Raw genomic sequence first — 134,748 nt, 5'->3', positions numbered from 1 at the left:
TTATTTCCTTTTTAACTTTTATTTTATTTTCATTGTTTTCTATAATTGCCCCCTGTTGTTTACCGGCACTGTGGCGCAAAGCAGGCAGAGAATGACAATGACGTATTTCCGGGTCACAGATAGATATAGAAAGAAAAATAGATCCACTTCCAAAAGACGTGCCTCCCGCGCCTACGTGGAGGCCATGTGACGATGGTTATATCTATTGTCTATTGTACATTGAGCAGAGAGAGAGCAGCATGGCTGCGGCGTTAACTCTGATGAAGAGTACAAAAAGTCTTTGGAGTCTGGAACATGCTATTTTTGGTACAGTAAAATATTTGTTTTTTTTTGTCAAGCCCGTCGCCTTTGGCAACGGATTTGGAACAAGTAAGCTCACTAATTCCTCACGGCTCATGAAAGCAACTCGCCTATGATGAGTAATGTACGTAAACAATGCTACCATGACCAAGCACACCAGCGTGATAAGTTTTGAAAAAATGTGAAACTTTCAAACATCTTCAAGCTTTTTTAAATATTTATTTACAATAACTGTGTACTGTACTGGGTGTTTAGGCCACAAAAAAACCTACAAACAATAGTTTTGTACTGTCGAGTAATAAGGGTACATATGGCCTCAAATAAAAAAAGTGCTTCAATGTAACGGACAATCGGCTATATCGGCTGTCCAGGTTGGAAGAGGTCTTGGAGTCTTTCAGAGGAATTTCTCCATGCGTATTACACTGATTCTTGCCAGTTTGGCGATCAAGCCGTTGGCGTGCGTGTTGCTGTGCGATGAGGTCTGAATAAAGCCAGCCTTTCTGAGTAGGGAGATGGCCCCCGTCTGTGGCGAGCTGACATCCAGCACAAGACGAGCGAAGCCCTGCTCTTTGCAGAAGTCTAATGCCCGCTGGGTCAGCTGGGAACCCAGCTTCGTGCGACGCCATGGGAACGACACAACCAAATAGGACATTTCTCCGCTCCCGTCGGCCGAGGATCCCGTCCCCATACCGCCGTTCAAGTTGTCACGATGGTCATCTTCTTCCACTTTCCTCCGCCCCATCACCATCACCATGCCCACCACCCTGGACAGCGTGCTGTCTCCCACCTCTGCCACCCAAAAGCCATTATTCGGGTTGTCCAGGTAGTTGGTTTGAATGTCAGCCATATCTACGCTCAGCCTCCTTAGCATGTAGCCCTCATAGATCTCGTGGCAGCAGAAGTAGATGAGCCCTGCCCACGCTGCGCCAAAGAGTAGCGCCTGGAAGTAGGAGCTGCCTCCGAGCACGTAGCCAGCCACAGAGATGCTCAGCGCCACACCCACGTGGTCTGGGTGGCTCATGGACTTGAAGAAGGCCGGGTATATGTTCTCGCGGACGCCGTCACAAAAGAGCTGTTTCACCACACATTGATCGGAAGGCAGGTATTCCCTGATGGTGAGCTGGACTGAAGGAGGGAAGCAGGGGGGGAAAGCTCAGCGATGCTAATCTGTGTGCGGCTTTAACGACATTCTTGATGGATTTTATGATATGTAACCTAACAACATCACTCTTGTTCTACTAAAGCCATTTCTATTCCAAATGGATCCAAATCGCAAATGTATACAATATGTGAAAAAGCACAAATAAAATCAGCATCACATTGGTTTTGTGTAGGATCTTGTGATGTGAATAAGACCACAAATGCCTCACAGAATCCTATGTTATATCTGGTCTAATCAACAAATTTAAGACAATTCATCAAAACTTACGGTTCTTTTTCTGGGCCATGATGACTCTTTTTTTCCTTCTCCTATGTTTTCCGTGCACTAAGACCTTCTCGACGCTCTGCTTGCCTCCAAACATGAGCTACGGCTAATCAGCCAATTACAGAGAGGATGTGAATTACTCAGAACAAATCCCCCTTACACCTCCCTCCCAACACAAACACACATTGAGATCATCAAATGAAACGGCTGCCTGAGTGGACACGCTTCAAATCAAATAAATCAGTGTTGTTTGGATGATGGGATGTCTTTCCAAAGTTAATTATCTCAGCTGACGAACTCTGCAGTCAAGGAGGATGAGCACAAATCCCGATTAAATTAAAGCCTGATGTGAAATCAGTTTGCTTGTGCTTTTTTTCCCCCAAGTATTAATGTTAGATGCAGAACACTGCCTTTAAACGCACCATAGTGAAAGTTTATATGGTGACACACACGTCCAGTGTCCATGTCTTCTGTAATAGCGTTTCTCTCTCATGTGATCTAATTTGCTCTGTAGAAGAACGGCCTGTAGACCCACTTAAAGCAGCAGAGTCCTTCATGAATGTGGGAGTCCTGTGATTTCGAGCATGTCTCAAAGTCTCTGCAGCAATCTCACAATGACTTTGGGGGTTGCAATCACAAATCAAAGCTCCTATCAGTCAGACAGTCGGCCCAAAGTCTCAAAGACACACAATAATTACAAACTTTATGGCATGTTTACGGCATGAGGTTTTCAATGCACAGACTACAATTTGGTCAAAATGATCCTTGTTAACACAAACAAAAACAAAAACAAACAAAAAATTGAAAAGATTGGAATATGCGTGGCAGTTGGCGGTATCACTTTACAAAGAAATACATGCAAACTCACCAACTGCTATTATCCAACAGCATCTTTTGAAAAGCCTTCATCAGCATAAATGTGACTTTAAAATGTGATATATGAAGTCATGTGCCCCAGACACAGTATCTCTGTGGTCCATTATTGTTGTTTCAGTTGTAAAGTACATATAATATCCATGGCTACACTGAATACTTAACACGCATGTTCGCTGTTTTCAACCGATTTCAGAACACTGAAACAATAAGTGTCCTTTTTCAAAACCTTTGCTGACACATTTTAAAATGTTCATGTAAACATTATCAACGTTCCTGTTCCAAACCAAACCAGCCAGATTTGTATTTTAGTATAAGTAAAACATTTATTTCCGTGTGCCAGCAGAGGTGGGAGTAACTCACATACAGTACAGCATGTCAAAAGCAAGTCTCAAGTCATAACGTTCAAGTCTCAAGCAAGTCCTTGTGGGAAAAAAATTAAGCAACTCAAGTTGAGTCAAGTCATTACTTGGTTCAGGGGTGTTAAACTCATTTTTGTCCTGGGACGCATTGTTGTCATGACTTCGCTTAGAAGGCCATTAGAACAGTTAAATGTTTAATCACCAAATCATATTATTACCATCACACAACAAATTGAGGGATAACTAGATTTGAAATCCGATAACAGGATAACAGTTTGTTCAAGTATTGTTTAAGTTACTGTAGAAGAAGGGTTTGGTAACAGAAAAAGTACAATATCTCAACATTATTGTTTATTATTATAACAATTTGGAATTTGGGTACAGATTTTAGCGAAAATCACGGAAGTTGACAAACATGATTTGCTTTTGCTGGCCACATAAAATGATGTGATGGGCCACATCTAGCCCCCGGGCCTTGAATTTGACACCTATGATTTGGTTGAAGCAAGTCGCAAGTCAAAAGTCATACAATCTTGCTCCAGTCACAAATACTGTATATTGGAGTGGTAATAAAATGTGTTTTTCCACATATTTCCCCCCATAAATCATAACATTAAAAAAAGTATTCACACTCTATAAAGGTGACATGAACAACAACTGAGATTATGATTGATTGAATTTATTGCACTGAATTGTTTTTTAGTTCTATTTTTCTCAATTGTATTTCAAACTCAAGTTAACTGAACAAACTATGCTGTTTATTTTGTGGTGACAGCCTTGTAACTCCGACGGTTCTTAAGAGACCACAATTAAGCAAAAGCCAAGACTCTTTTTTGTTGGTCAAATATAATTAGATATGTACCTAATGGGCCAATGGGCTAAATGTTGCCATCCTTCAAAAAATAAAAATAAAAAAATAAAAAAATAAAGAATGGATAATGTTAATTTAGAACCACTTGACTCCGGACAATTGACAAATTGTCATTAGATTACATTTTACGCATGTTACATATGTTGTGGTCTCAATTTTAAAAACACAGCAGATGACATTTTATTGGTGACACTTCAATAAACACGTTCAGTAGTGTAAAAAACTAATCTTATCCTATTAAAAATAATTTTTAAAAAAATGAGGTGACAATGAAACAATGCTGTTTCTGAGGCAAACCACCAAATGTGAAGCATAAAATATTAGTTCAGTGATCCACATTTATCTTAAATGTAGATCATATGGTATATAAGTAAACATAATTTTTTGACTCAGTAAGATCTAAAAACAAAACGTATTGAGTGCTTTGAGCAGGACCTACAGTTGTATGTTTCACAGATAAGAAGAGCACTCCTGCATTGATTACATTGCTTGGAAACAACATCAATCAGGCTGTGATTCAACTAAATAAACACCTTTTAATAAAAATGAGCTGAAAGCACTTGGGCGCTGATTGGCCATTGTCACGAAACAAAGTCAGAGTCAGTAAGTTGCTGTGGAAACGAGCCACTGTAGACAAATGGTCTGCTTGGTATGCTTGTCACACTGTGGCCGCATTAGGAGTCTAAACCATTCAATTCCTCCTCATACGCAGGCATCATTTAAACACACTCCACACAACTTCAACTTCAGCCCACTTGCCCAAAAACTTTAGAACTGAACCTGACTTGACTCCAAAGTGCATATATGCAGGTATGTCATGCAAAAACACAGCACAAATATCCATTTAGTCCAAATGTCTTCCATTACTTTATGAATGCATTTCTCTATGTGCAATGAAATGTCTTAGTACTGATGGAGTGCTTTTATCTGTGAGTGCTCATCAAACTCAACTCGGGGTGGGGGGAATCACCTGTGATATTTTATTTTTCTATGCAAAGGGCTTATGTCTTGTTTCTTTCTTCGTTGAATAATTTTCCTTTGTCACAAATCTGTATCGGCCTGCTTCTTTGGAATTTGCTGAGGCAAAACTGATGCATGGCGCATAAATGCACACAGTCCCTCAAAAGGCTAGCAAGTGTGTTTGGAATTCTACTGAATAAAATCAGAACACCAGGATAGAAATACAGTGGAACCTCTAATGCAGGGTTGTAAGAAAATGTTTTCTCCAATGCCGCATACTGAAAAAAATGAAGGCTCCAAGGGCCACTTTAAATTTTTTTTTACCTTTAATATATTAAACATGTTAAAATTCACCCATCAGTGCAGATACAAATATGCTAATCAACTATGCATTTATGTACGTACTGTACATTTATTTTGAAAAACTGCTTCATCACAGCTTTCTGTTAAAGGTAGTATTTTATTGGATTTGGGGGTTGCCTGCAGCCCTGTGTCCCACTGGAAAAGATCCATCCCTGCACTGAGCAGCAGCAAATTCCAATCTCGACATTCACAACCAAAATAGGAACAGCAGACAGTCTTTAAAGGAGTGAATTTCATAAGGATAATTAGCGTGATGTTTCACTAATCTGACCTTGCGATTCAAACTATTTTCTTTGGATACTAAATTATCTTTATTCATTGAAGGGTTATAAATAACATTCTGTCACTATTTTGGTTGTAAATAGTACATTTGTGTCTTTTCATATCAAGAAAAGCTCTACATAAAACCAATATAGTGCGGTGAAAAAGTATCGACCCCCTTCTCAAATTCTTCCATTCATCGCATTTTCCGGACTGCTTATCCACACTAGGGTCACGGGTGTGCTGGAGCCTATCTCAGCCAACTCTGGGTGTGAGGCGGGGTACAGCCTGAACTGAACTTTAATGTTTAAGATCATCAAACAAATGTAAATATCGGACAAATGAAACCCAAGTGAACTTAAAAATGCTGTTTTTAAATTTCATTTATGAAGGGGAAAAAAATAAAAAATTCAACGTTACCTGGCCCTGTGTGAAAAATTAATGGCCCCCTAAACCTAATAACTGGTTGGGCCATCCTCAGCAGCAACAACAACTGAAATCTAAGCGTTTTCTAGAACTGGCAATTAGTCTTTCAAATATCTTCCTTGTAGAATTCTTTGAATTCAGCAAAAAAATTATGGGTTTTCGATCATGAATGGCCTTTATAAGGTCATACCACTGCATTTCAATCACATTCAAGTTTGGACTTTGAATAGGCCACTCCAAAACTTTCATTTTGTTTCCTTAAGCCATTCAGAAGTTGACATGCTGGTGTGTTTTGGATCGTTGTCCTGCTTCATAACCCAAGTGCGCTTCAGCTGAGGTCACAAACTGATGGCTAACATTCTTTACGGCCCTGGTAGGGTCAACCATGGCAAACAGGTCCGAGGTGAGGGAGCAGACAAAGCACAAATCTAATGACCCCTTATGATGAGAAAAATAAATAGACCTAAGTTTTTCCTTGCCCGGACGCAGGTCACCGGGGCCCCCCTCTGGAGCCAGGTCTGGAAGGTGGGCACCTGGTGGCCCGGCCGGGCACAGCCCGAAGAGGCAACCTGGGTCCCCCTTCTTATGAGCTCACCACATGTGGGAGGGGCCAAGGGGGTTGAATCAGTAAGTCGAATCTCAGATTCAGGAGGATCAATCTGGTTTTCGTCCTGGCCGTGGAACAGTGGAATAGCCCTACACCCTCATGTGGTTCTGATGGCTTCATCAAGCCGCAATCCCCTCTGTATACTATGACCGGGGGCGTCGAACAGTTGGTAAAAACCTGACACTGTCAAGGGACCCTGAATATTTGGGAGGCCCCGGCCCGCACTTGAGTAAACCCAAATCAGGAAACAAGACTTTACTAGTGACATGACTTACTGAAAGAACAAACAACATTCGACAAATGACATTTTGACAATGAATCAACAAGTATTGAAAGAAACCAAGGAACTAAATACAAATAAATTGATGAGACAATGAGGAACACCTGTACAAGAAACGAGTTGCTGGAGGGAGCTGATTGGTTGACGTAAGGTAGAAGGTTGATGAGACCAGGTGGCCACAATAAATAAATGAGCACACAAGACATAAACAACATGGGACCACAGGAAAACATGACTGACTAAATATACTCAAAACAAAACACAGACCACGACAGTACCCCCCAACCTCCTCACCAACCCCCACCCCCTTAAGGAACGGATCCCATACGTTCCCCAAAAGGCACAGCAAAAAAACGTTTTCAAACAGGGTGGGTTCAGGATCCACCTATCAGGGCCAAGCACCAGACATGCAGCTTGGCTGGGCCATTCAGGAGGTCAACCAGGATGCCAAACACAAGGGTTTCTAATGGGCTGTTTAGGTGGACGGCCATGATGACGGACCCAACGGCAATGCAGGGACCAGTCAAGAACGTCGGGTGGCGGCTGCTGGACGAGACCACCGGAGCAGGGTCGGGTGGCGGCTGCTGGATGAGCGCCACCGAACCAAGGACAGGTGGCAGCCGCTGGACAAGCGCCACCGGAGCAAGGATGGATGGCAGCCGCTGGACAAGCGCCGCTGGAGAAAGGATGGGTGGCGCCCACTGGAAGAGCGCTGCTGGAGCAAGGTCGGGTGGCGGGCCGCACAGCGTCCACCGCCGCAGCCTGCAACTGCCGAGGAGCAGGAATGGCAGCCTCCTGCAGCTGCCGGGGAGCAGGAACGGGAGCCTACTGGAGCTGCCGGGTAGCAGGAATGGAGGCCTGCTGCAGCTTTCAGGGAGCAGGAACGGGAGCCTGCTGCAGCTGCCGAGGAGCGGGAATAGGGTCTACAGTCGCTTCTTCAGCCTGCCGCCATAGAGGTTTGAGAGCATAGGATACAAGAGGGGCAGAGTGTACAGGAACTCAGGATGGTGAAGTAGGGAACATGTGTGGTGCGAAACGAGGTGGCAGGTTTGGATGGACATGACTTGGGCTGAGGCGTGGAAATGGGTGACAAATTACGTGGCTTATAAACAGCAGCGGAATGACGTGACAATTTTACTTACCTTACCTTACTTACTTACCTTACCTTTACTTGGGCGCCTCCGTTGACCACCACACGGCGGTCCCTTATACTGTAGATGGCCAAGCGGGTGTCCAAGTAAAGCTCAGAGGGAAATGACTCGCACTTGGACTCGCAGGGATCAGAAAAGGGAAAACGTGACAAAAACTGGCTAGGACGATAAAAACTAGGGGAAAATCAAAATTGGTGTCGGAGTCAGAATCAGAAAGGAGGTTAATTACAGTAAATTGGGGCAATCGTCACAACTGGAAAAATCTGAATCTAAAAAAATGTGGAGGTAAAATGGTAGGGCAGTGTGAATAACAAGGACTTGCAGTCACAGATGAAAAGGACGGCGAGGAAAGAACGAAAGGGCTTAGTGAAAAATGGTAGGTTTGGTCGGCAGGCTAAGGGTGCTGGGAGGCAGATTGGGGGCGTGCAGGGTGACTCCATGTGCTTCCCGCTGGGTCCTTTTGTGTTTGTTTACTCTGTCAGGTTTGGGCTTTTGTGGTGTTGAAAGGCAAAAATTCAGGGAAGCCACGCAGAAGTGCAGGAATTACAACCCCAAATCCAATGAAGTTGGGACGTTGTGTTAAACATAAATAAAAACAGAATACAATGATTTGCATATCATGTTCAACCTATATTTAATTGAATACTTCCCTGAATTGCTCAGTCATTCACAAGCAAAGATGGGGCGAGGTTCCCCTCTTTGTGAACAAGTGCGTGAGAAAATAGTCGAACAGTTTAAGGACAATGTTTATCAATGTACAATTGCAAGGAATTTAGGGATTTCATCATCTACAGTCTATAATATCATCAAAAGGTTCAGAGACTCTGGAGAAATCACTGCATGTAAGCGGCAAGGCCGAAAACCAACATTGTATGCCCGTGACCTTCGATCCCTCAGGCTGCACTGCATCAAAAACCGACATCAATGTGTAAAGGATATCACCACATGGGCTACATCGGTAACTGCAATTTGAAACTCTGCTATGCAAAACAAAAGCCATTTATCAACAACACCCAGAAACGGCGCCGGCTTCTCTGGTCCCGAGCTCATCTAAGATGAACTGATGCAAAGTGGAAAAGTATTCTGTGGGCCGACGAGTCCACATTTCAAATTGTTTTGGGAAATTGTGGACGTCGTGTCCTCCGAGCCAAAGAAGAAAAGAACCATCCGGACTGTTATGGACGCAAAGTTCAAAAGCCAGCATCTGTGATGGTATGGGGCTGTGTTAGTACCAATGGCATGGGTAACTTACACATCTGTTAAGGCACCATTAATGCTGAAAGGTACATACAGGTTTTGGAAAAACATATGCTGCCATCCAAGCAATGTCTTTTTCATGGATGCCCCTGCTTGTTTCAGGAAGACAATGCCAAACCACATTCTGCACGTGTTACAACAGTGTGGCTTCGTAGTAAAAGAGTGCAGGTACTAGACTGGCCTGCCTGCAGTCCAGACCTGTCTCCCATTAAAAATGTGTGGCGCATTATGAAGCGTAAAATACGACAACGGAGACCCCGGACTGTGGAACAGCTGAAGCTGTACATCAAGCAAGAATGGGAAAGAATTCCACCGACAAAGCTTCAACAATTAGTGTCCTCAGTTCCCAAACGTTTATTAAATGTTTAAAAGAAAAGGTGATGTAACACAGTGGTAAACATGACCCTCTCCCAGCTTTTTTGGAACATGTTGCAGCCATAAAATTCTAATTTAATGATTATTTGCTAAAAACAATGAAGTTTATGAGTTTGAACAGTAAATATTTTGTCTTTGTAGCGTATTCAATTAAATATAGGTTGAACATAATTTGCAAATCATTGTGTTCTGTTTTTATTTATGTTTAACACAACGTCCCAACTTCATTGGAATTGGGGTTGTACAAAAAAAAACAACCAAGGTACGTGGATAAATCTAACTAAACAAAGTCCCAAAATAAATAATCAAAGTAACAAAGAAACACTTGAGTAAACCCAAAACAGGAAACAAGACATTAGTCGTGACATGACTTACTGAAAGAACAAACCACATCGACAAAAGACATTTGACAAACGACATTCGACAATGAATCAACAAGCACTGAATGAAACCAGGCAACTAAATTAACAAAACAAATTAACAAGACAGCAAGGAACACCTGGACAAAAGACACGAGTGACTGAAGGGAGCTGATTGGTTCAAATAAGGTAGAGGGTTGACGACAACAGGTGGACACAATACTGTAAGTAAATGAGCACACAAGACATGAACAACATGGGACCACTGGACAGCATGAAACAAAACTAAATATAATCTAAACTAAAACACAGACCATGGCAGGTAATAAATTGTTGAATGCTTTAAAAGGATAATGGGTGTGAGGATTATTTGCAGCTCTTGGTTAGTTTTAAGACAACCAAACATCATTGTTTTAGTTTTACTTAAGTCTATAGCTAATTTGCTCATGTCCATCCACTCTTATTTTATTTAGTTCCTTGTTCACAGTTTTTAAATGCTCATATATAATTATTACTGCTATAGAATATATTTGGATCATCTGCAAAGAGTATGATTTTTAGTTATTGAGGTGCATTAAAAACATCAGTTATATACACATTAAAAAGTTGTGGCCTAAACACAGACCCCTGGGGTACACCACAAACAATGCCAAGGTTTTCTGATGTATACTGCCCCATTTTAACATACTGTTCCCTTCCTGTTACTTCACCAGTCTTCAGAAACCTCCCGACACCCCACTAAATTCCAGTTTTTTTTTCAGTTTGTAGGACTAGGATTGAGTGTTTAATTGTGCCAAAGGTTTTTTTTTTTATATGAACAAAGATACCAATTTCATATTTTTTTCTGATCAAGTACATTAGAAATGTCTTAATTTTCTTCAATTATCGCCATTAAGGTTGTTGTTTTGGTTCTAAAGCCAAATTGGCCTTCGTTTATTGATTGATGTTCCTCAACAAACCTTTCTAATCGAATAGCTGAAATGTTTCTCCAGAATTTTTGAAAATTGAGGCAACAGAGATTGGTTTATAATCTAAAACTGTGTTTGAGATCTTTTTTATGTATTGGTATTACCTTTGTAATTTAATTTTATTTGGAAAATATATTTGTTTATTAAAAGTGAGAGGTCACCGCTATTGATTGAAATATAGAAATTTGTATACAAATTAAAAATGAGAGGTCACTGATGTCAGATTCAAGGGAGATGGCAAACAAAACAAGGCTTCATCACGTCAAAAATGTCTAAAATCTTGTCAACACTGAGATGAGGTGAAGAATGTGGTGAAGAAAGATTACTGTACATTTTTCATCGTCTTAAATGAATTCAATAAAGAGAGTGGACAACACACATCAGTTTACTCAATGTTAAATTATCATTTTATCTTGGAAAAGGGGATGGTATTGAGCATAGCAATGCTTGGGATTTGGAATTTTTTATAACCTCTATTAATCAAGTTTCAAATTCCTCAAGCAACATTGGATTCTGAAAACCCTCAATATCATTTACATTAGTCCTAATGTCAGAAGTTTAACCTCAAACACTACATTTCACATGATAAACCTTCCTGGCAATGCATAGTACAATAAAGCCTTTAATTCAGTGAAGAAGAGTTTGTAGTAAAACTGACAACCTTCTCATCTATTTAAGGGAACACCATTTTAATCAATGTGTATAATAGACTTGGAAAATACTGTGGTTAGCACATACACGATATATACAAATACAAATATCAGACTACTCTATTAACTGGACAAAATCAACAATACTCCCAATAACAGCAAGGTCATGGACTCCTGCAGATAAAATCCCAGAGTACCCTATGCCTATAGGAAACATTAAGTACTTAGGTATCAATATTTCGTCAAAACTCACAGAGCTAACCAATCTAAATTACACACCACTTCTGGAAAAAATCTCAGCTGATTTAAGACGCTGGAATAACTTGCCTATATCATTACTGGGAAGAATAGCTACAATAAAAATGAAAACTTTACCTCAAATAAATTATTTATTTTCAATGATTCCATTTAAGACCACATTTAAATGGTTTCAAACTTTAGATTCTGCTGTAAAAAAAATTTATTCAATAAATAAGAAAAATAGAATCAGTCTATCCACTCTTCAGAAAAATAAACGGGAGGGAGGCCTAAATGCTCCCAACTTTAAACACTGTTATTTAGCTAACCAATTACAATACCTCATCAAATGGTCGCACCACAGTGAGGAGTGTGATTCTTGGCTAGAATTGGAACAAACAGACTGCAACAACATCAAACTACCAAAACTCCCATTTATTTCTACTTGTCTTAAACACCATAAATGTTTCAAGAATCCAATAATCGCATCCACCTTAACGGCTTGGTGGCAAAGTTTACAATCAACAGGATCTCAATTAGCTCCCAGTATGCTCTCGCCAATCTGTCATAATCCAGATTTCGAAATGAATAATATACCCCTTCATTTTAGTACATGGGAACAACATGGAATTAACCACCTACAACAACTATTTAACAATAATGTTTTAGGACATGTGATGAACTGTTCCAAGAATTCCAAATAACAGCCGGAATCTTTCTTCAATACAATAAATTAAAAGCAGCAAAAAAAAAAAGAATACCAACACTCCAGAGCACTCTCCAACTGCTTGTCAAGCAAATAATGAAGCTTCTCCCGCAAAGTAAAATAAATCTCTCAAAAGTTTATAAATTAATTTCATGTACTAAATCAATGCACTTACCAATCACCAAATGGGAAGATGACCTCTCCATGTCTGCTGACCGTAGCTACTGGATACAGATTTGTAACAATACGTTTAGAATGACAAAAAACACAAATCTACAGCAATATAAAGTGCTTCATAGAACACACTTTACTCAGTACACTATGCATAAAATGGGCTTCTCTCCATCGAATATATGTGTGCAATGCACCAAAAATACCCCAGACACCTATTTTCATGCTATATGCGAATGTACACCAATTCAATGCGTTTGGTCTTCGGTTATACAAAAACTCTCGTATATTTTCAACTGCAGGATTCCACTTTCCCCAAGATTGTGCATACTTGGCGACTTAAGCATAATTGACCTCCCTAATAAATATTCACAATCATTACTTGTCGCGTTAGCTACCGCTAAGAAAACAATTCGATTAAACTGGAAAAACAAACTAGCTATTGACATCAATCAGTGGCTAAATCATCATCATCATCATCATAGAAAATATTGCGTTAGAAAAAATATCAGCAGAACAAAAGAATCAATTACACCTATACGTAGATAGCTGGTCACCTTTCCTCAACATGCTAAATCTAGACTCTTGATTCCTTTGCCTGAGTAGGGCTCTGACATTTGACAATAGCAAGACTATTTTCATAGGTGTGAAAGTAAACAAATGAATTTTATATTCTTTGTTGTCAAGGTTGTTGTTGTTTTATTATTATTCTATTTATTTCTTTTTATTTTCACACATTTTAGATCGGTTTGCATGGTGAAAAGACACATGCATGCTGTGGGGATCTTCTCCTCTTGTCCCTGTGTTTGCTGTTTCGGAGTCTGCATTTCACTATTTTTCACTCCTTCCTGATCTCGGGGGTGGGGGGAACCACTGGGGTGACCTCCTGGGGAGTAATAGTGGTGTGATGGTGACACATGGTCCGTGGGTGCTGGAGGCGGTGGGGCCCCACTGTCGCTCCTCGGGCCTGCTTCCTCCTCTTCTCTCCGTTCCTTGCGTCCCGCTGCAGTCGCTTCTTCCTCTTCCCGTGGGGGAGCCGGGCGGTCCCATGCGGGCTGCGGGGCCTGCTGTGGGGTTCTTTTCCCTGCCTGGTTTGGGGGGTCCACCTCCCACGCTCAAAGGGGGGTAGTGAGTGTTGACGGGGGTGGGGGGGGGGGGGGCCTGGGTTGGTGCTGCGGGTCTGGGTGGGATGGCCCTCTTCGTCGGTGGTTGTCCTGCCTAATGAGCCCGACCTGCGGGACCCATGCCTCTTAATCACTTACTTAGCACACACTCACACCATTCACTGTATATATTTCTCACTAGTCACATCTGGGCCCATACACATATGTATGGGCCCAGATGTGGGCGGTTGTTAACAGACAAGGCACTACTTCCTTGTCTGTTAGGCAGTAGTGCCTGGCAGCCCTGCCCCCACCCCCTTGGCTCACTGACCTCTCTAGATTTTAATGCACCACAACACACGGGGTGACACATGGAGTAGGGCCAATGACTGCTAGTCGGGGACCTGGCAGTCATAGTAAGTGAGGTGGGTCTCACTTACTTGCATGGCGGTGCTCCCGAGGCCGGGGTGGTGGCTCGTGCTTGGTGTTGGGGCTGACAGCTCCTTGGGTTCCGCCCCTTATCATTCCCTTGTTGGGTGCCCCTATCGGCCCTCCTTTCCAACAAACGAGACACTCTCCCTCCCTTGGGCTGGGCGGGGACTGGCTGCATCGCGGGCCCTGCGGGTTGGGGGGGCGTCTGGCTCTCCTGGAGATGGAGGGGGGATGGGGTGGCGGGGCGTGTGGGGCGGTGGGTGGGGTGGGTTGGTAGGCTGGGGGGGGTGGCATTGGGTCCCTGTGGTCCCCGCTGGGTGGCCGGTTGTCGGGGCGCCTCGGTGGGGCCGGCCGACCCCCATTGGTCTTTCAGAGTGGGACGTGTCCCGTCCCCGGGCTGCTCTCGGGTGGGCCCCTGGGCCTGATCCCGCCCCTCGATTGATTGGGTGGGGTCCTCAGCCGCCTCGGTGCGGCCACAGCAATTACAGGACACTGTCAGTCATTGTGCATGTAAAAAGGTATCAATTCACTTGCATGTATCCGCAGGCACACACCCCTTACTGCAACAAATAACTAATTAATATGCAAATCACTTGTGTATCCCCTCACTTATACTTTCGTCCTGTACACTTGTATAATTTACATAATTAATGCCACCACTCTTCAGTTGTACAGCCGGGTTCACGACCCTGGTCCTGCATGCTTCTTCTCCTGTCCTTGTCCCGTTCTATCTTGTCCTGTCCTTCCCTCAGAGGGTGTAGCACTACAGCTCCATGCAACACTCATATTTAACGTTTTGTTGTAGATAATGTAATGATTTACTTCACTCATCTTGTTTACAATTATTGCTTTGTCTTTTGTCTTTGTTTCTTTCTCCCTTCTTGAAACTTTGTTCTGTTCGACTGATCAAGTCTGATTCTCAATAAACCTCAATTATAATACCACAGCAGAATCTTAAAAACTCCACTGTGACACAGTAAAACTGTTTCATCATAAAAGGGATACAGATTTTCCATTTTGCTTGACCAAACAGCCGAACAGGACAATAAAAAAAAAAAAAGCACATACACAAAACAAGAGCATATCTAGTGTATTTCCAACTGTATTTCCTAATCATAAGGCATAATTACAAGGCATTGTTGCTTTGAATAAAAAGGTGAACTAAACCAGACATATTGTATCACAATGAAATCAGATTACAATCTGGATTCATTGGCTACTTGTAATCTGTTCACATACATTTTAAAAGGGGAGGTCGCAGAATTTAATTGGCATACAATTCAATTTCATATTTGCTTTATATAATATTGAAATACATTTTTTCAAGTGCAGTCTTAATAAAAACAATGTCTACATTTACTTAAATACTGCACATATGAGTGGCAGCAGTGTAGTATTGGAAGTTATACAGTAAATGCCTTTTTGTACACCAGCAACTGACGGTGTTCAGCTTTCATTTAAAAAAATAACCCAACATCATTTGACTGAGAGCATTTTTATGTTCACATAATCTGCCAAACTCTGTCCCCCATTTGATTTAATTTAGACAGGAATCAAGAGCAAAGTGTTTCTATACATCAAATCATTATATCTGAAGTAACATCTGTAATGTGCTATGCATAAAAGCCTGACTCCAGGTGGCATTTTGACGAGGAGAGATTTCATCATCTACGGTCCATATAATATCATCAAAAGGTTCATAGAATCTGGAGAAATCACTGCATGTAAGCGGCAAGGCTGAAAACCAACATTGAATGCCCGTGACCTTCGATCCCTCACTGCATCAAAAACCGACATCAATGTGTAAAGGATATCACCACATGGGCTCAGGAACACTTCAGAAAACCAATGTCAGTAAATATAGTTCAGCGCTACATCCGTAAGTGCAACTTGAAACTCTACTATACAAACGAAAAGCCATTTATCAACAACACCCAGAAACACCGCCGGTTTTTCTGGGCCCGAGCTCATCTAAGATGGACTGATGAAAACTGGAAAACTGTTATGTGGTCCGACGAGTCCACATTTCAAATTGTTTTGGGAAATTGTGGACGTCGTGTCCTCCGGACCAAAGAGGAAAAGAACCATCCGAACTGTTATGGACGCAAAGTTCCAAAGCCAGCATCTTTGATGGTATGGGGCTGTGTTAGTGCCAATGGCATGGGTAACTAACACATCTGTGAAGGCACCATTAATGCTGAAAGGTACATACAGGTTTTGGAGAAACATATGCTGCCATCCAAGCAACGTCCTCAGTTCCAAAACGTTTATTGAATGTTCTTAAAAGAAAAGGTGATGTAACACAGTGGTAAACATGACCCTGTCCCATCTTTTTTGGAACGTGTTGCAGCCATAAAATTCTAAGTTAATGATTATTTGCTAAAAATAATAAAGTTGATCAGTTTGAACATTAAATATCTTGTCTTCGTAGTGTATTCAGTTAAATATAGGTTGAACATGATTTACAAATCATTGTATTCTGTTTTTATTTATGTTTAACACAACGTCCCAACTTCATTGGAATTGGGGTTGTAGAATCTAACTAAAATGCATGAAGCCAGAGTATCTGGAGAAAAACAACAAAAGGACAGTAAGAACACACAACCTTTGCACAGGAGGGAGATTCAAACCCTTAACCTCTCGACTGTGAGGCAGATGTGTTAACCACATGTCCACAGTGTTAGAAAAATTATTTGCTTCTGTGGGTGTGACTCAAAAAAGGCAGCACAGTTCGAGAGATGCACACGATACACCAACCAGGCCTAATATTATGACCTTTGCGCTTGCAATACAGTGATAACTCAATAAATTGTGAGTTTTAATTAAACGCTTATCAAGGCCACTGTGACAAGCGGTGTTATGAGACACAAGATATACATTGCACTGTTACGTGATAAAGAAATGCAAAGTGATGCTTTCAATGTACCAGGTTTGTCGAAAGTGGGAGAAATGTGTGATTTTCATTTAAAGTAAAATATAACATATCACAAAGGCTGCCCACAGGCTCCTTGAATGACAAATTATGGGTTGACAGTGTAGTGCCCCTAGACCAGGGGTCAGCAACCCACAGCTCCACAGCCGCATGTGGCTCTTTCATCCTTCTGCTGTGGCTGTCTGACTTTGGAAAATAAAAATTAATTTACATTGAAATTGGTTCTTTTGTTTTTCAAATACAGCCATCCATCCGTTTCCTACACCGCTTATCCCCACGAGGGATCCCCAACCCTAGCCCTAAATCTAACCATAACAAACTTGCGATTCATGTTTGGGATGCTCAGTCGTTACATCTGCGTAGCCTGCCCTTCCCACAATGCGGGAGCCAATCATGTTGCAGCAGGGCGTGTCTTTCCAGGAATGCACATGGGCTTCCTAATAACACGTGTTGGACGGCTTGACTTGGTCCACGACAGAGTTTGTTCACTGTTTACGCCTGTCCGTATAGTTGAGTTTTATTCACTTTCATTTGTGCGCTGTATTAAATATTATATACAAAGGAGAAAAACAGCACCATACAGATTCCCCACTTTGCAAATCTCAAACATTTTACAGCCACAGTGGAGATGTTTTTACAATGCACACTGGAAAAATTGATTTACAAAAAACAAGCAACTCATAATTTCTCCTTGTTATCCCTCGGTTGTAGCTTACTATTAGGCTGTAATAGTGTGTCCTCGTGCAAGATCGACGACCGTGCGTGTTGTTGCAACATCAATTGAGGCTAATTGGCTGACAGCCTAGCTGAGTCGGCGCAGCACTAATATGACTGATCTGCTTTTTAAATCTTTTCTAGAACATAATCCTGCTGGGGTGAATGCAAAGTATTCATTCTTCTCCTGTAAATGCCATCGGAGGACTACTGTGTAACAACACGTGGACTTTTACATTGGCTCATTGGAGCCACCCAGCTGTCTTCAGCTTGGCCAATGTGGCCTGACTGAATGTTTGCGCATAATTGACATCCAAGTTGTGAGAGTTAACTTTTCCATGGAAACTCAAAAGCTTTGTAATTTACCATTTGTCTATGATAGCCTGTTCAAATTTCACTGTGATCTGATCTCCCCTGGAAGGAGTCTAAATTGGCCTAAATTAATGCAAGCGAGTCATTTTCTAAAGCCACGAGATTGACCTAGGACAAATTAAGGAAAATGATTCTTCCTCATAGACCTTTTCATGTTTGTACACAATAGGGTGTTCTCCTTCTCAGGGGTGTGTATAAAGGTGTGAGGAGCAGAGAGACATCGTATGAATAGCGTAAATGTGGGTGTTGTGTGGCTTTGTTTAAATGTTGTGAAAACAGATTCAAATGTGTTTTTCCTCTGGTTGCTGATAACATTTGGGCAGGACTTTTCCTGATTAAAATCACCGGCTATAATGTGCACAACATCTGGGTGAGACCCCTGTAGTGTAATTAAACAAGTAGTGTTAAATGATAGCAAGAGAGCTATACACTAGCGTTAGCACTAGGTGGTATGTGCACAGCTGTTAGTTCTCTAGGATCAGAGGTTTATAGGTCCTGGGATTCATTCTAGGGGGGCTGTAGCCCCCCCCCCCAAAAAAATAAAATGGGCTAGAAATGCCAATACCAGTCAGTAAGCTATTTAGTAGCACCTTGGTTATAATACAGTATGTACATGACACAATAATTCTCTCAATCCAGTTCAAACAGAGGACAGTGGTACTACTGTCTGACAACCTGAATACTTTCGTAGCTAGAAAAAAACCCATTTTACAGGTTATGGACCTAGGGTTTGTGACAAACATACTCGGGAGGGTCTCTCCTTAGTTGGGCTTCTTCTTCTAGGTTTTGTGGACTATGAACTCTCTACTCGAAGCTTCCATGTTCTTCCCAAAGTTTTCAAAAAGAAAAGGAGCCACCGGTAATTATATTCATAGAAATATTGGCAGCTCTTTCATATAGTGACTAACTGGCTCTTTTCTTTTTAATTTTTATTTTTTTTGTGTGGTAAGAATGGAAATGCAAGTTACACATTATACTCCACACACAAGGGGTATGTGATTGTAAGGGAGCATTACTTTGGGAATTAAAAACTCAGGCTTCCCTTGATTTCCACTTCCAGTCATTCATAAATGAAGATAAACAAATCTTTAAATAAACTGCAGGCTGTAAGCTCGGGGACAGCAGCGTGCTCCCAGAGCACTCGCCGTTCTTTATTGCAAACACACTCACAGGATGACTTGTCTTTATAGTTGTGATGCTTCCTGCCGCAGTGTTATGTTTCTCTGTAGTCTTGGCTTATCAACGTGACAGACTGTAATGAAATGACCGACATCCCAGCAATGCGCAATGCCTGTCCAAGGAAGCAAAGGGACTGAACTCATCATAGACAAACTAATAGAAGTCTCAAAGATAATATGTCTAGCTACGACTGTGTCATTTGCATGTCTCTTAAATGTTGGCAAACATCAGGTTAGATGAGTTTGTGTTCCACACTTTCAAGTTATGATGAAGCTTGCATGCCTTTGTGGCCTAATGGATCATACCTCAGATCTTCATAGTCTCTATGTCCTATCACTCAGAACCTCTGTGAGCTTTGTAATCGGGTCTATGCAGGTACAGTTGAATAAGGGTGTAATCACACTGGACTTCTGATCTTCCTCTTCTCTCTCTCCTTTTGGCTTGTCCCGTTAGGGGTCACCACAGTGCGTCATCCTTTTCCATGTAAGCCTATCTCCTGCATCCTCCTCTCTAACACCAACTGCCCTCATGTCTTCCCTCACTATATCGACAGTGCCACCAGAGAGTATTCACACCACTTCACGTTTTCCGCATTTTGCTATGTTACAGACTTATTCTAAAGCTGATTTTAGTGTAGTTTTCTTCAAAAAAAATCTACAGAAAATATCCCAAAATAACAAAGTAAAAAAATATTTTCAGAAACTTGTGTGAATTTATAAAAAAGTTAAACAGTCAAACATAATAGGTACATAAGTATTCACACCCTTTGCCATGACACTCAAACTTAAGCTCAGGTGCATCTGATTTCCACTGATCATTCTTGAAATGCTTCTACAACTTGAACGGAGTCCACCTGTGGTAAATTCAGTTGATTGAACATCATTTGGAATGGCACACACCTGTTTATATAAGGTCTCATAGTTGCCAGTGCATATCAGAGCAGAAACCAAGCAACGAAGTCTAAGGAATTGTCTGCTGACCTCCGAGACCAGATTGAGTCAAGGCACAAAGCTGGGGAAGGATACAAAACAATTTCAGCAGCACTGAAGGTCCCGAAAAGCACTGTGGTCTTGATTATTCGGAAATGGAAGAAGTTTGGAACCACCAGGGCCCTGGTCCGACCAAGCTGAGTAACCGGGGAAGAAGTGCCTTGGTCAAGGCCCAGGGGCCATATCCGGCCCGCCACATGATTTTATGTGGCCCGCGAATGCAAATCATGTCAACTTCCATGATTATTGTTCAAATCTGTAAGCAAGATTTCAAATGGTCATATTTCGTAAATAACATTGAGATATCGCAAGCATTTTTGTGTTACTTACGATGAACAACAGTTGAAAAACCCATTACCTTTGATTTCTGATTCCAAAACTAGTTTATAAATTTCGGGTGTAATAATATGATGAGGTGATTCGGCTGTTCGGCTGCTACAGCCAAACAGGACAAAAAAAATGATGAGGTGATTAAAGATTTTTATGGTTTCACAGTCATAATGGCCCTCTGAGGGAAACCGTAACTACAATGTGGTCTGCGACAAAAATGAGTTTGACACCCCTGCTCTAGACTGTTAACCCCAAGTGCAGTATGTAAATTCCTCCACCCTCGCTTTCTCTTCTCCCTGTAGCCTCACTCTTTCCCTTCCACCCCTGTCATTAATGCGCATACTCTATATTCTGTTTTACTTAGGCTAATCTTCACTCCTCTCATTTCTAGTGCATGCCTCCACCTTTCTAATTGTTCCTCCACCTGCTCCCTGTTTTCACTGCAGATCACAATGTCATCTGCAAACATCATGGTCCATGGGGATTCGGGTCTAACCTCATCTGTCAGCGTATTCATCACCACAGCAAACAGGAAGGGGATCAGATCTGATCCCTGATGCAGTCCCACCTTCACCTTAAACTCCTCTGTCACACCTACATCACACCTCACCGCTGTTCTGCTGCCCTCATACGTGTCCTGTACTATTCTAACATACCTCTCCGCCACTACAGACTTCCGCATGCAGTACCACAGTTCTCGGTACTCTGTAATAGGCTTTCTATAGATGTACAAAGAGACAATGTAGCTCCTTCTGACCTTCTCTGTACTTCTCCATCAGCACCCTCAAGGCAAATAACGCATCTGTGGTACTCTTTCTAGGCATGAAACCATACTGTTTACAAAAACTTACTTCTTTCCCAAAACTTCATTCTGTGGCTCATCAACTTTATTTATAGTTCACACAGCTCTGCACATCACCCTTGTTCTTAAAAATGGGCACCAGCACACCTTTCCTCAATTCCTCAGTCCTCTTCTCACCCACTAGAATTATGTTGAAAAACCTGGTCCAAAACTCCACAGCCACTTCTCCTAGATGCTTTTATACCTCCACAGGTATGTCATCAAGAACTGCCTTTGCATTTTTCATCCTCTTTAGTGCCTTTCTAACTTCCCCCTTACTAGTCATTGCTACTTTCTGGTCCAACACACTTGCCCCTTCTGATCGTCCTTCTCTCTCATTTTCCCTCATTCATCAACTCCTCAAAGTATTTTTTCATCTATCCAGCATACTACTGGAACCAGTCAACACATTTCCATTTCTATCCTTAATCACCCTAACCTGCTGCACATTCCTCCTGTCTCTATCCCTCTGTCTGGCCAACCTGTCATATTTGTTTGGCCAAGTTTTAAGCCGGATACCCTTCCTGACGCAACCCTCCGGATTCATCTGGGCTTGGGACCGGCCTATAGTTTGCACTAGCTTGTGCCCCCATAGGGCTTCTGATAACATGCCATATACCCCCTCCCCATCCTGTCTCCTGCTGGCCTGCACTCTCACTGCTCTTTAAGCAATTGGGTTTAGGCCCATTTAGGTGTGCCATCACTTCATTACACAATGCTATGTTCTATTTATTTCTAAGTGAATGAGCATCCTGTGGATTTTTTTTTTTTTACTCTGGAATATTTGTAGTTGTCCAGTTTATTTCTATTGTGCAAGACAGCTATTATTATGAATAACTGGCAAGAGGAGCAATCACATTAATAATATGATAGCAAATTGCGGGTGTGAGTATGTGCCCTGGTATGACTATGCATGCCATTGACTTTAAAAAAAATTTTTTTTTACTCTGGATTGTTTTTAGTTTATTTCTATTTTGCACTGTGACAGTTAAGAGCTTTTAAATGGATCACAAATGTATTCTTGTTAAGATTTATGTATTGACTGAAGGAACTTGATTAAAGTCCAACCAGCCATTCATTCATTTTCAATATTTCTTGTACTCATTAGGGTCACGAGTGAGCAGGAGCCCATCTGACTTTACACCTTGGACTAGTGACCAGTCAATCACGGAGCACTAATGCACACTGTTTACTGTACAAACAATCATTCACTCACATTCCGACCTATTGAGTCTTCAATAAACCTAAAATGCAGGTTTTTGTAATGTGGGGGATGCCTGTATACCTGGAGTAAACACACACTAGCAAGGATAAAACATGCATTTGAATGCAAAACCTCTTGACTCTGAAGCGGATGCGATGACCACTACCACACCCGGTTGCCTTGATTAAATCAAATCACAAAAACAAAAAAAATCAATAATCTGATTACTCTGCATGAAAAGTATTACATTTTTACATACCATACTCACCTGTAATATCAGAATTATATCATTAAAAACATGCAGTGTTCATTGGAAAATTTGGGGCAGAAGCAAAAAGTAAATAATAGTAATAATAATAACAATAATGAATTAAAAATAACCACAACCAGGAAATCTATTAGGCAAAGGAAGGGGCGATTCTAGGATCAGAAATTTAAGAGTGCTGATCTCCTGGCTTGGCAAGATGAATTTCATCGTGTTTTGTTTTGTTTTGTTTTTTCAGGCAAGGCGGGTTCTGCGTTTTTGTTCTTAAAATATTATGATTCAGTCAAGTAGGCCTACTTTATGGCTACGCACTTGCCTAGCGTGTTTAAAAAGAACATGCAGTAAAAATAAAATAAAAATCTTTCATATTTTGCGGGTGCTGGGATTCACCTCCAAAAATGGGTTACAAACACCTACAGGCCCAAGGCTTGGCCTTTGCATTAATGTTACACGTTTTGCTTCTAGAAGGGATGCTATGACTGGTGACTTTTTATGAATAAAAGACGCAGGACAGAATAAAGAAACAGCGGCTGCCTCCATGGATTTGTTTGACTGTCCTGACATTTGGACGAGTGTGCAGAGGCAAAGGGCAGACACAATTGTTTCTTCGCTGTAGCACCACAGCAAAGATCACGTAGCTGAGGCAACCCTGAGGAACAGAGGTAGATGAAGACCACGTACAAGATGACCTCTACAGTAGTCTCGCAGGTTGTCACAATGCATTTTCTTCATGTTGCATTGATCACGTGTTTTGGTGCAGCGAGACCTTCTGACATTATTTCTCTTTGGTTTTAATAATGGAGGGACAGCAACGCCCTGTGGTCTGTTTAGCACTTTTAAAATAATGGGAATAACTGGCCACAATAAACTGAATAAACAGGGGCTTCAGAGTTCAAAGTCCATATGCAGCTTAATTTGATGTCAAGTGGGCCGGACCAGTAACACCATAACATAGTTAATTTTAACAATAAATTGGTGTTCTCCACTTTGTTTTAAGGCCAAGCAATACAAGTACATTCAGAGTAGCTTTATATTAATTTATCACCTATACTTTCACAAAACATTAACTTCAGATTTCTCAACAAAGACATACATGCTTCATTTTATCATCTACATGTGTGCATAACTAATCACAATGATTGTATATGAAGGCACAAAACTTGAAGTAACAGCTTTTCGGAGCTGAAAAATAGAGTATTGCAGTTTGAAAGTAAATCCATTTATGAAGCGCTTAGGGATTATTATCACTCCATTTTCTACATATATATATATATTTTCTGAGCAGCTTTTCCTCACTCGGGTCGCAGGGCGTGCTGGAGCCTATCCCAGCTATCATGTGCATTATAATTCTCAAAACCTAAATTGACTCCTAAACCGTACAAACTAAAGTGAAAACTATTGTAAAAGTGCCAGTAAAAGAAAGTCATCCTGCCCAGTGAATGTATGAGCTTGATACATACAAAAAGAAAAAGACACAGCTACTTTACGGTATTGCATGAACAATTTCACACAACTTTTTATTGTATGAAATGTTACAAGCAAATGTATCTAAACTAACTCCTTTCACTTCGTGTCTAAAAAAACAAAAATTCAGACTTTCAATCGTGAGGCACATTGCCTGACATCAGAGTGGGGGAAGAGGCAGTTTTACATTTCTCAGACAGTGGGACGTTCAACTGGGTTAATAATACGTAAAAGGAAAAAAAAAACACGACTTTCAATAGTATACCACCTGCAAATTCCATCGTTTTCTGCAATCTGTCAATCGAGAGTTCAATTGCACGATATGGTAGCAGGCTGCCCTCTACCGGCACTTCGTGGTCACTTCAGCTCTGCCTCTGATAATGTTTTCGACCAGCATGCCACCTGTTGATTATCCCGTTTAATCCGCTATACGGAACGTCACGTGACCAAAGCGGAAAACGGAAGAGCTGACTTCCTGTGTATGCTTTGCTAACAAAGATAACTAGGATTAATTATGATTGTTCGAATGCGTAAGTAGTTTACGTATATACTGCATTCTAATGCCACAAAGGCCTTACCTGGTTTAAGAAAATAAATAATAATAATCTTTCTTATAACTATAGTGTGGAAGTGGAATGTATACAAACTGCATGAAAAAAATACTTGATATGCTGTTTTCCTAGTGGTTCAACTCAGGTCAAAATGAGAACAAAGTACACAAAACCACAAGGGGGAAATAAGTCACCTCCATGCTCCTTCCTGCTTTAACAAGTGCTGCTGAAGATGCTGTGTGGTCTAAATCCAGGTGGTTCATCAGAAATTTGGATGTTGGGGGGGGGGGGAAAGAGTACACCAGCAGAGGATGACTCGTAAAGTATGATCAACAACCAGATCAACCAACAGTGTCTGCTTCAATGTAATTTTATCACTCGCGTTCTACATATCCTGTACAGTACTTGTGATTTGTTCTGTCCTTCTTACTTACATACTAATGATTCTCATCACTGTGCATTACCATCTGTTATATATAGCACTTGTCCTCATTAGGGTCGGCGGTGAGCTGGAGCAGAGGCCAGCTGACTTCGTGCGAGAAGAGGGGCATATCCTGGACTAGTCATCGGTCAACAGCACGGCACATATAGACAAGCATTCACACCTATGGAAAATATACGCTTCAATTAACACACTATGCGTGTCTTTGGAATTTGGGAGGAAGCCAGACTATCTGGAGTAAACCCTTGAGAGCACGGGGAGAACATACAAAATCCACACAGGAAGGCCGAAGCCAAGATTCAAACACCAAAATGCAGAATTGTGACATGTACCGGTACATGCTGTCCTTAACCATTCAGAACCATTCAGGTAAAAATGCAATAAATCATGATTACCACAAATAAGCATTGAAAAATAAGAGACGACAAAAAATACACTTGAAGGGAATTTATTTATTCAGTTTTGGGTTTTTTTCCCCCATTGTTGTCCCTGCGGTTCTTTGCGATAACATCGCAGGTCAGGTCCAACTGGACCTCCTGTTTGTGTGTCAAATGTTCTGTCAAAGTCCTTACTGGGTCAACTGACAAAGTCCCGCCTCAGCTTTCGTCCGCCTCCAAGTTGATGTTGTTACCGAACTTGGCGTAGAGCTGCACCTTCAGATCCGACAACAGCTGTTGGATGGCCGACACTCGCTCGTCGAGCCCTTTGACCTCCTGCTCCAGTGCTTCCTGCTCACAGAACCAAGGCATTTGGAATTACCCACGGCGGCGTTCAAACGTGTGTTCCAAGGTATAACTCAAGAGCTTTCAAGATACATTTTGCATGTTTTCCAGTACTGTAGAGCTACAGTAAATTAAATTGCTGCCAAATTTAAAGGGGAACTAAACCCCCAAATTGTAAAGCAAGAATATATTGTATCTGCCAAAATCTATGGAAAGAACTGAAACTCAAGGTCCATAAAAGAAGCCCACAGAGACTTCAAGACTTGGAAGACTGCTTGTGTGGAGGAATGGGCTAAAATCACACCAGAGCAATGCATGAGACTAGTTTCTCCATACAGGAGGCATCTTGAACCTGTCACTGCAAACAAAGGCTTTTGTACAAAGTATTAAATAAATACCAGTTGGCGTCTTCAATACTTTTTCTCTGTGTCATTTCACATTATTACACACAACTTAACTTCTGAGTTTATTTGTTCTACTGTCTTTGTATGTATGGATTGGCTGCTTTTGTTTACTGGCGCTGTGGCGCAATGCAGGCAGAGACTGGAAGACATGTGTTTCCGGATCATAGATAGCCAATTTAACTACATCCAACTGAGAGATGTGCCTACATTGTGGCCATGTTGAATATGGCAACATTTCCGCATGGCTGCCATGATGGCAGGAGTTCATTGATTATAGTAGCATATCTGCCATAGTACTCTGCGCCACAGAGAGAGCTCACATGGCTAGCTACGGTGTTAACACAAAAAGGAATACAACACAAAATTCTCTGGAGTCTGAAACATGCTATTTTTGCTACAGTAACAGTTTTTATTTTGTCAAGCTGTTCATCTGTGGCAAGGAGTTGGAACTAGGAAGCACCTATTCTTCGCAGCTCATGAAAGCAATTTGGCTATGACGAGTACGTCAATAATGTCTACATAAAGCACACCAGCTAAGTAAGTAAGTTTTGAAACTTTTAAAACTTTTTTATATTTATTTACAATGACTTTGTACTGTACTGGGTGTTTTAGGCCATGATAAAAGTACAACATTTTGTACTGTAAAGCAATGTGTGTGCATATGGCCTCAAAAAAAAAAAAAAAAAAAAGTGCTTCAATGTCACGGACAATCAGCTATATCGGACAACCCCCCCGCCCCTATTTGTCCGTTTTATCGAGGTTCCACTGTACAACCAAAGTTTTACATGTGTTGTTAAATGAATACCTCTCTGCGAAGTCAATGAAAACTGATCATGATCTTTGTAAAGGATGACTATTTGACAGCTCTTGTATTGGATGTCATTAGATTATGCAAGTGGTCACAATGTTAGGCCGGTCTGTGTATTTCAATACATATACTTTTATTTCATTATTATTTATTTCTTAAAAATAATATATAAATAAAAACAAATAAACAAATCTTCAGCAATTGGCTGGGAAAAATCAAATGGTTACTAAATGTCGTTTCTTACATAAAAAGAAATACATAAAACTAAATGCATTAAACAGCAATCACAGCTAAATCCCATTAATTGTTCTGTTTTTAAACGTGCTGCATCAACTTGGTATGTGTTAATGATGTCTATAGTGGATTACCTTGGCAGCCTCCAGCATCTCTTGCGTCTCTTCTTGCGTGTGACTGATGAAGACGTCACCGATCTGATAAGGGATCAACAGTGAGTCGTCGTCAAACATCATTAGGTCGTCGCTGGCGTCCTGCAAGTTCTGCAGTGACTTCTGCAAGGCAGGAGAGCACATCGGTGGTAGGAATCAAAGAGTAACAGACAATTATATCACAATGTGTTGCCATCAGAGGTGGAAGTAACGAATTACTTATACTTTGTTCCTGTACTTTAAGTAGAGTTTTCATGTATCTGTACTTGAGTATTTATTTTTGTGGCGACTTTTTACTCCTTACTTTTTAAACAAGTAACCATACTTTCTACTTCTTAGGACAACTTCTAAAGAACTGCAGGCCTCCTTAGCCTCAGTTAAGGTATGTGTTCATGACACAACAATAAAGAAGAGACTGCGCAAAAATGGCATCCATGGCCGAGTTCCAAGGCGAAATGACCAAAAAGGACAAAGGCTCGTCTTACATTTGCCAAAAAAACAAAAAAAAAACATTGCAACGATCCCCAAGACTTTAGGGAGAATATTATATGGAATGACGAGATGAAAGTTGACCTTTTTGAATTTTTGTGTCTCGTCAAATCTGGCATAAATGTAGCACAGCATTTCAGAAATAGAACATCATGTGATGGTCTTGGGCTGCTTTGTTCCATCAGGACCTGGAAAACTAGCTGTGATTGATGGAAACATGTATTCGGCTCTTTAACAGAAAATCCTGAAGGAGAATGTTTAGCCATCATTTTGTGACCTCAAGATGAAGCACAGCTGGGTTCTGCAACAGGATAACAATCCAAAACACATCAGCAAGTCAACTTCTGAATGGCTTAAAAAATTAAAAATAAAAATAAACATCGCATGACCTTAAAAAGGCCATTTATGCTCGAAAACCATAAATATTTTCTGAATTCAAACAATTCCGCAGGGAAGAGTGGGCCAAAATATCTCCACAAAGATGTGAAGACTCATTGCCAGTTATAGAAAATGTTTGATTTCAGTTGTTGCTGCTGAGGATGGCCCAAACAGTTACTGTGTTAAGGGCGCCATTAGTTTTTCACACAGGGCATGAAATCATTTAAAAACTGCATTTTAAGTTCCCTTGGGATATATTTCTCTGATTTTTACATTTGCTTGATCTTAAACATTAAAGTGGGGAAACTAGGCAAAATTATAAGAATTTGAGACTTTTTCACAGCCCTGTATTCTTCGAGTTAATTGTTCCTAAAAAAGATGTACTGTACTTGCATTATCATGCTCAAATATACTATATCAGTGGCAGAAAAACATCAACGATACTATCGTTTGTCATGATAGTTTTTGGGAAAGTATATCATCCTAATTAAAATTAACAAACTAGAAATATATTGAGAGCGAGAGCAATGGATAACACAAACATATTGTACAAACAGTATAAAAAATAGATTAACAACTGTAATAAAAATTTGCTATACAGCGGGACAGCCAATCAAGCACCGTGATACAGCGTAGGATTACTGTATTTGTATTCCATTATGATAAATTGCAGGGACTCATTGTTCCAGGGCTGGGACTCCTTAGTTTCCAGACATGTGCATCCTGGGATTTACATAGTTTCAAGTGCAAAATGTTCTATGCAACACATTTATTTGCCCACACAGTCATAAAAATCCCAAACAGAAAATAGCCATAATGAAAAATAAATTGTTCAGGATAATCTTTCAAAGAAATCAGAGAATCAGGCCTTTGCTGGTTTTGATTGCAACGGATGGAAAATGCTTGATTGTGGCCATGTGCGTACCCCGCCTTAGCTGTTTCACTGTAAGCCTTACAAGCTCAACAGTGGACAAACCCTTGCAAAACGTGACGGCTGTAAACAATAACATGATGAAGCTTATTCGCACGCTGCTCACCTTCTTTGACTCAATTTCTTTTTTTAGCTCTGTCATTCGATTCGTGCTCCTGGCAAACTTGTTGATCTTTTGCTGATCCTCAAAAGTGACATTGACGTCTTCGACCCCCTGCAAGCGAGAGATGAGTTTGGTGAAGTCAGAACAATACACACAGAAATGTGTGTATTGTGTATTGTGTATGTGTGTATTGTGTATATGTAACTAGCAAAATAAAACTGGGTTTCCTTTATTAGGAAACGCCTTTTTGAAGACTCCTCCATTTTGGTAATCATGCGTATCCTCGCAAAAACGCATTTATCTTAGGGGTCTGCAACGCGAGACCTCAAAACCCATTTAATAGCGCCCCCTGGGAAAAAAAGCCCCAATACCAGTTTTATTGATTGACACAATATTGGTGGACTGTCATAACAGGACATAAAAAAAGTGTCAAGGCATCATGCATGGAATTGAACGGGAAGTCGACGAGTTTGGTTCGCACTTTAACAAACTCTTACTCGGGAATTTGCCCAAATGAACCCCAGTGGGAATCAGGTATATGTGACAGACAGGGGCCGAAATTAAGTTTTTGACTAACCGGCCGATTGAGAAAAAAAAAATCCACTGGCCAAGCATATTTTTTACTGGCCAAAATACTATATAATTTCACATAGGGCTGCACAATCCATCGAAAAAAATTCCGTCATCGCAATGCTGACGCGTGCAATGTGTGTATATGTGTGCTGCCCTAATTTTACACATATAATACTATATTACGTTGCATGCAAACTGAGACAACAATTCACAGAAACAAATGACAGCACTCAGAAAAAAATAGTTTTATTTAACATCCTTAAAGTCTGGCCTCACACAGTCCCCCTGCAACACCACTAGAGCCTCCATGGTATCATACGCCCTGGCACGTGTGCGTCTGTTTAATTTTTCATTATTGAACACTTTTAAAGGACTTTTAAGCAGCTTGGAAGCTGAAACATTAGGCTGTCAATGTTTCATTTGGTTTCATTTTAAAGAGTTTGGATTTTGCTTAGTAAAACTGCTGATTGTTCTTTTATGACTATGTTAATGTTTTTAGCTTGTACTGTCAAACCTGTTTTGTGTGTTTGTTATCGGGCTGTTCGTTCTGGCAAAAAAAAAAAGATCACGATTAATTTTTGTTCATATTGTCCCATCTCGATTATTATCACAATGTTTTTATATCGTTTTAAACTTTTTTTTTTTTTTAAAACAGCCAGTTTTCAAGCATCTGTACTGAAAACTAAGCTGGAGGGTATAGTTCAACATTTTAAGACCTTTTAACTCCTCATAGTCAATAATTAAAACAGTAATCCCAACACGATATTAGTAAACTTACTACGCAAATAAAATACATGTAGAAAAATATAAGAAAACTTATCACTTAACAGTGCAGCGAATGTGGAAAAATAACACTAGTTTGAAGTCCTAACTATTTTTGGAGGTACAAGATGCAAAATAAACAAAGTGCCCTCCTCTGGGATAATGAAGATACCTTGAATTGTAAACATTATCATTCTCCAGTCATGATGTTACATATCCTGTTAACATTATTTGCTACTTTCAAATGTGAATCATCTTTTATAACAATACGGATTAACTAGTGTTGCCAATTATAAACAACCTGAAAAATAATGACACGATTTATTGTTGCTGGTGGCCTCACCGCTAGCAGTGGCTAACGGCTAATGCTACCTGTGCTAGCAACAGAGCGTGACAGTCTTGCTTTGCTTTCCACATAATCACTTGGGTCGTACTTCAAAGGAATAAACAGTGTTGTTCATTTTTGAGGGTGCCGACATACCTTACACAACGGCTAGTTATAACATCATTTCTCTATGACGCTCTAGAGACGCCGCCTCACAACCGACGTTGGCTTCTGTTTACTCCCGCTACTTTCATACGGAAGTGGACCACGGAAAGGACGTCTCCGATGGGCTGTGGTCGCGTACATGCCGTCATGTTAGATCGAGGAATTACACACACAGCTGATAACAGAGATCGGGCTTACATTCCTGGCAGGCCACGCCCTGGTCCAGTATGATTGGCTCCAGGACACACCGCTGCACGATGATTTGCACGGTTATGTTTGTGTACATGGGTACAAACTTTCACTTGCCACTTGGCATAGCGCTCTGGGATTCACTCGCCAAACGGATAATTGAGTCACATTTGGCGACTGACGAGGGTTAATTTTGGACCCTGATGACAGATGGGCAACACCCATTATTTTTGCCTATGCCATCTAATGTGGGCGGAGCATGGCGTCAAAGTCTGATGAACAAAAGGGGAAGTGAGGGCATGTTCATTGCTGCTTCCAGCTTTATGTATAGGGATATATCAATACCGGTTTTTCCAGACTGAGCATCACAATATACAGTTGGGACGGAAAGTATTCAGACCCCCTTACATTTTTCAGTCTTAGTTATATTGCTAAAATAATGTTTCACACAGCACCCCTTATTGACAGAAAAAAACAGAATTGTTTAAATTTTTGCAGATTTATTAAGAAAGAAAAACTGAAATATCACACAGCCATAAGTATTTAGACCCTTTGCTCAGTATTAAGTAGAAACACCCTTTTGAGCTAATACACCCATGAGTCTTTTTGGGAATGATGCAACAAGTTTTTCACACCTGGCTTTGGGGATCCTCTGCCATTCCTCCTTGCAGATCCTCTCCAGTTCTGTCAGGTTGGATGGGGAACGTTGGTGGACAGCCATTTTCAGGTCTCTCCAGAGATGCTCAATTGGGTTTAAGTCAGGGCTCCGGCTGGGCCATTCAAGAACAGTCACGGAGTTGTTCTGAAGCCACTCCTTTGTTATTTTAGCTGTGTGCTTAAGGTAATTGTCTTGTTGGAAAGTGAATCTTCGGCCCAGTCTGAGGGCCTGAGCTCCGTGGAGAAGGTTTTCATCCAGGACATCCCTGTACTTGACCGCATTCATCTTTCCTTTGATTGCAACCAGTCTCCCTGTCCCTGACCAGCTGAAAAACACCCCCACAGCATGATGCTGCCACCACCATGCTTCACTGTTGAGACTGTATTGGACAGGTGATGAACAGTTCCTGGTTTTCTCCACACATAGCGGTTAGAATTAAGGCCCAAATGTTCTATCTTGGTCTCATCAGACCAGAGCTTTCATGTGTCTTGCACTGAGGAGCGGCTTCTGTCGGGCCACTCTGCCATAAAGCCCCGACTGATGGAGGGCTGCAGTGAGGGTTGACTTTCTAGAAGTTTCTCCCATCTCATTTTAAGGGGGTCTGAATCCTTTCCATACCTACTGTATATATCGCAGGTTTAAAAAATATTGTAGTTATTTTTTTTCCAATATCGTGCAGTCCTAGTACAAATACATTATTATTATATATTTCACTACTCGCCAATAAAGAGTAGTCTACTGATACTTGATAATTCCATTACGTCTTGCAGTTGTGATTCAAATGTTTAATACATTATTTTTATGTTATTAAATATTAGTCAAAATTAGGAAAAGCCTCTTAAACATGGCCTGTTTCTCAAAAATCTGACACCTTTTAGAGTAACTTTTTAGACGTATTATTTACTTTATTTATTTTGTTGTATGTTTTTGTTGTTTGGTCTTTATTATGTACAGCACATTGTTATAGCTCCCGTTGTTCTTTAAAGTGGTCTATAAATAAAGTTGAGTTATGTGGTGTCTTTGTCAAAACACTAAGCGCCACTCTGTAAAAAGAGTACATTTAACAGCAGATAAGGCTCAAAGAAAAACAGAGACCACAGGACGCAATAGTGGCACACAAAAAAAAATTGTAAAAATAAATACAAGACTGCTTCTACAGAATACCAAAAGTTATAAAATAAACTGTCACAGAATAACTGTAGTGATACTTTATCATACCATCGCTTACTTCTCTTTACAGCCGCAGCGCGTTCCCTACCGCCCGGGTGCCCCGCCACTGCGCGATGGGAGCGGCCGACGCGACTCGCAAAACTCGGTGGTTGCCACTTCGAGCGGAGCTAATCATTCATTTTGCAGGGCATAATTTGCAGTGGTCATCCTGACACGACTCTTACCTGGAAAGTCTATGTCAGGCTTGTCATGTGGCATCGGTGTGTAGTATTGGAGTATTTACATCAGTGCAGAGTACTGTACAGAGGTACAGTATCATCACAGATACAGGGATCGGTGCATCCCTATTTATGTACTGTAATATAAATTGTTCATCTATTTGGTATGGCTTCACACAATTTATTGCCCACAAGACATTTTCTCACTCACAAAGACGAATTCCTTGGTAAATTAAACTGCTCTCAATTTATTCTGTCACTCATGAACGCAAACACGATATTACGCAAAGCTTACACACACGTAAATGAAAACTTTAACCAGCCTGAATGGAGAATGATGCCAAACTGAACACAGCAATTGATAGAAAGGGGAAAGCGACGAAAAGCATTGGAGTGAAACTCGGGCGTAACGCTTTCTGTCTTTCTGTTCATTCGTCTAACTGTAAAAAAAAACATGGCAGGTCGGTTGAGCAATAACATTACCGCCGAACTATTTAAACGTAAGATCTCAAAAAGAGCAAGTCGCTGAATAATATCACTGATATGAATGGTGATGTAGCTAGCTGACGATTAGCACATGATACTGTGATTGACGTGAAGGTGTGAACGCGACTTAAAAACATCAGAAGCTCGCTCTTGCACACCGGTAGTTTCATGCACAAAACACGTAACACCTATGCCAAAGCGGCTCTAAATTTTAAACAAGACAACTAATAGTCATTTTAAATCAACTTACGACAGGCCCCTTTATGGTCGCAGCCATCTTCACTTGCTCGTAGACAATTAGCGTCAGGGTCGAGCAAACAGCGCCCCTTGCGCCCCGGTGGACCAACACCCCATTTTTTGTTTTTAACCAACAGAAGAGGGCTTGCAACATTTAACACAATCTGAAGAGAAAACGTTCTTTATTCTATGAATTTAAAAGGTGGCATATTAGCAGTTTCCCACCCACAGTTTAAAACAGTTTTAAGTTGTCTTAATAACATGTCTGTGGAATGCTCTCGTTAAAATACCTCAAGGATCAAGAATTACAGACGTATTTATGCAGCAAATTTATCACCATCTTTTATTGTATTATATCGTTTTGGGGTGCATGACGTCACAACACAAATACACCCTCGTGTAGACAATTTAAATGAACATTGTTACGTTATTACGAGGTTCTAATACTGGTAACACTGTTAGCTAACACTGCAGCTCTGCTTACCTTTGAGCTGCTAGTAGTGCTTTGGCCCCTGGGATTTTGGTGTGATATGTGGTACCCCGCAAAACAAAGCACAGCCGCCAAATCACACACACTGCTCATAACTACTTAAGTAATGTCCCTGAAAAGATTACACATTAGATTATTATTTCTGAAATATAGGCTGGAAAAAATAAATATACCAGGTCTACATTAACTGCACAACAAATCTTTTTTTTCCCCAAAATTTTCAACTTCAATTTTCAACAAATTTTCCAATAATTTTAATAGATTCCGATATGTTCTAAAAAGATGCAACTGGAGGAATTTGGGGCGGTTTTGACATTTGACAGGTGTGTTAAAATAGTGAAGTAAAACACCAATTTATGATGCAATATACCTTGGGTAATAGTTTTTAAAAAAGCTATTATTAACTTTAAATATGCAGTTCTACTTAAGCTTTCAAGAAAAAGCAAGAAAATCTTGAAAAACATTTCAGCTCAATTTGATAATACACTTATTTCTTTCTAGCCACTGTTAGCCATATTCGAATTACAGTGGCTATATACAATGTAACTTTGTTCACAAAAACATTTTTAAGTAGTTAACATAAGCTATCAATACAAAGGAGACAAAGAGGAATTGGTCATAAATTATGTTTACAATTTCTTTTAGACTGTTTAACAAGCTAACAAAAAAGAACCATGTTCAAATAAAAATGTTTCAAACTCATCATTGAAATATTATAATGTATTTATTATGTCTAGCCGTCAGGTCAGCGTAAAATTAACTGTGGATTTCGATTAAATTTGTACAAAAACCCAACTTTAAATGCTGTAGGAAACTCACCTCTCTAATTTATTCAGAGTCACTAAATGATACATAGCTTTATTAGCTCTTATTTTATCTCCAACTTTCTCTTCCTGTCCTTAACCACCACTCCTAAATGTACTTTCCGTTGCAGCCATGTATGTAACAATTTGGTTATCAAAATAATCGTAGCCAATTCACCCGTGGCTTTGTTCCGAATCTTTCCCAAGCATCACAAACATGCCGTCTACGTCAGTGTTTCCCAGCCTTGGTCAGGTGATCCAAGACAAAGGTGTCATTAGCTGCTCACTTTGCAGAAATAGATCCCAAAGTGCGATCACGGTACATCTGATTATCTTTCACGCCACACTGTGTCACGGAACACCCGTTGGGAATCGTTGGTTTACAACCATGCTTACACACTGCAACCAATCCAGTGCACCTGCAGCACAGCTACTGAAAAATGGAGAATCGTTTGGTTGGAGCATCATGTAACCCCGACAAATAACTCGCTCCACTGCCACTTTCATTCATCTGTCGTATCATAACATATGGACAGCATAGAAGAGCCACACAATTAAATAACTGATTAATCGCTGACTAATTACAAGCGACGATCCCCCCCAAGCTGAGAACAATAACACACTAGCCAACGACTTGAATACCTTCTATTGCAGATTTGAAAAGGACAGTTTCACTCCACACACCCACCCGGCCGCACCCGCGACCACAACCACACCTCTGACTTCTGCGTTAACCATCCATGAACAGGATGTGAGACGCATCTTCAAACAACAGAAGATTAACAAAGCGACAGGACCGGACCATGTGTCCCCATCCTGCCTCAAAGTCTGCGCGGACCAGCTCGCTCCAGTCTTCACTCAGATCTTTAACAGATCTTTGGAAATGTGCGAAGTTCCATCCTGTTTCAAACGCTCCACCATCATTCCAGTCCCCAAGAAACCTGCAATCTCTGGTCTGAATGACTACAGGCCTGTCGCTTTGACATCTGTGGTCATGAAGTCCTTTGAACGTCTCGTGCTGGACCACCTCAAGAGTGTCACAAGTCCCCTGCTGGACCCCCTGCAGTTTGCCTACCAAGCGAACAGGTCTGCGGATGATGCAGTCAACATGGGACTGCACTTCATCCTAGAACACCTCGACAGTTCAGGGACCTACGCGAGGATCCTGTTCGTGGACTTCAGCTCAGCGTTCAACACCATCATCCCTGAACTCCTTTCAACCAAGCTTCTCCAGCTCAGCGTCTCACCTGCCATCTGCCAGTGGATTTACAGCTTTCTGACGGGCAGGACACAGCAGGTCAGGCTGGGGGAGGCCACCTCATCCACACGCAGCATCAGCACTGGGGCGCCCCAAGGTTGTGTCCTCTCTCCGCTGCTCTTCTCTCTCTACACGAACGACTGCACCTCAGCGAACCCGACTGTCAAGCTCCTGAAGTTTGCAGATGACACCACTGTCATCGGCCTCATCAAGGACGGTGACGAGTCTGCATATCGACAGGAAGCGGAGCGGCTGGAGCTGTGGTGCGGCCGACACAACCTGGAGCGGAACACGCTCAAGACGGTAGAGATGATCGTGGACTTCAGTAGGCATCCTTCGCCACAGCTGCCCCTCACGTTGTCCAGCTGCCTTGTGTCAACCGTCGAGACCTTCAAGTTCCTGGGAATTACAATCTCTCAGGACCTGAAGTGGGCGAACAACATCAACTCCGTCCTCAAAAAGGCCCAGCAGAGGATGTACTTCCTGCGGCTTCTGAGAAAGCACGGCCTGCCACCGGAGCTGCTGAGACAGTTCTACACAGCGGTCATCGAATCGGTCCTGTGTTTCTTCCATCACAGTCTGGTTTGGTGCTGCTACAAAAAAGGACAAACTCCGACTGCAACGGACAATCAAAACTGCTGAAAGGATTGTCGGTACCCCCCTACCCACCATTGAGGGCTTGCACGCTGCCAGAACTAAGACAAGGGCGTGCAAAATCCTCTCGGACCGTCTGCACCCCGGTCACCGGCTCTTCCAGCTCCTTCCCTCAGGTAGGCGCTACCGATCAACGCAAACTAGAACTAGTAGACATTCCAACAGCTTCTTCCCTCTTGCGATCAACTTCTTAAACACCTAACCTATAATTCCATTACAACAAGCTGGCAATTTTTTGACTTGAGTTCGTTGTCACATTTCTGTGGGGCCAATTATGTATTACTCGTGCACTCACTGTAGTTGTCTCGCCATGCTGCACTATTTGCATATACTGGGCACTCATGCCAGAGTAGCATCTGCTCCATTTGCACACTGATTGAGGAGTATCTGTAACATTTGCACAACCAACAATTGTCCCAGATGATCGCACTACTCGTCACTTTAAACCGCATACACTCCTTGAAGTCTCAGCGCCCTTTGCACAATGGTCATTGCACCGGACTATTGCAATATTAGTCGTTCGAACTGCTCTAAGTGCTAGAGGACTCTGCATCTTTTTGCACAATTGTTTTTTGTCAATGTCTTTATGTCCCCAAAGTGTTCTGTAAATTGACTGTCTGTTGTACTAGAGCGGCTCCAACTACCGGAGACAAATTCCTTGTGTGTTTTGGACATACTTGGCAAATAAAGATGATTCTGATTTAGCACACGGCAAAATAAATAACATTCTACAGCAGAGTCTACATAGTTTTCACCATTAACACGTAATCTTCTTCTACCTTGTTTCTACAGGTATGTAAACATCCTACAAAACAGTATGTGGAGCCATAGATGTGACATACGTATATAATTCGTGGTCGACTGGTTAGAGCGTCAGCCTCACAGTTCTGAGGACCCGGGTTCAATCCCCGGCCCCGACTGTGTGGAGTTTGCATGTTCTCCCCGTGCCTGCGTGGGTTTTCTCCGGGCACTCCGCTTTCCTCCCACATCCCAAAAACATGCATAAATTGGAGACTCTAAATTGCCCGTAGGTATGACTGTGAGAGCGAATGGTTGTCTGTTTGTATGTGCCCTGCGATTGGCTGGCAACCAGTTCAGGGTGTACCCCGCCTCCTGCCCGATGACAGCTGGGATAGGCTCCAGCATGCCCGCGACCCTAGAGAGGATAAGCGGCTCAGAAAATGGATGGATGGATGGTGTGGAGCAAGCAACACAGAAATAAATACGCCCCCCACCCTAAACAACGGCATATACTCTTTATGCCACGGGCTGGCTCTGCCTTTGTCAAAGTGATTATTTTGCTTTGGAAGCCTAGATGGCAAGTCATTGGCTGAGAAAGATCATGTGGGGGTTGTTATTTTGTAAATTAGCACCACTGTTTTGTAACAGTGGGGTGGAACAATTCGCTCACAGACACATTTTTAGAGATAGGCATACAACAGAAGATTTATTGGTTGTTTAACTACACATGTGATTGGAGGGTAGCCACTCATGAGAGCCCAACAATTTGTATACAAACACCAAAATGTCAACTTTCCATAAACTATAACAGTGGGGCAAAAAAGTCTTTAGTCAGCCACCAATTGTGCAAGTTCTCAGACTTAAAAAGATGAGAGAGGCCTGTAATTTTCATCATAGCTATACCTGACCTATGAGAGACAAAATGAGGAAAAACAAATCCAGAAAATCACATTGTCGGATTTTTAAAGAATTTATTAGCAAATTATTTGGTCAATAACAAAAGTTCATCTCAATACTTTGTTATATAAACTTTGTTGGCAATGACAGGTCAAACATTTTCTGTAAGTCTTCACAAGGTTTTCACACACTCTTGCTGATATTTTGGCCCATTCCTCCATGAAGCGCTCCTCTAGAGCAGTGCTGTTTTGGGGCTGTTGCTTGGCAACACAGACTTTCAACTCAGTCCAAAGATTTTCTCTGGGGTTGAGATCTGGAGACTGCCTAGGGCTCCCCAGGACCTGGAAATGGTTCTTACGATGCTCCAAAGTGTGCTTTTGTTCAGCAGTTTTTTTTGGGGGGTTATATTTAAATGTGTGAAACTGTTTATATATGCTACTGACAAGTTGTTACTGAATGAGTGAAGGTGTTACTGAATGAGTGCACTGTTAATATTTCTCTAGCAAACAATACTGCACCCTAGCTCAAATATTTACCGAACACATCTGTAAAGCAAGAGTACCATTAATCCTTTGTAGAATATGTAGATGCCATCAAGGGAATATGCAGTAGAACACCTAAAGTCGAACACAAACCTTTCCATGTCATTTGGTTGTGCGAGTCTTGTAGCATTCTTTGTGTGTAAGCTAAATTATCGAAATCAAATCTATTTGTTCAAGGCTCAAACTGTCGCTCACATTAAACCTTTGTAAAGGTTGAAATTTACTACCCACTTTCCACAGCATTTGTCCTTATCAGGGTCATAGGTGTGCTGGAGCCTATCCCAGCTGACTCTGAGCTAGAGGCAGGCTAAACCTTGGACTGGTTGCCAGTCACTCACAGGACACAACTTGACAAATAACTATTAATATTCAAATCCACACCTATGGTTGATTTAGAGTCTTAAATGAAACTAATATGTATGTTTATGGAATGTGGGAGGAAGCCGAAGAGCCCGGAGAAAACCCACGCAAGAACAGGAAGAACATTGAAACTCCACAAAGAGACGCTCCAACTGAGATTCAAACCCAGCTTTCTAGATGTACTAACCACCAGCCGACGGTGCTACAGTGAAGTGGCCATTGGAAAGCAATCTAAATTTAACTGTACCAAGATTGCAAGTAGTTGGAAATCTGGACTCTGGCCACCCTGTGTGGAGTTCTCTTTGAGCTTGCATGGGGTTTCTGCAGTATTCTGGCTTCCTCATGGGTTTTCCTCAGGTACTCCGGTTTCCTCCCACATTCAAAAGACATGTCCAGTTCATTGAAGCCTCTAAATTGTGTGCATGTGAGTGTGAATGGTTGTTTGTCTATTTGTGCCCTGCATTTAAATGGTGACCATTCAAGGTTGTACCCCACTGCTCACCCAAAGTCAGCTGGGACAGACTCCAACACGCCCATGACCCTAATGAGGCTAAGCGGTACAGAAAATTGATGCATGAACACCAAGATTTCTATCGCCAAACAACCATTCACACATATGGACAATTTAGAAGCGGTGAGATACATTCTTTTAGGATTATCGTAACTATAATGCAACGTAGCTATGAGGTCTTGTATAAAGAGTGCACAATCCAAACGGGGGAATCCAACTCCCACCTTCATGTGCACACCACATACCACAATTGGAGCATTGTGCTCAAGCATTCCAACATTTACCATCAATACAGCACATTTTGAGTTTATTCGTTAAAAAAACATGTCCTTTTTCTACAGAGTATACTGATATGGATGTTTGCTGAGAAGAACAAAATAAACGTTAAGGAACATTTGTCCCCCAAAATCATGACACATTTCCAAATGCAAAAACAAAATAAAAATGAAAGACTGATAAAAGGAGCAAATCAGATGATGAACTGTTATCTTTCTTTGATGGATGCAAGGTTTGCAGTATTGCTGTATTGATGCCCCCTCTCCCCTCAGATAAGCATTGTGCAATCTTTAACAAGACAATGTGGCAGATGATCTCATCACAGAGCTCTCCCTGTCTTTCCTGATGAGCTCTGATCAAAAGGAGCCGTTAGTTGCTCTTGACAAACCACAAACATCCATCCATCCATCCATTTTATGAACCGCGTATCCACAAACAACTTTGTTTTCAAATGGAATGATGTCGTATTAGATATTTTAATCCACATGCCAGTTTTGATTAAATGGAATTGGAATCATAATAAAACAACAACATGAACGAGAATGTCAATCAGCCAAGCGCAGCACCACCAGCTGAGCGGTTCATAAAACTGAAAATAATAATAATAAACCACAGGTCATCTTAATTTAGTTCACAGCTACATCCTGATAAAAACAACAGAACTGTACCAGTTTTGACACTGTTGTCGGGAGAAGGGCCTTGCAGAACAAACAAACAAAAAAAACATCCCCAAAAAAGTGAAAAGAAAAAAAAAAAGAAAGAAAAAGAAAAGTGAAAAGAAAAAGAAAAAAACTAGCAGGCTACTTTCTGGTGCTCTGGTGTAATGGCAAATATATAAATGATGTAACTGTACCCTTTTCCTATTCTTGGCCATGGAAAAATAAAAGAGAAAAAAAAGACACTAACAAAAGTGAATTAAAAAAAAAAGGAAAAAAGCATGGAACTCAGTTTTTGCATTTATATGTCTGGCTGCATTTTAGCAGCCGACAACCTGAATGATGGAAGATGACATAAGAGGCCCGTAACATTTTTTAACATCTTGGGGTGATGGGATGGCAAAAAACACAAAAGGAATTTCTCAAACAACGGGTAAAAATTGTACTATATTTGTGGTTATTTGTACTCTATATGAGCAGACCACCTCCCGGTTCAATGAGGAAGACATAAAACAATAGGACCATTTATTATTCTGGGCAGGGGAACACTTCCATTCTGAGTTATCAACCATCAATCCATACATTTTCTATATGTTCGCTTGTCATCATTAAGGTCACAGGTGAGGTGGAGCCTATCGCAGCTGACAGTGGGTAAAATGCGGAGCACACCATAGACTGGTTGCCAGCCTATCGTAGAGCACATATAGATAAACAGGCATTCACACGCAGATTAACACTTATAGATAATTTACAGTCTTCAATGAACCAAGTATACAATACATGTTTTTGGAATGTGGGACGAAAAGAAAACCCACGTAAACATGGGAAGAACATGCAAACGCCACATAGGAAGATAATCGAACCCAGAACCTCAGAACTGTGAGGCAGACTGGCTAAAAATTAGTCCACTGCTGGCTCAAACACCTTACAGAGAAATTAGATTACACCAACAAAAATGACCAAAAAAAATCATGGAGGACCTTATTTATGTTCATCGATGTGTTTGAATGTTAGCAGGCTACTTCCTGGTTAATGGCAGACGATGTAAAACAACAGGAATGCACCATTTTGTATTCTGGCGAAGTGGGAGCACTTCCATTGTGAGTTAAACAGCAAAAATAATATCCTCTAATGGGAGTGAATGACATTCGCAGATTGCCAAATTTGTGTTTGGGTTCCTCAAAGATGACAGGGTGCAATTCCACCTTGACTGGATAAAAAGATAAAGAACATTCCTCTGACTGCATTTTTATCTGGATTAGCACCAACATTTTCTGACATCTTGCCCAACATGCACCACCCCTTCTTATAGTTTCACAGAAAGTGCTTAAGCTGTTTTTGCATAACTGACATTCAACAAACGAACAGCGATCAAAACAATACATTTTCTGTACACCCCCCCCCCCCCACCCACCCACCCATCCCCCATTGAATTTTAAATAACCTCCCCCTTTTGTGTAAAATTACAGTTGTTCTGAGACAGAATGTAACTCGAGCTCTGGAAAAAGTGATTCCAAAATATTTAAAAAAGACAAAAAAAACAAACATAGTTCTTGAGCAACCTCTAAAATGGCTTTTGTGTCTTGTCTCTCTTAACAACCAACTTACGTATAAAATATAACAGTGCTCTGAAGTTGTTGCTCTCAACATACACGCAACCCCGTTACTTAAACCTTTTTCGTCATCTAGAGAGAGAGGAAAAAAGGAGCCACTTGATTCAACAAACTTGACATCTTCAAGTTAAGTGTCCATACCATTGGTAGACCTAATGTTAAGTCCTCTCTCCTATATATCATATTTGTTCAATGTTTTCAGCCGTAATGGAGTGTGTCACTCAAACCGACGCAACCCCGTTTCTCACAATATCTCCAAAAGACATTTTAATATCAGTCTCTTTTTTTTATTATTACATACTACAGAATAGCATAGTAGCTAACACAGCTAGCATGAACTTGGGCAAAAAACGTAACGTTAGCATTGGTTTTCAACCCTCTTACTTGCAACCCTGCCACTGTAATTCGAGTAATAGTACTGTAAAATTAAATCCGAATTTAAAAATGATTGAAATTTCTTTATTTTAAGTCAAGGATTTAGTCAGCAATATTTTTTAAAATATATGGGTCGTTTTCATTTAAATTTGATCAATGACAGTAAATACGTACCCCACTGAATTTCATTTTGAAAATGTTAATAAGTAATTAAAATATATTTTTTATAGAAGTATTTGAGGTATTTGCAGGCGATATCATTCAAAACAGAATAATTGTTAATGTAAAAAAGAAATTCTAAGTGATATTTTTCCTAATTGTCATGCCAAAATGTCTAAATAACGTGTCCCCAAAGAAATTTCATGATTTACAAAACATTTTCTCAAGGAGCTAATCACATTTTTGTATATATAGGATTTTTTTCTCCTTTTGCTTAATATTCCTTCTTCATGTAAACCAACACCAATGCATCTTATTGTCTTAGTTCTTTTAAAAATGGCCCTTCTATTTTACTCGAGCTGTCTTTACCGTTAATGCCACTGGAGGGAGCCTCATTATGTTGTTGCAGTGTACCAGAGGATGCACTTAAGAGACAGGTTGTGGCAGCCATTTTACATTCACAAAATCGAAGACAGCAAAATAGATGGTGTTATTTCTGAGATATATATGAAATGAAGAAAGGGTCAGAACAGTTGCATGTCTTTATTGTTATTACAATTGTATAAAGACACGTGTGTAATGGGTATAATGAGTAGTTAGGATCATTTATGCACTCGTGTCTGCAGAGTTTGAAATGCAATACGTAAATTGTGCAACTCACATGGTTGCTATGAAGCTGTTTATGTCTTTACCGTTTATGACTTTTTTTCCCATACAAGTTTCAGAACTCTTATTGTTCAGATTACATATGCATTGGACTGCCAATAATGAGTATATTTATCTCTTTATTGTCTTTGCTATTCTGGCCTTAAATCTTTAAATAATCAATAACTTCATGAAAATGGATGCAAATTCAGCATGGGAGACATTTACACATAAAACCAAGGAGCTCAAGCTAAATTAGCAGTTTCTTTATCATTAGATTACACTAAATTAGCAGTTTCTTTATCATTATCATGGAATTATATGAAAATAACCCATATGATTTTCAGGTGTCTGAGTATAAGTAACAGGGTTGCACCAAATATAGCAAAATATATGATATGACGAATAAAAAGCCCATCATTAATGGTTGAGCTGGACTAATTACATGTTGGTTTATCACCTGTTATTCTAGAAACATATCAAAACATTTTTAAATAATGGTCCATTTTTCAAAAATGTTGTTAACCTAAAATGTCAGCCAGAATTGGAATGACCCATTTATTTTTCACACTTGGTGAAGGCAATAATATAGAAAAGGCTCCAAATTATCGTGCTCAAACCGGGAAACATCCTGTGTGGTATGGCGTGCCCTGTAAACATCCTCAATACACATCCCGTTGGTTTCATTACAGTGCTCTTGATGGTGATGAAGAGGGCTCACAGAGGAATCAGCTTGAACTAATTAATCATGTGCCGTTGCCCATCTTTTGGGCTTTACTTGGGGAAGAAATCCTACTGATTACTTAAACAACAGTCCCACCCATCTGCAAGCACACATATAATGGCCTGTCAACAATAGTTGTAAGCACAGTTGGGCAGGAGCAGCGAGTCCACCCTTTCGAGAGAGGAGAATCTTACTTACTTGACTTGAAGTGCAGCTTGGGTAAGAACGTTAATTAATGTTATATATGATCAAATGCTAGGGTCTACCATTACAAATACTTATATACTGTACTATATTTCATTGACTTCAGTAACCCTGCATCTTTAGGTCTCAAGTATGGGTAATGAGCATTCCAAGAACAAAGATCCAAGTAAGGTAAATGACAGAAACGGTCAATTCCACTTGTAGACTAGACTGAGAATTGATTTTTTTGTATTTAACTTTCACTAAATTGTTGTGTTGGCATATTTGTTTTTAGCTTTTCATTGTTCAGTACCATTTGTTCATAGCTCAATCAGTGTGATATAAATGGAGGACTGAATGCCCTGACAGGAAACAACACATCCAATGGATTAGAGATTGATGGTGAGTTCTTGTTATTGAGTTTGCAGTTGAACCTCAAAGATCTGTATCACTGTTTTATTGGGATTTGGGAAACTATTTTTCCAATAGGAAATAATGGAAAATAGAAACTTCTATTATATGGTCAAGCTTTTATCATTAAACCTTAATTAAGTGTACAGTGTTTAATATTTTACTTTCCGTGTTAGTGTAAAAATAAGTTTAACACTAACATATTAAAACATTATTAAAGAAGGTTTAGTGCAAAGGTGACTATCACTCATATCTACTTTATTAAACATTCTTAAATGTCAAATGTGTGACATGAAACATTCTTAATAGTAAATAGAAGATGTGAGTCTTCTTACCTCATGGTAAATTCCTGTTACGTACTGTATATTCTTCTTCACAGTCTCCTTCACACCTCTTGTTGAGGCCGCTTTTTTCTTTTGGATAAAAGTGTTGTAAAAAGCCTAAAAAAAGTCAAAAGAAAATGCAAAACAAAATTATTTTGATGTTGTGCATGACTTTAGAAACATTTTTCCCAAAACTTTTGACTGAATTTTGAATTGTCAAGGGTTTTTAACTTTAGAGGTTCTACTGTATTTGTAATGGTAATATGGGGGAAACTGTAGTTGCTGAGTTAGATTGTATATACTGTAATCAGATTTCTCTATTTTTCTTACCCCTTAAAACATCAAAACACATTACACTGTATATCATTTAGTGGTAGACAAAATCAGCCTTCCATTTCCAGGATGAATTGGTCCTTTGGACTTTTTGATGCAGTGTAAACACACTGACTGTTTCTTGTGCCCTCTATTGTGAACTATAGGCGTAGTCTCTAAAACAGACTATTTAATCTGTCATGGTGCAGTTAGTGTCCCTGCAGAGAGAATCATCCTGTGAGATGATATTGACATACTGGTGATCAAACTAATCTCATGTTCTTGGGTAGACCAGCCCATGTTTACTAAATGTTGCACTATCCACGTTGATCCTTTCAAAGGAACAGTACAGTATTTGTTAAGTCATAATTGATTCAATAATCTGTAAAAATCAATTTTGGACAACCCTTTTAAAAATATATACTGCCACAGTTGTCTGTTTAAAAAAAAAAAATCAGCCCAGTTTACAATCCACAACATTTGGAGAAAGACAAAAACAGAATGAGCCTGATTAACTAAAATTCCAAATAGCGAGTGCTAAATCGCATGTTCACTCCCAAAGATTGCACGCGCTGTTGGTGGTTGTGTTGTGGGTCATCAGCTAAGATTCCAATCTTTTACTAAGATCCAAAATAATTGCGTGTTCAGTCACTCGAACTAAGATTGTATGCGCTGTTGGCAACAGGTGTAAAAGTTGTAAAAGTGGTGGAGGATACCATGTTTAAAAGAGGGATTTGCACTTTAGATGCTTTTCCTAAGAAATATATGGAACAGCCATGCAAATGCAAAAAAAAAAAAATGCAAAATAATGTTTGAAGTAATGGAATTGGAAGTAAGAGGCAAACATCACAGAAAGTAAATCTATTGCTCTGATAATATGGAGGAACTTGTGAGTTAAATGAAACAAAACATGACATTAATGTGGTTTTTGGCTTCCCCAAAATCATTAGAGCGAAATTTGTTTGCCTCTGCCAACAACTGTTAAAGTGTAATTTCTTCAAACTTACTTTGCCCTTGCGATGCGCTCCCAAATGTTCCATGGTGAACCATCAAAGCTACCGAAAGTGCAAAACCCCTCATTTAAGTAGGTTGATCTCGACTACTTTTAAACCTGTTGCCAATTGCGATACAGTCTTAGTAAATCAGATGCAACATACCCCCAACAACGCGTGCAATCTGTTACATGCAATTTAGCACCCAGTGTTTGAGATCTTAGCAAATCAGGCCCTAAGGGTCTTATAGGATGGATTATGGGTGTTGATCAGTCATGATTTAGATGTTTTCATTTGACCATTCCTTCTTATTTTTAGTTAACAGTTTGACCCCAAACCAACAAAACGGCAAGGCTGCAGCATTAAATCCTGCCACAGAATCTGAATATGTGGTGGTGCAATCGGACAGTCAGGATGCTGAATACGAAGATGTTCCCGAAAAGCTGGCTGTCACCCCCCAGAGAGAAGAAGCTGAGAAACATGAAGGAAAGGTGCAACTTTTTGACAAAATATTCAAAAAGAAAGGAGAAATAGATGCACCGGTTGATGCAGAGAGTGTCACTGAAGAAGAGACCCATAAGAATATTGCAAGAGATGCAAATCTTCCTTGCACTGACACACTTTTGGTGAGTATTTTCACTTTTAGGGCTGGTGTAAGGGGTCTGGTTTATGGAGATTTGGGTTAGTCTTTAATGTGTTGGGATTAGTTTTGGGTTAGAGTTAAGGACAGGTTTTAGGGTTTGTTTTGAACTGGGTTGAGAAAACACTTCTGAGGGAAAGTTTTGGGCCTGTGTTATAGGTCAGGTGATCCAGTTTCTTGTGAGTTCAGACAAGGGCTCCCATAGGTTTTTATTGTTTTACTTCTAAATAAGAGACTCTTTAATTAGTCACTGGGTGGGGTTATTTAGAAAACCTCATTCCATGGACATTTATTGTCTTAAATGTACATACAGAAAATGTAAGTAAAACAGCCAACGTTTTACCTGGTATGAGTTTTCTTCATCAACAACATGCCCACAAAATGTAAATAGCAGCTAAATCTATTTCCAGTTGTGCATGTACTAATGCCAAAGTACTACAATTAAGATGTGATAGTTGTATTAAGGTGCCAAGTTAATGACAAAATAGTTCTGATTTGAATGTCTTTAGATTTAATTTATTTTAAGATTGCATATAGGAAAATAAACATGGTGGATGTCCTCACAGTTCTGAGGACCGGGCTTCAAAGCCCGACCTCGCCTGTGTGGAGTTTGCATGTTTTCCCAGCCTTTTTGTGGGGTTTCTCTGGGTACTCCGGCTTTATCTCACGTTTCAAAAACATGCATGCTAGGTTTATTGAAGACCTCTAAATTATCGATAGATGTGACCAGTTGTTTGTCTATATGAGCCCTGTGATTTACTGGTGACCAAGTTGGACCCAACCTCTCACCCAAAGTCAGCTGGAAAAGGCAGCAGTTCACCCTGAACCTAATGAGGACGCGATATAGAAAAGGATGGACGTATATCCGAAAAGACTCATCATTTATGCTTTAGCTGTAATGTCTTCTCGAATCGGCCTCCAAAATCACATACATAAAGTGTATGTAAGTCTGTGGTACCATGTTTTTTGAAGTTGCAATTTATTTGTCAATATACAGTATATATTCTACTCATACTGTACACATGGTTACTGTCTGTCCCAGAATAAAACACCAAAGTGTGAATCTAAATATGAATCTTGATTTTCATGATAAAGGAATCCAGTTCAAGCAGAGAAGACACGGTCGCCACATCTGAACTCAAAGGGGACCCGGATTATCTGCATCGCCAAGCTGAATCTTACACTCAGACAGACAGAATAACTGAAGCAGATATTTCGACACAAACAGGAGATGGCGTGGAGGGGCCATTCACCACCAAGGTCCTCGTGGAAGAGATGGTCGGAAAAGAATCTGACAAAGAACTAAGTGAATCTGATCTCATCATTGCAGAGGAGGCAGTTGAAGAGAGTATAAAAGAAGAATCATCCGACAACCAGGCATCAGGCATCATCAATGGAGAAATCACTGTGGACGTCATTATTGAGGCTATTATGTTCAGAGCCAAGAGGGTGGAGGTGACTGGTGAAGGTGAAATTCAAAATCCTGAAAAAAGGAGCTTTAATGACTCTCACGAAATTGATCCAGAAATCCCAGTACAATATAATCCATCAGAAAACGTCATGAGAATAGTTAAAGAGGTCAAAGTGTCTCGACTTCAGGATGGAGAAGGACGTTCAACAGATGAAACACTTCTAAATGAAACTGCTGACCCTGAGATTGTTATGCATGGTGTCAGGGAAATAAATGACATACCATCAGTCTACGATGAGCCACTGATCACAATGATGGAAACAATATCAGAGGAGGAAGAACATTTAATTCTTCAGAGAACAAAGCCAGTTGATGAAAAAGGTGTCAATATTGATCAATGTGATGTGCTTGAAGACTTTTTGGAAAGGTACGCTGCTTTGCACAAAGAACTGTCAACCATTGATGAAGTTCCTGAAGATCATTTTGATGAATGTTCACCTGACGCAGAAGGTGGCACAGATGAACAGATTGATGGAACATCTGAAACAAATGCAAAATCTGGCATTCCTACAGATGGGAACAAAGCTGCAAATGAGATACAAGAGGAAACAGCCCTCTCTCAGTACCCTGAATTTAGGATTACCACACCTCTGGACCCCAACAGTGATAACCACCTGAAAATAAAAGGCATCAGTGCAGTCAGGTTTGTGTCCTGCTCGTCACAGCAAGAAAAAGTACCTGCTGATTCAGAACCACCCTTTGTGGAAACCATTATCCCAACTAATGATGAGATCACCTCTGGAGAAAACACCCAGAAGGAAATCGAGGCAGTTCTTGTAAGTGTTGTGGAAGATACGCCTGTCCAAGAATCATTTTCCCAATGTGAAGTCACTGAAGCATCTGTGGAAGCTCTGGCATACCGCTCGGAACGACACATGAAAATCCCAGCAGTCCCAAAACAAACTGCAGAGGAGACCATCATCCCTACTAAAGTTGACATGCACTTCGAGGAATCTACACTGAAGAAAAATGAAGTACTGCTAGTAAGTGTTGATGAAGATACACTTATTCAAGAATCCAGAACAGAAGAGATTATCAATCCTGCCAAAGATGATCACCTCTTTGACGGAACATCTTCTGAAGGTGTAGTCTCTGAATCATCTGAACATGCTTTAGCTAGAGATAAAAGTTATGCAGAAAACCCCGCCATATCTGATGTGCCCAAAGAGGAAAATGAAAGTCCTCACGAGGATCAAGGAGTGACCATAATAGAGCCTTTTGATGAAGGTATGTTGGAGAACCTTAATATTTGTAAAATCAGAGATACAAAATGGTGTTATTTGCAAACAGAACCATTACCAGAAGAGGTGCTGGATTCATGTAGCTCGGTCCTAGAGAAACCAGTAGAAGAGAACAGTGTCCAAAATGAGGAATCCCTGGAACATGATGTTGAAGCGCATCTGTCCTGGATTGAAATGGAAATGTTACAAGTTCCTCTCTTTTCTGTTGGTCACTCAGAGGAGAGTGTAAGCTCTCCTGAGAACCAACCCACAAACCTCAGGACAAATAGAGTCATAAAAGAAGCAATTTATGAAGTAGACAAATGTGATGCTTGTTTAGCAGCTTCAAAGTGCCTTAAGACTGTCATTGAGGCTGTTGTCGGGGAAATACCAGAGGATGCAGCTGAAGCTGAACCTAGCTTTGGGATGTCAGAGGATAAAGCATCAGAGATGACCTCAGGGGCTGAATCAAGTGACGACACAACAGAAATTATGCCTACTGAAGGTAGGTCAGAACAAAAGCCAGAATACCAGGATCACATGAAAGCTTTACTTGAGAGGCTGGAGTCTTCATGTACAACTGTTGTTGAAGAATCACCCTACAGACTTGAAGGTTTGAACATATCTTCATCAGGTTACAAGATCACGGTTGTCATCCAATTAGATCCATTGGAAGAGTAACAGTCAAATACAAAAGCACATTTTTTTGCTATAATAATTTTGTTTGGCTCATCATGTTTTTTTTTTTCACTTATACTAAATGTACCTGGAATTGAATGACACTTTATTTTGACAATGTCAAGGCACCTGTATTGGTAAATATTGAATTTACATTGCAATGTAGTTGTGTTGAAAATACAATTTTAAAAAAAGTGACTTTGCAGGCTATATGATTATTGTTTGGAACTTTATGTGACCGCAGCTGTTAATTTTTAAACAGTGATGCATCACAGCAAGAAGGCTCCAATTGGCATACTGGTTGGAATTGCGGGTTTGACTCTTGAGCCAGAGTTTCTGTGTGGATTTCTTCCCGTGGAAGTGTTGTCTGTGGTCTAGCTCCTTCCATAGTCAAAACAAAACTATAACAATTTAAAACGTGTTCGGGTCAACGGCACGGTGGATGACTGGTTAGCACATCTGCCTCACAGTTATGAGGACTGGGCTTCAAAGCCCGGCCTCGCCTGTGTGGAGTTTGCATGTTTTGTTTTTCTTAGGGATCTACGGTTACCTCCCACATCCCCAAAACATGCATGGTAGGTTAATTGAAGACTCTAAATTGCCCGTAGGTGTGATTGTGAGTGCGACTGGTTGTTTGTGTATATGTGAAACAAAACAAATAGAAACAAACAACCATTCGCACTCACAGTCATGCCTACGGCAATTTAGAGTCTCCAATTAATGCATGTTTTTGGGATGTGGGAGGAAACTGGAGTGCCCGGACAAAAACCACGCAGGCACGGGGGAGAACATGCAAACTCCACACAGGTAGGGACGGTGATTGAACCCGGGTCCTCAGAACTGTGAGGTTGACGCTCTAACCAGTCGGCCACCATGCCGCCTTGGGATGTTGTGTTAAACATAAATAAAAACAGAATGCAGTGATTTGCAAATCATGTTAACCCTATATTTAATTCAATACACTACAAAGACAAGATATTTAATGTTCAAACTGATAAACTTTACTTTAAAAGTGCTAAACATTTAGCATAGTAGAGTTTCAAGTTGCACTTACGGATGTAGCGCCGAACTGTATTTACTGAGCTTGGTTTTCTGAAGTGTTCCTGAGTCCATGCGGTGATATCCTTTACACATTGATGTCGGTTTTTGATGCAGTGCTGCCTGAGGGATCGAAGGTCACAGGGATTCAATGTTGGTTTTCGGCCTTGCCGCTTACATGATTTCTCCAGATTCTCTGAACCTTTTGATAATATTATTAACCATAGATGATGAAATCCCTAAATTCCTTGCAATTGTACGTTGAGGAACATTGCCCTTAAACTGTTCGACTATTTTCTCACGTACTTGTTCACAGAGAGGTGAACCTCGCCCCATCTTTGCTTGTGAATAACTGAGCAATTCTGGGAAGCTCCTTTTATACCCAATCATGGCACCCACCAGTTCCCAATTAGCCTGTTCACCTGTGGGATGTTCCAAACAGGTGTTTGATGAGCATTCCTCAACTTTCTCAGTCTTTTTGCCACCTGTCCCAGCTTTTTTGGAACGTGTTGCTGCCATAAAATTCAAAGTTAATGATTATTTGCTAAAAACAATAAAGTTGATCAGTTTGAACATTAAATATCTTGTCTTTTTAGTGTATTCAATTAAATATAGGTTGAACATGGTTTGCAAATTATTGTATTCTGTTTTTATGTTTAGCACAACGTCCCAACTTCATTGGAATTGAGGTTGTAAAAGGCAACACATGAGCAACTACAAACACCTGTCACGTTCCAATACTTTTGCTCACTTGAAAAGGCTTCAAACAAAGAGTGCTCTGTCCTGAGTTGTTGAACACATCTTGATCTAAATACCATGAAATAAAAGCTGGAATTCTGAAATTTTGTCTCATATTCATTTTTTGATCTGAAGCCCAAATGTCTTCAGTATACAACAAAAACAAAGGAATTGACCATGCCGTTCCAGTACTTTTGGAGGGGAGTGTATGTTTGGTTTTACAACAATATTTAACTATATTCATAATTTATGCTGTAACAGTGGATGAAATAATAAAGCTTGCGGGCATTTTCGCCAGTGATGATCATCGTGGCAGGTTCAGTTCCGATGAATGGGAGCAGATGACGAGCATAGCCTCAAAATATTCCCCTCTCTCTCTTTTCACTTTCACCCACAACTCCTTTCAGCGCACATTCTCTATTAGTGGGCCAACAATCTTATCCAACACTTCGTTAATTGTGCCTCACAATGACAATAACGGGGATGGGCGTCCCTCTGGTTGCCGTGGCCACTCGTCACCAGCCGTGAGGGTCACAAGACGGAGGGGCTGGCATGGGAAGTGTAACTGTGAATTAAAAAAATTAAATCAAAGGAACCAGCTGGGGTTACCTGTTGCGCTAGCAACAGGTCGCTTACAGCACACTTCTGCCGGACGCGAGTGCACCGACGACCCATTTAAGAGGACTAAGGTGGGAGGAGCATATCAATGTTCCGCAAATGAAGCGAATGCGCATTCAGTGTGTATATGTAACCCTGCAATCAAACTCTTGCAAGGAATGCGAGTCTGAATATTGCATTGAAGGATGTCTCCATGAATGCTTGGCCGCCCCAGGCTTCTATACTAGCAGACGCCATAATATGGACCAATCAGAGCCCAGCTGTTGTCCATGTTTAAATCGGGGAAGATGAGCGATCCAATCTGAGCAAAGCTCATTTACATGTCGCATAGTAACAAGAAATCCTACCGACTCAAATGCCAGACAATAAAGCTCAACCAGAATAGCTTAAAAGGGACATTTGGGCATATTTGGGCATTGCCAAACAAAATTATCATTCAAACCTGATTTAATTTAAAAGAGTAATGGAAGGGGACCTTTAAAGACATCACATATAGATTGTTTTTGATGACGTGATCAGTATTTGTTTGTAAGCCATGATGGGCATCCAGAACGGGTAGATAGGCTTGGAACAGAAAGATTAGTAGACTGCCTCATATTCATTTTCATTTGTTAGGTTTTTCTGTATGACCCTAATCAGTTAGTAACAGTTATGGTGACAGAGTACTGTATTAGCTTCTCGGCGAGATAGTGGTTAGAAAGGAGAGAGTTAGTTTAATATAACTGCAACAATCTCCTGTTATCCAATGTAAGATTTTATAACTCTGTTACTTAAGAGTACTGCACTAAAATGTAAAGATTGAAAATGAAGCTATACTGTGTACTACACTGATGTACTGTATATACAGTAAGTAGACTAACATGTTTTTGAACGTTGCTGAGCGTTAAAGCTTACTTTCAGCGAAGTGTTCAGAACAAACATGGATGCATGGCAAGGTATCTGGCCAGAGAAAGATCAGCTCTGCTGACTTGTGAAAGCCACAATGTCTTTTCCTTGACGAATGTTCAGCTTTCTCGCCCTGATTTAAACATTTTTCAAAAGTAAGCGTTGTCCTTCCCACCTGTATAGCTGCAGCCAAACACCGCAAAGTAATTCACATTTTTATGACGTTGGCTATAAAGTGTATCTATTGGAACACACTAACGGAACAAAACAATACGTAAACCTCCAGTATGGCGGCCGCAGGCATGTCCAGAGTTGCGTGATGTCATGGGAAAACTATTCTATAAACTATTCTATAAGTTTCTAATGACAGTGCATGCCATTTACTCAGACATCCTAGTTGTTCATTGGAATGATATTGAACCCACAAATGAGTACGGTATTTTGTGTGCACGTTGTACTTATTTTATTTTCCACGTTGTTTGGGGCTATGAGGAATTGACTATGATGTTTACAAAATATGTAGGGTCCTAGAAAAAGAGTCATTCATCGGTAACAGAAAAATGTTACCAGAGGATTAAATTATTCGATTTTTTGTTGTTGTTCAGCATGTAAATTCAGTTCGTGGAAGACTTTAAATTGCCTTCAATGTTCATAAAATTAGGTTAAATCAAGACTAAATTATCTTTGATGTTTGCGAAAGTGACATTTTATTTTTTGTTTATTTTTATTGACAAATTCAATTTTATTTTCATTGGACTCCTCTAATTGAAATCAAGGTTAGCTACTTCAAAGATTCTAACCATTGGGACACAGCAATGTATTTGGATTTTCTGACAATTCTTGAGACATGACTGTCCAACATAGTTGAATATAAATGAGTAATGGGGGTGGGACATGCACGTTCATAAAAGAGTTATTGTTTACAGTGTGCAGAGTAGGCAGAGGCATGGTTGGAATTGTGCGCCCATCTCAATGCTGTGATTAAGACGCTGCTGCACTGCTCTGCTACTGCATATCCCTCAAAAGGCTAAGTCTGTGTGATGGTGCTTAGGAGACAGCTAACCAAAAACCAGAGGCACTGACGGAACCAGAAAGTGGGACTCCAGAACAAACTGACAACGCTAACGGTCCACCCACAGAAGAGGAGACTAACCTAGAAGAGAGTCCAGTTATGAACTTCTTCAAAAATTTAGTAAGTGACACATTTTAAATGTAAATAAGAAATGATATGATATTTGGGTTGTTTTCTCTTCTATAACCAGACCAAATTAATTGAAAATTTTCATAAAACTTTGGTTCAATTTGATCTTTATCTCTCAGCTCGACCAAATAATCATTGTTAAAAGCCTTCCTGCTGCTAATATTATATTTTACAGTAAATCATAACAATTACCTTGTGAGTAGCAGCAAATATATACATAATCAATTATGATCTGACGCGCAACAGGCAACCATTGTGTTTCCTCTTCATCATGCGGTCGTTTGGAACGTGTGGCATTTTAAAGAGTTACAGTGCCCTTGTGCCATGCTTGGAACATGTGGAAATGTGGCGGCCCATTGTTGGAGCCATCGTGTGAGCTCACAAGGGAGGCCTGTGCGGCTGGAAGTTCAGATTGGTAAAGATACACTAGAGCGAGAGCAGGCCTACGCCATCTCCAGAGCACAATGGTGGCCACTCTGTCAGCGCATGCACTGTGTGTAGACATGGCCACAAAGAGCAGTGGACACTTATTGTATTCTAAAGGCCTATTCTTACTTATATGAACAGCCTACTTCCTTCTGTGCCTTTGGTTCAGCTTAAGCATTTCTAATAGCACTGCAATCTTTAGTAATGTGATGCTTGGGCATCCTGTTATTCTATTTTGTCTTTTTATTTTTTGGCAGAATTTAACGGTGACTGTCCCTTCCCTTGTTCGGCAGATGTCATCCACTAAAACGTCCAAAAAGGAAACTCCTGAAGTCCCAAAGGATCAGGTGACCATTGACGCAGCAAAACAAGAAATGCATGGTCAAAGATGACCACAATAAATCCAACAGGACATCCCATCCTCCAGTTGTTTATGATACTGCATCATCACTGTCAAAAGGAAACCTCCTCTGTCCAAATTTGGTCAATGTCATATTTTTTTTCACAAATCTATACTATTGGTTATTCGACACGTGGGTCTGTTATTCTTACAAATTATTGACCTAAAGCTTTGAAAATGACTTGGTTTCTTTGACGATGCAATGTCAATGACTCAAAAAATATCCTGGTTTTTTTTTTTGGTTTCCTGAAAGCTGATGATTTTGGAGATGCAAGGTTTCCGTTTGACGCCGGAAATATGTTGAAGATATGATATCTAATGTCGCTGTCTAACGTCAACTTCGTTAGTCCATTTCCTCATGATTTTGACTTTTGACTAAATGTTAAAGTAGGGCTGGGTGATTAATCAATTCATTTGAGGTTTTTGCTTATTATTATTATTTTAATGCAGTTTTTTTTTAACAGCTCCTGTAGTTCAAAGCATGTTCTTGCTACACTGCTTGTACTAACAACATGGGTGCGAACAGAGAGGAACTCGTTTTAAAAAGCACAGTCAGAGTTGCTAACTTAACTTTTCTGACCCTTCTAGCTGCTTTTATTTATAAAAAAACACACAACTTTAATTTCTACTAAGAAACAGACATGAGTGTAATCCTTAGACCATTGTTTTGTAAATGACCAGAGAAAGGTAATCACAGATCCAGTCTCGGACATAGTGCCCATTAAAACATTGCAAAAGCAGTGATTTATTGACATATTGAAAACTTGACTTGAGGTATGTGCTTCCAAGCTGCAAATATTTTGCCAACGTTGCCTTGCTTCACCTGTGCAACTGCAAACATATAAATTACCTGTAGACCAGCTGAGCCATGTTGTTTGATGGCTCATTTTATTTGTTTATTTTTATTTTTTTTTACATTCTATGGTAACATTTTAAATGTCAATATTTTATAGGGGATTGCGTTCACGTTTAAACAAAAGGGACATTTTTTTTGTTTCAAGTTTCATATCGCCAGCCCAAAAACAAACCAATGAAAACATCCATCCATCCATCCATCCATCCATTTTCTGAGCCGCTTATCCACACAAGGGTCGCGGCAGTGCTGGAGCCTATCCCAGCTATCATCGGGCAGGATGCGGGGTACACCCTGAACTGGTTGCTAGCCAATCGCAGGGCACATACAAACAAACAACCATTCGCACTCACATTCACACCTACGGGCAATTTAGAGTTGTCAATTAACCTACCATGCATGTTTTTCTTGGGATGTGGGAAGAAACCGGAGTGCCCGGAAAAAAACCACAAAGGCACGGGGAGAACATGCAAACTCCACACAGGCGGGGCCGGGGATTGAACCCTGGTCCTCAGAACTGTGAGGCAGACGCTCTAACCAGTCGTCCACCGTGCCGCCCAATGAAAGCATGTTAACGTCTTTTATTTATCTGTTTTTTTCTGGTTGGCAGAACTATCTTTTAAATACACTCTTCAGACCCCACCTCCTCCACACATAGAGTATACTGGAGTCGTGCAAAGACTCTCAAAGTCGTTATTTTGTTTTAATGAACGAAGGACAGACAACCTTGATAAAGGAATGTAATGTTTTAAATAGATGATTAGCAATACAGTAAAAATACTTTCCATTGAACAGTCTGATTGATGCATGCAGGTAAAAAAAAAAATCTGTTTGCATTAAGAAGCTGTTCTTCTCTTTCCAAATATATCCTCGTTCAGACACTAACATTCTGAACAAGTCTGCTTCAACATGTCAAATCATTCAACATACTATTTGCTGTATTTGTACATTACAGTGATGGCTGTGAAAAAATATCTTGTGGCGCTTAAGCCATCTAATACGAGTGAGTTATTGTGCTTTACGAAATCTTTTGCTCTAAAATGTGAGAGATGCAGTTGTCATCAGACAGTCACTATGTAACATACAACTTATTCAACAAAACAATCAGGTTCCAATAATTGAGATCACATTAAAATAACATTGAAACACAACACGACATAAAAACTAAAGAAAGAGAAAACATGTTTTACTGTTACAACCAAAAACAATTTAGTTTTTTAGAATGACGTTTCATTGTATTTCGGATTAAAAAACTGAAAACTTTCTTTTCATAGGACAGCGACAATAAAATGGAAAAATGGGTTGTACTGATGATACTGTTTATCTAATTCAACAACTCGTTCAGACTTTGGTTTAGGCAGACAAGCCTTCTTTTTGTTGCCACTGAACGGGACTTTCTTATGACTACTCACATTTTTCGCTGATCTATTCTAAACTGCTGCCTCTTTTGTTGTCAAACAGCGGCAGAGGGAGAACCAGTCCGCGCCAACCACCACTGTAAGCACATTGTCTGTTTCCTTATAAAGCCAAAGGGTTACTTTCTGTGTTTGTTTTTGGTTAACCTACTGAACATTTCTCGTGTTTCAAGCTTAGTGATAGTCAAGAAATCTTGGTTTTTAGTACTGTTACAGCCATTACTTTGCAATGGCCCCTTTATTGCAGCACGATAGAAGAGTAGTTAGTGGGTCTGGGTCCTCCTCCCACATCTTAAAGAAAAACAAACAAACAAACAAAAAAAAAAACCTTCTCAGGTTAACTGAAGACTAAATTGCCCGTAGGTGTGAATGTGAGTGTGAATGGAATGGTTGTTTGTCAATACGTGACCTATGATTGCCTGGCAAACACTCCAGGTTGTATACAGCATCTAGCCCAAAGTCAGCTGAGATAGCCTCCAACTCACCTGTGATGCTAAAGAGGGCATGTGCTATAGAAAATGGAGAATTGGTCAGTTTACCTTGCGGATAAGCATTCTAATTCTGTTTTCACTCCCAAGGTTGTACAAGTGTCTGATCCTCCTGCAGCTTCCAAGGGAATGGTGATCCCACCACCTCCTCCTCCTCCAGAGCTTCCGAAACTGGAAGTCAAAGCAGAGCCAAGTGGCAAACCAGCCAAACCCACCATCTCAAAAGAAAAAACAAAAGTTGCGCCAAAGAGTGTGGAATCTTCTAAAGGGAAGTCAACCAAAGATGTTCTGAGCAAATTCTTCCGTCCAAAGGTAAATAAACACAACACCAAATTCGGTTCATTACAGTGGAACCCCGCTATAGGCGAGGAATAGGGACTGGTCTGGACCCCGAATAGCGAATATCTGTGGATAATTCACGCCCATTATAATTGCAATGAAAATGGTGTGTGTTGAGCTTTTTTTGTTGTTCTTGAATAAGTGGGGATAAACTTCCAGAGTTTTCAGGGTTGGTTCTCCCCTCACCCTCCAAAAAAAAAGAAATAAATGGAATTCAATTGAAAAAATCTGCAAATAGGTGAATACACGGGTACCAAATCGGGAGTATGCGGGGGTCCACTTTATTACTATGATGGAATACGTAATATACATGGAGTAAATTGTATTTGTTTTACGAAGAACCACCAACCTATAAAAATATGCCATCAACTTGTTGACGTACGCCTATAGAAACCAAGCCTAGGAAGTGATCCACTTATCATCATTCAAGCGCAGTATTCAAGACATGCTAAAAGTAAGATAGTTTAGTGCTTGTACTTGAAAGTGAACAAAAGTTCATGTGCATTGTCAAGATAATCCTTCACTAGTCTCATCGCTTAGATTTTGAAATTATTTATCTTGGTCCCATTTTTTTGTATCACAATACCATGTCATTGAAATGGGGGGTCCAGACATTTTATATACATTGTATGTTTCGTGGAATTCTTCTCTAAAGATGAATTTTCATTCATTTTGACTAAATATATTTTAAAGACAATATTAATTATGTTATTGTGTGATTTAGTGAGAGGCTGCAGAAGTTCAACTGGAGATAATGTTATTTTTATTGTGTTGTTTTGGCATTGATGTCTTTTAAATTATTACAGTAAATGTCATGCATGTAACGCATGGATTTGCATGCAATGATGGCAGACAATTGAGGTTTGCCATTATCAATGTTAATGCTTTACAGTTACTTACTGTATCTCTCGATAAGAACTGTTTCAATGTACTGCAGACTAACAAGGAGGCACAACTGCAAGCAATAGAAGCTGAAGTCTATCCAATTGTAGAAAAAGAGGTAAACTATCCAGCTGCATTCAGGAAGCATCTAAATCTATTTGAAGATGTTCATGCTGCGCCCCAACTACGTATTTTCAACAACAACAACAAAACAATTTACCCTGCAGGACACTCCAGTGGATGTGCCAGAAGCAGTTGTAGAGGTTAAGGTAATTCACTTAAAGATTAGTTATTATTATTATTATTAGTAAATATTTGATTTGTGTTATTTATGAGAAGTAATCCTCATAAGCTACTTAAATGTTTTCATTTGTATTTGCTAATGAGGCCGAAGAACCTCAGCAGACACCAGAAGAGGCAACACAGATGGTTGTAGACAAGAAGGTAAAGCAGCACAAAAGTGAAAACATACCGTAAATCCTTTCTCTCTTTGGTAGCAGCTGACATGACGTTTAATACACAGGAACCTCTAAAGTGGAACGTCCCGGAGGTCCTACATTTGGAATTCGGTCCAAATTTTCTGAAAACATTAGCCTCTAAAGTTGCATAACATTTCCATATGCAAACTCAAATTGCTATCATGAAAGAGATGATACAAAACATCAGTGTATACCTCCCAAGACCTAATTTCAGCGAGCATCAAACTATTTATTCTTGTGCCTCGTGGAATTTGATAGGTTTACAGTAGTGGAATATGTGTCCTCACACTATCAAAGTTAAAGGGGACATTTAATGGAAAATTTACTTTTTTATTTCTTAAGTGCTTGTATGTGTTGATAGACTGCGACCTGGCTTTCAACAGTCATATCAAATCGATCACTAAAACAGGCTTTTACCAGCTGAAGAACATATCCAGAGCGAAGGCCAAGAAGACCAGGAGACGCGTATCCATGCTTTTATTTGAAGTAGGCTTGACTATTGTAATGGTCTTCTGACTGGACTCCCCCAAAAGAGCATTAAACAGCTGCAGCTCGTTCAGAATGCTGCAGCTTGGGTTCTGACCAGAACAAAGAGGTCAGAACATATTACTCCAATTCTGAAGTTTATACACTGGCTCCCAGTCAGCTTTAGACTTCGAAGTTCTGCTACTGGGCAATAAATCACTAAATGGATTAGGTCCTAAATAATTTAAAGACATGCTAATGGAATATAAGCCCAGTAGGGCTCTAAAATCTGCTGACTCAGATCAAATAACGAAGCACAGAGTCCAAAGCACACATGGTGAAGCAGCTTTTAGCAGCTATGCTGCACACACAAAAAGAGACGCTAAAGGGGTTTGAATACTCACTCAATACTGTATAGTGACAGAGTCACTCAGTTGACAACACTGTGGAACTCACTTGCTCTTAGGACTCGGTGCTTGAGCACGAGACAGTTCCGTCGCGTCAAAAGCGACTGACTTCAGCGAAAATGACACCATGGAACTGTTTTAAATAGCAAAAAATATATATAAAAAAATCACATCTTGTTTTTTTGGGCGCTTTACTTTGAATAGTGGTCAGCATATTTTTTACACTTATATGAAAAAAAAAATAAAAATGTTAAATGTTTAAAATGTTAATATACAGAAAAAAAATTAATAAAGATTTTATGATGGCAACAGTATGACCGGATAACTAATTATTTCTGTCAGGGAAAAATTTTTCTCGAATGCGAACATTCAACCTGTTTCCCAGAACGGATTGGGTTTTCTCTTACAGGTTGCACAGTAATACAATGGCACAAATTATTTGGAGTCAACCTAAAACTACAAAGATAATACTGATGTTTAAATGTTGTTAGTCTTTTGTAGAGTTAGCATCTTTGATGGAAAAAAATCAATTTTTCCTTTCGGCAGTTCACTGTAGAGGGACCGCAACCAGAGGTAGGAAACAAGGTAACATATATATATATATATATATATATATATATTACCGTGTTATTTTGACGAGGTGACTCTACCTGCTCTTTAATCAAGACAATCTTTAAGGGATTTCAGATAGTTTTACATTTTAATTCTCGCAGGATTTGGTTACATCTTACATCAGTTCATGATCCTACACCTTTACCTTCTTTACCTCCTCTTTAACTTGCAGGTCTCCACTCTCAACATTCCTTTAACGCAGGGGTGTTCAAACTACGGCCAAGAGGACATTTTTAGCGGCCCGTGGGATATACTAAAAGTAACATTTGACATGACCCGCGGTCAAGGATTGTACTTCTTACAGGGCGACACCCCTGACAACTTCTCCGACTACCACTTATAATTAGGAATTAGAATGAATTGTTTTTTAAGAGCTTTATTAGCTATGCAAAGAAACTATTCACAACTAAAATATTACAAATACAATTTCTATTCATAAAGCCTCGATAAATATAGATAATTTTGTTTCAGAAACAATTTGCAAGATTTGCAAATTGCTCCAGTTTCTGCTCCGTGTCAAGGTCTGATTTGTGTACATATCATAATTATAATCCTCAATAATTGTTTTAAAAATTGGCAGCGTACGACGGATTGCTCTTGCTTTGGTACCGAAAGTGGAGATGTGTTTCGGCTGCTGCTCAATGCAGTGGTGGATCTATTCTTGTGGGAAAGGTAAAGGTCTGCGGGCCAAACCATAATCCTGAAAAATCCCAAAGTACAGTATTTGCATTATCACCTTTAATAGAAAACTTTGACGTGGCAGTTTCTTCAAAATAACTATAATATATAATCAATATATTATTGCTTGATGGATTGATTTTTTTAGCATGTTTAAAAATTAAAGATGAAGAATTTCAAAGTAACAAGTTCAAATCCGGGCTCTGCCCTACCTGGGTGGAATTTGCTTGTGTAGGGTTTTTCTGGGTAGTCCCGGATTCCAAAAACATGCATGTTAGGGTAAAAAGACTATTACCTAAACCCCATGTACAGTACGTAATTGGCAGGCGATCAAGCCAGGGTTGTACAATCCCGCTCAACCTAAATCAGCTGGAATAGGCTCCAGCACAAATGAGGATAAGCAGTATAGAATATGGATGGATACAATTATTTAACCGATTTGTACAAAATCTTGTTGAGTCATGAGGCACAGACTAAGGCAGATCACATTCCAGTTTGGTGCGGATCCACATACACTAATCAGGAATTTTTTCCCATTTTTGTTAAAATTGCGGGGTGACATTTTCTTTCCCTTCTTGGTGAATAATGCACGAGTTCTATGCATGTTGCATGAGTTAACTGACAATTCTAGTTAGACAAGACAATCTTCAGCAGAGAGGGATCAGGGTCTGCTTTTTTTCTATTCTTACTGTGATTTGCTTCTGGTCGCAAACCTTTCGTCTTTTAACATCATCTTTCACTCTTAGGTGTCCACTTGGACTTCCTTGTCATCATCCTCATAAAATAGCTGGTGATATTTATGATTCTTCTTTGTTTTTCACAAAAGAAGGTGGATCCTTGTAAAGGTGGGACTCTCGAGGCCTCTGCCAAGCCAGAACCGCCAGCTCTGGTTCACGAGGAGAAGAAAACACCATCAAAATCACCCTTCTTCTCTTTGTTCAAGCCTAAAGTAAGAACATTGATAGAGCCTCCGTTCATTTTCCATGTCACCTTTTTTATTTAAGATGGAGACTTTCCCAGTTCAGGGTGTAATATGGGGTACACCCTGGACTCATCACCTGTCGATAATGCAAATTATTGTCCTTGGCATTTTTATTGTGGTGAAAACGTGCGATACATGTTATTCAAGCACTCAACAAACACAATTTGTGAAGTCCAGCAATTTCATGAGATTCAGGTCACTTCCATATTTGCTATCTTTGCATTTCACGTCACAATCACGGAGTCAGTGGCTCAGCCCACTTCAGTATTAACTATACACATAAAGATTTGCAAACGGAAATAATGAACAAGTTTAACCCGAATGTTTTCTGAGCAGATTGGGGAGGATGAGCCAGTTTTAACACACCACACAACACAGGTTAACTCTCACGCTCAGGATAATCTTTCAGAGACATTGGATAATCTTGAGTTTGCTGACTTTGATCGAAGGGGGATCTCAGGATGAAATTAGGTGGGATTATTGGTATGTGTATATCCGGCTTTGTACAGTATGTTTTTTTTAGCGCAGTGATTCCCAACCACTGTGCCACGGCACGTTAGTGTGTTGTGAGCGATGGTCAGGTGTGCCACAGAAAATTATTTATTTGGTCAGATAATTATATCTATTTATTACAAATAATGTATCTTTGTTCATCTACCTACGCCACCGACGTACAGGCAGAACAATTAAATGCTTTACCACTAGACAAGTAGTTCTCAAACATTTTACACCAAGTACCACCTCAAAAAATACTTGGCTCTCCAAGAACCACCAAAATAACTAAAATTAAACTACAGTAACTAGTAGGCCAAAGTTTTCTCAACTCAGCAAAAACGAACCAGTTGTAAAGGATCTTATATTATATATTGTATTTAATATTTTTTTATATTTATATTTTTGTAAGCCACTTCATCATTATGCACCGTCTGAACGTTTATAGTGTGCTTTTATTTGTGTATACATACACACACACATGAACATTATCAGGTTGCGGGGGCAGGGGTTTAAGCAAGGAAGCCCATACTCCCCACTCCCCAGCCACTTCATCCAGCTGTTCCGGGGGAATCACAAGGCGTTCCCAGGGCGGCCGAGAAACATAGTCTCTCCAGCATGTCCTGGGTCGTCCCTGGGGCCTCCTCCTAGTGGGACGTCCACCTCACCAGGGAGGCTTCCAGGGGGAATCCTAATCAGATGCCCGAGCCACCTCATCTAGCTCCTCTCGGTACAGAAGAGCAGTGACTCGCCCCTCCCGGATGACTGAGCTTCTCACTCTATCTCTAAGGAAGAGCCTGGACAACCTACGAAGGAAACTCATTTTGGCCGCTTGTACACGCGATCTTGTTCTTTCGGTCCTGACCCACAGTTCGTGACCATAGGTGAGGGTAGAAATGTAGCTCGATCGGTAAATTGAGAGCTAGGCCGTTCAACTCAGCTCCTTCTTTACCACAGTAGACCGATACAGAGTCCGCATCACTGCAGACACTGCACCGATCCGCCTGTTGACCTCCCGCTCCATTCTTCCCTCACTCATGAACAAGACCCATAGATACTTGAACTCCTCCACTTGGGGCAGGATCTCCTCCTTGACCCAGCAAGGAAACTCCACACTTTTCTGACTAAGGATCATGGACTCAGATTTGGAGGTGCTGATTTTTATCCTATTCATCCTGATTTTCATCCTAGCCCCTTCACTGCTGCGAACCGCTCTAGCGAGACTTGAGGATCACAGCTTGATGAAGCCATCGGAATCACATCAGCTACAAAAAGCAGAGATGTACCACTGATGTCACCAAACCGGACCCCCTTAACGTCTTGGTTACACCTAGAAATTCTGTCCATCAAAGTAATGGACATAATCGGTGACAAAGTGCAGCATTACTGGAGTCCAACTCTCACTGGAAACATATTCGACTTACTGCCGGCAATGCAGGCCAAACTCTGACGCCAGTTGTACAGGGACCGAACAGCCCTTATCGGGTGGTACGGTACCCCGAACTCCCAGAGCACACTCCACAGGACTCCCCAAGGGACACAGTTGAATGCCTTTTCCAAGTTCAGAAAACACATTTAGACTGGTTGGCGAACTCCCATGCACCCTCCAGAACCAGGCTGAGGGTGTAGAGCTGATCCACTGTTCCATGTGCAGGATGAAAAGCACACTGCTTCTCCTGAATCTGAGATTGCACTTCCAGATGGACCCACCTCTCCAGCACCCTTGAATAGACCTTACCAGGAAGGCTGAAGAGTGTGATTCCGCTATAGTTGGAACACACCCTCCGGTCCCCCTTCTTCAAAAGGGGGACCACCACCCCGGTTTGCCAATCCAGAGGCACTGTCCATGATGTCCATGCGATGTTGCAGAGGGGTGTCAACCTGGACACCTCTACAACATCCAGAGTCTTTAGGAACTCCGGGCTGATTTCTTGAAGTCTCTGCGCCAATTGCACAATGGTCACTGCACCAGACTATTGTTCTATTAGTCTTTTCAAACTGCTCTAAATTACCAGAGGAGTCTGCATCATTTGCACAATTGTCAAAAAAAAAAAAAAAAAAAAAAAGGTATCGGCATTACCACATTACTGATAACCTTTTGTCGCTCAGTGACTATGTTTTTATGTATTATGTCTCAAAAGTATTCACTGTGTCTGTTGTCGTACTAGAGCGGCTCCAACTACCGGAGACAAATTCCTTGTGTTTTTGACATACTTGGCAAATAAAGCTGATTCTGATTCTAATCTCATATACCCCTGGAGCCCTGTCACTGAGGAGCTTTTTAACGACCTCAGTGACCTCAACCCCAGAGATAAGAGAGCCCACCGCAGAGTCTCCAGACTCTGCTTCTTCATAGGAAGGCATGTTGGTAGAATAGAGGAGGTCTTCTAAGTATTCTGCCCACCGACTCACAACGTCCCAAGTTGAGGTCAGCAGATAATACAATAATACACAATACACAGTGTTGATGGTGCACTGCTTCCCCCTCCAGAGATGGTGGACCAGAATTTCTTCGAAGCCGTCTGGATGTCGTTCTTCGTGGCTTCACTGAACTCCTCCCACGGCCGTGTTGTCATCTTAGCGACCACCAAAGCTGCATTCTGCTTGTCTTAGACAGCACCCATCAGCTGCCTCCAGAGTCTCAGAAGCCAACAAGGCCCGAGACGACTCCTTCTTCAGCTTGACGGCATTCCTTTCTGCTCGTGTCCACCAACAGGTTCGGGGAATTCTGCCACGACAGACGGCGACATCCTTAGAGCCACAGCTCCGGTCAGCTGCCTCAACAATGGAGGCACAGAATACGGTCCACTCAGACTCAATGTCCCCTGCCTCACCCGGGACGTTCGTTGAAGTTCTGCTTCAACGAACGTTGAAACTCCTTCTGACAGGGACTCTGCCAGACGTTCGCAACAAACCTTCACAATACGCTTGGGTCTGCCAGGTCATAACGGCATCTTCCCCCACCATCAGAGCCAACATACCACCAGGTGGTAATCAGTTGACAGCCCTCTCTTCACCCGAGTGTCCAAGACATGCGGCCGCATGTCCAATGACATGACTACACGGGGTTCTTGATCGGGGGCATTCCTCCCAATTACGCCCTTCCAGGTCTCACTGTCATTTCCAGCATAGCGTTGAAATCCCCCAGCAGAATGAGGGTGTCCCCAGCGGGAGCGCTCTCCAGCACCCTCTCCATGGACTCCAAAAACGGTGTGTATTCTGAGCTGCTGTTTGGTGCATCGGCACAAACAACAGTCAGGACCTGTCCCCCCACCCAAAGGCGGGGGGGGGGGGGGGGGGGGGGGCTACCCTCTCATCTACTGGAGTGAACCCCAACCTACAGGCACCTAGCCGAGGAGCAATAGGTTTGCCCACACCTGCTGTAGCCAAGGATAGGACCGCCAAGGTCCCCGCCTTCAGCCGGCACCCACCTCACATCGCACCCGACCCCTTTGGCCCCTCCCACAGGTGGTGAGTCCCAGGAAAGGGGGACCCACACTACCTTTTCAGGGTGTGTGTGTGTGTCAATCACTTATCCTCACTCGTATTGCACATGAGAGTTAAAAGGAAACTGATTACAAGATTCCGTACAAATGTATTGTACTGTACTTAAATACAACTGAACTGTATTTGGAAAATGAACAGGCCGTATGCATAGCTACAAGCTTTATTCTGATACAATATGTTTAGTTGTATTTCATATTTTAAATGTAAATTGTATTTGTACTTGTTTCAGTAATTATTTCGCATACCACTAGAGAGGCGGCACGGTGGGCGACTTGTTAGAAAGTCTGCCTCACAGTTCTGTGGACCAGGTTTCAATCCCCGGCCCCGCCTGTGTGGAGTTTGCATGTTCTACCCGTGCCTGCGTGGGTTTTCTCCGGGCACTCCGGTTTCCTCCCACATGCCAAAAACATGCATGGTAGGTTAATTGAAGACTCTAAATTGCCCGTAGGTGTGAATGTGAGTGCGAATGGTTGTTTGTTTGTATGTGCCCTGCGATTGGCTGGCAACCAGTTCAGGGTGTACCCCGCCTCCTGCCCGATGATGGCTGGGATGGGCTCCAGTACTCCCGCGACCCGAGTGAGGATAACCAGCTCAGAAAATGGATGGATGGATGGATGGATACCACTAGAGAGTGCCAGCATACCACTAGGATACTGATACAACACTTTGAGAATCACTGCACTGGATTACAGAAGGTACATAATTAACCTGTGTAGGCCTTTACACCTTTTATGATAATTTTGTTTGGTAATGTGTCATAAGATTTTTGTGATATAAAATTTTTGGTTTGGCTCAGTAGACTAAACACTGTTTTAGTGAACACTGAGATAATTTAGAGTTTTTACATACATGTGTGTACTGTGGGAGGAACCAAAATAAGCACAGGGAGATTATGCTGACAGAATGGCTTTAGTTGACGAACACAACAAAATAGTTTAGTACTTATCTTTCTCATGGTGTGCTGATTGTGCTCTACTGCTTTCAGGCTAGTGACCCCAAGAAGGCAAGCCCTGCCCCTGCCAAAGCAGCAGACGCACCTCCCACAGTAAAGGTCAAAGAGGAATCCAAAGCAGCGGTCAAGTCTTGCGAGGTGATCATAGACGACAAAGTGGCCTCGGTGGCCCCCAAAGCTGTCGACAGTGCTGCCAATGCGGCCCGGAAGTCAGAGAAGAGGAACTCCATCCAGCTCTTCTTGAAACATCTGGTAAAATACACCACCAATATTTAGCTATAGCTCCCACATCATCGCTATTTATTTACAGCTCCCGGGAGTTTATTTTGAAAGGCCCTGTCACGTTGCAATATGCTGTGGCATTGTCCCCACTAGATGGAAGCAGCAGCTCACCAGGTAACTAAGACCAACTTTTAAAACTGATCAGTTATATCCAAAGGGGACATTGTTTTCATCAGAGTAGGTTTACTTCTTCATTTATTTGTGTGCAACTTGTCAACCTACTGAACCTGATTCTTATTATATTTATTTTAATATAGATTGTATTAATCCAATGTTGGTAAGACTAAAGGTGTGCCCGGAGGTGTGAATGTGAGTGCGAATGGTTGTTTGTTTATATGTCCCCTGCGTTTGGCTGGCGACCAGTTCAGGGTGTACCTCGCCTCTCGCCCGAAGATATCTGGAATAGGCTCCAGCACGCCCGTGACCCGAGTGAGGATAAGCGGTATGGAAAATGGATGGATGGATGGATGTGAAAACCGCTATACAGTTTATAATTGGACAACACATTAAAAACTAATCTGAGCTCATCAACTATCAGATTTGAATGACGTGCATGTGTATGCTGGGTGACAAGCAAATATCAAACCAATTTGGATCTGGACTAGATGGCCTAAATTTAACATGCAAATCCACCATGTTTGTCTCACTCTCATCACACCAAGTTGCAATCTGTTTTGCCCAGTTTATTTTATTTCATACATCTCTGAGGGGAAATCCATATTACACTGTTGTATATTTTAGGCATGGCAAAATTTTAAGAACTAATAATACAATATTATTAGTAGTAGCATTAGTAATGATAATAATTTGAGAGTGTCAGAATTTCTGAGTCCATCTTGACTCCATGTACCCTTTGCTTCCCAAATTTGTTACATGATTAACTATATTATATATATAATAGCGTATTTGTCTGTCAACTATGAAGTCTGAGATTCCAGACTGAAGTATTGTTTTTTTTCCCCTTCTCAGACAGAGATTTACAATCTATATGCATGTAAATGGACAGAGTGATGCACACTGCAACAAATAAAATGTGAAGAGTTGTTTTGTCTCACATACTAAATATTGGACAGGTTGAAGAGACCCAAGGATAAGCAGGTTGCAAATATTGGACTCTCTCTGGGTGTTGGTGATCAACACTGTGCCAGTGCGTACAGATGACATTGTCAAAATGATCCCTATTCACATGAACCTGCAAAAACGGAAACACCGCAATACGGATGCAAGGCCTGCTAGGCCAGTAGTTGGCAATGTCACATAGTAAGGAAACACTACAAACATCGAGATAATTCTGATCCTTGTTCTAATATTCTGCAGGGCCAGAAACGTCACTCGACAGACGCCGGGGTCCAGACCGAGCCAGTGACCGTGGCTCCAGCAGCCAAATGAAATCAGAATCAACACTGAAGTTCTGCTGTATATGCTCCCCTCTGTCTTTATTTTTCTCTTTGGCTCATGCCTCCATTTTGCAGAACCATCATATTAATAATTGCTTGTTTTTTGTCCATTTAGCAGGTTAAAGGTTAATACAACTCTGGAGGGGGGAACGAAAGTGAATATGAACAGAGTGCAGGTAGTTGAAGACATAGAGATTTTAAAATCTTCTGCTTAGTGACAATGTGGAGGTCGACGTTTGGTCAAATTACGGAGTTGACACATGAAATGGAATTACAAGTAGCTTTATTTGCACTAACAAAAACCTTTTACAGGATCCACTAGCACACTTTGCTTCTTGTTGGTTGGTGGCAAACTGAAACCTTCCTTTGTTGTTATTGTGTCAACGTAAATTTGTATGCGCTTGACAAACTAGACTGCACTTAGAGATGATATGTTATGTTTATGTAAGCTGTTCATAGATATTGACACCATATATTGGACCCTTGAAATAAATCACAATCGTTACTATGTCCGGAAATAATTGTAAGCTTGAAAAATAACAAATTCACGTGGGAATGAAATACAAATTACAACTGATCCCATACTCAATGTGCTGTTGCTTCTTTGTAAACTGTCAATTAATGACTGTCTTGTGGCATTTTCTTGTGCAAGTAATGGTGTGCTTTTGTCTGCTTGACTCGTAACTTCCTGAGGACAATAAACAACTTTGTCGTTTCTTGCTGATTGTGAAATGTTATAACTTCAAAACAGAGCAGCCGCTTTTTAAAACAACTGCAATGAGTCATTGGGTTTGGTCGATGTTAAGAACATGACACCAGCCATCATGCGCACATACTTGGCGAACTTATGAGAAACTGTGACGCATCAATCACTTGCTGTAAATTCATAGTCATTGTTGGATTCATTTGGATCGCTGATTGACAGCTGTAAGAAAACCCCATGAAATCCACTAAGGGGGGATTTAATTTACTTGAGTTAGTAAGTCACTTCCAGCACGGTGAATGAGTGGTTAACACATACGCCTCACAGTTCTGAGATTTGAGGCTCAAATCCCGGCTACGGACTTTAAGTGGAATTTGCATGTTCTTCCATTGCCTGCGTGGGTTATTTCCAGGTGCTCCGGTTTCCTCCGGCTTTTGAAAAACATGCTTCTTAGGTTAATTGAAGACTCTTAAAGGGTGTGAATGTGAGTGTGAATAGTTGTTTGTCTATATGTGCCCTGCTATTGGCTGGTGACTGGTCCAGGGTGTACCCGGCCTCTCACCCGAAGTTAGCTGGAGAGGCTTACAGTATGTGGATTAGTTAAGCAGGGTACACATATACTGTGCCAAATTTTAACATTGTACCCTATTGTTTTTGAATGGGAGAGACCTCACACTGCTTTTATAGTGTGTTGTGTAGCCTACTTAAGATGACTAACACCGCACACCACACTTGCCAATATTTCCACTGACAATCACTAGTCTCCTCCTCCAACCAGATGTCTGTCGTATATACCAAGACTGACCTGTGAGAGTTAGTATGGCGGCAAGGCACCTAGACTGCTGGGAAATGAAAAGAAGAAAGAGTAGTACAAACCCAATTCCAATGAAGTTGGGACATTGTGTTAAAACATAAATAAAAAGAGAATACAATGATTTGCAAATCATGTTCAACCTATATTTAATTGAATACACTACAAAGACTATATATTTAATGTTCAAACTGAAACTTTATTGTTTTTAGCAAATAATCATTAACCTGTGGCGTCACGTGGCTGGGGCGTATACTTTCTAATGAGAGTTCCTTCCCTCCTCTATAAGTACAAAGTTACGTTGACGTGTGCTTATTTTTATGATTATAGTCCACAATAACCATTCAATTTTTAAGTTGAGCCTGCTAGTGTGATTTTACATTGTATAAGCTATCAAACCCCACAGCATTTGAGAGCTGAGAGGTGGCCCTTAATATTCAAGTTTTGAAACCTACTTTTATATACTTAGCTATTTTTTGTTTGTTTGTTTATTTTTTAATTCATTCAAATTTGGTAGGCTTGTTACCATTACTCTTCTCTGTGGTGTGTCGAATTTACATGACATTTTTCGGGCCTGCTTAGTGCCACTCTGAATACAACTGAACTGTACTTAGGCAGTGATTCTTTTTTCTAAAGGGAGTCAATGTACCACACGGAGAATGTCTGGTCCACACTTTAGTTTGTCACAGCAGGATTGCCACAGTTGAGATGTACTGCAAGAAAAAAGGTGTGAAACTAGGCTCTATGCAATTGTATAACTTGACTAAAAGAATAGCCGCCAATCCTTTTCAACCATTTGTTGTCAATCCTGTGATTAACAGCCTGGTGTGCAGTCTTTGGAAGGATGTGTTTTAGATGGCATCCTCCAAGTACCAAGCGTTCGGCCACCATTAAGTGATGAGTCACGGCCCTTGTGGCCATAACTCACACCGCTCCTTTGTTATCAAGAAGACTCTTCTTGCGTTACTCTCCGTAATAGGTGGACTATTTTCAATTGTGCATCAGTGGAATTGCAGAGGCAATGACAGAAAGAAAGTGACGACATCGCCTGAGCAGTTTAACATACTCCCAGCTTTATGATGGACCAAGGGGAAGGGAGCTTGAGTTGAACAAGTTAGTACGTTGCCACAAAACAATACTGATTCTTCATGTAATAAAATGCCACCAAACGTCCTTTTTCTGACAGCACGTCCGTTTTTATCTGATCCCGAAAAACCATCCAACTGGAATTTAACGTCCATCCATCCCATTAAGGTCGAGAACAACAACCCTGTGTTCGCCATTCATAAATGAACGCAACAATGTGCTCAGTTGTAGAACAGATTTGTATTTGAGTGTTTACATAAGATTGACAACAGCTCTCCAAAATGTCATTTTTATGCGTTCAGTCTCATGTAAGTGGCCCTAAGGATGTTTTGATAAGTTGAGCAGGTTAAGTGAACTCTGGCCACTGACCCAAATGTCTTACATACTGCACGTCTCACAAAACATTAACCATTCACCATGCATTCTTTCACATTCCTTCATGGTCACCATCATTGCCGGCTTTGCAGTCACTGTTCATGCAATCATTAGATCTTTATGTCAATCATGACAGCAGTACACCAAAATACTTTTTCCCCCCCATACACTAAAGTTCACCCATTCTGCGGCATCACAAAAGCCAGGCTACAGGTTAAAGGCCCTGTAAAGTGAAAATAAAAATGTGTTATACATTTCACACACCACAGAGAAGATTGTTGTTAACAAGCCTGCCAAATTTGAGTGAATAACCCCCCCCAAAAATGCCAAATATAGAAAATGAGGTTTCAAAATCATGAAAAATGTAGTTGTTGGACGCGGAGGGCGTGTCCAATTAATGCGATGAAAACACGCCTCGCTCGACTCTTACCTGTTACTAAAATACGTTCTTACACTCTGCGTTTAAATGTCTGTAGTGTGAGCCACAGGCTGAATAACGTGTTCCTCTGTGTTTAACAACAGTTAGCCTCACCTGAAGTGTCTCTGTCATGTGGACACGCACATGACAGAAAACCGAGTAAGGCAGTGACTTGGAGGGCTGCCTTGCTGTGTGTGTGTGGGTTCACATAACATAGCAACCTAGTGGGCTAGTGAGCTAGCAGGCTAGCGAGCAGACTGGGTCGTCTGGAATAACGGCACTCAGTAGGCTATTTGCAGTATATAGTGGGGAGGGCTGACTCATGCTTGAAAGTCAAAGTGCATACCTGGGATTGGTTTTAGCCATGCTCAAAATATCCAGACCACTGAAATGGTGGAACAAACTTTAATTCTATTTATCCACAAATCTGTACTAAATTGTTCTCTGCTTTTAAATATTTTCTGTACTTCAAAGATATTAAATGTATTTAGAAACAAATTACTGAAGTCACTTTACAGGGTCTGGCATTTTTCCTGAACTTTTTTGCATTCACTAGCAAACAAGTGGAAATCTTCTCATTCACATTTCAATGTGAAACCATGTTCCTTCGACGAACTACGACATTTGATTGGAGCTGTGCAGGCCCTTCTGGGAACTGTTGTTTGTATGGAATTAATCATCCAAAGGATTAGATCAGCTCCACGGACCACCATACCACCATGGTTCATCCCAGGACCTGAGACTCAATGGGCGGCAGGCCTGGGTAGAGGCCTCCTGTCGCCCTCAATGTGCGTCATGCTGCTGCTCGCAGCTAATAATCCCGCCTGCTGCTGTAGAGAAGATTCTAGGGAAAAATGTGAGGAGCCAGAGACGAAAGATGGTTACAAATTAGCGACTGAGATCTTCTGCAGGCCAGGCCCAAAACAGCGGTGGCTGCAGGCTGAATTTTGGGAGGCATTGTCATGGAGATGCTCTTTGAATGTGACAACAAAAGGCATCTGAAGTTGATACCGGCAGAAACCTTGTGAAAGCCCTAAGATGATCCTGAAAATAACATTTAATGGAGACTGTCTTTAAATAACGTGATGCAATTTTATATGTCCTCTTATAAAAGATTAGTTGTCATTGAAGAGGAGTATTTCAATACTTAATGCAATTCAATTGCTTATTTCAAACCAAAGTCCAAAATAATTTAATAACTTGAGAAATAAAAGGCCAAATTACACAAAATGACATAGTATTAAATTATATTTGATATATATATTAAATTATTATAGTTATGTCCTAAACTTAATTATAATTAAAATATAACTATATACTGCGATTGGGTGGTGACCAGTCCGGGGTGTAGCACGCCTCTCGCAAAAGTCAGCTGGGATAGGCATCAACTCACTGGTGGTAACCCTAACAAGAACAAGCCCTTTAGAAAACTGATGGCTAGATAACATGATATTATTAGTCTTGATCAAATTAACTTACCTTCCTATTGAAAGAAGGCAATTGTCTTGATGACTGAATGAAGCATTTACATGATTTGAAGCACGTCACTACTGTACCATCACTGAAAGCAACAAACAGATCGAAAGCAAAGTAGATAATTAATCATTCAAATAAATGCATCATACTTGTAAGTGACATTGATGTCATCAACGAATAAGCTTTGCTTTGCATTTATTCAATATTGTTTGATTTGTATTCTTACCTCACCCAGGGAGGTTATGTTTTTATCCAGAGTAGTTTGTCTATGTGAACATATACAGTATTTACAGCTTGTGATTTATTATTTGATTGATTTGATTCTTTCTTCCATTTGCGATGTGTATGTAGGATCGGATCAATGTCAAACCAAGTTTAAACCGGATGCGATTGCATGTTCACACATTTATATTTCATCAGGTTGGGTTGTCATTTATTGTTGTTTAGCAAGTGCTTTGCTCAAATATGATAATGATATCCAGAAAGCTTTCTCAATTCAAAAAAATTGTTCATTCCAAAGACAAAGCACTTTGCAATTGCAGATTTTGAAGGTGACAACATTTGAAGCCATTGTGGGAAGCCATCCCTTGTCAATTTCTCTCGAGAAAAAAGACAAATATGTCACATGTGCACGTAAAAGCCAGAAAAGTCAGATTTGAGAATGTTTACAGTGATGGGCAACACAACAGCTGGTTGCATCTCGAAGACAATGGAGGCTACAAGGGTGTGGAAGGAGATCTCATACTATCACTTTTTTTTTTGAGGAGCCATTATGAAAGAAGGGGGTTGGGGGTCATGAAACTGGAGGAGAACAAAGAAGTCAGCTGCTCCTGACAAGTCAGGACAAAAAACACAGTGCCCTTTACGTACAACAATTTCTTATTACTGTGCATAACTGTTAACTTGTTTTCCTCTTGAAGATATTTCACTGGAAGTATATATTTTTTTACTTGTTAGAAGAAAGTCAAAGAGAATAACAATCTACTCAGATACAAGTAAACATCGTATCTGTTTCCATTTACACTACTGAATACTAATTAGTAGAGGTACTTAAGGCAATATTTGTTTTGTGTAAAACGTAAAGTGCATAAGAAAGGCCAGAGACTGCTGTACAATGTTGGTTTTGTATAATAGTGTTTGCTTGGATGTTTTTAATTTCTAAACATGAAACATATAGTCAAATAAATATCAACAAACTGAAACAAATAAATAACAGACAGTTGTGAATCTATACAACTCATGGGCATTTGTTCTACCCTGTAGCACATTGAGATGTTTTTATTTATTATTCATGATTTGAAATAAGTGAATAAAGTTGAATACATAATAAGCAATACAAACTTTAAAAGCCTTTTATGCACATTTTCTACCTTGTAGCACATTGAGATTTGTATCTCATTATTATTCTTTTGGAAAGACACATTTGCCGACCGCAGGGTTAAAGGTTGTATCATGTAGATTTTTTAAAAAAATTATTATTTATATATTTGGGTGAGACCTTCTGGCTGAAAATTCTACTGCACCTTGTGAAGATGAAATATGGTAGCTAACAAAAGGTGGACTGGAGAAGTCAAACTTGTGTACTTTGGCCTCACAAATGCTCTTTGTTATACTGTTCCTCAGCTGGGCGTGCTTACACATAATGCTTGTCTTTTGGTTCAGGCATCCAGGCTGTGAGTAGTGTGTTCAGCTGAATATACTCATTGATTGGATCATTGTATGTATGTGGCTTTTAAACTGCTATCAATGCCTGCTGTCTGGCTGCTTTGCGGCGTGGAGGAGGGGCTGCTTCTCTTCACACTGCTCCTTTACTGTACAGTAAGTATCTCATTATATATTTAAAAAATAAATAAAAAGAGTCAGTGAATTGTTACTGATTTTATTCACGTGACAAAGCTGTAACACCTTTGTGTGCACCCTCCACTTTAAGCCATCTTTATTCATTCAAATCCTTCCATACAAATCTGATTCACCATTATCATTAGCTGTATCAACTGCTTATTTTTTTTTATTTTTTTTTGGGGGGGGGGGGGGGTCATTATTGAAGCTCAGTGTCGTGAAATAGGAGGAAGCTGACTCACTCAACCAACCTGCTTCTGCAAAAAAAAAAAAAAAAAAAAAAAAAAAAAACATGTAACTGTGAAAAAGTTGGAGGTTGCCCCTCCCCCACCCCCACATGGTGCCTTAAGAAGAAGAAGAGGAAGAGGAGCAACAGCGCTTCAAAAGGTACCTTACACCTCCCTACATCAAATTATTAACGCACACTTTGTGACAAGGCACTTCAACGTGTCGTTTCGAATGACTGAAAATACGCCAAACTTGACTGTATGGAGCCGTGGAGGGGGCACTCAAACTGATACGAACGTGATTAAGTCGCTCGGTCGCAGCTGATGAGTATGGTGACGTCGACCTGGCAACGAGCAATGCATTACATTGCAAGTTCCTTAACACAAAGCGATCATTACAATAAGCTGCACGTTCCAAATGGGTTGCACTTATCTTTTTACTTTAATCTCATCTGTTGTCGCGAACACGTGACATCACTTTTCTTCAGAGGGAGGACGCGCGTGCGCGCGAGGTTGGGAAAGGAAGGAGGGGGGGGGTTGTCGTGCACGCGCCTCATCTTCTTCTCCAACGGCTGACTAAAATGATTGAAACAATTTGTCGGGGGCGGAAGGTGAGCCGAACAGGGACACACGGAATCAAAGTCAACTTTGAAAAGATGACCCCTCGAAAAGGAACAAAGATGAAAAAATAAATATGACTCAAGAAGCCGTTGTTATTAAACCGGAAACGGGAGAGGAGAGCGGTTCGCTTATTGTCTCTTTCCTCATAAAAAAAAAAAACCCACAACAACTTGTTGACGGTTAAGTCGTTGTTTGGACCCTGAACGCACCACAGATACGCCCAAAGTAAGTACACGTACTGCAAAAAAAGTTTGTCTTTCTAATGCGTGTGCGATGCATTTGACTTCTATTATCTGCCTGCAGGCAGATAATAGAAACGTAATAGGACGTTTCTTAACAGACGTCTCTGATCGGGGCGCGAGTGCTGGATAAAAAGTTGCAAAGAATAATTTTGGGCAGCTTCCTGGATAAGAAGTTGGCTACGGCGTGCACGCGAAAATGTGCGTGACAGTCACATTGTTGTTCACCTTGAATGTGCATATAACAATAAGCATTGTTTGCCCCTACTTGACGATTTCATGTGTTTAGTGTAGAACACATGATGTGAACGAGTACTGCAGCAAGTGTATAATGTGAGCATGACCAACTCTTGTCGTCGTTTTTGAACGTTTATTGACCAATTTATTGCCACCGGTTGATGACGTCATCTATTAATTGAAACATCACTTTGGGTAAGTCCCACTGGGTATAATCCTTTGAAGCCATTCAGAGCTAAGAATCATTCAGTGCTTTGTAAGCTTTTGATGTTTTAAAGACTTTATATTTTAGATAGAAGTACAGATATTTAGGTAAAAAAAAAAGACAAAAAACCCAATGTATTAACGTATGTGTAAAGTAAAGTGTTTTACTGTCAATTATATACAATACTCATTTTGATAACTCTGCATGACAAAAAAAACCCTGCACATGAAATAGTTTCCCTCCTATATAAACGTACATGGGGCTGCAAATATTTTAATGTTAACTGAAAAAATACACAGAAGCCCTGTCGTTTCCGTCTCATAAGTCTCCAATCAACCAGTCAATCTATCAATCAATCAGGCTCTCAAATGCAGTTCTGTCGTCATTTGCGAAAGGTTAAAAAAAGGAACAAGACAAAGTAAGAGTATAAAATACTGATAACAGTTTGCAAACGTAGAGCGTAAGAGAAAAGTAAAAAGTCAGAAAAAGAAATACAGTACTCCAGTAAAGTACGGAGACCAGAAAAATCTAATTAAGTTAAAAAAAACTATTTGTTCTTTACTTCCCACCACTGGCAGTCATGTTAAATCACTGAATAAATAGTCAGTCACGCACAGCTAGTAGCATTACACAAAAAAATACAAAACTGATTCCCACAAAACTGTGTAGCAGGGTGGTTCATAGCCCAAGCAAAAAGCGTTTAATATCTACCCCTTAGAATAGTAGTGAACGAGGAAGTAGTCTGCTATCGAACAAACAGTGTATGATGATCCACGGAACAGTTAATCTCTTTAATGGAGTAAACAACAATGTCAATCATGCACTAACACTCACAATACTGTATGCCGTATGTTATTTATTATAAAAGTAAAACCTAATTTTCGGAATTTATAGAAATTTGAGCAAACAATGAAAATGGAACTGCTTGTTCTGTAAAATGACATCAGATTGTGCCAACATTGTGTGGTTCAATTATTACTAAAGTCAAGTTTATTTGTAAGCCCTGAATCACAAAAGAGTCTAAAGGGCTTCACAGGCTTGAGGTTGACTAAGATTGATGACATCCCCTGATCTAAACCTCCCAATAATCAGGCAAGGAAAAACTTAAAACCACATTTGGGGTGAAGAAAAGAAGGGAGGACAAGGAGTGGGTAGGAAAAGATGGAAAAGCATGATGCTAATTGCTAAGCTATCGTTATGCAGTTGCAAGACATCGAAATAAGTGATTTGGTGAATCAATACACTTGTCACACAGGTCTGGCAGGAACTGCGTTTTCGCAGAGCGTAACCAACTTCGAACAACAAAATAACAAGCCAATTAATACGCGTTTAGAGATATGAATAGAAAATACACATTCACACAGGACACTGTGTCTGGAACGGAAATCAATTAAGTACGTCACTGCAAAGGTCACTTCAGAACCTGGGCAGGTTAAAAGTATATTATTCATTTTTATTAATATTTGTAATAAGATAACCTTTATTAGTCCCACAATGGGCAAATTTGCATTGTTTCAGCAGCAATTGTGGATAGGATATAAGAAGTACTGTATATATGTAATACAAATCGCATGCAAGAGAAGACGTAATTACATTTCTTCTTACATGTACGTGTACATTGCACAAAATACAAAACAAAATCATTGTCCATACATAAAGTATCCAATTCAGTCTATCATTAATGTTATTTGTTTGTTTGCAAAATACAATGCTGAGTTTTAATTTTGTTGTTTGAGATCTGCTTACTCTGCTTGAATAGAAATCTCATATACTGGTACTTTGATTCAGGCTGCAGCCACATAAAAACATTATAATGACAAGTATTGAATCCATAATTTAACAACGATTATGATATTGACTGTCGCACAGAAATATTGTGGACTAAATTTGGAAAATATGGAAATTCACACACATTTGGACAAATTGTTCTGAAAGTAAATTTTTATAGCTTACAGCAAACGAAAACCCAAAATTCACCATCTCAGGGATCTTGTCGCCATCCCGCTAACATCAACGAGCTGTATGTCGAACTTGTATGAAGTCGTGACAACACAACTTAAAACCTCAGTGACAAAATCCATTTTAAACATAACCATCCCACCCAATTTGTTCACCTGGGAACAAAAAACGCAGTGGGATATCTCCCGTTTCCTGTCGGCTTGCAATTATGAAACCCGTGCCCAACAATGCAAATACAAACGTGAAAATGGGGCACACATGCTCACGTTATATACAGTATAGCGTTACTGTTGTAAGAGATGTAGCTATTGAACGTGTTGACAAAACAGCGTTTAACGAAAGGCTGCAGACGTTTAAAAAGTCTTACAAATCTTGAATCAAAACAGGTTTCTGTGATCTACTTGTGTTGTCAATAATGTTGCTACTTGTCACATTTTCTTAACCAACTGGAAACTTGATTGGCAGTCTATTGCCTGTTAAGGTATTAATGACCGTTTATACCACTGTGCCAAATTTTAATATTTGTGACCTGAGTTTTATTTATATTTTTTATCCATATATATTTATTGTTTTAAATTACAAAGTCAGTGTTCATTATTCTTAGAATTAGAATGAAAAGGATGCACTTGAATGATTATGCTCTAATATCATTGTACCATTAATTTATATAATATCCACCCATCCATTAGTTTTCCATATTGCTCATCCTCACTAGTGTCGTGGGCGTGTTGGAGCCTATTCCAGCTAACTCATGTACACCCTGAACTGGTTGCCAGCCAATCGCAGAATTTACATAATAAGGAATATATTCATAATACTGTAAACTAAGTTTATTTGGGACAAAGAGGATGTGTGTTACCCATCTCTCAATTTTCTTCCACTTTGTGCATTTTTTCTCTCTGCTTCCATGATGCACAGTTGTGCTGGTTTATTTAAGGATATTAGCATTTCTCTTATTGTGATAGTAAGAAAAAGTTAAGAATTATTTTGAACATGTACACATTTTGTGTGTGAATACTGTATTTACGGTAATCTACCATAGCTGGGAGGTGTTTGAAACAAGTTTATATGATCTATTCAGTGTTTATGTTTTCTATGATTAAATAATATAAACTTGGCATAAAATAGTACATGTATAGTTTTCTCCGGGCAGTCCGGTTTCCTCCCACATCCCAAAAAGCATGCATGGTAGGTTAATTGAAGACTCTAAATTACCCGTAAGTGTGAATGTGAGCGTGAATTTGTTTATATGTGCCCTGTGATTGGCTGGCAACCAGTTCAGGGTGTACCCCGCCTCCTGCCCGATGATTGCTGGGATAGGCTCCAGCACTCCCACGACCCTTGTGAGGATAAGCGGCTCAGAAAATGGATGGAAAGATGGATAGTACATGTATAATTAAAAAAAACATGTTTTCCCAAGTAGTCTCAAATTAGTTATTCAGTTGTGTAAATACTTGGTTGCTCAAAAAAAAAAAAAAAAAAAATTCAATTTCACTACATCAGACGGTGATTTTCCTCGTGACAGGAATAACTGATACAATATTTTGTCATCACTGACCAAGGCCTGAGGAGACTGCTCTGTTTGCTTGCAGGTTCCCAGTAATCTCCACTGGGCTGTTGCTCCATCCCACTATGCCAACTCAGTCTATGCTGCCGTTTGTGGAGAGCCCGGAGGCACTCACCCAAGACAGTTTGATTAGCAACAGCGCCAGCATCCCAGGGTCTGGCTCGAGCATGACACCTCACGCCACCTACCCCTCAAAGACTGTGGCACAATATGGAGCGAATGAGTCGCCGTCTTGCATGTTTTGTGACCAGACGTTCAATCACCAGGATGAAGTGGGGCACCACGTTCTAACACAGCACTCCACCACTTTTTTTGAGCCAGCCGTGCTCAGAATCGAAGCAGAATTTAGGATCCCGGGGCAGAGACCCTGCCCCAAACCAGGCAGCTTTACGTTGGACAAAGAGGAGGTTCACACCTGTATAGTGTGTGGCTTGGTGTCGCAGGACGCTGGCGAGCTGGAGACCCACCTGAGGAAGCACAAGGACTACTTCACCTATTGCTGTAATGTGTGTGGACGGCGGTTCAGAGAGCCGTGGTTTCTCAAGAACCACATGAAGATGCACGGGAAATCAGGAGCCAAGAGCAAGGCCCTGCAAGACCAGGAGGTCCCTGTCACAGTCAACGGTGTCGTCCAAGAGCCTGTGTCAGATCCTGTAGTCACCGCCTACAAAATGTGCATGGTTTGTGGGTTTTTCTTTCCAGACCACAGCAGCTTGGTCGAGCATAGTAAAGTACACAATCGAGAGGCGGGGCCTGGAAAAGATGAAGACGCTGAATCTAAGGGCACAACTACTGAATCGCTGACCCAACAGAGTTTTTTTCACAGTCTCAATCTCAAGCCTTCTCCTGGAGGCAAGTCTCTGAAACCTGAAAGAATTTCAAAATGGATTCCGCAACTGGATCCCAAAAACACATTTCAGGCCTGGCAATTGGCCACCAGGGGCAAGATTGCAGTTGGTCCCGTTACTACAAAAGAGATGGGCCCGGAGGCCAGTACAGACAATGAAGACTGCAGCTCTGATAAGGAGCAGATGAGCACTACCTGTTATGATGGTCAACGAGACAAAAATATAAAAGAGGTTCTCAGCAGAGAGCTCAAATCTCAGCAGCGGGCTGTGGCAGCAATCCTGGAACCACAACTACCACAGCGGAGGTCCCTGATGCAAAAGAGCAAAGAGAATGAGAGGCCCACCACTTGTGAGGAATGTCAGCGGACCTTTAAGACCTACCACCAGTTAGTGCTTCACTCCAGGGTACACAAGCGTGAGGGAGGCGGAGAGGAGAGCCCTACCTCATTCACTGATGGAACGTTTCCCAGAGCAGTGTCGGCAACCCATAGCGAGGACAGGACTGAGGAAAGCTTCGACACAGGTATTCATCAGTCTGTTTACTTATTTGCTTGTTTCTCAGGGCATTGAATCGATCGCAACTGGGCTGTTGTGGTTGTCTTAGAAGACGTTTCAACTCTCATCCGAGCAGGCTTTATCACTTCATGCAACAAGGCTTAGTTGGTTAGGAAAGAACTAGCCAGAATTGGTGTGGAGAAACTCAACTATTTGTGCTCCAAATTGGAGGCACACCCCAAAATCACAGATAGTATCACTCTTTTGGGATGCAAAAAAGGATCGTCATTAGGATGCCTGGCAGAAAGGCCACTGTCTGTCCACTGGAGTTGTTGGGTGGAAACTCCCTCATTAAAGGGGACATATTTTGTCCCCTTTAAAGTCCAAAGTTCTCTAGTATTTGGGACGTAATATTGTCTCTATGGTGCCTCAGTAAACTGTGAAATATGAATTAAAATCGTCCATACATTCCTGAGTTCCAAATGTTTTTCTGCCAAGAGGCCTGAAATTAGGTCGTTCAAATTTCTCGTGCTTGTCTACGTCACTAGCGAAGATCTCTGCCTTCGTCTCCGCTCCCGAGCCAGCCAAATGTGAACAAAAGAGGATACTAAACTGGGTCAAACAGAAGTAACTTTCAGAGGAGCCTTTTCTGGACGCTCGTATGACAAAACCAAGGTTTTTTTTTTAAAGATTTAATTTAATTTAATTTTTTTAATGAAATTGAGACTTTTATAATGTTAGAGAGACACTATGGAGATCTAAATAGCCAAAATACAAGACATTTATTATTCCATTCAGTTGTAAAGTGATATTTGAGCTGCCTAACAGCCAATGAGCCTTTGTTTTTGTTTTATTTGTGTGCAAGATTTAAAGATTTTCACAGATACAGATTTTTGATGCAGATCAAGGAATTTACATATATCATTGTGAAAACTCGGACAACATCCATCGATCCACTTTCCGTACCGTTTATCCTCACGGGCGAGCTGGAGCCTATCCCTCTGGGCCAGAGGTGGGGTACTGGTCGCCAGCCAATCGCAGGGCACATATAAACACACAACCATTCGCACTCACATTCAAACCTAAGGGCAATTTAGAGTTTTCAATTAACATACCATGCATGTTTTTGGGATGTGGGAGAAAATTGGAATACCCGCACACAGGCACAGGGAGAACATGCAAAGTCCACACTGGCAAGGCCGGATTCCTCAGAACTGTGAGGTGAACGACATGCTTGAAGTGGAACATGATCGTCCCAAACATTTTGTTGTTCAAACTTTTTCTTAAAGATCAGAACTGTAAAAATGTCACTGCCATATTTTCCTGCTGTGTTTCTTTCGCTAAGATCGGAAGCAGGAACCCACTCATATCTGGCTATTTTGTTGTCGACTGGTATATGGAGGTCTGATCTGTTATTAACATGCATTTTTGTTCCTGTGGTCTCTTGTCTAAGGTGAGGATGGCTTCTACCAATCTAAAGACCGAAGACCGAAACACTGCAGCTACTGTGGCAAATCATTTCGCTCAAGATATTACCTCACAGTACATTTGAGAACTCACACAGGTAAATTCAGCCCACTTAGATTATTACAGTGGAACCTCTGAGGTCAAACATAGTACATTCGGGGACACTAGTCGAGCCCCGAATTATTGGAAATTACAAAATATTTTCAAATCGGAAATAATCTGTTTCAGGAACAAACTGCCAACATCATTAAACCTTTAACTGTACATGACATATTTTGAGGACTTTTAATATTCTCAATTTAAAACTTAAACAAGTTTAAAAATATGAGTAAACTTTGAATAGTAACACATAAAAATAGCGTAAACTTTAATATTGAGTAAGGGACACAGAAATGAAAGTGGAGAGGGAGGACTACTGCTTGAAAGGCAAGTGGACGATTACTCGAGTACTCGGCGAAATATCTATAGGATAAACGATGCTAAAACGATTGGATAGTGAAAGTCCTACTATTTTCTTATGTCAAAATAAGTTCCATTTCTGGTTTTGTGGTCATCTCAATTTTCCTCTTTGTTGTCAGTCGTCACGAAAGGTCCAAAGAATTATTAAACGCACATAACATGCTCGCAGGATTTACCAAAGTTTCACAAAGGGCTGGGCGATTAATTGAAATGTAATCTCTTTCGACTTGGTCATCTCAAGATCATAAAAACATGATAACTGAGGAAAAACGAATGTTCCGGACGGCGCAGTGTGTGTATGCAAGTTCCTGTGTTGTAAAAGCACACTGAATGCACCTATGCTGCTTGCAGCAAGTGCGTGACATGTTAGTCTGCTTTCCCTGAGCATGCTTTAAACTGTTTGACACCCCAATTGTAGTTTACTGTAAAAATAAACGCAGAACAAAAAGAATGAAAATAATTACAGAAAATTGTATATTTAAATTTACGTGACACGATTTCCCAAAAATGAGAATCTGTCAAAATGCAACGTCTGGTTGCAATTGACACTTCAACCTGAGTACAATGCAGCAAGAATTTTGACAATTGCATGATGGTTTCTGGAGAAAATGGAAAAGATGCACTTTTTGGGGAACACTTGTGTGATATCGCCTATATAAAATCTGGTAAAAAAAAAAAACGCCTTCAAATTCAACTTCATTTAGGGCTGCACAATTAATCGAATTTTAATCGTGATCGTGATTTTAGCAGCCACGATTAAATAGACCTGATCGTCGATGATTTTTTTACATTTAAAATGCGGGCACTGCTGCATATGAGCTTCATTTGTTCCAGTGCCCGCAAACGTAGCTAGCTAACCATTAGAGGGCGAGCACATGGTTAAGGCTTCATTAAGGGCCGGCTCCACGCTCCTTGGTCAACTTAAAAATAAAAGCTTAAAATGGCATTAAAGTCCAATGTAGTAATATATGAAACGTTCATTTTGAAGTTGGCCCTCTCAGCACGTTGGTGGAGAGGCGGCCTGTCACAGTTAGACATTATCACCAATCGTTGTAGCTACTGCCTTGACGTTTAATTTAATTAAGCTAAGCTATAAAAGTTTGGAGATTAATATGAACCCATAATGTACTTTTACAAATATTTACAATTTTAAAAGGTCATCTTGGTTGCCATGGTAACAGGAACTTTGTAATAGAATTAGGCTATGTGATTTAACTAGTAAATACTTTTCTCAGGAACTACTGGATGGCATTGGCTAGAACTTATGCACCTACTTAAAAAGCTATTGTGTGCAACCATAAAGTTTGGTGGGACAGTTAATTCTACTTGATTCTATAGAACCCTGAAGTTGTAAGACACCCACCCCCCACCCACAAAGGTAGTCTATTGTAACCTTGACAGCAATATCTTGGAAAATAGACATTATAAATGGTCAAAATATTGCATTAAGGAAAGTATCATACTAAAGGTGGTGAATATTTAACTGTACTACTCTACTGTATATAAAAGTTCTTTGTGATTATGCCACGGGCTTCCAGTTTTAGAGGATTAAGCTGCGTCTCATTGGGTCCGTTTATCTCCATGGAAAATTAGTGCATTCTTCAAAAAAAGACAGGACATACCAAATATTTCGCTGAACGATGTGAGTAGTAGTATTCAAGCAAATTCATCCATAATGCACAAATTCAATGTGGACCGATCGCCTCGTAGTTTAGCTAGTTATAGTGGGGCAGAAAAGTATTTAGTAGCCACCAATTGTGCAAGTTCTCAAGATGAGAGAGGCCTGTAATTTTCATCACAGGTATACCTCACCTACGAGAGACGAAGGGGGGGGAAACAATCCAGAAAATTTTTAAAAGAATTTTTTTTCTGATTTTTAAAGAATTTTAGTATTTGGTCAATAACAAAAGTTCATCTCAATACTTTGTCAATACCCTTTGTTGGCAATAACAGAGGTCAAATGTTTTCTATAAATCTTGACAAGGTTTTCACACACTGTTGCTGGTATCTCCTCTAGAGCAAGGGTGTTTTGGGGGTGTCGCTGGGCAACACAGACTTTCAACCCCCTCCAAAGATTTTCGATGGTGTTGAGATCTGGAGACTGGGTAAGGCACTCCCGGACCTAGAAATGCATCTTACGAAGCCACTCCTTCATTGCCCAGCCGGTGTGTTTGGGATCATTGTCATGCTGAAAGACCCAGCCATGTTTCATCTTAAATACCCTTGGCGGCTCCAACTACCGGAGACAAATTCCTTGTGTGTTTTGGACATACTTGGCAAATAAAGATGATTCTGATTCTGATTCTGATGGAAGGAGGTTTTCACTCAAGATCTCACGATACATGGCCCCATTCATTATTTCCTTTACAGGGATCAGTCGTCCTGGTCCCTTTGCAGAAAAACAGCCCCAAACCATGATGTTTCCACCCCCATGCTTCACAGTAGGTATGGTGTTCTTTGGATGCAACTCCGCATTCTTTCTCCTCCAAACACAAGTTGAGTTTTTAACCAAAAAGTTCTATTTTGGTTTCATCTGACCATATGACATTCTCACAATCCTCTTCTGGATAATCCAAATGCTCTCTAGCAAACTTCAGACAGCCTGGACATGTACTGGTTTAAGCAGGGGGACATGTCTGGCACTACAGGATTTGAGTTCCTGGCTGCGTAGTGTGTTACAGTTGGTAGCCTTTGTTACTCTGGTCCCAGCTGTCTGCAGGTCATTCATTAGGTCCCCCTGTGTGGTTGTGGGATTTTTGCTCACCGGTCTTGTGATCATTTTGACCCCACGGGGTGAGATCTTATGTGGAGCCCCAGATTGAGGGAGATTATCATTGGTTTTGTATGTGTTCCATTTCTAATAATTGCTCCCACAATGGATTGCTTCACACCAAGCTGCTTACCTATTGCAGATTCAGTCTTCCCAGCCTGGTGCAGGTCCACAATTTTGTTTCTGGTGTCCTTTGACAGCTCTTTGGTCTTGGCCATAGTGGAGTTTGGAGTGTGACTGTTTGAGGTTGTGGACAGGTGTCTTTTATACTGATAAGGAGTTCAACCAGGTGCCATTAATACAGGTAACGAGTGGAGGACAGAGGGGCCTCTTAAAGAAGTTACAGTCTGTGAGAGCCAGAAATTTAGCTTGTTTGTAGGTGACCACTTATTGTCCACCATAATTTGCTCATAAATGTAAAAAAATAAAATAATAAAATCTCCCTCATTTTGTCTCTCATAGGTGAGGTATACTTATGATGAAAATTACAGGCCTCTCTCATCTTTTCTTGCATAATTAGTGGCTGACTAAATACTTTTTTGCCCCACTGTAGTTCATGCTCATTCTTTGGTCAAAACTACAAGACTACACAAACTTTGACATTTTACCAACAACCACAAGCAAAGCAAACAACATCAGCACAACATTTTTTTTTTTCCCCTTCTTTTATGGTGACTTACTGTTTTTGGGTAAATTGGCCACTTCATTAGGAAGAGCTAGGAGGAGGAGGTGAAAGCTACCTCGTATGTTATTTTCTGGATTTAAAAAGAGGGGTTTTGAGCTTTTTTTTAGTGGGAGAGTCAAACAAACATACAGCGGCTGAAATAAGTATTTAACACGTCATTACTTTTTTCATTAAATATATTTCCAAAGATGCTATTGACATGAAAATTTCACCAGAGTATTCCATACATACAAAGAAAGTAGAACAAATAAGATCAGGAATTAAGTTGTGTGTAATAATGTGAAATGACACAAGGAAAAAGTATTCAACGCACCAATTGGTATTTAATAGTTTGTATAGAGGCCTTTGTTTGCAATGGTAGCTTCAAGACGCCTGCTGTATGGAGAAATTAGTTGCATATATCACTCTGGTGTGATTTTGGCCCGCTCCTCCACACAAGCAGTCTTTAAATCTTGAAGATTCTTTGGGCTTCTTTTATGGCTCTTGAGTTTCAGTTCTTTCCATAGATTTTAGATTGGATTCAAGTCAGGTGATTGGCTGGGCCATTCTAGCAGCTTTGTTTTTTTTTTTTCTTTGAAACCAATGGAGTGTTACCTTAGCAGTATGTTTTGGGTCATTATCCTGTTGAAAGGTCTACCCTCATTTCATTTTCATCATCCTTGTAGAGGGCAGCAGATTTTTGTCAAGAATGTCTCTGTACTTTTGCCCATTCATCCTTCTTTCAATAATGTGAAGTTTACCAGTACCAAATTGCTGAAAAGCAGCCCCACACCATCATGTTCCCACCTCCGAACCTCACTGTTGGTATGGTGTTTTTAGGGTGAAGTGCAGGGTCATTTCCCCTCGCAACATGGTGTGCGTTATGGCATCCAAACAGTTAAATTTTGCTCTTATCCTACCAGAGTATATTCTCCCAGTATTTAACTGGCTTGTCCAAATCTTGTTCAGCAAACATTAAACGAGCTTTGATATGTGTTTTTTGTTCTTGCTTTCTTTCTTCTTAGTAATGGGGTCTTGTGTGGTGAGCGTACATACAGGCCATGGCCGCAGAGTGCATTACTCACTATTTTCCTTGTGACAACAGTGCCTGCTAATTCCAGGTCTTTTTGAAGCTCTCCACAGGTGGTCCTTGGCTCTTGGACAACGCTTCTGATTATTCTTTGCACTCCTCTGTCAGAAATAGTGCGAGGAGCACCTGATCGAGGCAAATTTATGGTGGAATGACTCTCCTTCCACTTACGTATTATGCTCACTGAAACGTTCAGAAACTTAAATATGCGCCTGTAACCATTGCCATCGTTATGTTTTGCAACTATTGGTTTACGTTGGTCTTGAGACAGCTCTCTCCTCTTACCCATCATGAGATGTCTTGACTCACTCCTTGGCAATGAGACCTTTTTGTAGGCCATCAATTAGGACTGAAACAGCTAATATTCGTTTGCACTGACAAGGGGCTGGATTGCTGTTTAATTATTGATAGATTTTAGGTGTTGTCTTTCCATGCCTTTTTGCACCGCCCTTTCTCCATGTGTTCAATACTTTTTACCCGTGTCATTTCACATTTTTACACTGAACTTAAGTTTTGGTTTTATTTGTTCTACTTTCTTTATATTTATTGATTACTTGGGTTGTTCCCAACATCTGGTGAAAATTTCAGGTCAATAGCACCTTTGGAATTACATTTTGTGAGAAAAATGGTGACGTGTTAAATACTTACTTTCATATACTTTCAGCCGCTGTTTTGCTGACATACAGAAACTAAATTGATGACAAGTTGCGATATAATGTTAATAAACTCTTGGGGTCAATAAACATCTTACAGCACGCTCAGGGAGGGCAGACTAACATTACATTCTACAGGCTGCAAAGTACGAGGTGCTGTATTTGGCTTAGGGCGTTAGCTTCGGCTATAGTCTTGAGGCTAACCGAAAATCCGTGTCAGTTTATCCAGTCAGGCGGTGCAGGTTGCAGTTTCTCCTTACATCACAGTACCGTGTCTTGGACGGGATGTTTCGGTGATTAAAGAATTTCAGACTGACACTAAAAATGCAGTTTGGGACCATTTTTTTCAATTTATACTGGCATAAGCGGGCCGGTGTCTATATGTAGGTCGTGGCCCTACACTGCGGGGTAGTGGCCCCGGGCTTCCGTTAATGTTGGACCCTGATTACTTTACTTGCTACTCATTTATTTTCTAGTTGCTCTTTTAAGTTCGTTAAAGTTTAGTTTTGGTAGTTGAATAATACTACATTTTGAAATTAATGAATAATCATGTTTATTAATTTAGATTGCAATATCAATCAAAAACAATCCAGATTTATTTATTTATTTATTTTTTGCCATAATCGCCAAGCCCTAGTTTCATATGACATCATGCACAATACTGTTTCAAATTCAGGATATATTTTGACTTAGTTTAAAGGTCCCATATTTTTCCAAACCAACTTTTTCTAGTATTTGGGATGTAATATTGTCTCTATGGTGCCTCAGTGAACATGTAAAATATTAAATAGAAATCGTCCTCACATTCCTGAGGTCCAGATGTTTTTCTGCCGAGAGGCCTGAAATCAGGACATGTGAATTTCTTGAGTTTATCTACGTCACAGGTGAAGAGCTCCGTCTCCCTCTCCGCTCCGAGCCGGCTCTGTCATTATAAACACGTGTGCTCCCACAAGTGGGTCTTCTACACAAAGGCAACCAATCAGAGGAAATGGGGGCTGTCTTAGCCAAATATAAACGAAAGCGGATACAAAATTGGCTCAAACTGAACTGTCAGAGGAGCCTTTTCTTGACACTAGTATGACAAAACCAAGGTTTTATGAAATGAAATTAACACTTTTATACTGAGTCCATGTTAGAGAGTCACTCAATGGAGGTCTAAATAGCCAAAATATTGGACCTTTAAGTTTGCCTTAGAATCGCACGACTTTAGAATTTTCTCTGTATAACATGAACATATGTGATATTTTGCTCAATGTTCATGCCTGTAACTTTTCCAATGTCAGGTGAAAAACCCTACAAGTGTGTTTATTGTGACTATGCTGGCGCCCAGAGGACATCCCTGAAATATCACCTGGAACGGCGTCACAAGGACAATCTTTCCGTGAAGACCCTGAGCAAACCAGTGACTCCTTTGCTTTCCCGGAGCGATAGGAAAGGAAATTCAGCACTGAAAAGATCCAAACTCTGGCTTCCTGTGGTCAAGGGAGAGCTGCAGGATAAGTTGCAAAGTCCAGATGGTGAGCTTGACAAAGCGGCTATACAGAAAGATGATGAGTATGAGAAAGTAATTGCTGATCAAGCTTTCAACCCAACTGAGAATGTGACCATAAAGTTCCCTGAGGCTGTTAATCTGAAGGTGGAAAAGGAGGAGATAAAAGACGAGAACTGCGAGGACCCATTAAATCTGTCCTTAAAAGTATGTCTCTCCGTCCCTGCCAGCACACAACCCAGAAATGCATTAATTCCATCTGTGTGTTCATTTTGCACATATAAAACCATCCACCCGGAGGTTCTAATTATGCACAAAAGGCTGACTCACAAAGATAAGTGCGATGGTGTAAGAAGGAATACTTATGCCAAACAGAGGCGCCTTACAGGCTGCCCACCTGCGCTCCAAGGAAAAGACGTCAGCCCACTAGCTATGATTGACAGGCGCCACCCTCGCCGAACCAAGTCCCCACCATGTCAACTGACAAAACCCAAAGAAATTACGCCTGCCCACCTACTTCGTACTCCGAAGCTGAGCCACGCACCTTTTTACGCTGGTCGCCATGAGAGAAAGCGTTTCGGGCTCAATGATGAGTCACACTCTGGCCATGAGTCTGCTCACTTAACGGAGCAGGTGAGGAAGTCTAGCCGGGCCGGGATGTACCAGACCGAGCGACTGCCAACCTTCACCAAAATTGCAGCTGCTGAGAGGAGTTTCCCCAGGCGAAGCCCAGCCATGTGGCAATCGGACGCCGCCCACCGGTTCCTGTCTAGCCAGTTCGGGACCCTGCCTCAGATTGGCGAGCCATCCAGCAAGAGGCTAAAGCAAGCTTTACCTGCAGGGGACGCCAGCTACAGAGGACCACCACCAGGGGATGGACCAATCAGGCTGCGTCTCCAAGGGAGCAGTGTAAAGGGTATTTCACAAGGGGTGCGTCCACCTGCGGACGTCTTGACTCCAATAAAGAGCGTGGCCATTGGAGGAGGTCTGGATGCTGACTGGAACATGATGAACCTACTGCGTGCCTGCAACCCCAACAACTTGGCATCACTTTACCATGGTGTCCCGGCAAACCAAAACATCATGGGACTGACTAACCCAAGAGCAGGTATGTAGTTCATGCAGGTATGTCGTTCATCTGCTACAGGCTGCGGTTCGGGGCTTATCTCGGGTGCTTTCACACCTTTCTGTAGTCCGAATCAGCTGAGGATGTGTAAACTTGGCCTGTTTCACCCCGATTTTGTTTCTTTTCACACAGTAAAATACATCGCAACAAACCATGTGATTTCCGTTCTCTTACTGATAAACAGGAAGGTTTGGTTGGAGGATTAGTGAGTGAATTTATCTAACAAATACCAAATGGAGCAAACTGTAATTTCTGAACTTTAATAATGATATGGACAATCTAGCACTAGCATCATGTTGTGCCGATTCATTCATTTGCCAGCTGGATCAGATTGTTTTATTAAATGTTTAATTTAGCAGAGTTTGTTAGATACCATGGCTTGATTTTCTCTCTCTCTCACACACACACACACACGCTTCAGTAATGTGTTCACACCATGGGTGGAATCAAATTGCGTGATTTTCAATTGAACCACAAAGTGCCTGTGTGAAAGTGCCCTTAGCGCCCACTGTACGGTCACAGGTTGTTGTTGTTTAACATGGCATATGCCTTCCTCAGGGGGCAGGAGTGTGCTGTTCCAACACTTACCCACTCTACCCAGCCTGCCGAGGAGAGAGCTCTCAGCGCCTGTCTCTAATCAACACTATGTGACCTCTGATAATACAACATAAAAAGGTTAAAGCACACTGAAGGACTTAAGATATTAATACAACATAAAAAGGTTAAAGCACACTGAAGGACTTAAGATATTTCTTCACCTGCTGCCTGACATAAATGAGTCTTTGAAAATGTGAAATTATTTTCATATGCTGCTACCTTATTTTAGAGACTACAGTGTCGAGCTTTGGGTTTTTTTTGTTTTTTTTCCCGGGACTGAAAAACATGCACTCATATTTGCGGGCCCAGAAGCTTCCATTCCTGTTTGACCTACACTACTGTTCATCGGTGTTTACCATGTAACATTTGTGTTTTTTCAGCACATAGAAATATCATATAACCTTTGCTGTTTTGAAATGTTGCTCCTATGTTCATTAATGGAGCCCCTCTCACAAAACACTGACCAGTGAGTTCCTAATGTCAAACCTTTGATGCACAAAGTGGAACTTTTGAGTTGGAGTAGATTCTAATGATACATCGAGGTTTTTTTTTTTTTTTTTTTTTTTTTCCCCCCAGAAGCCCAATATGCTACTTAGTTGTCTGGTTGACTGAGAATGTTCGCACAGTTTGGGTGTTACCGTTCTTCAAATGGTCCTTAAATTTACGTTGGTGTTGTATGGCACATTTTCAGTCACTTTTCAGGTGTCGCAGACTCTTGAAAGTCGTATTTAGTTTCATACAGCAGTTGTCCTTACCAGCCTATTATCTCAAAAGTCGAATGGGTTGTCAGTGCCAAACAAAAGAACAATCAGACATGACAAAAACTAGCGGAATTAATTTGTGAATGTGAATAAAATATCTCGGGCAAAGTCAGATTTACAACCTTTTGGTGCTACCTTGAAGAGCTGAGATTAAGTTATTTGTTCTTTTGTTTCACAATTTGTCAAATGAAAAGTATTGTTTGAGATCTGTATTACACAAAATAAAATGAGGCAAAGAGGTGCATAATTATTGGTTACTTGTGCGTTATTGGTTATAGCGACCGTATTTTCGTCAGGACAACCGGAGGCAGCCTTGTATGATATCTTCCCAAAATGAAAGTGTAATCCTATTTAATTTATACCACTTATATCTTTAATACTAAGCACTTTTGTCTGATAAAGTGAATAAAAATCAAATAAATCCTCAAAGTAAACAACACAGTGCAATGATTACATATACATTAGTCATCATTTAGGCTTGTGCTGTACTAAACCCACGACGCGAGTGAGGATAAACGGTTCAGAAGATTGATGGATGGGTGTAGTGTATTTTGTAGGACTCTACAGTGTCTTCAGAAATCTGCCACTAGAGGGCAATATTTACAAGGTACAGTACTGTATAAAGCTCCATCGGACAAGCAGGCCAACTTCATGTACGGACTCCGTTGTCTAGTAAATACGGTACATTTATTCATTCACATAGTCCATTGATTTCATTTTGTTAGCATTAATACAAAACAATTGTCCCTTTTTTATTCTGGGCCTATAAGTGTGACACAGACTTCTCTGGTGGACCCTAATTGGTAGCGTCATCAGGTATCAAATGCGATTTCACCATGCCGTCACGCATTGGCAGAGCGATTGACAAAACAGGCTAAATGGTTCGAATTAGTGAAGACTGACACTGAAACTAAAATACATAAACATGCTTCAAACCCTGAACTCCCAATTCCATAGAATTAAAGCTAAAAAACAAAAATTGACAACATTTCAAAAATAAAAATTCCATAGATTCCACTGCTTCGAAGCTTGCTTCAAATAACTTGACGTGACGTGAGAAGAACGAACCACCATTTCCTAATCCTGGCAAGCGAAGTCGGTAGAATTTTGGGCTTGTAAGAGGGTCTTAGGTTCGATTCCCATAACACTGTAGCCTGACTTTTTATGTTACCAGTACGCATATCAATTACTAGGTTACGATAACCCCTTTACTCACATCTGTTCCAAGTAGCAAAACATTTTTTTATGCACGTCAGCATCATATTTCCCTTTCTCTTGTAAACTACTATTTTCCAAATGAAAAAAAAGAGGAAACCGCTAAATTCAACAAGTCTCAACAAAAATAATGTGGCACATTTGAGTGTTCCCCATCCCACATAATGGGATAACGCAGTTACACAAGCACACCCAAATTATGCCATTCCCTCCTTTCCCCCAGAACTCTCAATAACAACACACTGCAAACATTCATCAATATTTGTAAACTGTGTGTGTGTGTTTGGCTACGATTTTTCCCCAAGGTTTTCAATCCACTGCAGACTTGGTTTTCGCCAGGAGAGGTCACTGTAACTGAAGATTCAAGAAATGAACCCATTTTCGAAACTTTGTCCAAGTGGTTCAATGATTCACAAAAGCTTCATCTGCCCATCACTAGCATGAATGATGATTCCAGCCTTCTTCTCTACTACCATACTTTGACTTTGTGAAGTGTCCGTTTGTAGAAATGATGTTATGTGAGGTATGGTGTAAACTGATTCAAATAAATAAACATGGTGGAAATTAAGATGTAGTTATCATGATCGTTGAGGGACTGGCTAACTCATTCAGGAGCTAAATAGCTAAATAAATGAAAGTCCTTAACCTGACTCATGGTAGACGTAGCCTAAGAGCTAGCATACCACCAATATTTGTAAATGAGCCTAGCCTCCGTTGAATGGTTCTCTCTGTGATTGATGCTGTTTGAATTTCAGCCTGTGAGGCTACATGGTAGATGCTCTACGCGCATTTCCTAAGCAGGAAGATGTGCTCTTTTGACGGAGAAATGGATAGTAACCTACGAGAAGCAGCAGCTACTAGCAGATAAGCCTGCTAGTAGCTGCCGCTTCTAGCCTAGCCTATTTTTTGCTCAATTGCTCAGACAACCCAACAAACATTTTATTTTTTATACACACCTTTAAGAAGACATTTTCCACAAACCGGATGATTGAGGTCTGGTTCCCAGTCTGTCATTTATTGTTGGCAGTCTTGCAATCTTCTTTGTCCAATGTATGTGTGACACCCACACAAATTATCATCCTCACTACCAAGTTGAGCATGAATAAATTAGTTTTTTTCCTTTAATATATATATATTTTTTGTAATGAAATCAGAAAGGGGGAAGAAAAAAAACTAAACCGATATGTTTTTCGGGGCACCCCACATGTTTTTGTCATTGTTCCAGGTCACGTCAGCGGTCGTCATCACTTTTCTGTCACCCAGAAGTATCCTTGTGTTTATTTTACAAACATTCATTCATCCATTATTCGTCTTCCGTACCGCTTATCCTCACTAGGCTCGGGTCGTGCTGGAGCCTTTCCCAGCTGAACCTGGGCGAGAGGCGCGGTACACCATGAACTGGTTGCCAGGCAATCACATGGCACATATAAACAAACAACCATTCACACTCACGTTTACACCAACAGGCAGTTTAGAGTCTTCAATGAACCTATCATGCATATTTTTGGGATGGGGGAGGAAACTGGAGTACCTGCAGAAAACCCACACAGGCGCGCTCTGGTTTCCTCCCACATCCCAAAAACATGCATTAATTGGTGACTCTAAATTGCCCGTAGGTGTGACTGTGAGTGCGAATGGTTGTTTGTTTGTATGTGCCCTGCGATTGGCTGGAGACCAGTTCAGGGTGTACCCCGCCTCCTGCCCGATGACAGCTGGGATAGGCTCCAGCACGCCTGCGACCCCAGTAAGGAGAAGCGGATCAGAAAATGGATGGATGGATGGATGGATTATAAAACTATCTATACTGTACCTCAAAATGGCCATGATAAGATACAATTTGTTTTGTTTGTGTAGAACCCTCTTCTTTTGTGACAGTCTTGAATCAAGAGCGCTGCCCTGGTAGAATGCACTTTTAAGAAATGCTCAATAGTCTTGATCATTTCTTAAAAGTGCATTCTACCCGGGTTAGCATGGCTGCCTCACAGTTCTGAGGTTTTAGGTTAGAATTTCTGCCTTGGCCCTCCGTGTGGTGTTTGCATGTTCTCCCTATGCTTGTGTGGGTTTCCTCCAGTTTCAGCCCACATTCCAAAAATGCATGTTAGCAAAGCAAAGTAAATTTATTTATATAGCGCATTTCATACACAATTTGCTTTACATTATATTAAAATTTCAAACCAAAATAAAAGACGGCTTCAAAACAATTTGAAACAGAGGAAAAACAGGTATGAAGATGTTCAAAAAAATAAACAAATAAACTGCAAGAAATGTTCGGTTTATTGCTTATTGCAAGTCTATAAAAAACTACAGCTTCTCCAGAATTCTACCATCTGTATTATCACAAGGAGCCCCTCTACTCACCACAGCACTCCAGCCATGCAACAACTCCACTGGCTCCCTGTCCAATACCACATCCAATTTACACACTGATCTGCACCTTGAAGGCCATCAAAAACCTCTCTTCGCCATGTTTTGCTGCCCTCCATCACGTTGCCATACCCTGCCGCTCTCTCAGATATTGGTCCTCCATCCATCTCGCCGTCCTTTCTGCCCATCTGTCGACCGTGGGGGACAGAGCCTTAAGCCGCTCTGACCCCCGTCTTTGGAACTCAATATCACCTGACCTCCGAAACACAGACTCATTAACCCTTTTCAAATCCAAACTCAAGACACTTCTATTTCAGACTATTCACTTTTACATTTCCCATGTCAGTTGCCATTTTAATTGATGTTTTATGTTCGGTCATTTTTATTGTATTATTGTTGTTATTTCTCTGAATTGTCCATAAGCATTCATGTATGTATCATTTTAGCCAATAAGAAGTGTTTTCATGTCATGACCATGGAACTGTGACCAGGAGTTATTTCTGGTGTCACATTTCACTACAAAACACAATAAAACATTTTAATTTCATTATTAGCAACATGCAGGCAAACAAAAGTGGGGGGAAACGAGGACATTTTGCTTGTATGTATTTGTGTTTCTGTGTCAGTAGGCTAGTTCCTGGTTTGTGGTTGTGTATGTGTGAGTGCCATTTTGACCTGTGGGTTGGTGGTAGAATTTGGAGTGGGGGGTGGTTTGGTGCTTGCTAATTAACTGAATGACAAATAAACAAACAAATTAAATGAATGAATAGCACATGATGTGAACATATTGAAAACTAAACTAAAATCCGGTTAGAGTAGAACATTTAAATAATCCGTTAAATACCCAGAAATAATTTAAAATTTGAAATAATTATAAATTCATTCAGGCGGCACGGTGGACGACTGGTTAGAGCTCAGCCTCACAGCTCTGAGGACCCGGGTTCAATCCCCGGCCCCGCCTGTGTGGAGTTTGCATGTTCTCCCCGTGCCTGCGTGGGTTTTCTCCGGGCACTCCGGTTTCCCCCCACATCCCAAAAACATGCATGAATTGGAGACTCTAAATTGCCCGTAGGCATGACTGTGAGTGCGAATGGTTGTTTGTTCCTATGTGCCCTGCGATTGGCTGGCAACCAGTTCGGGGTGTACCCCGCCTCCTGCCCGATGACAGCTGGGATAGGCTCCAGCACCCCCGCGACCCTAGTGAGGAGAAGCGGCTCAGAAAATGGATGGATGGATGGATAAATTCATTCATCTTCCGTTCCGCTTACCCTCACTAGGGTCGCAGGCGTGCTGGAGCCTATCCCAGCTATCTTCAGGCGAGAGGCGGGGTACACCCTGAACTGGTCGCGATTCAATCCCAGGAAATAATTATCCAATTGAATTAAAGCAAAACCAGTATTAGGCAGCGCACAGGAAAACAAGTGGAATTAATCAATATTTGTGTAAATAGCAATATTCCCGTAAAGGGACAGTTTGCAATTTTAAACTGCTAGCAAGATTTTAATGTCGTGGCTACAACAACTTGATTGACTCTTGCGTGGCAGGAAGGGCAGGTTAAGCAGATTTAACGAGATGAACATTCCAACTATGAATCACTTTTGTATGAAATAAGAACAAAGACATTTGTTATGGTTAGGTTTAGGGCTAGGATTTGGGTTATGGTGGTTTAGAATGGGTTAATGTTAGGATTAGGTTAGGTTTGGTTTAGTGGGATTCATTAACAGCGCCACACTTAGTCATACACTTATTTTCCCATCTGGAAGCAGTAGGGCGTGTTCTACCTGGATACAGTAGCCAATCATAGTACAGCGGCGTGTGTCATGCAGTCAGTAATATTGGAGCAGGGCATGTTCTGCCTGGAACATGAGTGGGATTCCTAGTAATACCTCACATACACGAGATATGCACTGTATGTAATGTGCACGGACAGCAATCTGACGTTAGCCATGGCTGCTACATTGGTAACATGACTTATTTGTAATAGAGTGCTACTACGAACACTAAATGTGGCCGGTTTAAGGTCTTATTTTTTGGAATTTCCAATCAATAAAAATAAAAAAGAGGTGGTAAACTTAGCTGTCGAGCAGAAATGCTAAGTCCGCGTCGCCTCTGAATCCTTTCGGCTCCCTGTGGTCCCTCCACCCTTGAAAGGAAGCCTCGATGTTCACACTGTGCGGTGGTTTCTTTTGAACTAAATTAAAGTTAAAAGATGGTGCCAGTTAGTGATGTATTTTTTCTTCACAGATAATTTTACTAAAGCTAAAACTGTCAGGCGTATACTGACAGTTTTTACAAATACAACAAAATGTGGATTTTTTTGTTGTTTTTGTTTTGTTTTTAGAAGATTTCTATTTCCCATTTGTATTAATAAAAATATAGTGCACCATATATCATACTTACCGGTAGATGTGTGTCCTGCTAGCATCTACACCCAGAGCACACTCCTTAAAAAAAGGGATTGGCTGTTGTTGCGCACAAAATGACAGATTCCATCAAGACTGAGCATTGTGTAAACAACAAATGACTGTGGACAATCTTCAGCACATTGAACACTTGCAACTTTGGGCTTTTCTGTCCAGCACCCCCCCCAAACCCCTTTGAGTAGACCACATCTGTTTGCTGTCTGCTCCCCTGGGCCAGCACCGTGTAATCTATTGCATTAGCTCACATTAGTGCATGTTGCCCATGGGCCTCGGTAATCACGAAGGCAAAATGAGCATTTCACTTAGCATCACCCTCATATTCCTCCACACTGCACAAACATGCGGCGGGCGTCGTGCATTGACAACAGCTTATGACATGCATCCGCCGACTGTCCGTCTCTGGGTATGTTTTTTGTAATTTGTTTAATGACAGATCAAACTCTAAAGAGGTGAAGATACTCTGAATTTTGCCCAAGTTTATTCAGAGGAGTACTGCAACATGAGGAAACAACAGATTGTGCCAGATGTTTGCCTCCATCTTAAGACCCGACGTAAAGACAACATGACAGGGCCTCCTTTCACAATCATCACAATCATAAACCTTAATTACTGTATTTCTGCAAAAACTGGTTATTTACTGAACTGCAGAAGGGAAGGGTTTATGTTTGTTCAAATGCCTTTTTGAAATATATTATTTTTCTTATGTATGTATATATATATAAATATATATATATATATATTAAATAATATATATATATATATATATACATACACACACACACACACACACACACAACGTGGCAAGATTCCACTCTAATTCAGTCTGCTTTTGTGCTTTGGGTGGGTGCTGTTGTTTTGGATAGCTACAGAGTTCAAATGGGCTCAGTAGTTAACATTTTCATCTCTGTGTGAGAATGGTAGTCTCTATGAATTTAAATAATCACACTTGTTTTTCTGACACAAACAGAAGCATCAATTTGAGGGAGAGTGCATTTGTCTGAAGTGGATGGCTCAACCAGGAATTGGGGCATAGCATCAATGAGAGAGACGATCACAATTTAAAAAAAAAAATAAAGTCCATAAACTGCGATGACATATTGGAGCATTTGTGTTTTCATGGTAAAAACAATTCCATCACTTGGGAATGAAGCACCTGAGGTCTTCATAGCTTCTTCTCCAGTCTCTTTGGTCACGTTGGAGTTTAGACTTATCGGAGTGCATCATTCCAAAGACAAATGGCGTTTCATGCTCGCGTTAGCATCCACTCGCCCATTCCGCGTGTGAGGCCTCAGCGGAGGTGCTTACATGTTTTGAAGGCTGAGGAAGTGTTCTATCTTCTTCCTCTCAACTCCTGTGATCGTCAAACCACTGCTTTCGTCACTCCTAATTGTTGCCTCCAGATTGTCAACTTGCATGAATTAGCAATTGGGCCAACAAAAGCCAGTCGAGTCGATTGTTGCGCATCCTGTCAGTATATCGAGGCGGAATCTGGGCTCTGGCTGTGATAGCTCATCATCGTCAGCCAGCGCCGCTCCTCTGAGGAAGAGGAGCGATGTAGTGGTTCCCACAAAAACAGCCCCTGGCCTCAGGAAAGGGATTTGGGTGTCTAGAGACAACAGAAGCCATATGGAGCGAGCTGAGATAGCAGGGCACATGTACAGAATAATGGATGATGTGTCATGTTTCATGATGCCCAGAAGCCATCAAGAGACTCGGTTTGGGGAATTCAAAAGACTCATATACTGCAAAAGTGACTGTTGGACCATTAAGCTTTTCGGCCGCTTATTTTTATGTTGTCAGAGTGCTGATCTTATAGCCCTGCACCATGTCTTATTCCTTTAGATTAATTTGGAAGTGAATTAACAGAAGACTTTCAACTTTTTGAACCCTTTCGATTTGGCACCACCATCCATCCATCCATTTCTTGCATAATTTCAGTTAGCTTACCCACTCAGACTGCAACATCGGTCTCATTTGTGCCAAAGCAGTATGCTTACAGTCCAACATTGTTTTGGACATTTCCACTGTTGTAAAGGGGGTCAAAATATATCCACTGAACATGCATGTCAGCAATTTAGCACACCGGTATAACTTTGAATAATAGTATTAAAATAATAATCATCATAAAAGGACTAATGCCTCAAAAGGCAGACAAAAACTTGGTTTGAACAGCCATTGTACATGACATCAGAAATAGACCTGTTCACTCAGACATTTCGACATTTGGCTTGGTATTCAGTAATGCTCTGCACAAACACATTGTCATCATCCAGAAAATGTGGCTACTTTTGTTGTGTATTATCTGTTGTGGCACATTTCACTTGTGTTACTTTATACTGTTACCACTTATTTCCTTCTAAATAGGGTTGGCAGCTTTTGTTTTCTCTTGTACTTGTATATATTCTGCTCTCCCTGAACGGGCAGTGTTCAGTTAGGCAGATCTACGGTGGCCTGGAAGTGCAAAACAATATAACAAATTGTGAAACACTTTAACATTTCAGAAAACACAAAAAAACAAACACTTTAATATTTCAGAAAACAAATTAACAAAAAAATAAATAAATAAACAACAGAGATATTGTGGTTGCTTATGGGTGCACATGCTCTAATAACTAGGGATGTGGCTGTGTTCAGAATGAAACAATTATTTAATTATTATTTCAAAGCACTGACTCTGGACAATTGTCATTAGATTAAAGGTTATGTTTCACATGCTGTTGTCTCAACTTTAAAAACAGTGCAGACAGCTTTATCACAGAGCTGACACAACAGATGACATTTTAATGGTGACACTTCAATAAACACATTATATTCACACATCGCTGCTCACAATTTGTACTGTACTAATGGTGGAACGCACTTTTGTCGAAGACTTTTATATCGCCGTGATCGTAATGCAAAGTGATCCGACACAGCAAACCTATAATGCACCTGGCATTTTCTGGCACAGACTCTTTCATGCCCGCAAATGTCTCTGCACCTTCTTTTTTTTAAATCTCTACGCTAGCAAAGCCACGTCTTCTGCATTCAGTGGTTGGCATTACATTTCAGACGATACTTTCTGTTGGGCGGAAGAGTGGTGACCTGGTTAGCACATCTGCCTCACAGAGTGAAGCTTCAGTCAACTGGGTGACTGAAACAATAAAATGTGTCTATGCAAGCATTGAGACAGCTAACAAGGTAAACGGTTGCTTGCACTTTGGCACTGATGTTTTTTAGCACTTATTTTTGCCTTCAAACCAACGTCAGAGCCGATGAAAAAAAAAAAAAGCTTAACATTGGGCTAAAACTTCATCGTAGCAACTTTACATCACAATGAATTGGGAAAAGATTCACGGAAACGTTGTCCTTCGCTACCACAAACATTAACGTTGTGCCTCATCTATGGGTAAGGAATCAGCATGTTATAGCATTTGGTTCCATCCATTAAAAAAATAATTTAACAAAAATCACCTGTGCCGTGTGAAGTTACTTTTCGTGCCAAAATGCTGAGTTCCGGTGCGTACCCTTCAAAATAAAAGGCTACAAGCTTAAAACAGGAAGTCAAGTTAAAACTTGCATATATAAACCATTTGACGTGATGAAACAGTCCCAAATATCTATTTTAACAATGCTCTATTAAACTTTTAGCTGAAACATTAATTAATGAATATTAAGTCAATTGGGATAGTTCCACACACATTGCCTTTTAGGTCATAGGTTTGATATTGATACTGGTTATAAAGAACCTTGAGTGAAATGTTAATTTTAGTCTATGCTGTGGGCTGCTAAGAAAATGGAGGTTCATAATTTGGACACCCTTTATTGCAGAAAAAATTGCAGACTTTTTTTACCCAGCCCCCCAAAAGTATCGGAATCGAGAATCGTTTTCAACCAGAATCGCTCAAATTCAAACGATGCCCAACCCTACCCATAACACTAGCGAGGATAAACACTACGGAAAATGGATGGATGGACTTTCTGCTCTAGAGTGAGTAAATGAGAGAGAGAGAGAGAGAGAGAGAGAGAGAGAGAGAGAGAAAATAAAGAGTGTTTTGCCTGCCCATGAACTGAAAAGAAAGGTTCATACAATAGTCATAAAGCATTAAAACTAGTTACGTTACTTAGTTGTACTAAAACGTTCACAATCACATCATTTTTATTTTTAATTGACCAGTTAGATAAACTGCTATATTAGCTTACGTGTCTTTGTGAGTTTTGCAGTGATGGATGAAGTTTGTCATTGTTGTTTATGCTTTTTAATGCGAGAGTTGCAAACCATGGTTGCCATCCTCTTTTTGCAGACTTAATCGACAAACCTTGAATCCAAATTCTATTATGTTTGGAGTTCCTTCCATCGTTCCTGCATAGGTGGCTTTTTCACACTGGCAAGTGCACAACAATGCAGATTGTGTTGCCAGGTTGGTGCGAATGACCACCCCCACTCCCCCCACAAACGTTTCTTTCTTTAAAAAAAAAAAAAAAAAAAAAAAAAAAAAAGGCCAAGTGTCCCAATTAAAATGCAGATTTTCAAGTCTAAACGAGATGACTTCAAGTCATGTAGTTCAAGTCAAAGTCAAGTCTTTCTTAAGTATTTGGCAAGCAAGTCAGCATAAATCTGGCAACTCGAGTCGACTCAATTGGCTCGAGTTCACGTATTGATTTGTTCGACGTTTGACGTTCTATCAATTGAACCCGTGAAGCTGTCCCAACTGTATTTAGTGCTCTCATGTCAGGGGTTCCAGGATACAGTACTTAGCCCCCAATTCTCTGTGCTCCATCTACCTTCATGTAGAATAAGCCCGACAGCTCACCTTTGTTTCTCGTCCGATGTCAGAACCACACTTAAGTGCTGTTTCCGATACCCATGAGTAAGCCCCATAAAAGCCGGCCCACCACCGCTGCAGCGTTATTGTTTCTCGCGGATGATTGATTGATGGATGAGGGTTGACACTTCAATGAAGCCATTTCCACCGACATCTCTATCTGATGATGTGCAGCGTATATTTTCCATCCACGCCTCATTGCTCGCCTGTGTCATTCCTGGGACTTCATTTACACCACATTCCCTGAAGGACCTTTTTTAGCCCCATCTCCCTTTTACGCTCCCTGGCTGCTCTCTTTATCTCCTCCTTTTTTTCTGTGCCATAAAGTAATGCTATTTCTCATCGACTCTGGAGGGGCCCAGGATAATTTTGTCAGGGAATGATAAAACCAAAGGCATGGAGGGGTTATTTACAAGAGTCCAAAGTCTTCCAGTTTAGATGCCAAGTGAGAGGGAAGGTGACGGGACAGTGATGTACACTTTACATGTGCTCACATTCTCGCACAATCGTTCACTCCTTATCTGTGGCAGCCAAATAGCACCATTGCATATTCTACCAAGATGTGGTCCAAAGGCGGGGAACATGTTTGCTGTGATAGTTCAATGACAGTATGATTGAGGGGCCTTTTTGGCATATGGGGAGCAGATGGTAAGCAAGCGTCAATGCGGCAGGCTTTCTGGGATGACAGCCATGTGATTCCCCCTCAGGTGACATCGGAGCCTCCTTTAGAAGCAACCGTTGTGTTTCCTGACTTGCTCTGCTTTACACTTTGTACTGGGATGCAAGAACACAAACATTTTCATCCACACAGTTTAAGCTATTTGCCCAGCATGGTGATGATCAATTAAAAACAAAAAATCTGGGGAACATCTCAGTCGAGTCTATTCCAATTCATATTTAGATAAAAATGCTGTGCCATGTATTTTTATGCTTAAGCCTGGTGGCATTATTCTTTGTGATTGTTTGGAGATTTATAAAAACTGGAGAAGTGGTGGTAATATTAATAATAGTCAGCGCATCCCAACCATCCCTCCATTTTCTGAGCCGCTTCTCCTCACTAGGGTCGCGGGCGTGCTGGAACCTATCCCAGCTATCATCGGGCAGGAGGCGGGGTACACCCTGAACTGGTTGCCAGCCAATCGCAGGGCACATACAATCAAACAACCATTTACACTCACATTCACACCTACGGGCAATTTAGAGTTGTCAATTAACCTACCATGCATGTTTTTGCCCGGAGAAAACCCACGCAGGCACGGAGAGAACATGCAAACTCCATACAGGTGGGGCCGGCGATTGAACCCCGGTCCTCAGAACTGTGAGGCAGACGCTCTAACCAGTCGTTTACCGTGCCGCCTCATTGCATCCCATTCATATTCATTCTCACTCACTGACTGGGATAATTAAGGGCATGAAGCTATTTTTAATGTTAGTCCTGACACATTACACATTTGTTTTTATCCAAAAAGATACAAAATTCCCCCAAAATTGAAATATATGGTTTTTGCACAATTAAATGATTTGATATGATATGATATGATATATGATATCAATGACCGATGATGCGATATTTTTGGAATATTTTGACAACAATAATGAAACCGTACTACCACGATACAACTATCGTGTGATAATTGATAATCTGAATAGAAGAAAATCACAATGTTTGTGTAAGTGAAGAAGACTATATGAAATCATATTAAAGTACAGTTCTCATAATATTTCCATAAATTAATAGTAAAGTAGTTAAGAGCTTTTTCTCAGATTTTGACAACAAATAATTGTTTTCATCATAATTTTGTGAAATCAATTATTTAGTATTGTACATCAAAACCAGCAGAATTCTTAACTCAACTTATTTATAGAGCACTTAAAAAACAACCACTTAAAGACCCTGTAAAATGAATTCATATATTTATTTCTAAGCACATTATGCATGTTTGAAGATATTAATTTAGGCAATTTAGAGTATTCAATCAACCTACCATGCATGCTTATGGGGGGGATGTGGGAGGAAACCGTAGTACGTGGAGAAAAAACGCACACAGGCATGGTGGAGAACATGCAAACTCCACACAGGTGGGGCCGGGATTTGAATCCCAGTCCTCAGAACTGTGAAGCAGATGTCCTAACCAGTCGGTCACTGTGCCGCCCGCGCTTGTTCCAACCCGTAAAATGATTTATTCCACACTTCCCCAGTAGCACGTTAAGAACTACTAGCTAGCTAACAGTCAACTAACTAGCTCTGAGGAGCAAAGAAAGGAGCATGGATTTTATGATCTATAAAAAAATATATGTTTTAGTTCAAGATATTATATAAATAGGCATGGTGGACGACTCGTTAGCACATCTGCCTCACAGTTCTGAGGACCGGGGTTCAAATCCCGGCCCCGCTTATGTGGAGTTTGCATGTTCTATCCGTGCCTGTGTGGGTTTTCTCCGGGTACTCCGGTTTCCTCCCACATCCCAAAAACATGAGTGGTACGTTGATTGAAGACTGTAATTGCCGTGAATGTGAGTACGAATGGTTGTTTGTGTATATGTGCCCTGCGATTGCCTGGGGACCAGTTCAGGGTCTACCCTGCCTCTCTCCCGAAGAAAGGTGGGATAGGCTCCATAACACCCGCGACCCGAGTGAGGATAAAAGCGGTACAGAAAATGATGGATATTAGATCAATATTGATTATGAACTGCTCCAAATGATATTGTTGTGTAGAAGTTTGGAGTTCTTTGGAGGACGATTAAGTGTTAACAATGTTTCTTGCTTTTGTAATGATGGTATTGGAAATCCATTGAGGTTCCCCACACAGGTACAGTAGGTCGGCATTGCAAATGAGAATCTGTTCTCAATTGCCTTGCCTGGATAAATAAAGGTATTCATCCCAAATATATGTAATACTGCTCTCTCTCTCTCTCTCTCTCTCTCTCTCTCTCTCTCTCTCTCTCTCTCTCTCTCTCTCTCTCTCTCTCTCTCTCTCTGCAATGCCATGCATTGTTACATTGCGTTTTTGTTTATTATTTTGTAACACTGAAGCGTGTTGTGATGGAATCACTGCATAGGGCAGTCTATATATTGCCTGAAGTTGTAATTAAATGAGAAAGAGGAACAAGATTGAAGTCTTGGCCGACCATTATGAGGGTGCCGGGATGCTGAAGTTGTAATCTCATGGTCACAGCGTGCATGACATCTTTCGAGTTGACTGGAGTAGCTGATGGTTAAATGTAAACAAACAACTGTATTTTTTTTGACACCCCTGCTGTAACTGTTCATGGCTCATTGTTGTTTTATGGCCAAACTTTATGCCCTTATCAATTGAAACCCATTAATTGGACCTTCTTTTGAATTTTTTAAATTAAAATTTCCTTGACAATCTATTTAATAAGAATTTTGCAATAGTAACAACCGTGACAGTATTATTTACTTTTTTATTTTTTTATTTTCACTGATGCTTAATTGGTCATTAACTGATTTCTTATTATGTTAATGTATAATTGTGCATATGGAGTGAAAAAAACATTTGATGCAGGTTCTGTAGGAGTTTACAGCTGGCTAACATGTGCCATTAAAGCATGCTGTGCTGCGTTATGAAATGCTCATTATGTCTTTATATGAATATCACAAATGCTGTTGGAATGACTTACTGATTTTAAAAGACCTCCACAAACATCCTTCAAAATGGGTTTTACAGCAGGTTCTACAGCACGTAGTGAGCAGATAGTTGTAAACAAATTATATGAGGGTTCCTAACAGAGTGTTAATATGATGTACTGTATCTACTGTAAGGATGAGACAACATAAAGCAAGTGTTAAGCATATGATGCATTCAGTGTGTGTGAGAGTGATGTTGATCAGGAAATATGATTGATTGAGATGAGATGAGATGAGGACAAACTTGCACGGTCCCCCGGATCCCTAATGGTTTCCACTCCGTTTCTTTTATGGTCGCTCAATAGGTGAGGGAATTGTGTCCCACCACAGTGTTTGTACATAAAGCAAGGTCTCCCTGTCCACAACCAGAAGGAGAAGCGATTGGACCAGAGGGTGATATCACTCATGCCTACATTGGTGTGTCCCCCATAAACCACCTTTGGGAGGAGTGTTGCACTTGCTCAAGGGCAATTGGCTTCTGTGCTGATTGTGCTGCATGGATTAGGGAGAGCGGGTGCGATTGTGTGTCATCTGTTACCTCAGCCACACACAGCTCTACGGTCTTGTACAGGTTGGCATAGTATTCTTAGCTGCTCTTAAGTTGCCTTAAGTATTTGTATGTAATGGTTAATAGACTTATCTAGATGAAGCCAAGTATGAGGATTTCTCCAATTTTGGAGATGCTTCTTTCCCACATTGGACGTCAAATAACTAAGTTTAAAGCTGGCCATACACTGTATAATTACAGGGGGTTTACAACAGAGTTCTATTCTGGCCGGGATGTTTGTACATAAGTAAGCAACGTAAGGAACATGTAGTCTATCACTAACATACATTATCACAGCAGTAAAGCCATTGTTATAGTAAATATTTGTATGAAAAACACTAGAGAAGAATTAGCCTTCTTGAGCCTCTTGACAATGTGTTCTTACACCATTGGCGAGGTCATGAACGGTACATGGTTTCCTCCAAACACGAAATCTGGCATTCATGCCAAAGGGTTCTATCTTTGTCTCATCAGACCAGAGAATTTTTTTTCCCTCATGGTGTGTAAGTCCTTCAGGTGACTTTGGGCAAGCTCCGGGTGGCCTAACATGTGCCTTCTCCTGTACATTTGTACTTAGGGGTGGCTTCTGTCTGTCCACTCTATCATACGGGCCTGACTGGTAGATTGCTGAAGAGATGGAATGTTCTCCTCTTTCCACAGAAGAACGCTGGAGCTCTGACAGACTGACTATCGGGTTTTCGGCCACCTCCCTGACTTAGGACAATTCTTGACACCGTACTTAGTTTGTGCTCATACATGCAATGTCAGTTGTGGGACCTTATATAGCCAGGTGTGTGCCTTTCCAAAATGCGTGGACTCCAATTAAGCTGTAGAAACATCTCAAAGGTGATCCTTGGAAATGGCTGCAAATAAAAAATATATATTATATATAATATAATATAAATATAAAATAATCCAAATAAAAAACAGAAATTACTTAAATCAAATTCAATAATTTCTCAGTGTTTTTATGTTTAATAAATTTGCAAAAATGTCAAAAGCTGTTTTTCACGTTTTCATTGTGTGGTATTGTGTGTCGGATTTTGAGGTGGGGAAAAAAATCCATTTAATCCATTTTTAATGAGGTTGCAACATAACAAAATGTGGAACGAGTGAAGCACTGTGAATGATTTTCGAATGCATTGTAACTACATGTATTCAACCATAACAAGCAAAGCTTCATGTATATTTTTGGTCATCGCATGTCAAGTAGGAGCTCAAAGCTAGTGAGATTCTCTTGAGGAGTGTGACATGGAACAATGTTAATATAATTCCATTAAGCAGTACACTTTTTTTCCAAATGAAAGTTATTTGGGGTACCAAATCGCCACCTTAACGCTTGTTGGCAGCCCTACCTCAATGGTATGGTGAAACAAAACGCACTGCCGTCTGTTGATTAGATTACATTGAATCATAAACATCCCAAATGGTGTCATTTGCACGATGGATCCTTTGTGTTTCATGTGTATCGATGTAAATGTCAGCACTAGACCGGACTGAAACATGAAACAATAGCCAGCCCAGTTACCAGGCCTTTAAAGCCACCACATGCCTGCAAAACTACCTTCACAAGTGAAAAATGTAAGCGTTTAAATGTTTTCACACTTGAATCCTCCACTTAAATGCCTTGCTCAAAGCCATTATCTGATTGCAGAGCATTTACATTTGATTGTGTGTTCTACCCTGTGGTGCAAAAAGAAAAAAACAACAAGAAATGAGCTGCTACAACTGGAACAAGGACGTTACACATCCATCCCAGAGAAAGCGATACCTGCTGTCCGCTAATTCATTGTGACACTGAATACTGCACAGCGAGAAACAAGTAACCTGAAATTGGGTTATTCTTCCTACCTGCCAGTAATCCACTTGATAAGCACTATACATGTAGATTTCAGGGAAGTGGAACAATCAGATTACTCCCAGCCAAACTGGGATTTTCCGACTAAATTGGCTGTTGTTCCTTGGGTCCCTCATTCCATCAGGATGAATGAGGGGAAACAAATGATTTGACTTTGCACTAGATAAACTGCCCGAGGCTTTCGAGCAAGCGAACACCGAGAACAGCACGTGTGTGAAAAAGTAACAAATGCGCAAAAAGGTTTGATGTTTCATGTAACGTTGTCTCTGAGGACTCTAATTTAGAGGCACCACTTTAAACGCATTCTACCTGCTGTAGATACAAGCGCAAGTAGGCGGAAAAACAAACTTTGCAATGTTTTTTTTATTGAATAACAAAGACTAACAGTCGGCGAGTGAAGGCGAAGATTAATTCCTTTCCCGAAGCCAACCGGGGCTAATGAGATTCCGGTTCCTTGGTTTAACGGGACCAGTTTATGAGCACTCGGGAGGAAAAGCACTGAGCTGAACACTAGCGTCAGCATTCTCGCACCCAGATATGCCTCGGGGTAGCTGCAAAAGAGGATGTAGCGAGAGTCGCCTAGCGATCGCAGGCTCCGCTCGACCCCCAGCATCACCTGCAAACAAACAGTGCTTCCTGTGTAGCGGGCCAGCACCTGGTATGGTTGTTTCACTGCTAACCACAAGGTTAAAAGCCTTGCCATCAAGGCTCAAATCTTTCAAGTGAAATTTTTGCTCGTTGTCCATCCGGTGATGGTGTTGTAGGTCATCTGATTGAAAATAGTAAGCTATTTATAAGAGGAGTGAGTACTAGTAACAGTGGTGATTTTGCACTGAGGCAAGAATGTCATTTTCCCATCAGACACACTTTTTCTTTCCTTTTGATGTACTGTATATACATAAATTTTTATCATAATCCTTGTAATTGAAGGTTTTGGAGTTCTTTCTGCAGTGTGACTCTTTTTGATTTTTGTTGCTGCCAGTTTCTCCCTGTCCTTTCCCTACTGTTGCGCATTGGACAATGCATAGAGTGTGACTGGCTTATTTGTTTTTTATGTTTTTATATTTGCCAGAAATTCAGTCTAACAAATCAAGTGGCCACTTTAAACATGTGATGTGAGCAGGAGAATAAAATTCTAGCAATTCTCGTAAAACTGTAATGTTGCCTAGCGAGCTAAAATATTACTTTCCTTGATAACTTTTATAATAAATCCCATTAATGATTTACTGTCTGTGCAGTAGTAGTAGTGCAGGAGTACCATAAGTGTACAACCTCTAAGGTTGAACACAAATCAGTTTAGTTCAGTTAATTTTTTTTTCTGACTAGGTAGAATTTCTTCCCACTGTTACGGTCATAAAACGTTCATTAACTCTACAGGCAAGGTTTCTCCTATCATTTTTATATTGTGGATTGAAGTATAAAATGCAGTTGTTGATAATGATACTGTATAAGTACGTATATGTTTGGTGCTCGCTTTGAGGCACTTCCATGACTTCGTGACTTCGCATTTTCCATTACACTGCTAACACATCGTCGATGAATGTTAGAGTGGTTCGTATTGTGGCAGATTTTTTTATTCTGGGGGTTGGGTGCGTCCATTGATGTCAGTGAAAATAAATTTGTCTGTCTGCACCTTTATCTAGATCCAGATATAATGGTTTATTTAATGGTTCATGCCAATACAGTTTTGTGTTTTTTATGTGTGATGCAGTTGTCTATTGTTTCACTATGTCAAGATGACTGTGAAAACTGTAATTAAAAGAACAAAGCTCGTATTGGACTTTTGCAAAATACTGTAACTAATACTGAATACACAGTGTGTTGCGAGTAATAGAACCACACCCTGCAAGTGTTGTTCATGCACCCATGAAAGCCAGACCTGCATGTTACACTGATTTATGTCCTCAGAGCAGCATCGTGTTGCATTGCAAGTAGTAACCAAGCTCCTCTCTGCTGTTTTCCTATTTTCTAACATGGCACCCAAATCCCCTGCGGAGCCAGTTGGAATCAGATGAGCCAGGTGCAGTTGTAATATCCTTCCTGTATCCTAACATTTCTTTTAAAAGTAACTGGCACGCCGGGGCCTATAAATTAGGGCCCACCGCCGTTCAAGATGTCTGGCTTCCAATAAGACGGTACCCAGAGCAATAAACTTTGACATTGCCGTTTGAAAAATGCCTGCCCTTTTTCATTGTCAAGTGTTACAAATTGATGAAATGAGTTCATCGATGTTCCCCGGTCATTATCCCTCCAGTGGCACTTTGTTTTACAGACAGTGGGAAAAGGGAGCGTGCAGATTAGAGGCCTGGGCACAGTTTATCAAACAAAATCTAATATCATCCATAAGAGAGGGAATCTGGAAATCAATACTTCATTACTAAATTGTTAGTGGGGGATGAAGAGTGATTGTGCGAGTTCAGAGATGTGTCTCGGCGGCGGGGGCATCGGAAGTTCAATGTCACCGGGGAAGTGATAAGTAAAGGCACTGATGGGAAGAAACATTTCTATAATGGTGGAGTGCAGGAGGAGGCCATTGGGCCGAGCACAGAACACACAATAGACAGCATTTGCCATTGATTGGTACACCTATAAAGGTGGAATGACTTCAAGAGGGAGTGGAAAAAAAAGTCTGAGTGAGCATTGCCGATCTTGGATCGTACCCTTGTCCTGTCACCTGTTTTTGTGCATTGCGTCAGGTCTTCGGACATGAGCCCAATCAATTAGTTGCTCCGTTGAAAGGCAGCCATTGCTGACACAGTGGTGATGTTGGTGTCGTCTGCTTTGTCTTTGGGATGACTTTGTCTGTCGCGTCATATAGACTTTTATCTTGAAAATGACCGGTCATCGTTTTAGAAAAGCAGATTTAACTGGGTAAAAGATAAATATTGCAATTGACCCAATTGACAGCGGTCCGACTACGTAAGAAAATGCATAGTCAATTTCCTCTAAACTTTATACAGTGGTGCTTTGTAATATGAGTGACCTGACTGACGTTGTTTGACCGATTTTATTTATTTTTTGCTTTGACTTGTAAGCAAAAAATTGAGATACAGGCACTGTATGATGGCAGTGAACTCAACTCAACTCAACTCACAACAGGCAGCAGTTGGGCAGCTAGAGAACAATTCTTCAAAAATGAGGCTTCAAGCTGTTAATGCTGCTAATCCTTGCTTAATGCGAACACATAATGAGAACTGCCATAGATGGGCTAACGAATAGCATCTAGGTGTTGTTAATATTTGAACACAAATGGTGGTGTGACACATGTTGACAGACAATATAACAATACTCACAGGCATATATTCTTTATCCTCTGCGGAAAACAACTAATATTACTGCAATTAAAAAATTGCTTACAATAGTTTTCTTTGTGTCTGCACTACTGCATACTACCCCCTGGTGGCCAAGTAGCACACTCCAGAAGGAGATGACAATCATGATGCGCAAATTGTTTAATTATTTACATTCTATTTAAATAGGTCCTCACTACATAAGTATACAATATTGTACAATACTGTAGGACTATTTTCCTCATTTACATTACAAAAACTTTGGCTGTTTTTTTTTCGGGGGGGGAGTTGACAGCAATAGATTAATGGCATTAATGGCAGTCTACACAACCAATTGCTCTCTTCAGGTCACTTCCTTATTGGCTACCGTTACGTTTTACATCAAACGTCACAATCACCGAGTCCATGGCTTGGCCCAACTCGGTGTTGACCACACACTTTAGAATTTGCAATCCTACATAGTGAAAATGTACGGTTGTCGGCCCAACCGTTTTCAGAGCAGGGGGATGAGGGGAGGATGGAGAAAAAATCATTCTTAAAGGTAGAGCAGTTTACAAACTGCTAGCAAAATTTGAATGTAGCCTCTGTCTCTGATTGGCTGTTCCTTTCATGGTGGGATAAGTTTTAAAATATTAAATTAAAATTAAATTTGCGGCATAAAATGGGGTCCGAGAGGGATGATTTTTTAAAAGAAATTCTACAGTCAGGTCATACAGTCATACATTGTATTTTTTTAAAACTGCAAACTCTACCTTTACTGCACCACGTACAACGGGAACATTATTTAGTATAATCTTTTGAAGAGATCATAGAATCGTGCATTTGCTAAGTTTGATCGTAAGGAGGGGAAAATGCTCACATTTGGCACCATTATCGTTATATGTATGCACCCCGTTTAAGAAAAAAAGGGTGCCAAAAACGGACAGATTCAGTATAGTATAGCTTCAATGTTGGAACCCTCACAACATTTGACAATATAAATTCAGAAAAAAAGAAACATACGGAACTGTACTGTTTGACGGCAACAAGTCGGTAAAATCTGGACGCTCTTGTTTGACTGTTCAGCAACTTCTTGTGCTCCGTTTAAGGGAGCGCTCTTCCTTCCGCTGCCGGAGATAAACATTCTTTATCGCACGCCTTTGACGTGGGTGAAGCGAACCTGACAGGCAAGTAACGGGGGCCGCTTGCTAATGATTTTTGAGCAGCCCCCGACTGAGCCCTAAATGTCTGTGATATCCATAAACAACTCCATACTGTCCAATTAGGCAGACAGAGATGTACTGGGCTGTCAGACAGATTTGCATGGCTAAGCACCTGAGATCCAGAGGATAATGTGAGGGGTGGTGGAGGTGGTGGTGGTGGGGGGGGGGGTTCACCGGCCAAGGAGGGAGAGTACACGCACAATGGATTACTATCATTATAATATTACCTTTTTATGTTCACACTCGTCCAATTAGCGGCTGGATTAATTGATCGACCTACCTTATTTTCCCAGCCCTGACTGATACTCTTTTTTTTCCCTCTTCCTGTACTGCTTCTTCATAAAATAGTCCAAGGAGACATTTTGAGAAGGAGGATTGAGTTTGTTAGAGAAAGGCATCATGGGCCACCACTGTGACGACCGCCATTTGCAGCATGGCATGCATTGGGAATAATTGGAATTTATGTGTGCTCGTCAATTCCGCCTTCATCGTCTCGGCCCCCATCTTCAGACCTCTGGGTTGGTCTGGTGGGGGGTGCAAGAGGAAGGGGGGCTCACCGGTGCATGACTCATCCCAGAGCGCGCTTGATCTGAATGAATTATGCCTTTTAGATTCATTATGGCACCTTATTTCTCCTCTATGTCCTCCCCCCTTGTCTGCTCAGCTTGCAGCAATGAAATGTACAAGACAGGCTACATATTTTATAGTATGCACACTGTCATGCACACGCAACCTGGAAGCCAGTGCTCGTGTTTATGGCGCAAAGCACAAATGTATACTTATTTTTTTTGAGAGACACGTCAAAAATTCAGTGAGAACCCAAAGGTTGACGCCAATAGGGCAGTGATTTTTCTTTGTTTTTTTAGGGGTGACGCAATTGTGAAGATGACCTTCTGCATGGAGAAAAACGATACAAATGTCTTGGTCATGGCTGCTCAGTGCAAAATGGCTGACAATAAGTTCAAAATAATATTAGAAGCCCTTCTGAAGCAGAAAACATTTGTGACTACAAAAAAATATGAAAAATAAGTAATTGAACTGCAGTATAAAAATAAAGTCTGAATCTGAATTAAGTGAAAATATGATATCATTTGTATACATGATAGTTGTGTATAATTTTTGGAAATATGCAGTATTTATAATATGAGAAAAAGTGATCATTCCAGGAGAATAGAGTCATAATAGTAAGAGCAAAAATGCATACATTTTGTTTGGATGGAGGACCGTCACACTTCAATATACGTTGAATAAACAACGAGATATACTAGTCAATGTTCTCACATCAACATTGTCAGGATGTACAGTTTAACGGGATTCTTTGTGTCTGCGACACTAAGACTAAGAGCTACACAAACTGTGGGTTTTATAAATATTTATTATACTCTGTATCCATCCAAATAACATCACTGATGGTATAGCGGTGCATTCAAGGGAACTGAACCCTTGTTCAGTTCCCACTCAGTGATCTTGTGACTGTGAGAGTGAATGGTTGTCTGTCTCTATATTTGCTTTGCGACTGACTGGCGGCCAGTCCAGGGTGTAGCCCGCCTGTCGTCGTAAATCAGCTGGAATAGGCTCCACCTCCCCGCGACCCTGAACAGGAGAAGTGCTTTCAAAATTGGATGGCTATGTCCATATAACAATATGGCTGGTCTCTAGAGAGAGACAGTTGCTGATTGTTTCATTTACATTGAAGTGGGAATTTCAATTTTAAAACCTGACCTGACTTTGATCTTAAATTCAGACTCTGACCTTTCATTGTCATGTTACCATTTTTTATTTTATTATTATTTTTTTTAATCTGGCCCTAATCCTTATTAGTTGGCCACCACGTCCATTGCGTCTCATCAAAGGATGAATACACAATCGCTTGTTAACAATTGAGTTTTACACTTGCAATAAAATTATAAATGAAAAAAAGTTACTGAAAAATGCTAAAGATTTTGTCATGGTGGTAATTTGCCTCTAGAACTGTCCCTCCGTCCATCCATTTTTTGTACCGCTTCATCCTCACTAGGGTCGCGGGCGTGCTGGAGCCTAGCCCAGCTATCTTCGGGCGAGTGGTGGGGTCCACCCTGAACTGGTCGCCAGCCAATCGCAGGGCACAATTAAACAAACAACCATTCGCGCACACATTCACACCTAAGGGCAATTTAGAGTCTTCAATCAACCTATCATGCATGTTTTGGGGATGTGAGAGGAAACCGGAGTGCCCGGAGAAAACCCACACAGGGACGGGGAGAACAAGCAAACTCCACACAGGCGGGGCCGGGATTCGAACCCCGGTCCTCAGAACTGTGAGGCAGATGTGCTAACCAGTCGGTCACTGTGCCGCCCCTCTAGAACTGATTTAACAAAATTTCAATTATGTCTTGTAGGAAAAAGATGATTCAAACAAAATTCAAACAAATTGGACATCAAGGTCTACTGTTATCTCTTGATTTAGCTCAGGTCCGGTCCGGCATGGAGGAGGCCCACTGGAAAACTCACAAATAAGGCGTCATGAAACCACTTTAATTTGACAAAAATGTAATTGCTCTCACGCTGTTTGGTGTACGCGACTATGACAAGTGCTAATGGGATCGTTTAAGATGATTTAAAACACAAACGACTCCTGACTTTGTGCTCATTAATTACTGCTAATTATACAAAACAGCTACAGCCTTGGCGGGGGGAAGCGCATTTGGCTGTCTCTGAGTGGTGAACATCAGGTTTGAACTAGCGGATGTGCACATTTCCCTCCTGGATGACTGACTACCAATACAGTATGTGGGATGGGAAGAGCATCAGCCCGCTGAGTGAATGTGTCCAATTGATAATGACAATTGTTCTTCATTGGATTTTCAATTTGTTATCTTCGCAAAGGATGTTTTGCAAACATTTAATTTTTTTGTTTGTTGTACAGTTAGAGTATAGAGCGCGTAACCTGCTTTTTTATGATGGGTGGGTAGTTCCTGTTAAATTCTCATGGCAATTCTTATATTGATATTATACAACTCACCAAATTGTTTTGATATTTAAATCCTTAATGGTAGTGATTTACTCTTTTTCAGTCTTGGTGGCAGTTTAGGCTCTTGATTTTATTTTATTTTTTTATTAGCTGGTTTCAACTCAAACATACTAAAGCAGTTTTAAAATAAATGACGACCATGATGTATTCTACTTGGCATCCTCTATTTGTTTATGCTATTGTATATACTCCAATTAAAAGGTTTGGGGTCACTTAGAAATGTCCTTAATTTGGAATATAGTATGCACATTTGAATCTACAAAACAAGAACAATGTTAATACCTCAAGACAACTATTATTGCAATTAGTAGTTATTTATCGAACGTGGCCATCTATTGGAAGTTTGCAAAAGATGAAGTAATTTATAACAGGGGTTGAATACATCAGCAATTGGCTGTCCAGGGTGCACCCCACCTCGGTAGCATACATACATACAGCATGTCACATACTGACAATCATAATCAATTAAAATAACAAATAAAAAACATCCTCCAAAAACATCCTCCAAACGTCCTTTGGTGAGAACGTGAGTGCGTTCTCACCTAAGGACAATTTAGAGTCTTCAATAAAGCTAACATGCGTGAATGTGGGAGGAAACCAGAGTATGCAGGGAAAACCCACACAAGCACAAACTCCACACAGGAAGGCTGGAGGCTGGATCTGAAACCCCCAAACTCAGAACTGTAAGGCAGATGTGCTAACCACTCATATAGTACTGCTTTATTTATGTATTTAAGTAGTTAGATAGTTAGTTAATAAGTGTGCCTGAATAGCAGTAGTTTTACGTTACTTAAAACACTGACAAATACAGAAATACCGTAGAAGCTGGCAGTACCTGCTTTAGCTTTTGATAATGGAAATGTGTCAATAGCGAGTCGAGCCTGTGTTGAGGTATGCAAGCGAGCCAGTTTTCTTAACAGCTTGTTTTATATTGCGAGCTGATTACATTGACTCATTTTTATATCTTGAGTTGTTTATTTTCTTTCTTTTGCTTTTCTTGCCCAGCGTGACAGGAAGGTTACGAGCTCTGACGCAAGCAAGCTGCTCGATTTCAGCTCAGCATTGAGTCTTTTCTCTCTCAGCAGTGCGCTTAATAGTGTAGTTACCTTTCGCTCTTCATTTATGTGAGCTAACATTACCTATCCGAGTGAGGGTACAAAAAAAGGCAGTGATCTGCAATATAATTGCACCAGCAAGTGGTCAATCTTTACGCTTGTTTTCAGCCTCCATCAGTAATCAAGGGTTAATTTCACACATCAGTGGAGCGCCTGCCTTAATCTCTATTCAGTGTAATTAAATCTGTCCAATAAAGGGAGCTCTTTTCCTTTTTGTCCTCGCCCATCTCCTAATCTTCTCTCTCGCTCTCTCTTTTTTTTTTTTATTGTTTTACACCCATCACATCTCCTGGCTGAACTAAGGCCCATCCAGCTCCTCTTGACAGGCGAAATCCAAGTCGTAAAATTAAAACAGTCCTGAGTGAGACTGGTGGGCGGGAGCGTTACAGGGGCAGAGGAAATGCAAGCTGACACATCAAGTGTCCATTTGACTTCTTTCTTTTTCCCCCATCCCCCTCCTCATTTCAGAAGAGATTTGACCCTGTCAATCAAGCCTCTTGACAAGTTTAATCACGGTGCGCCCGCTGCAGAATTGCTGCTAAATGGGAATGCAAATAATACGGAGCACCGGCATCTTTTAAGAATGCTAATCAAGGTCACTCACGGTGTCAATTTTTTGTTTTATTTCTTAAACCCGTGTCACGCAACGAACCATATTTGGTAACCTTAGTGCGAGTTTACACTGAACTCCCACAGAACCAAATACAGATTATAATCATAAAACTGTCTACGCTCCAAAAAATTAAGCATTATTTCCATATAAACTTTATTTGAAAGTGATTAAACAATGTTTTTTTTATATATAAGAATAATTTAATGCTATGTACTGAAATGGGAATCTTACATTAGACTTACCTAATGAAATGAAATGCAAAAACTTTAATTAAAACACTTATTGTCATTTTTGTTGGTGGTGGGCGGGGGGGGGGGGGGGGGGGGGGGAGGTAAATTTATTTATTTGAGTGTATGTGCCATCCGATTGGCTGGCGACCAGATCCTATCCCACCCTTTTGCCCAAAGTCAGCTGGGATAGGATCCAGCGCACCTGTGACCCTGGTGCGCATACTAAGCGGTATAGGAAACGGATGGACGGATATTATGAAATAACCTCGGATAAGCGGTAGAAAATGGATGCATGGATGGATGGATTGTTATACTGATGTATCATTCCAAAAAAATTATGAAATAGTGTATCATATCCAAGATATGATATTACTTAATATTTTTGTGTCAAACTGATACAATGCAACCATATTAAGTCAATCAACATGACCTTTTCTTTTGTGTGTTTAAGCAATAAACACAATTGCATGCAACAGGAAGAAATAAATATTAAGTAATATTGAACATTTGTTCATTGAATATTTTCAACATAGGTTTGACATTTTGAATTTCCAAATTTTTAACAGGGTGTTCAGTAGATGGTTGAAATCAACAGGGTTCTTGCATAGACAAAAACAGAAAAATGAACTGTAAAAAAAAAGAAAGAAAAAAACAAATGTAATTTATTTAGCAGTTCTGCACAGCTGTATTTTTCACATACTGTTTTTCTGAGGTGACTAAGATGCGTCATAGCAATCTTGTAATAGAATCCAATAATTGTCAAATATGGCATTTCCAAATATTTATGTTTTCTATATGGGACTAAAATTAATATATTGAATATTTAACATGGAACATTGTAATGTTTCAATTTACAACGTTTACACATTGTAAATTGGGTTTAGGACAGCAATTGCTTTCAAATTACTTCATATTGTAGCAAATATATACATTTCCATTCAAGTATATTCATTTTACGGGTAAATATAATCTATAAACAGTTTTTTAATATCTTCCATTTTAAGCAATTATCATAAAATATTGATTCGGTGATTGGTGTCCATGTTTTCGTTTCCACTCTTATTCTGTCCTTTAGCCTGGCAACAGAATGTGGAAATATGTCCAAATTATCTATATATTATATTTATTTGAGCCCAAGTTAGATTTTTTTCCCCATAACGAATACTCACATATAGTATTGAATTTAAAGTCATTTTATTCTGTTCTAATCTACTCCATTTTACAGGAATGACAGGTTTCAAATAAACCAAATATTTTTCCTTCATTTCGACCGAAGTCAGCTGGGATAGGTTACAGCGCCCGGCGAGCCTAACCAGGATAAAATGGATGGATGCATGGGTTTCTCCTTCAAGTTTCTGCAAATGTTCCAACAATGTAAATGAGTCTTTGCCGTGATGTGCTGCACAAAGTCAAGGGCTCCAGGAAGACTTTGAAATGTTGATTCAGTGGTGAGGTGCAACACTCCCTTTACACTTAAAAAAAAAAAATACAACTGATCTAAGTTTTATGCACTCTTGAAAGTTGTGAAGGTTGCCTCTCGTCCCAATTGTCAAATGTGTCAAGGCTACAGAGGAAATTCCATCTTAGCGTGGAAAAAAAGAAGTCTGGGCATGGTTTTAAAGTCCATAAATCCCGCAAGTCTGCTTGATTGGATCCATCCCATCTAAAAATCATCCTGCTAAATGAAGGAATCACTTTGAGTTTAATCTTTTTTTTTTTTTTTTTTAATCATTCTGAAGTGGAACCTAAATTCCATGTCAAATACACTGTTTACTTTATGATCTTGAGTCTATTATTAAAGTCTTTTAGAGACAGAATGAAGTGGACTTACTTTGCTCTAAGTACACATGATTTTAGATGGCTTGGTTTGTCACTGTGAATAAAAAGGAAAAGGATATACAGCACATCAGTTAGATCTAACACTTTAAAGAGTTTGAATTCCCTGCTTGCTGATGTTGATTTACAGGTCAGTTGTTAAGGGGTAATGTTTCAAGTAGGAAAGACAATTTACCTACATTTCCTTGACATTTCCTTCACTGATTAATAGAACAGTAAGAGCTATTATAAATCTGGGTTTTGTTTATTATTTATTACAAAATAAAAAAATGTTAACGAATCGATTCAATATTATTGCCTATCAAACCATACATTCTGTCCAGTGTCACAGGTGAGCTGGAGCGGACCCAGCGGACTTTAGGTGAGAGGCAGCACCCCCCCTGGACTGGTTGTCAGTCAGTCACAGGGCACATACTGTATAGACAAACACGCATTCACACTCACATTCACATGGATGAGTCTTCACTGACCATAACATGCGTGTGTTTGGAATGCAAGCAAGGATTGCGGTCCAATTTGAATTTATCTCGTCAAGGCGAGGCTGACTGTTACACGCTCGACAACAATCTTTCAATTCAAAATCACATTTTCTTTCAAGACAATCAGTAGAACCTGGGAAGGCCGTGTGTAAGTCTTCAAACAAAGCATACAGTACATGTAGCAAAATGTTCTTCACAGCACAATACTAAACTCAATGGCCCAACTGTAAATCAACATTCCATCTCGTATCCATGTTTATCCACTGTAACACGCATTGGGAGACATCCTATTGCTGATAACTCGGCGGTAACAGCTCAAACCTTATAGAACCGGCAGAGGAAGATCAAATGTCCAAACAGTGGAGCAGCCCGGACCAGAGATCATTAGGCTCCTTAGTGCCTCACAACAGCCAAGCAGACTGACATGCAGCCAATTTAGCCGTGCACCAGTATGGCTACCCGGGGTCTACAAACTCCCTGTGGAGTAATGATGCTCTAAACATGTCTTGGCCCTTTAAAGACACTGAACAAATCCACTCTGAAGTCAGGATAAATGTTTACTATCTTAAAGCATGTTTACCTATTTGAGCTCCATTGCAGAAAAAAAAAAAGTGATGCTTTACAATGAGGTCGCCTGTCAGGCTGGCCAAAGTTAGGCAAACAAATATGTCATCAACAAATATGATGATAAACCAAATGGAGAACTCATCAAGCTGTAGGATGGATGCAAACAGGAGGAGGAATGATGCCTTGTATTTATAGCTGACCTGGAAATTGGCAGGACCATCTAATGATGCACCTCAAAGTGGGTGAGGATGTTGACCAAGCGGGCCTTTTCCAAACGGGGGCCGATTCCTGTTGACGAGAGGGCCGAATAGCCCAGCAATGAGCCCGTTGTTTGCACACCCCCACACTGTGGCGTTTGACGTTCTTCCGGAGGACAAATGATGGTCACTCTGCCAGGGAATGTCAGTCATCAACTCACTGTCACTTTGTTCACATAAAGAAGTAAGGATGTATACTTGACAAGTTGATGAATAGTTATAAGATATGAAAAGATAATCCTTTAACGATCCTCAGAGGGTGAATTCACTTCTTACAGCAGCACACTGCAGATTGTTTAAAAAAAAAAAAAAAAAATAGAGTAAAAACGGTCTAAAAACAAGTTACTTTTTACGTGTTGAGTTTTATTTTAAGTGTAATCAGATTAGTTTGGACTTGAAATATGACAAATATTCTTAGTATAATAATATATAGTAATATTCTAGTTTTTGCAGCGCTATGACTTATATACCAGAGGTGGGACCAAGTCATTGCTTTGCAAGTCACAAGTAAGTCTCAAGTCTTTGCCCTCAAGTCCCGAGTCAAGTCCCGAGTCAAGTCCCAAGTTGAGACAGGCAAGTCCCCTACACTTTGAGTTTTGAGTCATTGTAAAAATAAGCTACAAGCTGAAGAAGGAGTCCTATTGGGCATTTTTGGGCCTGTGGGACTCCTGAGGCAGCGGATGGGTACCGGCTGGCCAAGCGGAGGGCAGCTTTTGTGGTCCCTGAGGCAAAACTTCAAGCATGGGAGGTGTTTAGTGAGAGTATGGAGAATGACGTCCGGACGGCTTCAAGGAAATTCTGGTCCACCATCCAGTGTCTCAGAAGAGGGAATCAGTGCAGCATCAACACTGTGTTTGTTGGGGATGAGGCGCTGCTGACCTCGACTCGGGACGTTGTGATGTTGGGCAGAATACTTCGAAGACCTCCTCAATTCCACCGACACGAGGAAGCAGAGTCTGGGATCTCTGAGGCGGGCTCTCCTATCTCTGGGGTTGAGGTCAGCGAGGTGGCAAAAAAGCTCCTTGGTGGCAAGGCCCCGGGGTGGATGAGATTCGCCCGGAGTTCCTAAAGGCTCTGGATATTGTGGGGCTGTCCTGGTTGACACGCCTCTCCAACATCACATGGACATCGGGGAGAGTGCTTCTGGATTGGCAGACTGGGGTGGAGGTTCCCCTTTTTAAGAAGGGAGACCGGGAGACCGGTGGGTGTGTTCCAACTACAGGGGGATCACACTTTTCAGCCTCCCTGGTGAGGTCAATTCCAGGGTGCTGGAGAGGAGGGTCTGTCAGGAAGTCGAATCTCAGATTCAGGAGGAGCAGTGTGGTTTTCGTCCTGGCCGTGGAACAGTGGACCAGGTCTACACCCTCAGCAGGGTCCTCGGGGGCGCATGGGAGTTTGCCCAACCAGTCTACATGTGTTGCTCTGTTGGCTTCATCAAGCCGTAATCTCCAGCTCTCACTGGAGCGGTTCGCAGCCGAGTGTGAAGTGGTTGGGATGAAAATCAGCACTACCAAATCTGAGACCATGGTCCTCAGTCGGAAAAGGGTAGAGTACCCTCTCCAGGTCGGGGATGAGATCCACGCTGGACACGCTGGAAAGACTATGTCTCCCGGCTGGCTTGGGAACGCCTCGGGGTCCCCTCAGAAGAGCTGGTTGAAGTGGCTGGGGAGAAGGAAGTCTGGCCTTCCCTGCTAAAGCTACTGCCCCTGCGACCCGACCTCGGATAAGCGGAAGAAAATGGATGGATGGATGTATTAATAAAACAAAAATATATTTTAATAAATATATTATATTTATATATTCAATTAATATATATATATATATTATATACTGCATTTATAAATGTAATTTTTAAAAAATCTATATTTATTGAATGTATATAACCGATTGAAGCTTTATAAGTAAACTAGGGGGCTGATCAAACTTTTCAACTTCAAAGCCAATCGTCAAGAGGGGGCTTAGTTTATCGCCACTTCAAAACCAATTGGTAGTTGGTTTTCACTTATTCTACGAAAATGCTCTGCTACCACTTCCCTTTTCTCACTTTATTTCTGAAGTGACATTAAACAGACCTGTCACAAATAAAAAATTACATCCAGTGGTGCTGCAATTAGTAATCGAGTATTCTACTGATAAGTATAGGGATTGAGAGCATAGACTATATATAAATATAAATGTTTGAGAGTGAGCCGCTATTATTTAAACTGTAATAATAAGCTCTTTTTGTATCTTGCTGACAGATGAGGACAGTGATTTCTTTATATTTTTACTTACTAATAACCGGGCTGCTGGTTGTCCACCTTGTTCACCCAGGGTCAATTTATTGAGGATTTCCGCAGGGTCGGACCATAGACTGTTGGATTCCTGTAAAAATGACTTGCAGTCAAGTCATCAACGGAGACAGCAACACTGCCGCCTAGCGGATGGAGGGAGGGGCTTCCTTCATGCGTGAATGTAATCTGCGTTATGTTTGTCTCAAAAAGAAATGCACGTGCTCGTTGATCCACAAACGCACCTTCAACAAAATTCACAAGCAAAATTAAATACTTACAAAATATAAGGCATGATAAATGCACACAAAACATGACAAATATATATAATACACCTAAATATATATAATAAATATATAATAAACACCTATAAATCATGGATACATTCATGGATTTGAAAAAAAGTGCAAATAATTTTGAGAGATATCTCTCTCCATATTACAGCAGCATTACTGATTGGTCGTGTGTGTACATGTCAGTCATTACTGTTCTAATGTGATCTGCAGGTTTTCCTCGCTCTGCAACTACATTGTTACTCAAGACACTGAAGAAATAAAGGAGAAGAAAAAAAAGGGAAAGTTCATGGTTCAAGGTATGCCACATCATCATCACTCTTAAGAGGACCTGGACAACCATTCAGCCCAATTCCATCAGGAGAGAGGACATTGAGATGGTGCAGCAGTACAAGTACTGCATGGGATTACCAACATGGACGCTGTGTATGTTCTGGGAACGAGCAGACTTTATTTCCTGAGGAAGCTCAGACCCTTCAATGTGTGGTGCAGCAAGAGGCTGGAGATTCTCTACCAGTCAGAATCAGAATCAGAATCATCTTTATTTGTGGTAAGACGTGACGTTTAGCACAATCGATTATTATGCATATTATTATATATATCATATGTTTGCTCTATTGTATTGTATTGCACTCATTGCTCAAATGTGATGTACTGTACATAAGTAAACATCCATCCATTTTCTGTACCGCTTAATCCTCACAAGGGTCGCGGCCGTGCTTGAGCCTATCCCAGCTATCTTCGGTGAGAGGCGGGCCACACCCCGAACTGGTCGCCAGCCAATCGCAGGCCACACGGTACCCGGAGAAAACCCACCCAGGCACAGGGAGATCATGCAAACTCTACACAGGCGGGGCCGGGATTTGAACCCCGGTCCTCGGAACTGTGAGACAGCTGTGCTGGCCAGTCGTCCACCGTTCCGCCTCCATCCATTATTTGGCACACAAACGATTGGGGGTGGGGATAGATATGACCCTAGGTCTCCGGACATATTTAAGTCACCAGTGGTTATCAGTAGCTCATTCTGTATTTAATAAGGGAAAATGCTCCAGTCATGTACGGATCGCTCTCCCACTCAGAGACGTCTCAATGCAAGATTCATTACGCCGCATTCACAGGGAATGAGAGGACCCGCTTTGATTGGGAGCAAATGAAGTCGGCTGTGTTTCCTCCCACAGCGGCGGAGACCGCCATTTTTTAAAACATGTCGGCTCGCGTCGGCCGCTGCACTGGATTTATGCAAGTCACGAAAATAGAGCCCTCAACGTACAATACAAAATATGAGCATGTGAGTGAAATAAAACATTGTTCACCTGTTCATCGCAAGATATTAAGAATTTCAAATAGGAACAATTAAATCATTACCTTTAGTAACAGATGAAAGTGTCATCACTTTCACCCTTGTTGCATTCACAAATGCAGGAGTTTCCTATTGTGGCAGCCGCCAATCGCTCATCCTGTGGAGTGAAGTCAGGCGTTCCTTGTCCTCCTCCGGTTTTCTTCTTTTATCTCTGGTCCGATACCCTTTTGTTTGCCTCCACCTTAATATCAAACTACTTTTTTTCCCCCACCTGACTCATGGTGCGAACCTCAGGTAATGCTGCATTTATAGCCTCTGTGATAGAGACCCAGGTAGCTTTTTTGTTCGTCATGGACACTTCAGTGGAAACGCTTGGAAAAAGCGTTCTTTTTCTTGCCTCCACCTTTCACACGATAACCTCAATTTCGACTGTTGTGAAATTTCTTCTTTTAATTTTGTGGGCCATCTCTCGCAACTTCAAACCTCCTTGCGGGCGCAAGCTTGTCATTTAGAATGAATTTGGATTCACCAACATACGCAACGTGGTGAGAAGAAAATTGGCCCTTGTGCACGTGTCATGAATCAGTCAATGATTTTGCATATACTGTACTCTGAAGTGCAGAGTAAGAACAAATTCTACACATTTTTGAGTGAATGAGGCCCATTGTCACGGAGTGGTAACTGAAGCCACACTGCCGGAGCCGAAGTCAGGTGCATGAACCATTGATTCTGCCGTCTGAGTTAACATAACTAATTCTATAACCATATCTATGGTTGTGGTTATTCAGAGTTGCATTGACAATGATGTTTCTGGATGACTGGTTAGAGCGTCTGCCTCACAGTTCTGAGGACCGGGGTTCAATCCCGGCTCCGCCTGTGTGGAGTTTGCATGTTCTCCCCGTGCCTGGGTGGGTTTTCTCCGGGCACTCCGGTTTCCTCCCACATCCCAAAAACTTGCATGGTTTGGTTAATTGAAGACTCTAAATTGCCCGTAGGTGTGAATGTGAGTGCAAATGGTTGTTTGCTTATATGTGCCCTGCGACTGGCTGGCGACCAGTTCAGGGTGTGCCCCGCCTCCTGCCCGATGATAGCTGGGATGAGCTCCGGCACTTCCGCGACCCTTGTGAGGATAAGCGGCTCAAAAAAATGGATGGATGGATGGATGATGTTTCTGTCTGAAAATTGATGTATTCTGAATGGAAATGGCCGCAATTTCTGAATACTAAACGCCATAGTTGTGTGAAACCTCTTCAATTAAAACTGTCTACTGTGTTCTATGTATTTCAAATCCATCGTGGTAGTGCATTAAGGCAAAACTATGTCCCTGTCCAAATACCTGTGGCCCTAACTGTTTGTCTTTATCTATCTATGGAGTTGTGTAGTGAAAGCACGTAAAGAAAATAAGCACTCTTAACAGTCAGTCATGATGAAGCCACCCACAGCTGCCACTGGGACCTCCATTAAGCGTAGTGTTCCTGAGATGCTCTGGTCTTATCTGATCCATCAACAAGACGTTGGCTGGCATGATTTATCTATGCCACTTACTTGTTTTCATTTTGCCCGGGGGCTGCTGCCAGCGTCGGGGGCTTCTTTTTTTTCCTTCTTTTTTTTTTTAACAACGTGACAGCTCCATCTCAAGAGAAAAGATTCCCCGTACAAAAACAGTGCATCATAACAAATAAGGCCCTGGCCACTTAAGTGAAGTGGCTGCGTTCAGGACCCATTTTCACCACATCAAGCAAATGAGGCAGCAGCACGCACAAATCTGCATTGCTTCTGTGCTCATCTTGCGTTTGTCTGCAACTTTTATGTCGGGGAATTGAAAACAGGGGGTATGTTGTCGAATTTTTTACTGAGCAACATTTACAATATACCTTCTATTCGCTGTACGCAGTATATTTTTCTATCGATCCATCCTTTCATCCATATCTGTGGCTTCAATTTGTAGCTTTATTCACTCATGTAAGATCTTATTTACATTCAGTTCTGTGCAAAAAAAATTCTGAATGTAAAACTTGAACATCCTTTTAGGTATTAAAGGGGAATTTTGGATTTTTTAAACTGCCATTAAGATTTTGAATATAGCCTCCCTTCAATAATCCCTGACACCCCTTGAGTCTCCGAACAAAGCCACGCCCACCACTGACGTGCACTGTCAACAAGCCCGCGTAAGGCACGGCAAAGTGCTATTGGCTTGAAATTACAGTACAATCAGTCTCCCAGTGCCTGCGTGGGTTTTCTCCGGGTACTCCAGTTTCCTCCCACATCCCAGAAAAACATGCATGGATACACCGCAATAGTTTTAGCAAAGATCCTCATGACCTCTGTGACTGTGACACCTTGTCAGTTATGACTGCTGTCTTTGATTGGCTGTTTTTCCTCTGGTGGACTGGTTTCTTACAAATCCAAATAGAGGTAATCATTAAATGAATCGAAATTCAATTTATCCACTCCAGCCTCTCAAAAAACATGAATAAATAAATATAGAATTTTTATTGTAAAATATAAATCTAACATCATAATAAAACATAATAAAAGAGAATGTCAAGAAATAAACTGGTATATAAAGTGTAAATACACTACGCCAAAAGTCACACACACATTGTGTTGATGATTTACGACACGGTTAGTTCAGCGTTAGCGTCTCCTCCGTGCCCCTTGTGAGTGTTTTCATTTTGTATTTGTGTGTTTGACAGTTGGTCAAGTTCAATAAAAGTCAGAAAGTGCAAGACAGCTTGCTCTTACTTCAGATATTGGTTCACGGAACACAGCAAAAAAATCTAAACTCGTAAGTCGAAAAACTCGTAATACAGGTTTTTAAAATCTGACCTTAATATGACCAATATACCTAGTATTTCAATCTAATTATATATGATAAAAATAGGGTTCAAACCTGACAGCAAAATGCATTCTATTAGTTTCCTTAATGAGCTCTCTGTTTTTTACACTTCCGCCCACCCCTTCCCTTGTTCCGCAGCCTAAATCTACAGGCAACGGGATGCTTTGTGGTACATTAAATAAGAACTGTCACCCTGGGCGAGTTGCAGCGACGAAGCGTTTATTCTGCCTCACATTTCCTGGCACTTGGAATTATTTCCTTCATGCCTGATAACCAAATTACAATATGGCAGGTCTCCCTGGAGCCACAGGATTGTTAGTGCCAGCTCACGACATACTTTCAACCGATGTGGCATTTCATGTACAGCTGCCAATCAAAGGCGGCGGAAGGGAGAGATGTAAATGAGGGCGGGATCGACGGTGTTCAATTATGCCTCTGAGCTCGGCATAATCCCCCTTCCTGCTGACGGAATGACTGACAGCTCGGTGTTCCTCCTGGACGCCGACTTTCCCCCCTAATTTCCCCACTTGGTTGTTGCCTCATAGATAGAACAGGGAATGAGGAGATTTATGTCATTTGTATTTGTATTTATCTATTGTCCACCAAGAAATAGCTAAAAGGTTTATGTGGATTCAGGTAAATCCTGTTCAAGACCTATTCTCAACACAAACCAAAATATTTGCCAAACAACACACAATGTTCTCCAGAAAACTAGGTTCTCCTTTTAAAAGAAGTCGACAGCTCTCTTTGCTGCCTACGTGGAATCAAACTTTTGTAAATATGCAGAATTGAGAGGATCCATTAAGAGTCCTAATGTCTTTTGCTTTTTGTACTATGAAGATGCCTCCTAATCCTTGCATGACAGAAAAATGACTTAAGTGATTCTCTGCTGGTGGTTTACACTACAATTACATTGTATTACAATGACTAGTCTATTGTATTGGGTTTTCTCTAGGTACTCCGGTTTCCTCCCACATCCCGAAAACATGCATGGTAGGTTAATTGAAGACTCTAAATGGCCCTTAAGTGTGACTCTGAGTACGGATGGTTGTTTGTTTATAAGTGCCCTGCGATTGGCTGGTGACCGGTTCAGGGCGTCCTAACCATAGTTTTATTTAGCTTTTTATATTGATGGTATTTTTTGTACTGTCTTTTCCCTTGAGTATCGTAATTTCAATCCTCTGTATGTGTTACGCATATTGAAGAATTGACAGTAAAAGCACCTTGACCTTGACCTTGACCTTGAAAATGGTCCTGCACCAAAATTCTTCAGCCACCCGTTTAGGCAGCAGTTGGTTGTCGCCAAACATAACATCATTCACACAATGGTTTGATAAATTCCATACAATTCATAAATTAGTTCCTATCATAAATCAATCTATAGATCTATATTGCCTATTGCTATTCACAATGCAGTGCTTTAACATATAGAGCATACTGTAGCTTGCTCTGTTTAAGGGTATATGAAAATAGCAGGTTGTTTTCCTCCATGGTCGTCTGATATCTGTCTGTCTAAAAGTGGCACTTTTGCCGCCTTGCGAGGGGTTGATAAATCAATCCATCAAAAAATTCTTGGCGGTGAAACTCAATCAAGAAAGGTCATGTCGGCGGGAAAAGAACAGATTAAATTAGCATTGAATTAGACATGGAAAGTGAGCTCTGTCAAAACCATCACTGTGCTCAGCACAATTAGAATATGTTAATTATGCATTTCATTAAGGGGCCTCGGCGCTCTTTGAATGTGAGATGAAATGTCACTGGTGTAGGCAGCCGAAAAATGGAAGATTGCCAGGCACAACTTTCTTTGTGCAATGTGTGACACCTTCATTAACATCAGGGATTGCTAGTCTGATTAGACTTTTTGTATTAAGCCTTCGGGCTTTCAAATGGGAAGCGTTTCTTTCTCCGTTCTGATGTGTTTCCTCAGTCCCATCTCCATTTCCGAGCTGATCTTGTCTATTATTTCATTCTTTGTTTAAATTCTCCCAACATTTCATCGTCTTTGTGTAGATGACGGCATTTACCGCGTCTTTGTTTCACATAATCTCGGGTCACTTTCAACCATGCAGGATTTAACTGGACAAATTCCCTCACTTGAACTTCATATGTGAGATTTTGATATGGCCATTTGCCTTGATATTAACTACAAACTTTAAGAGGTTTCTTTGCAGTGTTTCAGCATGGGATATTATATTGCTAAATTCATATACTGAGGAGTGATCGAAGTTTGCGAGGGTTAACACGTGTGACTCAGCAAGTGGTTAGCACGTGTGACTCACAGTCCTGGAGTTCTGGGTTTGAATCTTGGCTCCAGCCTCCCGTGTTCTCCACCGTTTTATGTGGGTTTTCTCTGGGAACTCCAGTTGCCTCCCCCTTTACCAAAAAAATTTATGTTATGTTCATTGAAGACACTAACGTGCCTATAGGTGTGAATGTGAGTGTCAATGGTTGTTCGTAAAGAGAATAATACATAACTGCAAGGCAGACGTGGTAACCACTAGGCCAAGCTGCCCTCGTTACAATGATATCAGATTAAATATGGCTTTCTAGGTAAATAAATAAAATGATCAAATTACATGGTTGGATGAATAGAAAAATAGATTGCGAGTGTATTATATTGCATTGAGTGCCATTCATACATAAGCAATCCACCAACTTTAAAAAACTTCATTAAAACAGAATGAGAGCACTTGACGGCAGACTCCTATTAAACCCAAACGCTCCGGGACGACATGATGAAAGCTCGAGGTGGGAGCTGTCTGACAATTTCACACACTTTGATGACACGAGATGATTCTTTTGTGGCGAATGTGAATGGTAGCAATGATTGTCTCTTGGAGAGCTCATCTCACAGATGTAATATAGATGTCGTCAATGACTGACTACCTGCTGCTCGCTTTGTCTTTGCACCGCCCACCTCAATAGCTGCGCCGCAAGATTGTCTTTTTATGCTAACCGGATAGGACGAGGCCTTCACTATCATCATGAGCCTGCAGCAAAGGATCAATTACTTTATGTTTTTACGCTTTGCAGTATAACTGTCATTCTTGTAAAATCAATCTTGACTTGGCTATTATAATTTGATAACAAGATTTCTTTTCAGTGATGTACTGGTAACGCACACGGCATCCTCTTTGCCCAAAATGATACATCAGTGCAGAAGGCTTTCTTTTGGGGACACTTTTCATGTAGTCCTTTTATAAGGTAAGGAGCCATATTTGGTTACTTAAGCGTGCTTTAAAAATTAACCCTGCCAGTAGTCAGACTTCAAAAGTAATCATATATTGAAAATTTTAAAATTAAATACAGAATTTTACCATTTTATAGTATCAATATTTTATTATATTGGGAAAGAAATGTAGGCTAATTATACGGTGAATTGAAGACTAAATCGTCCATGGTGTTTACAAAAACATATGTTCGTTATATCAAAGACTTGATTGGTTATGTTCTTGAAAGACTCAAAATTGTCTACGATGTTTACAAACACATATAGGCTAGTTTTGTTG

The 134,748-nt window shown here is 40.7% G+C and overlaps 4 protein-coding genes across 9 annotated transcripts; 2 read left to right on the top strand and 2 right to left on the bottom strand.

Annotated features, from left to right (window-relative positions):
* Positions 1 to 549: 549 nt before the first annotated feature.
* Positions 550 to 1,799, bottom strand: LOC133413418 (probable N-acetyltransferase camello). Its single transcript, XM_061697813.1, has 2 exons — positions 1,730 to 1,799; positions 550 to 1,425 (listed from the first exon to the last, which is right to left on the bottom strand). Exons 1-2 carry the CDS (start codon positions 1,746 to 1,748, stop codon positions 695 to 697), a joined length of 750 nt encoding a protein of 249 aa, XP_061553797.1. The 5' UTR covers positions 1,749 to 1,799; the 3' UTR covers positions 550 to 694.
* A 24,054-nt stretch (positions 1,800 to 25,853) lies between these two features.
* Positions 25,854 to 34,491, bottom strand: pfdn4 (prefoldin subunit 4). Its single transcript, XM_061697679.1, has 4 exons — positions 34,439 to 34,491; positions 29,646 to 29,753; positions 27,724 to 27,864; positions 25,854 to 26,149 (listed from the first exon to the last, which is right to left on the bottom strand). Exons 1-4 carry the CDS (start codon positions 34,463 to 34,465, stop codon positions 26,018 to 26,020), a joined length of 408 nt encoding a protein of 135 aa, XP_061553663.1. The 5' UTR covers positions 34,466 to 34,491; the 3' UTR covers positions 25,854 to 26,017.
* A 21,103-nt stretch (positions 34,492 to 55,594) lies between these two features.
* Positions 55,595 to 71,585, top strand: bcas1 (brain enriched myelin associated protein 1). 2 transcript variants are annotated; one of them, XM_061697541.1, is made up of 7 exons: positions 55,595 to 55,830; positions 56,559 to 56,612; positions 58,980 to 59,015; positions 59,512 to 59,733; positions 64,110 to 64,232; positions 69,250 to 69,468; positions 70,816 to 71,585. In XM_061697541.1, exons 1-7 carry the CDS (start codon positions 55,810 to 55,812, stop codon positions 70,885 to 70,887), a joined length of 747 nt encoding a protein of 248 aa, XP_061553525.1. In that variant the 5' UTR covers positions 55,595 to 55,809; the 3' UTR covers positions 70,888 to 71,585. The 2 variants fall into 2 exon arrangements, with proteins under 2 accessions (XP_061553525.1, XP_061553441.1); XM_061697457.1 differs by having other exon boundaries at positions 56,523 to 56,612.
* A 6,344-nt stretch (positions 71,586 to 77,929) lies between these two features.
* On the top strand, positions 77,930 to 127,383 carry znf217 (zinc finger protein 217). Of its 5 annotated transcripts, none has more exons than XM_061685982.1 (5): positions 77,930 to 77,990; positions 82,684 to 84,029; positions 85,455 to 85,565; positions 92,388 to 93,701; positions 94,278 to 97,155. In XM_061685982.1, the coding sequence occupies exons 2-5, from the start codon at positions 82,724 to 82,726 to the stop codon at positions 94,388 to 94,390; spliced, it is 2,844 nt and encodes a 947-aa protein (XP_061541966.1). In that variant the 5' UTR covers positions 77,930 to 77,990; positions 82,684 to 82,723; the 3' UTR covers positions 94,391 to 97,155. The 5 variants fall into 5 exon arrangements, with proteins under 5 accessions (XP_061541966.1, XP_061541976.1, XP_061541959.1 ...); XM_061685992.1 differs by lacking the exons at positions 77,930 to 77,990; positions 94,278 to 97,155 and adding exons at positions 78,408 to 78,676; positions 127,314 to 127,383; XM_061685975.1 differs by lacking the exon at positions 77,930 to 77,990 and adding an exon at positions 78,408 to 78,676.
* The last annotated feature ends 7,365 nt before the right edge of the window (positions 127,384 to 134,748 follow it).

This window comes from Phycodurus eques, chromosome 1, assembly GCF_024500275.1.
Source record: "Phycodurus eques isolate BA_2022a chromosome 1, UOR_Pequ_1.1, whole genome shotgun sequence".
NCBI lineage: Eukaryota > Metazoa > Chordata > Actinopteri > Syngnathiformes > Syngnathidae > Phycodurus > Phycodurus eques.
The sequence above is the reverse complement of the archived record's forward strand: the minus strand, read 5'-3'. Positions and strand labels throughout refer to the sequence as shown.

Coding starts and splice junctions, on each gene's coding strand:
- pfdn4 (XM_061697679.1), bottom strand. CDS start 34,465: ATGGCTGCGACCATAAAGGGGCCTGTC. Junction 27,865..29,645: donor AAGAAATTGAGTCAAAGAAG/GTGAGCAGCGTG, acceptor CCTGCCTTGCAG/AAGTCACTGCAGAACTTGCA. Junction 26,150..27,723: donor AGATGCTGGAGGCTGCCAAG/GTAATCCACTAT, acceptor TTCTGTGAGCAG/GAAGCACTGGAGCAGGAGGT.
- bcas1 (XM_061697457.1), top strand. CDS start 55,810: ATGAACTTCTTCAAAAATTTA. Junction 59,016..59,511: donor AGTCCGCGCCAACCACCACT/GTAAGCACATTG, acceptor TTCACTCCCAAG/GTTGTACAAGTGTCTGATCC. Junction 64,233..69,249: donor TCTCTTTGTTCAAGCCTAAA/GTAAGAACATTG, acceptor TACTGCTTTCAG/GCTAGTGACCCCAAGAAGGC.
- znf217 (XM_061685982.1), top strand. CDS start 82,724: ATGCCAACTCAGTCTATGCTGCCGTTTGTGGAGAGCCCGGAGGCACTC. Junction 85,566..92,387: donor ACATTTGAGAACTCACACAG/GTAAATTCAGCC, acceptor TTCCAATGTCAG/GTGAAAAACCCTACAAGTGT. Junction 93,702..94,277: donor ACTGACTAACCCAAGAGCAG/GTATGTAGTTCA, acceptor TGCCTTCCTCAG/GGGGCAGGAGTGTGCTGTTC.